Source organism: Larimichthys crocea, chromosome VI, assembly GCF_000972845.2.
Source record: "Larimichthys crocea isolate SSNF chromosome VI, L_crocea_2.0, whole genome shotgun sequence".
In the NCBI taxonomy this organism is placed as follows: Eukaryota; Metazoa; Chordata; class Actinopteri; family Sciaenidae; genus Larimichthys; species Larimichthys crocea.
Window position 1 is genome coordinate 18,391,356 of NC_040016.1, and position 139,402 is coordinate 18,530,757.

At 40.9% G+C, this 139,402-nt stretch overlaps 12 protein-coding genes across 23 annotated transcripts; 6 read left to right on the forward strand and 6 right to left on the reverse strand.

Moving 5' to 3' along the window:
* Window positions 1-896: 896 nt before the first annotated feature.
* npepl1 (aminopeptidase like 1) lies at window positions 897-7,195 on the reverse strand. The gene is made up of 12 exons (XM_010753438.3): window positions 6,942-7,195; window positions 5,352-5,537; window positions 4,981-5,151; window positions 4,796-4,885; window positions 4,615-4,696; window positions 4,266-4,408; window positions 3,662-3,739; window positions 3,444-3,544; window positions 3,182-3,305; window positions 2,838-3,014; window positions 2,581-2,691; window positions 897-1,737 (listed from the first exon to the last, which is right to left on the reverse strand). Exons 1-12 carry the CDS (start codon window positions 7,089-7,091, stop codon window positions 1,576-1,578), a joined length of 1,575 nt encoding a protein of 524 aa, XP_010751740.2. The 5' UTR covers window positions 7,092-7,195; the 3' UTR covers window positions 897-1,575.
* A 2,157-nt stretch (window positions 7,196-9,352) lies between these two features.
* Window positions 9,353-22,936, reverse strand: ankrd52b (ankyrin repeat domain 52b). The gene is made up of 28 exons (XM_027279637.1): window positions 22,799-22,936; window positions 20,325-20,408; window positions 19,990-20,068; window positions 19,815-19,885; window positions 19,505-19,705; window positions 19,269-19,356; window positions 18,852-18,994; window positions 18,469-18,681; window positions 18,277-18,355; window positions 17,253-17,367; window positions 17,005-17,087; window positions 16,804-16,906; window positions 16,538-16,606; window positions 16,309-16,449; window positions 16,175-16,231; window positions 15,619-15,730; window positions 15,451-15,522; window positions 15,151-15,352; window positions 14,966-15,053; window positions 14,275-14,392; window positions 13,958-14,177; window positions 13,733-13,820; window positions 13,565-13,648; window positions 12,819-12,964; window positions 12,433-12,515; window positions 12,226-12,308; window positions 11,654-11,745; window positions 9,353-11,546 (listed from the first exon to the last, which is right to left on the reverse strand). Exons 1-28 carry the CDS (start codon window positions 22,823-22,825, stop codon window positions 11,356-11,358), a joined length of 3,132 nt encoding a protein of 1,043 aa, XP_027135438.1. The 5' UTR covers window positions 22,826-22,936; the 3' UTR covers window positions 9,353-11,355.
* Window positions 22,937-25,886: 2,950 nt separating this feature from the next.
* On the forward strand, window positions 25,887-43,850 carry LOC104937242 (natural resistance-associated macrophage protein 2). 3 transcript variants are annotated; one of them, XM_019256877.2, is made up of 17 exons: window positions 25,887-26,041; window positions 30,512-30,596; window positions 32,174-32,310; window positions 32,468-32,587; window positions 33,325-33,444; window positions 33,612-33,718; window positions 33,820-33,890; window positions 33,976-34,043; window positions 34,155-34,310; window positions 34,488-34,646; window positions 34,766-34,852; window positions 36,148-36,267; window positions 36,347-36,496; window positions 36,855-36,928; window positions 37,468-37,621; window positions 37,959-38,012; window positions 41,348-43,850. In XM_019256877.2, exons 2-17 carry the CDS (start codon window positions 30,563-30,565, stop codon window positions 41,423-41,425), a joined length of 1,689 nt encoding a protein of 562 aa, XP_019112422.1. In that variant the 5' UTR covers window positions 25,887-26,041; window positions 30,512-30,562; the 3' UTR covers window positions 41,426-43,850. The 3 variants fall into 3 exon arrangements, with proteins under 3 accessions (XP_019112422.1, XP_019112424.1, XP_019112427.1); XM_019256879.2 differs by lacking the exons at window positions 25,887-26,041; window positions 30,512-30,596 and adding an exon at window positions 30,921-31,083; XM_019256882.2 differs by lacking the exons at window positions 25,887-26,041; window positions 30,512-30,596; window positions 41,348-43,850 and adding an exon at window positions 30,923-31,083 and having other exon boundaries at window positions 37,959-40,582.
* Window positions 43,851-46,433: 2,583 nt separating this feature from the next.
* cnpy2 (canopy FGF signaling regulator 2) lies at window positions 46,434-50,878 on the forward strand. The gene is made up of 6 exons (XM_019256344.2): window positions 46,434-46,581; window positions 46,712-46,819; window positions 46,908-47,023; window positions 48,788-48,985; window positions 49,077-49,173; window positions 49,256-50,878. The coding sequence occupies exons 2-6, from the start codon at window positions 46,717-46,719 to the stop codon at window positions 49,297-49,299; spliced, it is 558 nt and encodes a 185-aa protein (XP_019111889.1). The 5' UTR covers window positions 46,434-46,581; window positions 46,712-46,716; the 3' UTR covers window positions 49,300-50,878.
* Window positions 50,879-59,394: 8,516 nt separating this feature from the next.
* Window positions 59,395-62,466, reverse strand: LOC104931824 (EEF1A lysine methyltransferase 3). The gene is made up of 3 exons (XM_010746922.3): window positions 62,046-62,466; window positions 61,836-61,947; window positions 59,395-60,661 (listed from the first exon to the last, which is right to left on the reverse strand). Exons 1-3 carry the CDS (start codon window positions 62,379-62,381, stop codon window positions 60,264-60,266), a joined length of 846 nt encoding a protein of 281 aa, XP_010745224.3. The 5' UTR covers window positions 62,382-62,466; the 3' UTR covers window positions 59,395-60,263.
* A 430-nt stretch (window positions 62,467-62,896) lies between these two features.
* Window positions 62,897-70,566, reverse strand: stx16 (syntaxin 16). Of its 4 annotated transcripts, none has more exons than XM_019256889.2 (9): window positions 70,106-70,566; window positions 66,472-66,483; window positions 66,227-66,334; window positions 65,967-66,107; window positions 65,600-65,762; window positions 65,367-65,455; window positions 64,575-64,718; window positions 64,407-64,487; window positions 62,897-64,155 (listed from the first exon to the last, which is right to left on the reverse strand). In XM_019256889.2, exons 1-9 carry the CDS (start codon window positions 70,229-70,231, stop codon window positions 64,054-64,056), a joined length of 966 nt encoding a protein of 321 aa, XP_019112434.1. In that variant the 5' UTR covers window positions 70,232-70,566; the 3' UTR covers window positions 62,897-64,053. The 4 variants fall into 4 exon arrangements, with proteins under 4 accessions (XP_019112434.1, XP_019112436.1, XP_019112435.1 ...); XM_019256891.2 differs by having other exon boundaries at window positions 70,151-70,565; XM_019256890.2 differs by lacking the exon at window positions 66,472-66,483.
* Window positions 70,567-74,387: 3,821 nt separating this feature from the next.
* dgkab (diacylglycerol kinase, alpha b) lies at window positions 74,388-85,098 on the forward strand. Of its 2 annotated transcripts, none has more exons than XM_027279639.1 (24): window positions 74,388-74,538; window positions 75,181-75,262; window positions 77,326-77,402; window positions 77,825-77,969; window positions 78,305-78,379; window positions 78,504-78,553; window positions 78,675-78,749; window positions 78,956-79,072; window positions 79,188-79,305; window positions 79,453-79,574; window positions 80,263-80,373; window positions 80,461-80,559; window positions 80,649-80,699; window positions 81,457-81,530; window positions 81,643-81,717; window positions 81,801-81,886; window positions 81,964-82,053; window positions 82,144-82,304; window positions 82,401-82,465; window positions 82,553-82,643; window positions 82,732-82,912; window positions 83,001-83,121; window positions 83,391-83,451; window positions 83,782-85,098. In XM_027279639.1, exons 2-24 carry the CDS (start codon window positions 75,190-75,192, stop codon window positions 83,860-83,862), a joined length of 2,199 nt encoding a protein of 732 aa, XP_027135440.1. In that variant the 5' UTR covers window positions 74,388-74,538; window positions 75,181-75,189; the 3' UTR covers window positions 83,863-85,098. The 2 variants fall into 2 exon arrangements, with proteins under 2 accessions (XP_027135440.1, XP_027135441.1); XM_027279640.1 differs by having other exon boundaries at window positions 79,453-79,541.
* A 3,690-nt stretch (window positions 85,099-88,788) lies between these two features.
* LOC104931814 (probable nuclear hormone receptor HR38) lies at window positions 88,789-93,129 on the forward strand. Its single transcript, XM_027279641.1, has 7 exons — window positions 88,789-88,959; window positions 90,419-91,255; window positions 91,604-91,733; window positions 92,006-92,169; window positions 92,295-92,497; window positions 92,594-92,772; window positions 92,861-93,129. Exons 1-7 carry the CDS (start codon window positions 88,951-88,953, stop codon window positions 93,121-93,123), a joined length of 1,785 nt encoding a protein of 594 aa, XP_027135442.1. The 5' UTR covers window positions 88,789-88,950; the 3' UTR covers window positions 93,124-93,129.
* An 11,955-nt stretch (window positions 93,130-105,084) lies between these two features.
* Window positions 105,085-108,108, forward strand: zgc:113184 (uncharacterized). 3 transcript variants are annotated; one of them, XM_027279650.1, is made up of 7 exons: window positions 105,122-105,200; window positions 105,346-105,486; window positions 105,845-105,916; window positions 106,016-106,120; window positions 106,634-106,762; window positions 106,853-107,223; window positions 107,306-108,108. In XM_027279650.1, the coding sequence occupies exons 5-7, from the start codon at window positions 106,651-106,653 to the stop codon at window positions 107,474-107,476; spliced, it is 654 nt and encodes a 217-aa protein (XP_027135451.1). In that variant the 5' UTR covers window positions 105,122-105,200; window positions 105,346-105,486; window positions 105,845-105,916; window positions 106,016-106,120; window positions 106,634-106,650; the 3' UTR covers window positions 107,477-108,108. The 3 variants fall into 3 exon arrangements, with proteins under 3 accessions (XP_010745202.2, XP_027135451.1, XP_019111913.1); XM_010746900.3 differs by lacking the exons at window positions 105,346-105,486; window positions 105,845-105,916 and having other exon boundaries at window positions 105,085-105,200; XM_019256368.2 differs by lacking the exons at window positions 105,122-105,200; window positions 105,845-105,916 and having other exon boundaries at window positions 105,235-105,486.
* Window positions 108,109-109,670: 1,562 nt separating this feature from the next.
* Window positions 109,671-116,901, reverse strand: nab2 (NGFI-A binding protein 2 (EGR1 binding protein 2)). Of its 4 annotated transcripts, none has more exons than XM_027279643.1 (8): window positions 116,531-116,901; window positions 116,259-116,366; window positions 115,090-116,012; window positions 114,818-114,981; window positions 114,140-114,191; window positions 113,855-113,969; window positions 113,584-113,769; window positions 109,671-111,403 (listed from the first exon to the last, which is right to left on the reverse strand). In XM_027279643.1, exons 3-8 carry the CDS (start codon window positions 115,999-116,001, stop codon window positions 111,306-111,308), a joined length of 1,527 nt encoding a protein of 508 aa, XP_027135444.1. In that variant the 5' UTR covers window positions 116,002-116,012; window positions 116,259-116,366; window positions 116,531-116,901; the 3' UTR covers window positions 109,671-111,305. The 4 variants fall into 4 exon arrangements, with proteins under 4 accessions (XP_027135444.1, XP_027135443.1, XP_027135446.1 ...); XM_027279642.1 differs by having other exon boundaries at window positions 115,090-116,049; XM_027279645.1 differs by having other exon boundaries at window positions 114,818-114,951; window positions 115,090-116,049; window positions 116,531-116,897.
* A 6,441-nt stretch (window positions 116,902-123,342) lies between these two features.
* On the forward strand, window positions 123,343-129,797 carry dnajc14 (DnaJ (Hsp40) homolog, subfamily C, member 14). Its single transcript, XM_010746904.3, has 6 exons — window positions 123,343-124,787; window positions 124,911-125,017; window positions 125,237-125,356; window positions 125,504-125,664; window positions 125,821-125,923; window positions 126,109-129,797. The coding sequence occupies exons 1-6, from the start codon at window positions 123,588-123,590 to the stop codon at window positions 126,404-126,406; spliced, it is 1,989 nt and encodes a 662-aa protein (XP_010745206.2). The 5' UTR covers window positions 123,343-123,587; the 3' UTR covers window positions 126,407-129,797.
* inpp1 (inositol polyphosphate-1-phosphatase) lies at window positions 129,017-136,993 on the reverse strand. The gene is made up of 6 exons (XM_027279648.1): window positions 136,696-136,993; window positions 135,929-136,134; window positions 135,785-135,845; window positions 133,782-133,982; window positions 133,494-133,668; window positions 129,017-131,493 (listed from the first exon to the last, which is right to left on the reverse strand). Exons 1-6 carry the CDS (start codon window positions 136,811-136,813, stop codon window positions 131,001-131,003), a joined length of 1,254 nt encoding a protein of 417 aa, XP_027135449.1. The 5' UTR covers window positions 136,814-136,993; the 3' UTR covers window positions 129,017-131,000.
* Between the last annotated feature and the right edge of the window lie 2,409 nt (window positions 136,994-139,402).

Sequence of the window (139,402 nt, forward strand, 5' to 3'; positions counted from 1 at the left end):
TCTTTAAAAACTTCAACTAATAAGAAGCTTCTCAGTCGCCTCGGCCAACTGGACTGGATCCATGAAGATGTTTCTCCTCTCATCACCAGTTCTCATCCAGTAAGTAGTAAATCCTCACATCTGAAAATGTCATCATGAAAAGTGTCTGAACAGATAAGTAAAGTTAGTTGCCAATGTATTTTCTGTTGATCACTTAACAATTAATTGACTAATCTTTTCAGCTGTATTTGTACATTTTCATATGTTTGCTATGCAAAAATCTGAATTTGTAAAAATAACTAATAATGATGATAAATGCAGTGGAGTTAAAAGTGCAATATTCTTTTATCTCAGTTTCAGTGGAGCAGAAGTATAATAGGTAGAATACTCAATTAAAGTACAAGTACCTGAAATACTATAAATGCACTTTATGGTATATTGAACATTTCTCACCAAAACCTTCTAACATATTCAAAGTAACCAAAACAAACATAAAAGGTGAGACTGGACATGTTTATCTTATCTGACACAAAATATAGTATAAACATTGTTAACCGCTCAGTGTCACATTAAGAGTTATTCAGTCCAGTTTGTTAGTGAAGTGCTGTTCTTATCACTGCGATATATGATGAACCATTATAAAGAGTTTCTAACTGGCTGTTAAAACTAGAATCACCGTCATCACACGGTCAGAAATACTGTATTGTTTAACACAAAGAGGAGTTTGATGCTGTTTTGGCATTAAAACAAGAGATCGTTGACTAGTCTTGTGACTTTTGGTGAGTGTGCAAGTTAATTCTTGACCATAGAAACAAATCTGAAATCCACTTATTATATAGCTTTTTTTTTTCTCTGAGCTTGTAACTGCATCTTTCAACAGTCGGGACTCTGTATTTTACTTCACATGCACACACAGATCAGGTCAAGATGGCACCGCCTTTATTGGGAGGAGATGATTGTCACAAGGGTGGAAACACATCATACTTCTGTTTGGAGTCTAATACTTAACATCCTGTATGTTGTATTTTGTGCTGACAATGCATATGTGGCATTACTTGTCAATGACCCATGTGACACTGTTGTAAAACCGTTAAAACACTGCAGTAAGCACCCAGTCCTCGGAGATCACACAATCCAACTTTTTAACTCAGAGTGAATACAAAGTGCAGCGGTTACTAGAAATAAAAAAGTTTAGCTCTGCTAGTCCTCATCCAGTATCCACAATGTGAACACGTATGGCGAACTTCTTGTTTTGCATATAGTATCACAGTACAGCTGATTAAGAAAACAAGACTTATGATTTACGAGGTAAGACCAAACAAAAAACAAAAATCTTCATCAAAAAAAGCAACTGGAGAAGCTATGGAGGTGATCAGTGCAGCAAGTGACAAGTCATGAGGATAAATGAAGGCCTGTTACATCATCAATCATATTTAACACGCCGATTTTCCTGATTGTTCTCTTTTTTAATTCAGTGAAGTCAAATTTAATCAAACACACAAAGTTTGAATCACAGTTTAAAATGATTGAATTTTTTTTTTTTTCCTTCTTTTGCTTCAACAGTAGTTGGGAGGAGTAAACCATCATGCATGTTCTCTACACCAGCCGTCGTCTCTTGCAGTCGCGCTCCATCTGGTCTCCGTCAGACATGTTGGTGGGTGCACCCAGAGGAGACACTTTGTTCAGCATGGAGTCATCCGATGCCTGACCAAACAGGGCCATTAGCAGAGCAACGCCAAATCCTGTGGCACGCTCCCCCTACAAAGACAAGCACCAAAAAAAACAAGGCTCAGATTCCAATAACTGTAAAGTTACACTACAATTATCCTTTTTTTCCTTCCACTTGAAGTTATCTTTAACATCCAGAGTTAATCTGAGTGAAACTTAAGACTGTTTGGTCTAAAAACCTGCAGAAAAGCTGTGAAAAGGAATTATGTGAGAAGGTGCGATAGAGTTCCAGTCATGATAAATAAGATCAGCTACTCTCGCTTTCCTTTAAAACCAGTGGCGAGTTTCATGATGAGATGAGGAAGCAGCTTCTCCACAGAGAAAGTCAGGGTTTCTATATTTCTATCTGACACAGAAAGTACAACATGGAAACCAGTCTGATCTCTTCTTCCAGCCCTTATATTGTTGTTACAAAGCACACTTTGTACCATTTTGAAATTTATTAACGTGACTTTGTGGTGAAAAGATGAAGTTTGGCTCGTCGATGGCAGAGGTTGCGTTTATATGAGTCTGTTCTGTTCATTTCCACTTCAGACATTTCCTGTCAAACCAGTTGCAGGCAGCAGAAAACATGTGCCCAATAAAACTTTTACTAAACTCATGCTGATCACCTGCTCCATTGTTAAAAAAAAGAAAGAAAAAAAAGCAATTCTTAACCACAGACCACAGGCCTCGGAGACAAAGTGTTCTTGCAAAGCTTCACCAGTAAACACCTCAAAAGCATGTGGTGAGGACATGTGAGCTTAAATATTCAACTTGGATTCATAATAGTGTGCTGAATGTGCTAAAATCCTGTTCATGTTTATTGGAATAGGTGGTCTTCAGTTACAAAAATGTTGGGAACCCCCCATGTTAGCACACCAAGATACTCACAGCATGGACAGGAGAGGCGATATCAACATGGACCCACACCCCGGGCCAATCAAAGCCCAGGTGGGAGCCAATAAAGAGGCCGGCACAGGAGCTCTGAGCGTTCTCCCGATCCTGTCGCAAAGAAAGTAAATGTATGTCTCAGTGAAGCCTTTTTAGTGCATTTATTTGTTCTTCAAACTCTCAAATTGTTTCCTACGCCCTTTGTCATCCCTCGCGTGTGAACGTAGTTTTGGTGAGTTTGTGGTTTTGTCACTTACAGCCACGGAGTTCTTCATGTCAGCCATGGCAGAGGTGAACTCGCTGAAGTGCAGCTCGGGGCAGTAAACCAGAGGATGAGCGAGATCTCCGCTGCTGCGACCGGCGCGCACACATGCAACCTCCCACTGCTCGCTGTTAGTCATCACAGCCGCGTGGTATTTCCCTGTGGAGATCCCCTGGACGACACAAACAAAAGCTTTTTAGACACAAAGACGATTCCTGTTGCTAAATTCATTGTGAAAATGATTTAACCTTAAGCCAGTGTTTTTTCCTTTGAGTCTACATCTATTGATCTGTGATGCAGGTGGAAAATCCTCTAGTTCTGTAAGAGGCCATCACCCACCTGTGCCCCCGTCAGCGTGGCCATGTCCAGAATAATATCAGCTGAAAGGTCTTTGCTGGCGTACACTACACCATCAGCCAGCACCAGCCTGCCCTCTGCATCAGTGTTGTTGATCTCCACCGTCCTTCAGAATAAAAAACACACGATCACTCCTGATGACTCAAGTTTGTAATATCACATGCAGTTTGTGTTGAATCGTAAAGTAACAGCACAGATAAATCAGGTAATTTGACACATTATTATTTGAAAGAGAGTCACTCACTTTCCAGAGTAGAGAGTGTGGATGTCATCAGGCCGTGTGGCCGTGGGCCCAACTGAATTCTCTGCGAGGCAAAACACTGCGTGGAGATTATCCTTAAAGCCCTGAAGCAAACAGAGGAGGGAGTCAGATTAAAAAAAAACAAATAACGAGAGAGAGACACACACAGAGGAGGCTGAAACGACAGCTGTGACGGGATGAAATTAAAAAGGTCACCTCACCTGTTTGACAGTCGCTTTAAAAGCTCCCAGAATGGCAGCAGCTCCACCACAGTCTCTCTTCATCCCCGGCATTGTGGTCTGAAAAACAAAAACAAAAAAACATGTTACAAACATTGGAGAGACATCAGGGATTACATTGGTAATATTGGTACTTTTTTTCAACACCACAAAATGATACGATCATACATATTAATCATTCAATAGAATCAAAAGTACCAAATAAACATAAAACATCCCAGGTCTGCACAGATTAAACAAAGATTATGCTATTTTTTATTGTTTTTGTGTCTTCTTTTTGCCATGAAAGTGGAACTGACTTATAATTTTTATACACTTGCACTGTACCAAAGATTAAAAATTCTGCCATTGTGACAACCTCACGTTGCACCGGTAGCATGCACTGAGCAGAACTGCTGCTTGTAAACGGCAGCAAACAGATTACTGAGAACAGGCTTAAAGCTTAACAGATCATCAGGGGTCTGAGTCTGAGAGGTGCATCGCCCCATCAGGTGTTTGAGATGTAACCTTAAAATCAATGATCACTGCAGTGGTCTTTTTTCTCAGCAACATGAGCGTGATGTTAGAAAAGTCAAGACAGGAGCACCTTCCCCTTGATGCTGAGTCCTCCAGTGTCGTACACGATGCCCTTGCCCACCCATGCGATGGTTTGGGTTGCACCATCTGGTGTGTGGCTCAAGACTGCTAATGCAGGAGGATGCTCTGCCGCCTTGCCAACTCCATAAATACCTGACAAGGTAAAGGGTAAAATTATAGAGTTATACATGCTCTACATGGAGCTGTGGAGTAGAAGAGTTTAGCTTTCCAAAGACAAATGCAAAGATGATTCATTTTTAAACCACTATAAGTGTAAATGATTTATTGCTTGAACATATTTTCCAGTGATTTGCTGAATAACACTGTGAGTGAACAGGAAAACTGAACGGACACGGTACCTCCAAACCCTTTTTGTTTCAGTTCCTCTCCACGAATGATCACCGGGGTGATTCCAAGTTCAGTTCCCACAGCCTTGATTTCCTGAAACAGAAACGGATATCTGTGACAGGAGGCCGCATCACATTTCAACATGTTCCCGTAGTAACGACGACAACATTTCCCAAAAAAAGTGTCACTTACATCTAAGAAGTGATCGGTGTTCATCTCATTGCACGGAGTGTCCACGATGCGAGCTGCCAGCCGCACGCCATCGGCAGCGTTGGAGAGACACTGAACAAAAGAAAAAGTCTTAACGGTTAACTTGGACCGCAGTGATTCTGAGCAGCACGCTAAAAAAAGGAAAATTAAGATTGTAATTGCGGTACCTCAAGTTCACCGACATCCAGAGGATTGCTGTCTTGCCCGACGATCACAAACTCCACAGTGACGTGCTTCTTCTCAGCCCTGCGCGAGGTGGCGGAGCGACGGGAGAAGATGGGGAAGGCCCTGGCGATGGCACAGCCGGAGGCGAACACATCCGAACGCTCACACACCATCTGGAGACGACACACACACACACTCATATTAGCCACTTCCGCTGGATGACCCAGTTTGAGGAGCTCCAGAAGGAGTCATAAAATGATGAAAGAGCAGATATGTTCTGTAGCTAAAAGTGCTCTCTGACCTCCCTGAAGGAGGCAAAGGAAATTAAAAAAAAAAAAGTATGTGACAGGCAAAAATTCCCAGAGATACTGACAACAATGCAGCGGTTATTCCCTCCAGGCAGGCAGGAACGGACCAGGCGGGACAGAAAGTGGGCAGAAGACGGGCTGTTGTGCCTGCTGACCCGTGAAGGGAGCGCGGCCACCGCGGCATGATTGAGGTACAGAGGGCAGCTGTCCGTGGGGTTCGGGTTCAAAGCACCGAGAGCCGCCTGCCAGACCTGAGGACACACAGAGACAAAACATTTGACATTCGCTGCGGAGACGACAGAGCAAGGAACAACTAGACCGATCTGCAGGACGTTAATCTGAAGCTATTCTGGCAACTGATTAATTATTTAAGTCACTGAATACATTATATCTATCTATCTATCTATCTATCTATCTATCTATCTATCTATCTATCTATCTATTTCTTATATTACTGTTCAGGAAATTCAGGGGAGAAAGAGAGAGGAATGGAATTAAACCCAGGTCGCAGCTGTAAGGACTTTAGCCTCGATACATCGATTCACATCACTTCCAGGCGAGCTACAGAGTAAAACTACTGTGTCATGAGTGTGTATGTGTGTGTGTGTGTAAGTGTTGTAAAAGGTTTGGAAGCGCTGAAGCACATCCATGATTCATAAATCACTCTGAGTGAATGTTTAATCCATCTATCTATCGAAACAACGGCACAGACTGAAAGTATTGCTGGTAATCATTGTCAGGCAGAAGTCGCTCTCTCTCAAGACTTTTATCTCTGTTGTAAAACCACCTCTGAGGACTTTACACTTCTCGAACACAACGCTCACAATCTGTGCTGGAGGGCAACTCTGTCTGGGTCGGACCACTGAACCAACTGGTCAGTACCACTGGAGCAGGACACCTCCCAGTATAGGAGTATGCATCTCAGAATCAGAATCAGAAATACTTTATTAATCCCCCGCAAGGACATTGTGTTTGTTACAGCAGCTCCCAAACGGTAAGTTAGATAAGTAAGATAAGTAAAATGTTAAAAACTTGACATCCTGTCATTATCTGGGAGAGAGATTTTGACTTTTTAACCCCTGAAATACAAGAGAGATGTTGGAGTGACGTGCAGCCACACAGAGCAGTCGGTGCCTTGCTCAAGGGCACCTCGGTCCATACTGGACTTGAACCAGTTCCCAAGTCCTCTATGGATGGACTGAGCTCCTTAAAGACTGACAGACTTTAACCCCTGAAATACAAGCACACACAAACACAAAGAGACATGCAAATGTGGAGAGAGATGGTGCAGTGATGTGCAGCCACACAGAGAAGTTGGAGGGGGGTTGCAGTCGGTGCCTTGCTCAAGGGCACCTCGGTCCATACTGGACTTGGACCAAGCCAAGTCCTCTATGGATGGACTGAGCTCCTTAAAGACTGGCAGACTTTAACCCTCAGCTAAGATAACATCGCTCCATAAGCAGACAGTTCATTGACAACTTACAGCAATGTTGCTGTCAACTTAACACAACATTGAAGAGCAACTACTTCACTTTCCCGCCAACACGTCACCTTAAAAGTCTAATTAACGCGGGTAATTGGAGCTAGCTGCTCGTTATGAAGCTCCGTGTCACATTGAAGTCAGCGTTAGCAGCTAGCCGTGTTTAGCCCGTTACCTCCTTGCTGACGGCGGGCTGCAGCTTCCCCTTCACGCCGCTCCAGCTCACTTGCTGCAGGCTGGCCTGCTGTCCGATAATCAGCACAGGGCGGGTCTGCGGCTCGGAGTCTCCGGCGGACGCCTTGAACTCCAGCACCACGTTGGCCATGTTCGTGCCTGAAGCTACAGGAGACGGAGAGCTGAGAGGACACACACGGACTGATGTGGATCACTGCTGCAGCCCGGACCGGCGACGGGAGCCGCGGGAGGACAAAACTGCTTTTATCCGCGATTTATAGAGATGTGCGAACTTTGGCGACATCTACCGGCGAAGACCGGGAACTACAGGAAGCCCAGTGAGCCTGATGACTAGTGTTTATATTAGTGCTGTCAAAATTAACGCGTTAATTAACGGCAGTAAAAGTTAATCAACGCGTTAATTTTGGCGATTAATTAAAAAAAAAAATTAACGCGTTAAAAACAATTAACGCAATTAACGTGGTTTTGTTTACTACCGGTAGCGGCTGACCCATAACCTTTGGTCACATGCGCGGTCAAACATCTATCCTAACTAAAGGAGAGTCTATGTATATATGTCTATGATCTATCCTAACTAAAGGAGAGTCTATTAGGGTGACATTTTAAAAAGTTGCCCGACGGCTCGTTGGATAAAAAAAAGGCAATTTGCACAGTTTGCAAAGCCGAATTTAAATTCCACAGAAGTAACACAACTTTAACATATCACCTCAAAGCAAAACACCCAGTCTACACTACAGGAGTGTGGCACTCATCAGTATGTTTCCTCATTCTGGCTTTTTTTCTATTTGCACTGTGCATATGTGCACCTTAAGCCAATAAAATGAATGAATTTAAATATACTTTCTCTGTGTTTATTCTACATTAATTTGGTCATTTTACGTAAATAAATATTTATTATAAGCTTCAGTCTCAGAAAAAAGCAATTAATTTATTGATACATTAATCGTGATTAATTACAGAATTTTTTGCAATTAGTTAGTTAATTTTTTTTAATCGATTGACAGCCCTAGTATAAATACAAACGGGCGGAGATTTAGGACAATTTAAAGGCTGCCCAAAAATAGGTAAACACCAATATAAAATTATTAAACCATCATCATTGAGTATAAATATTTCAAATATAATAATCAAATTAATTATCTCTTTATTTTTACATGTTTTGGGCAGTAAAAGTTAAATAAAAATGGCCTTTAATACGGAAGCCCTAAAGGGTCACACATACATTTTATTCCATTTGTTTTCTCGTGATAACGAGATAATTAATTTGAGATCTCGATAAAACCCTTTAGGGCTTCTGTACTATAGCACATTTTTATGGTGGCTTTTAATCTTTAATCATCAAATAGTGAACTGCATACTGTATGCAGACTTGCATGCATGTACAAATCACCAGCAGTAAATATTGTGCTAGTACTAGTATTGAACAAAACAGTTGCAAGCCTTTGATTAGAGTTATGTAAAGCTTTTGATAGGATAGTTAGGTCCTAGAGATGTGGTGACAACAGCTGCGCAGAGGGGACCTAATTAGATTTTTTTGTCATGGGGCCCAAAATTCCTGGTGGCGCCCCTGAATATAAACAAATACCTGCTAATACTTCTTAACCCTAGAACACTAATGTTAAAATTAATAACACCATCACTAACGTTCAGTATATTTTACACGATATAATATCCCAGATAAAATACAGTTTTCATCAATTTATGTAAAAGTACAACACTGTATGCCAAATTGTTGTAATCTTCTTTAATTTCCCAATATACAATATAACATAAAATTAAATAAATAAAAGGTATCATGGGGGACCCTTTAAAAAGGCAGCAAAATTATTGAAAAATCAGGTAATCCTTAACGAGAAATTTCCTAACAAAAGTGGGGAACTTGGTCTTTGGTCCATTCCTGGGACGTGTCAGCCTTGTCTGGTGAAGGCACAGTCTTCCTGCATCAGATTGTAGCTAGACAAAAAATGGCTCTCACTATCACTAACATCGGGTGAAAATCACCAAAACGCATGCCTCCTGAAAAAAACCATAGATGGGAGGAGGGAAACAAACATACCATTAATGAGTGAGCAGCCTGAAGCTACCCAAGGACCCAACATGCAACTCAGACAGCAGCAACACAATGAAAATCACATGACAAGAACTGTGTGGGTGAAAATCACCCGAGGTTAGTGTTCTAGGGTTAATGTCAGATATTGAATGTGTGGCAATAAAATAGCAGACACAACTCAACATTTACACCTATTCAAACTTATCAAGTCTGTTTATAAAGTCCCACATTAAATATCAGAAGCTAGTGAGCTCAAAAATATTAAATATTAAAGACTAAACTACAGTATATAATAATCCATAATATGTAGAGCATATAAAGAAATGAAAAAAACGCGAAGACTCTTTCCAATCTTAGCAATTTATTAATTTTCTCTCATATGAATGCCGTCCACAACTAAAAAAAAAAACCCACACAGAGTATTCAAGTTGAGTTACACCCTGAAATCTCAGCAAGAAGTACAGAAGACACAGTTTGTTCACATAAAAAAGCTGCAACAGAGCAAACATGATTCAAAACATTTCACTGCAACTTGTGTTAGAAATGTCAAACCACTTTTCTGTCATCCAAACAAATGAGGGAAAAGCTGCGCTCAGAGTGAATTGGTTTCTAGTTAAATTTGTGAAATGCACCTTAAAATTTGCATAAATCGAAGGAGGACGACCTACTCTAAAAATGTAAACTTTTAAGTCAGAGTGCAAACATTTTAAAGCCATTTTAAGATAATACAGTAGGTACTAATAGGGACAAGAAAAGGGGAAAATTGCAGTCTGCGTATGTGTGTGTGTGTGTACAGCTTTCAAATTATAAAAAAGATACGCATTAATACACACCTCACCATTTATAAGAAGTTAATCTATAAAACGAGAGAGAGGCAGTGACATGTTTGTACCAGTACAGGCGTATTGTGCTAATCATAAGAACAATCATTAGAAAAACAATAACACTGTCTACATTGTTCTTATTTGAATCATTTAACTCATGTGAAAGATTTATTGAATGTCAATAAATAGCTGAACAATAACGAAAAGAAAAATTTAGCTTTTTCCCACCGGACAGAGAACGTATCATTTCTCTGCATTACTGGCAACATTATCATGACAAGAAAAAGGTGAAATGCAGCGCTGAAACATTCAAATTGATTAGTTGATCAACTGAAAAAGCGAACTGACCATTTAATAATTTTAATAACAGTTTAATAATCAAGCAAAACTGCCGCTCTGACGTGAAGAATATGCTTCTTTTCTCGGTGTAAGTTAAATATTATCTTTGGGTTTTATTTAAAAAGACGTCACCATGGGCTCTCGGAACTTCGACTTCAACTCATTAATCAGAAATTAATTTAAATCTTTAGTTGCAGATGTAGAGAAGGGCCTGAAAGATACTGTGCGTTTAAACCGTGGCTTTATTCTCTGGCTTATTAAACCGATATGATACCTGCGTTACGTAAGATCCAGCTCAAAATGTGCTTTTTATTGCATCCACCGTACAGTACAGTACAGTACACACTGACCTGAGGTTAATTCTCAATAATTTGGGACTTTCAAGACAATACAAGTAAAAGATTAACTTCATCAAGAACTATATATATACACTAGACTCTCTAAACTATATCATTACTACTATACACATGCTTGAGACCTGACTAAACTTGAAATGTAACAAATGTAAATCATGATAATATTAGAATATTTCAATGTAGTGTCTGCTACACTCTGGGCACGATAAGAAAATAATCTTATTAATTGCATAAAAAGGTTTACAGCACCTGTTAGATATTTTAAAACATGTATATTAAGAAGCGATTTCTATTATGTAAAAAAAAGCACTCGCAGACACACACTCTCTCTCACACACACACACACGTAATTAAACACACAATCATCCGAGTTTTCTTACACTTGTATCAGCTGAAGACAAACAGAGATTTCAGGCTTTGGTGGTTTAACAAGCTTAAAAAAAAGTGGAGAGGCTTGTGTAGTGTGCTCGTGTTAAAACTTCTATTCGTTTCTAAAAGGTTAGTACTTCATTAACACACACACAAATATATGTGTGTGTGTGTGTATTTATGTGCTAAAATCAACTCGTGTGACGGAGAAGACAGTCTTAGAGGTCTGCTAATATTAGTGTAGATGTGTAAGACTAGATGTTAGAGAAGCAATCAATGCTACTGGTGCATGAGCACAGAGTGTACATGCAGCTGCATACGACACACATGAGAGAAGAAGTCGTGCACGTGTTCCTGGAGACTTGTATGTATGTGTGTGTGTGTGGTTATGCGTGGAGACTTTGGGATGAAATTTCACTCTGTCAAACACCCATGCAGGCCCGCAGGGCGCCTGACTTAGGCATGACACAGGTTGCCGTTGGAACCACAGGTGGCGGCGATGCCACAGTTCTTCAGGATGGGGTTGAAGTGAGAGGCTGTACCTGCGCCGGCCTCTCTGGGAGGGAAAGGCTTCATGGTGGAGAGGATGAGGGCTAGACAGTCTGCCACGTTCTTGTTCGGGGCACAGGCCAGAGCCGGCGTGCGACCTGCAGAGGGTCAACGAGGAGAGAATTATCTCATGGTATCCTTCTTTAACTTTTTTGTTTGGCATGCAGCGTGAGCTATCAGTTTCAAAGAAATGATTCCTGCTCACCTTCCTGATCTACAGCCATGACTGCTGCTCCTCTGCTCAGTAACACCTGTACGACAGTCGCCAGGCCTTTCCTCGCTGCGATGTGAAGAGGCCTGCACGAGTAAGACAGAAGATCTTTTTTCAGGTCACAGTTCAATAAAGCATTCATGTGTTTTATGTTAACCTGCACTCCGTCAAACTACAACTAGTCTACATTTTCCAATGCACAGCACTCAGCTGTTAACCTGTGTAAATCGACACATAAAGCAGGTCTTAGTGTGTTGATATTACACTTCAGAAACCATAATGGTTGATAGTGATGCACGATATAAAAAATATCTACCGGTAACCGATAATCTGTCTGCAAACAATTTCCCCAATTTCATTAATTTATCAGATCTTTTATCGGTTAAAATCAACCTATCAGGTCGATAAAAAGTGACAAAATTTCTCCCCATGTCGGACGATATTTTATCTGTCCGATAAATATCCTGCATCCCTAATGGTTGATCTTCTTATTCATAAATATCAAGTTTTTGCTGTGATCAGTGGTAGTCTAATTAACAGCATGCACGTATAGCAGCTGAACTCACATCTGGAGAGCGCTGTTTGTTGCATTTATGAGGGAGGAGTCGCTGATCTCTCCCAGAATCAACAGGGCGCACATCTCATGACCCTGCAGAAGAAACAAAGTGTATTTAGTGATAATGTACATTACATTGCTGGTGCTAAATGCATGCAAAAGTTCTCATGCCACTGCATGCATGCATACAATACATGCATTTGTATGTGTTTGTGACCTTGCTGCAGGCTAAGTGAAGAGCTGTGTTATTATTGACATCCACCAGGGTCAGGTCTGGCTTCGCTTTGTGCAGCAAGAACTCTGAAATGTAGAAAATAAAAAACAGTTTTCACAACGAAAAAAAACAAAAACAGGCCTTTAGATTTGAAACAATCGGCTGGTATCATGAGCAGAAACTTAAAATCAGTGCAACATTGGAGGTGTGAGGACTGGGAGGGTCAAAGCAAACTGAACATTCAATGAATCATCGTTTATGACTGAAAATTTAAATGTTCAGTCGTATAGATACAAAAACTCTGCTCCCCTCTTGAGCTGAAAACTGTCTCGATGTGTTTTAACTCTTGCCCGGGTGTAGACGAGGTGAACAGACTTTTAATCACATACCGACAGCCATCGTCTGTCCACAGTCAGCAGCAACCATCAGAGCGGTGCATCCACAATGGTCCACAGCATTGACTTCTGCTCCCTGGGCCAGAACCAGCTGGAGCCCAGCAACATTTCCTGAATGAGCAGCCGCATGCAGCGGGGTCCTGCACACACACAGACACAGAAAAATACAGGATGGGGCGAAAATACGGTTTAGCTTTCATCTTTCTGCATGTTATGAAAGTTTATGAATTAAATTCATGCTACATTTTTCACTCTTCATAGGTTTGTTTTACATCTAAAAAGATAAAATATTGCAGGTTTGGAGGTTTCAACAGTGTTTCTTCTCCGAGCACCACTGTTATGACAGATGTTAATGCTGGAGGCAGGTTGACCTGAGTAGGATATTGAAATAAACAAAATAAAAGGAAATGCTAAACTTATGATCTCGAACTTTACTTAAATTTTAAATTTAATTGAAAATGTTGCAGTCTGCAATTCCTCCTATTACCACTATAAGGAGGTCACATACCATGGCTTGAGAACCAGTGCAATAAAATAAACATAATCATAAAAAATTATAACCTTTTCTTGATCGTATATTTGAATAAAAACGACTAATCTAGTGTGATATCCTGAACCAAAAGGACTGCAATGTGCACGCCGAGTTGTCAAAAGAGTTCTTTAAGATTGACGCTTGCATCTAAATAAACCTGAAAGTTCTGCTGTTGCACCCGTAGACTGATCCATGAAGCAGAACCCACCTTCCTTTGGCATCGTTAACATGAACAATTTCAGGCCCGACAGTCTTCACTATAAATCCAGCAGCAACATCATGTCCGTTAACTCTGCGTAGGAAGAAAACAGCAGTTACATTTTGAAGAACCGAGCTGAATTTATTGTTTTTTAACATCTAATGAACAAATACTCACAGAGCACAGTGCAATGGGGTGAAGTGATTTCCTTCCTGGTTGCTCAAAAGTCTGTTTTCAAGTAAGATTTGTAAACATCCTTCACGTCCTGCATACAAACAACGAACGAACAAGTGATTAACATTCAAATATTTGTAAAATTATGGTAATAAATCATTTATGTGTCCATCCATACGTGGTGTTTGTCCTGTTTGCTCTATTCAACAATGAACCCCGATGTCTCACCGTGGTAGGCAGCCCAGTGGGTGGGTGTGTATCCTCTGTAGTCCAATATGGAGTCCAGAGGGTCAGCTTTCATAGCAGCTTTTAGCAAAGTTTGAAGTAGCTCTGTGTGGCCGAGGGACGCCGCGAGGTGCAGCGGGGTCCTTCCCTGAGAGTCTCTACACAGCGCAGAGGCCCCGTGCTCCAACAGAGCAGAAATACAGCCCTCGCTGCCCAACATGGCCTGCAGGTGGACGCACACGAGATATAAAGTCAAGAGGGGAAAACACATCTGGAACATGCAGGACTCCGTAAAGGGACACAAGCACAAACACACTCACAGATCTGTGTAATGCAGTAAAGCCCTTTTTGTCTGCAGCGTCAGCCTTCGCTCCTTTTTCCAACAGGATGTGAACACAGTCGGTGTGACGCCCCAGAGCTGCCAGCATGAGAGCCGTCCTAGACAGACAGACAGACAGACAGACAGACAGACAGACAGACAGACAGCGAGACACAGACAGACAGACAGCGAGAGAGAGAGAGACAGAGAGCGAAACAGAGAGAGAGACAGAGAGCGAGAGAGAGACAGAAAGACAGAGAGACAGAGAGAGAGAGACAGAGAGACAGAGAGAGAGACAGAGAGACAGAGAGAGAGACAGAGACAGACAGACAGACAGAGAGCAAGACACAGACAGAGAGCGAGAGACAGACAGAAAGACAGAGAGAGAGACAGAGAGAGAGACAGAGAGACAGAGAGCGAGACAGAGACAGAAAGACAGAGAGAGAGCGAGAGAGAGACAGAGAGAGAGAGACAGAGAGAGAGACAGACAGACAGACAGACAGACAGACAGACAGACAGACAGACGGATCAGAATCAGAATCGACTTTAACTGGTACCATGAAAGTAACAACTGTTCGGATTTCTTGCACACCTCTTAGTGTAAATAAACTGTGCAGGTATTTTATATTTTGTCGTGTCATAACAAGTTTCAAATGTAACAAATCACGAGTCTAAGAAATGAAGTGACTCACTGTCCTCGTGTATCTGGGCTGTCGATGACGTCTGCACTTTGTTCCATGTTGACCAATAAAAGCAGACAGTCCATTTGCCCCTCAGCAGCTGTAGCAAAAAGTTTCAGTTCACATGATTAAGTTCTCCATCAAAAGCCGTCAACCCACAACCAAATGTATCAAGTCTTATCTTCACACACACACACCTGCAGTATGTAGAGCCGTCCACTTGCGCTTGTGCTCCTTCAGTGTGTAGGAGGCTTGATGTTTGAGCAGCACCTCCACACACGGGGCGAAACCTTTCTGAGCAGCCAGGTGGAGGGCAGTCCTGCCTTCGACGTCCCGCACATCCAGACTCACTAACGTCTCCGACAGCAAACGCAGCGCCTCACAGTGACCATAATACGCCTGTAAGTGACATAATATCAAAGACGTGTCAACATGTGGTCTTGATATAAAATGTCACATGTTTTTCAGTGTATCCGTTGTAATCGTGTGCTACTCACAGCTAAATGCAAAGGACTGACTGGAATATTACTTTCAACTTCTTCTAGACAGTTGAATGAAATCTCCAGGAGCTGAGAGAGGAAGAAACACAGAAAACTTCAAATACTTTCAGCCTGCCAGTGATTAACAAGAAGAAAAAAATCTAAATCAAAAAGGATAACACTGACCAGTTCCAGGTGCTGTTTGTTCCCGTAAGCTGCTGCATAGTGGACGGCACTGTAGCCCTTACTGTTCTTCAGAGTTGGGTTCGCCCCATTGTCCAGCAAGTAGTCTAAACACCTGAACACACGGGGCAGAACATTAGAAAAACAAGAAGTAACCAAAGAAAGACAAAACGTTAAGTACTCCTTCTTTATCACTCTTTAGGAGGGATCCTTTAAATGAAACACGGTGGTCTGAGGTTTGTGTTTAAATAGGAAATTTACAGAACTTTTTTTAATGCATTTTCTATCAAAATCTAACCCCTTTTCTGTAAATCTAACATAATTAAAGTCTCAATTTCATCATATTTTTGTCTGGTCTGATAGTTTCACAGATTCAGCTGTGATTGTGACTCTTTTATGATCTCTTCATTTGTTCTAGCACTTCTAACTACTTGAAAGAATGAAACAATAACTCTAGATGTTATTTACTGACTGAAAAACAAGATTATTGTGGATTCTGCACAGAATAAAGACAAAATGTTCTACTTCTATGTCTAAAAATATGTGTGACGTGACTTACAAAGAGGCTTCTTGTTCCCTTTCCTCACTGTAAACAGGCTTAGAGGCTGCTTCCCCTCTGTGGAAAGAAGTTTGAAGTCAGGATCACACATGATGTTTGTTCTTTGAGTAAAAAACAGTGAACAGCTCCCTCACCCGCAGAAGGTGTGTGAGGCAGCAGCGTAGTGCAGAGGGCTGCAGCCTGTCAGATCCAGCTCATTGACCTCAGCGCCGGCTCTCACCAGGGAGATTGTGCATTGGCTGTTCCCGTTCGCTGCGGCATAGTGCAAAGGAGATCTGCGAGGCACAGCAGAGGACAGCTGTGATATCGGGTGACACCAAAGCGGAGTTCAATTCTTAGCTCCGCTATTCAGCGCGGCTTTACCTTCCCAAATTATCTTTTGCATCGAGGTCAGCGGCGCTAGTCAACAGCAAGTTCAGGCAGTCAATGTTTCTGTCATGAGAAGGAAATTAGTTATATTGATTCAACGAAATATAAAAGAAACGTAATTTTCATGACAAGCAGGAGAGCTTCCTAAAATATTGACAATATTTAGACACAGAAAATCATCCTGCAAACTGTATGTAAATGTGCATATGTGTGTGTGTGTGTGTGTGTGTGTGTGTGTGTGTGTGTGTCTGTGTGCTCACCCTCCAGAGGCGGCTGCATGCAGGCAGGTCCTCCCATGGTCATCTACGGTGTTTACATCAAACCCAACCGACGAAGTTTGAGACGGCATGATGTAAAACTGGCCTGAACGACACGCGACCGACAGCAACACGTTAAAACGTGGAAACAATTCGAGTTGTGTGAGTAATTAAATGTAAAAAAAAGAAAGAAGAGGTTCTCACCATTAGAGAGTAACTTTCGACAACAGTCTGGAAATCCGTAGAGTGCAGCTAAATGTAGGGGAAGCATCCCATGAATCCCCTGTCTTTAGAGCACATAACAAAGATGATTTATTATAGTTTGTGTATATATCAAGAAGAATGTGTAATAGCTGGGTCCTGTTACACCCTTGTGGCACGAGTGCATACTTCAAGCAGTGTTAACTGCGTCGCACGTCAAACAAACACAAACGGGCTGGCAACAGACTCACTTGGCATTGTCAGCACCGTTCGTCAGCAGAGTGCTAATCAGCAGCTCCTGACCATATCTGGCAGCAACATGAAGCGGAGTGTTTCCATACACATCAACACAGTCGATCTCTCCACCTGTGCACAGAGGGAGGGAGGAGGAGGAGGAGACATGAATGTTATGAAGTGTTTCATGCTCAGAGTGTCACTGTGAATGTAAGGGGGAATTTAGCCTGTGTTGTTTATTTTATTTAGGTTGTGAACGTTCTTTTTAATGTCACAGCTGATAAAAAAAAACTGAATACAGTTGTCCCTCGCTATAACGCGCTTCACTTTTCGCGGACTCCCTGTTTCGCAGATTTTTTTTGTGTAATTTTGCATGCTTTTTTTTTTACAGCGTACTGTACAGCAGTGGTTCTCAACTGGTCTGGCTTCGGGACCCACCATCACCCATAAAGGACAAGCCGTGACCATGGGCGGACTGGGACAAAAAAAAAAATCGGCCCTGGCATTTTGGACCAGAGCAGCCCACAACAACTCCCCCCATTTTGTTCTTAACATTTTTTTTCCCAGGCAAAGGCCCGCGACCCACTGAGAACGGGTTTTGGGTCGCGGACCCACCAGTTGAGAATCACTGCTGTACAGTATGAACGCGCATTGTGTTCTGCGTCCTGATTAACTAAGGGAGTACTGTACAAAATGCGTGTAAAAAAGTGTATAAAAGTGTGTGGTTAGGGGTTTTACGGCCTTAAAACATGTATAATAATTGTAACACTTACTTAGCGGATTTCGTTTATTGTGGGTTATTTTTAGAACATATCCCCCGTGATAAACGAGGGACCACTGTATACAGTTATACACAGACATGCAAGAAGTCAATAGACACCTTCATTCAAATTCAAATTAAAGGTGTCTATTGACTTCTTGCATGTCTGTGTACATATACACAGAAAAAAGCCGCTTCTGAGGTCCCGATTTCAGTTTTTTCAGAATCAGCCATGTGCTACAAGACAATGCCTTGTCTAGTCTTTCTGTAGTTTATGTTACCGTTTTGGATCAGAATCTGGGAGCCTGTGAAGCGCCCGTGCATAGCAGCCATGTGCAAAGGACTCTTCCCTTCTTTATTCTGTTAAACAGAAAAAAATAAAACATGTTTTAGTTAAAAGAATAAATCATCACAATCTGTACATTTACTCCTCTTGCAAATGAATCCAGTGTAATTATTAATTTTCTCTTTACCTGCACGTTGACGTCGGCACCGTTGTTGATTAGCAGCTCGAGACACAGCACCCCGCTGGAGGAGGCGGCAGCCAGATGCATCGGAGTGCTGCCGTGGTGGTTGGGCTGATTGATGTTGGCGCCGCAGTTCACCAGCTCGGTGGCCACAGTGTCCTGCCCCGTCTGACAGGCCATGTGGAGCGCTGTGTTCCCGAAGATGTTGGGTTCGTCAGTCTGAGGGGGAGGATGGAGAGATATGCATGGTTATACTGAAGGTGACATCGGTATTACAAGGTGACTTTGCTGATGATCTTAATTCAAAGACATACAACACAAAAGCTCTGCAGAACATTTAATAATAACGTCATAAAACACACGGCGGCTATAATAATAGATTACTTTACCTCCACCACTAGTCTCAACAGATATTTGACCACGTCTGACTGTCCGCTGGCAGCTGCAGCGTGGAGCGGAGTGTAGCCTTGTATGTCCTTGCACGTCACATCAGCGCTGTGAGACACCAACAGCTTCACGACGTCCACGTGTCCTGAAAGAAAGAGCTTCACATTTACTACAAGCATCTGCCAGTGCACACACACATCACAGGACCTCAGCTCGGTTTGCAAACAACAACACAATTAGTGTACTTATGATTTTAACACAATATTTAATCAGGTTTTTGAGTCAAGCATGGATTAAAATTCACAACCTTAACGTTTATTGGGTGTTGTCTAGTTCAATAGTTTGCTTGTTTCTTACTGTATATTAAATTATGACAGACATCTGTCCTTTCTTTCACGTTCATGTGAGAGAACACTTACCGAGGTACGCAGCCCAGTGGATTGCCTGCCTTTCCTTCTTATCTCTGGCACTCACGTTGGCACCTTTTCTCAGGAGCAAGTTCACCATCTGCAGAAACAAAGTGTCCATCATACATCTCTTCAACATCTACTGTCCGGAGGATAGCATCATTTCTGTCTTGAGTTTTGGACACATGAATGAACGTTTACTCAAACCGAAACCCTCCAAAAAATATCCTCCAGTCATGATTCACTACCTCTCCGTGGCCCGTGTGCGCCGCATGATGCAGTGCCGTCCTCCCCGACCTGTCAGCAACATCCAGGCTGCGCACATGTGGTATCAGAGCCAAAGCGCATCCTGCAGCCCACTTTGCAGCTGCCATGTGTAACGGTGTATGCCAGAACTTGTCCCGTGCGTTGACCTCCGCTTTGTGCTTTAGAAGCAGCGCCACAGCCTTCTGCGGAAAAAACAACAAAACAACATTCAGAGATAAAAGTCAGAACGTTACAATCTGGATGTCCGGTCCTTAGAACATTTTTCTCATGTGTTCTGAAGTGGGAACGTACATCGTTTCGTGAGGCAGCTGCTCGATGTAAAGGAGTCAGCAAACCCTGGTCCTTAGCATTGACTTTAGCACCTGTAGCAGAAGCAAAGTGAGAGATGAATTTCAGTTTGTGATTGATTATATGCTTCTTATTTACTCATATACATTTATCTAAAGTGAGAATTGTAGTTTTCTACCTGAAGCAATAAGCAGGTCCATAGTTTGGACATCACCCAAATAAGCAGCAGCATGAAGTGGTGTGCTTCGTTCTTGGTCCTAAGAGGAAAGAAGATTACATTTTTATCAGATTATTGACTCAATTTCAACTTTTTTTCAAACTCTTGCTCCACATTTTGCATCAAATATGTCCAGAAAACTTAGTCACAAACAAAAACATACACAAATCTGAATTTACAATTAAAGAAAATCTGTGCTGGCAGTCAAGAGACATACGGCTGAACTGTTTGTAAAAGCTCAACATACATGTGAGCTGAAACATAAACACATGCACATTTGTGTGGGATAATATTACCAGTGAAGTGACGTCTTCATTATGGCTCAACAAACACGTCACTTCCTCTGCGTTTCGGCTGAATATCGCCTGGACCAGCGGAGACTGAAAAAGAGATGTGACGTGCAGAACAGATAAATTTATACTGTACATTCATACCTGTATGTGCTTCAGATCTGTTTATGTTTGTATAATGCTGACCAATTTAAGTCTTTCACTATATAATAATAACTTAATTTCTAAATTTCTCTACCTGCTATTGCTGCTACTACCAAACTGTATACATACATAAATATATATGTTAGTATATTCATCTCAACTTGTCCATGCTGCTAATACTGTGTATATATATTCTATAACAATTGTATACTGTACAGTTGAAACCAGAAGTTTATATACACTATATAAAAAGACACATATGCTTTTTTTTTTTCCTCAGTGTCTGACACTCTGATCAGTTTTCCTGTTTTAGGTCCGTTAGGATTACCAAAATTATTTCTATTCGCTAAATGCCAGAATAATGAGAGAAGGATTTTTTTTAGACAAGTTTTTATTACTTCTCTCATTATTCTGGCATTTAGCGAATAGAAATAATTTTGATAATCCTAACGGACCCAAAACAGGAAAAGTTATTGTTTGATTTCATGTCAGACAGTGAGAAAAACAAACATATGTGTCTTTTTATATAGTGTATGTAAACTTCTGGTTTCAACTGTATCCCATAGAATAGTCATATTTATACTTGCACTATATTTATATATCCTGTTAATTTGTACACACGCTGCACTTCTGGTTAGATGCTAAACTGCATTTGTTGTCTATGTATGTGTTACTTTGTGCAATGAGAATAAAAGTGAATCTAAAATAAAATAAAGTGGTGTTCATGATGGAAGCAGTGATTAAACACACGGCGTTCATCAGTAAACTTGTTGAGAAGTTGATGACTTTTGCTGAGATGCCAATAAAACTTTCTCATGCTGCACTTTAAACAATCAGTGTATTCTCTGTACAGTCTCTCAAACACTAAATTCTATTATAGGGTTTTAGATTTACTTTTATCTCACTGTTTTTGGTTTTATTTAACTGTTATTTACACCCTGTGTATATAGTGTTAAATTGTGTATCTTATAGGTGTATAGTGAAGTTTTTTCCTGGGATGTTCAAATGTTTTTCTTGCTATCACTCACTATCTAACTTACCATTTGGGAGCTGCTGTAACAAACACAATTTAATTAATAAAAGTATTTCTGATTCTGATTCTAAGAAACTGTTACACGTCTGAAAGTAAAGAGTGATTTACAATCTCTCCTCCTCTGTGCATTGCCATGAATATCGTCAGTAATAATGAATTAATAGTAATAAAATGTGACTTATATATCAGGTCACTTTTATCCTCAGTACTCTGTTTTGAAGGTTGGTTGTTTTTCGTGTTTATTGTAGGTTATAGATATTTCTGTCTGTTTATCGTGTTTTTTTTTTTGCCTTTTCTACTTTTTTCTAATTCTGTAGTGTGTGCTACACTTTCCTCTGCTGCTGTAACAAGTAAATTAGTATATCTAATCTAAATCTAATCTAATTTCATTTTAATTTTATGGAAACCTGTCGGTGTGACCTGTGTGAGAGACGCCCAATAAGATAATCGGCATGCAGCAGCTCTCTCTCTCTCTCTCAGAGATCTTTGACAGACGGCTCGGTCCATCCTGTCTCGCCCTGATCACATCATTGTTGCAGGAATTGATTCCCCTGCCGTCTGAACGGAGATATATGCTACCTAGGGCACGAACAAATAGGTATAAATTCTCCTTTGTTCCACGTGCAATCAATGCAATCACTTTGCACAATCTTGTGGCATCTTTTTATACACTTTTTACTCTCTGACACCTTTATTCTTACTTCGTTTAGGGTTGTTTAAATCAAATTTGGTTGTGCTGTACTCTGCGACATTGTTCTATGTCACTGTTTGTCGTGTAAGTTACATTGTCACTGCAAATCAAATTTCCCCTGGAGGGACAATAAAGCTCTGAAATCAAAGATTTAGATTTATTTGACTGAATAATAATAATAATAACAACAATAAAAAGACTTCTTCATACAAAGCTTGCAGCACTTTTGAGTCACAGCTTTTCCCTGGAGTCTATAGAAATGAGTCACACAGTGTAGAAGTGAAGTCAGCTGTGTGCAGCAGATAAAAATGGATTCATTTAATGATTGATGTGTGTTTGGCAGGGTTTGGACTTCATGTACCAGCAGGCTCGGTGACCCTAATGCTGCAGATCTAGGTGCATTACGTAACTGTAACGCTGCATATCAAAGTGATTCAGTCAGGTGTTGCATAAAATAAAATAAAATGAACTTATAAACATGAAAGTATCTTTGTGTCAAACTTTGCCTCGACATGTCGCTAACGTGACTAGCCAGCTGTTTGCAGAGAAGAACTCTCTAGTTACCCGACGTGAAGTTACGTTACACTCAAAGAAGAAGCTTTGTTCACGAACCTGGTCCTTGATGTTTCTTAACTCCATGTCCCGATCACTGCGGCAGCTCCTTCATTGAGACAGTTCAGGAGTTTGACTACATGTCTCTCTGCAGCAGCTTCTTAGCAGCTTTAGCTTAGCTGATGTGCCGAAGTATCGCGAGAGAAGTGACTGGAACGAGATTTGGAGGCGCCTATATAAACTCCAGACCGTCTGTTTCTCCACGACCCGAACCCGTCCAGTCAAGAGACGTGGATCGGAATATATGAATATAAGATAATATAGAAATAGAACATAATATCAGATAAGAAATAGAATAAATATTTTTAATTATATAGAATATAATATAAAATAAACATATCACAATAATATAATTATAATATAAATATAAAATAAAATATATATAGAATTAATATAATATAATATTAATTATAATAAAATTAAGAATAAATAAAATATATAATATAATATAATATAATTAATATAATATAATATAATAAATATATTAAAATAATATAATATAATATAATACTAATATAATATAATATAAAAATAAATAAATTATATATTAATATAATATAAATCATAAATTAAATTTATAATATAATATAATTACTTTTGTACAATATATTTTATTTACTATTGCTATTTTGCTATTTTATTATTGTTAGTTTTTCTTTAATTTTTGTATTATATATATAGTTTGTTCATTTATTTAATTCATTTAATGGGACCATGTACAGTATTAACATAAACATAACGATTTCATTTGATGTACGCCCCAGATTATCTTCAGCTACTTTTCGCCAGTCCCTTCGGCAACACAATAAAAACATATTACAGCACAATAACAAACAGTACAAAGCAAAAAAACACACATGACACTATACAAAATACAAAGTTACACACAATAGCCAGAAATTGCATTAGCTTTTTTTTGTCTAGAGTTTTAGAGTTAATATAATATGCAAAACGAGGGAGGTCTATCTATCTATCTATCTATCTATCTATCTATCTATCTATCTATCTATCTATCTATCTATCTATCTATCTATCTATCTATCTATCTATCCTCAAAGACAAAAGAAATTAGTTTTTAATGTGAATAATCTCAGTGTCGATATGCCGAACCCTCCCACCTCCTCATGGCTTGCTCTTAAGAATGAAATCCCTTTGTTTTGTTACAGAAATGTCTGAAACAAATAGAACTTAACCTATCCTAAACCCTCTTTTATTTAATTATAAACTATTTATTTGATTTTAACTTTAACTATTTATTTGATGTTCCTCTCATTCCCCTTTCCTCTTTATATCTGTTATATGTTTGATATGTTTTTTGTTTGGTTTCGCATGGAGGTGTGACTTCACTTTAAAATGTATGATTATGATGTTTTTGTTTGAGTTTGTCATTGTTCATGTAATACAGTTTGTTTAAAAAGGTTTTTTAAATCTGCTCGTTTGTAATATATATATATATATTTTAATATTACATGAGTCATGAGTTTATGTTGTTTTTTTTTACATAATATATTTATTAAACAAAAATACTTATTTTATTATAAACCTGAAAAAATCCGTAAATTTCCGTTAATGCAAATTTATTACAGACAACAAGCCTCGTTTAAAATCATTGTACTTTTTATTTGACGGCTTTAGTAACTACTCGCTTACAAAATTAAGCTTTTAGCAACACAGTGGTACAAGAATATTTTAACTTTATGCCTGACAGGACAAACCCAGGGCACACAGGCATCACCATGACAACTCACCCATTGACCAATCAGAGCCGTTCCCCGTTATTACGTATTAGTGATGGGAAGGAGGAGGCTCTTTTTAGGGAGTCAGATCATTTGACTCAGCTCACCAAGAAGAGTCGGTGTTGTGGAATTTTTCCGACTCCCCCCTTCAGAATCTGACTCCCCTTCGGATGAACGCACATGTACTGCAAGCATTTCATTAGTCTTTTTGGTTTAAGTATGATTACTGGAAACAATCCTACGCATTCTTTTCTGTTTACTGCAAGACAAATTACTATAACAAATAGGCTACAGGCATTTCGATGGTTTTATGATGGATTTCATTTCACTTAGTTTTGTTTTTTGCGAGTTTCAGTAAAAGAAATTTAAATCTCCTGTTACGTCTTACTAATCACTTTTTGCAGTTGTTGCACATTATTTAACTGCAAAATTGAACTTTTATATATATATATATTCTTAACAGATGGTTGTTTTTGTTTGTTTGTATACCTGGAGTATTGTAACAAAAATCATTTCCCCCTGGGATTATTAAAGTATTTCTGTACAATAAGTAACACAAACCATCTTCACTCTGCTGGCATATTGTGACTTCTGCTACTTAAGTGTCATCTTATTTGTAACGAGTGTTAACAGAGAGGAAAAAAAGGAGGGGAGTCACATTTTTTCAGGTTACAATTTATATCTGTCACAATCTGACGCCTGGAGGGGTTACATGAAGGGGGGTCACAATGGGGGGTCGTAAGGACAAGAAAGGATGCTGGGGGTGTCTTCAGTTTTACACATTTGACACATTCCTTTAGTTAGTATTTATGGTCTTCTCCTCTCCAGGTCATGGAGTCTTGGGGTCGTAAGGACAAGCTGACATCCGGTATAATCATCTCGTGTTTCTGGGTATATGAACCGCGCCTTAGACCTGGTTGAATCAGACAGCATAGTCAGTAAAAGCACAAGTTCGACAGGATGAATCTCGGTATGGGGAAACTTTAACTACTTCTTTAACATATATATTTTGTGGCTCTTCCTGAGGTTTCTTCCACATGTTTTCCCTGTTAAAAGGGTTTTTGTGGGCAAGTTTTTCCTCACTCGAACCGAGGGTCTAAGGACAGAGGGTGTCATTCCCTGTACAGATTGTAAAGCCCTCTGAGGCAAATGTATTTTTTGACTTTGGGCTATACAAATAAAATTGATTTGATTTTGATTTGACACATACATACATACATACATACATACATCACTCTGATTTGGATATTGAGATAAAACTTTTAAATCGGTCAAATTTCGGAACACAACATGAGGCGTTTAAAGGAGCCGGCTCTTTGAACCGGCTCGTTCACTAACTACACATCACTATTGCGCATGCGCCTTGAGCTCAAACGGTCGACATGGCAAAGATACGACTTTAGCCGTTAACGTGCTACTTTAGCGTTTAGCTTCAAACCGGCTCCGATGGTGTCAGTTTGAAAAGCAGCTTTCATCGACACCGTTCCCTCCTTTAAGGTTTAAACAGGTAAGAGGCGGGTTTAATACTTTGATAACGGAAACTTTAGCTCACCCGAGACAGGCAGCTAACAGGGAAACTTGTTAGCTTGACACCCACAGGGACAGACATGACAGTCAGCGCGTCTTTGTCCACATGTTTACAAGGTTTACAAGGTTTTTAAGGTTTTTGAGTTGCTTCAACTGCAGCCGACACACCAGCACGTAGCTAAGATGTCTGGACGAGAGGTCAAATGTTTTAGGTTGTGGTTGGCTCCTTCCCGTTAACTCCTGTGGGAGACACTGCCAGCATCACAAGGGTGACGTGTAGTGAGGTGACTTGTAGTGTAGTAAGGTGACTTGTAGTGTAGTGAGGTGACTTGTAGTGTAGTGAGGTGACTTGTAGTGTAGTAAGGAGATGACTTGTAGTGTAGTGAGGTGACTTGTAGTAAGATGAGGTGACTTGTAGTAAGGTGACTTGTAGTAAGGTGAGGTGACTTGTAGTGAGGTGACTTGTAGTGTAGTGAGGTGACTTGTAGTGAGGTGACTTGTAGTGAGGTGACTTGTAGTGTAGTGAGGTGACTTGTAGTGTAGTGAGGTGACTTGTAGACTTGTAGTGTAGTGAGGTGACTTGTAGTGTAGTGAGGTGACTTGTAGTGAGGTGACTTGTAGTGTAGTAAGATGACTTGTAGTGTAGTAAGATGACTTGTAGTGAGGTGACTTGTAGTAAGGTGAGGTGACTTGTAGTGAGGTGACTTGTAGTAAGGTAAGCTGACTTGTAGTGAGGTGAGGTGACTTGTAGTGAGGTGACTTGTAGTGAGGTGAGGTGACTTGTAGTGAGGTGAGGTGACTTGTAGTAAGGTAAGGTGACTTGTAGTGAGGTGACTTGTAGTAAGATGACTTGTAGTAAGGTGACTTGTAGTAAGGTAAGGTGACTTGTAGTGAGGTGAGGTGACTTGTAGTGAGGTGACTTGTAGTGAGGTGAGGTGACTTGTAGTGAGGTGACTTGTAGTAAGGTAAGGTGACTTGTAGTAAGGTAAGGTGACTTGTAGTGAGGTAAGGTGACTTGTAGTGAGGTGAGGTGACTTGTAGTGAGGTGAGGTGACTTGTAGTAAGGTAAGGTGAAATGTAGTAAGATGACTTGTAGTAAGGTGACTTTTAGTAAGGTGAGCTGACTTGTAGTGAGGTGAGGTGACTTGTAGTGAGGTGAGGTGACTTGTAGTGAGGTGAGGTGTCTTGTAGTGTAGTAAGGTGTCTTGTAGTGTAGTAAGGTGTCTTGTAGTAAGATGACTTGTAGTGTAGTAAGATGACTTGTAGTGAGGTGACTTGTAGTGAGGTGACTTGTAGTGAGGTGACTTGTAGTGAGGTGACTTGTAAGGTGACTTGTAGTGAGGTTTGAATGCTGTTAAACAGCCTTTTGAGACAGGCTTGTTGCCTTTTTAATGAGAAAATCCAGCATATAATATTAAAGGTCTTTGTTTAATTTACTCGACCTTAAGCAGTTATGTTGGTTAACTTAGACCCTCAGAATATGCAGAATTATAGTCAGACTAGTTGGTGCGATAATGATCGTCATGGTGAGTGTGTTTGACAATCAAAGAGGAAGTAGAGGGAAGCATAATATCACCTACAACTGCAAGTACCTTGGAAAACAAACAGTGTCTGTGTTGTTCTCAATACTAATACTTAAAGTGTTGTTAAACCAGGGCAGGGTGTCCAAACTTCTTTTAAAGAGGGCCAGATTTGACAATGTGAAGATCCCCGGGGGCCGATACTAACATTTAAAAATAATAGTTACATACAATAGCACTGTTGTGTAACAAGTTTTGTTTTCATTGTCACAATTATCTTTTTTTTTTATGGCAATGTCACCAAATCTAAGCCAATCAGGCGTGAACAAAACTTAACGAGTTTAATTGTGTATTACACAGTTATTGTTAAGTGTGAACATTTTCTAAAGGACATCTCTAGTCACAGCTCTCAGTTAAACTACCATGATAAATATGCCACTGATGAGTTCCTCTTGTCTTGTGCATTTAAAAAAAAAAAAAAGAGGAAACAACCTGTTTTATTTTACCTGTACTTGTTATGGTTTGTATTATTCCCTCAGGGCCAGCACATGGTGTATGTGAGCACAGGTAGGCATTAATGGTTTCAGTTGGTAAAACTGTTTGTGACTTGTGTTCTTGATGGACCGGTTTATGCAACAATTAAGTTCTTGAGTATTTGACTTCCTGATTGGACAGAGACAAAGATCTTTTAACCATCACAGCGGCTGAACGTCCCTCATGTTCAACAGAGCTGTGTTGGTATTGGACACGTAAGGTGCTGCTGCTTGGTTCTAATTTGAAAATACGAATGAACGTTTACTGCTGTTTCTTTTTTCCAGATACGTTGGTAGAGGTTGCTGCCGCTTCATTAATAATACAGGAAGAAATTTCTTTTATGTCTACTTTGCGTTGAGATTTTCTTGTTGCATGGGGTATAACAGTCTGCATTCGAGGGGTGTAACACTCAAGATCATTTGTCAGTTTGGGAGTTGACGTAGATTTTGTGATTGTAAAAGCTGCTCTGTGCAGATTAGGGCCCCCGTGGTGTTCGTTGTACCCAGTGTTTTGGAGGAAGTTTGATTAATGGATGACTGAATTTGTGGTTTCTTTCCAGGCAAGCTTGACCAAACCAGCTTTACAACATTTTGTAAAATCAAAATGAATATCATAATTTCCTTTTATGAACACCATGCTGTTACTGAATAATGTTGGGGACCTCCGTGAGAGTCTAAATCTCTTTTATCTGCACTTACACCTGGTTGACCATGGAATTTGACAAGATTGGCGCTGGCACATTAAAAGACAGTTACACAATCTGAAGACTGGAATCCAGGTCACGCCAGGACTGGTAGAAAATGTACCAGTATGTCGGCTGTAGCCAACATGAGAATGATGGTAGACTAAACATAAATAAAGCAAAAGAAATGCTCCTCTGTTGAAACATGTGTATATACCGGTGTGGCGGTTAGTGAATGTCAGGTGGTTTAATAGTCACACAGTGTACTTTCAAAGATAATCTGAGAACATGTAAAGATGATGATGGTTCATAAAAAGTGCTATGCGTGTGTTAGTGCAATTAGATTTTATACGTGCAAAGTACAGTGTCTATAGGTTGATCGAAAACAGAACTTGGCGGGTCGTCGTGTGTCTGACAAGAGAAAGTATGCATATTCATGACTTGAGAGTAAATAACTGTGAGCTAAACTCTCCATTATGAGTTTAATTAACAGCTCTGTTGTGTTGGGCTTCATCAGGTAGATTTTGTTTTTTGGTAAAAATCCATCATCATGTGGAGTCACTGTTGGATCATTTGCACCAGCTTAGTTTTGGTTTATTGTTGATCGCATCTTCATGATAAGTGCACACAATAAATGTTGGCAGAAATAATTTGAAACCTCATTTTGTACTTGTTTTGTTCAATAACTGACTGTGGCCATGTGAGAGCACATGAAAAAAAAAAAAACGAAGCGCCCCGTGGCCAAATAACAGAACTGACTACCAGGCCAGTGACCGGATCTGGTTCCCCAGGACACTTCCAGAAGCAACCACGTGCTTAAAATGTACTGTTGAATCTGAAGCCTGTGCTTTCTTTGCTTTATTTTTTATTATCTCATATTTAGATATTTCTCTGTCATTTCCAAAAAAATTGGAGCAAAAAGTGTCAGATTTAATATTTAGCAAGCTGCATTCAAGAATCTAAAAGAAAAAGAGCACAGACAGTTTTAAGAGATAGCAGCTCATTCTTATCTCATCTGCCGTGTGAAAAATGTATTTTTCAAAACAAAGCGCTGATTATTTTCCAAAGCGGGAAGCCCTGTGTTATATGGAAAGAGTTACTAATGTTTTTGGGTTATTTGTGGTTGTAATACAAGAAACAACTCCTCCAATTTAGCTGGAAACTAATATTATGACTTCAGTTTTGTTCCTCTTGAATGAATGTTGCTGCTGAGAAAAGTATCAAGGACCTTTTAGACACTTGGATGATGATTACTCTCTACTCTTGCTCTGTCTGCTGCCTCAGCTTGTTAGTCACGTGCTTTACCATGAGCTGTACTGTGTCAGAGAACATGTTGTTATAATGTACAGTTGTTTGGCAGGACTGATCTTTCGCAGAGCGTGTATGAAGCCGAGTGTTTAGAGGAAGGATGCATGTGGTGGAAGCGAAACTCAGACGCCAGTGGTCAGTTCAAGGCTCCTGCAAAATGTTCTCATTAACAGAGTGACCTTTCACATGCTGCTCATGTTGCTTAGTCACTATAATGACTTGTGACTTTTCATGCTGATGTCTGTTACAGGGGGAACAAAAAGTTGCACAGTCATGTCACATGTTGAGGTCTCTTGAACTGTTTCTTTGGCAGTCCGAGCGTTATAATTCCTCTTTTATACTCCCCCCAACAGTCAAAATGTCTCAAGCTCCTTCAGGTTATATAACTGTTGTTGTCTTATTCCAGGGAGGCTGATATTCATCCCTCAAGTTCCCAGGGATCCCTCAGCTTGCCCTGATGAAAGCCGAGCAAGATGGAGACCTCCTCGAAGGTAACTGCCTAAGATAACAGAAACATGACCGCCACGTTACAGACAACCCTGCCAATGTTCTCCAACGTTAAACACTCATTTAGTTAAAGCTACATTACACATCCTGTGTCCGTATGCACGCCGACAGAGCTGCTTAAAATAATACTTCTTGATCTTTGCATAAGTTTGGTTGTTATCACTGCCCGTGTGATTCGTTGAAGGGCAAAGGTCAGGACACTTATTTGTCCTGTTGGTGGCATTTTATTGACAACTCTAATCAGTCCTGCTGCGGTGGGTGTGTGTTCTGTACTCACTTCTCTCTCTTCACGGGTCATTTTTAGAAGCATGAATGTCGTTGTGACATCTAGTGACGCACAAAAAAAAATAAAAAAAAATAAAGATAAAGGCTGAGTCATATAAAAGCAGAGTCCCGGTTGAGGAACAGTGGACTTTAGGACCGGCAGTGAGTTGGAGATGAAGCGAGAAAAGACTGAAAAGTCCAAACTCAGTGAGTAGTACTCATCGTTTACTGGCAGACAGTAGTTTTAGCGTGAGATTTTTATTGTTGTTTATGTTGACTGGGCTTTTGTATGTAATCCTTTGTTTTCATAAAACATGTCGATGGAGTCATCGACTTTTAAGCTTTTGAAATAATAATTACAGGTTATTACCTTCATGCTGTCATTGGTTATTACTGGCTGCTCATGTCATTTAAAGTCTTAAACTTAAATCACTTCATGTAGCAGGTTTGAAAATGAGCTTGCTCTTCACGTATCAGCATTTTTTTTTAAACAATGCTTGCCTCTGGTCTTTGAACTGCTACAAATCTGTAAGTGTATGCAGTTTCTTTTATTAAGCTCCTGTACCTCAGACAAGTCTTGAACATTTTCTCACAGAATGAGAGTAAAGCATGGATACGCCGTGGTTTGTGGTCTGTGAAGTTATTTCAGGAAACTGGAAATGTCTGCTTTGGTGTATTGCAGACTGTATTTACCTCTGCTCAAACATAAAACCTTACCGGTTTCTCTTTAGAAGATAATTCATAAAACAAACTCCAGTTTGAGCCTACATGCTCCTTGTTTCTGAAGTAAAGTTGCTGTAAAATAATTTTAAAAAGCCCAAACTAGTAAAACATGGCCATGGTTTGAACATGGCCCCGATCCGTTTCTCACTCATTGGTTTTTCTTTCTTTCTGACTTTTTTAGTCAGGGAGTTGTTTATGGATTTGCTCTCTAGGAATTATTCTTCATTCGCATGAGATCAGGGAGTTTTATAAGGTTTTTTTTTCTTATGATACTGTCAGTACTTTGCAGGAACTGTAATCTGTATATTGTGGTAGTGATTGCACAACATTCTCAAATTTCCGCAGTTTAACTCGTGAATGAAAGGTTGTCATAACCAACCACAAAAATGAGGTTAGGTTAGACATACATATTTCTGGCATGGCATCTGAGCTAGTCAGCTGCTGTTTGTTTTTTTTGTTGTTGTTGGCAGAAATCATGTAAGTTAAAAACTGTGAGCAAGATGTGTGTTCCTTTTAGTCTCACCCTCCCCTCATCACCAATTCTCTCTGTTTTTGTTCTCTGGGCTCTTGTTAGAGGACTCTCCTCAGGATAATGGCGTCCAGACAAACCAGTACAGCGCCATCTCTCCTCCTGCCTCACCCGACACCCAGGATGAACCCTTCTCCACATACTTTGAAGAAAAGGTGGCCATTCCCAGCGATGTCAGCCAGGTTGGTCACCAGGTCTCGCTGTCTGTCTGTAAACATGTATTGAATGTAGAAGCTGTCATTATTAGTTTGAAAGGTTGACTAACTCACAAATATGCTTTTGGGCTGTTACTGTGGGACAGTCTCTCTGTAAAACCAAACATGTCCTTCTTGTGTTCAGGTATTCAGTTTCCGTAAACTCTGGGCCTTCACTGGACCGGGTTTTTTGATGAGCATCGCTTACTTGGATCCAGGGAACATCGAGTCTGACCTCCAGTCTGGAGCTAAAGCTGGCTTTAAGGTGATTATTGCATGGATTAAAGTTCTCCGGTGCTACCACTGAATTCTGTCATTTAGAGTTCACAGAGGCCATTTATGAGCTCAATGTAGATCCGAGGAGAAAAAATTCCTCCACAGTGGGGCGGCAGCAGCAAGTCAAGGTTGCTGCGACTCGGCCAAAGAACTTGCGAATACTCTCCAGCAAGTTTGGCTGTGACGTCTGCTGTAGCTCCTTCATCGTTTGAGCATGAAGGCAGAACTCCATCAAAAGACCAGAGACTATGGTCTTCATCATTGGAGAGAGGATGTCCTTCATAAGATGAACCAGCAACTGCTGCATTTCCATCAGAAGACCAGTCTGATGGCTCTCTGTCACAGGAGACATGTATTATATTCAAGGAGCAGCTTTAGGCTTGTTGGTTAGGAGCAAATTTGTGTCCGTAGTGTTTTCAAAGCAGATAGATTCAGCACCATGTTCAGTTTTGGGTGATAAGTCCTCCTACCTGATGTCTGGCAGCTGGGCCACACGGTTCACAGTTTAATATTTCAAGGTTGAGAAGGTTCCTTCAAACTTAGATGTTTCCAGATTCAGGATGTCTAGAAACAACTCTTGTCTTAGGTGTGTGTCTCTCTCAGTGCTCAGGCTGGAATGATCACAATCCAGCACAACACCTGATAATAGGAGCGTGATATAGGACCTGTTGTCTCAACGATGACGATGTAAAAACTCTGCTGAATTTGACTTTCTTTCTTTCGCAGCTCCTATGGGTGCTCCTTGGAGCCACCATCATTGGGCTGCTGTTGCAGAGGTTAGCTGCACGCCTCGGGGTCGTCACCGGGATGCACCTGGCTGAAGTCTGCAACCGCCAATATCCCACAGTGAGCATAGTCCTGTCATGTATTTCTCCTTCTAACTTTTGATTTCTTAAATATTGTTAATAACTTGAGTTTCACGTACCATGTGGTTAAAGATGAGAAGCCAAGATGAGATAAAGTAAAGTAGATGATTAAACTCCCTGATTATGTCTTTGATTCTGATTTTTCAGGTTCCTCGGGTCATCCTGTGGCTGATGGTGGAACTGGCAATTATTGGCTCAGACATGCAGGAGGTCATTGGCTGTGCTATAGCTCTCAACCTCCTCTCTGTGGGCAGGTACCTACTTTACGGCTTGCCTATGCGAACATTTTATACAGAATATATTTCTACAGTGATAGAAATTATTGACAAAAATATATGTTTTCTTCTGTTTCCAGGATTCCCCTGTGGGCAGGAGTCCTCATCACAATCACAGACACATTTGTGTTCCTTTTTCTAGACAAATACGGTACGCATTTACCGTCACTTACTTATCAATCTACGTCTAAGGAGCTATGTGTCCCGGTGTTGATACAGTTTCTATCTCCTCGTAGGGCTGAGGAAACTTGAAGCTTTCTTTGGCTTTCTCATCACCATAATGGCTCTTAGCTTCGGTTATGAGGTAAAAGTCTGTTACACTTCCCAACGTCATTCAAGTGTGTCCAGGTTGAGTTTCTAACAGGACGTATCGCAGCACCATGACATGTTCTGACTGTGTGTTTCCTGTCTGTAGTATGTGCTGGTAAAACCAGACCAAGGGGAGCTGCTGAAGGGGATGTTCTTACCTTACTGTGCCGGGTGTGGGCCTGTGCAGCTTGAGCAGGCAGTGGGAATCGTAGGCGCTGTCATCATGCCGCACAACATCTACCTGCACTCAGCGCTGGTCAAGGTTAGAAACATATTTTGTTGTTGCATGCAGTAGTGTAAAGGCTAAAAGAATGGAGATGTTGCATGAGTTTCCAGATTTTTATGACAGTTGTCTTTTGTTATATTACGAACAGCAAAAGTGACATTTTACAAAGATCTGAAAGTTGAGTGTCATTCTGTTTATTTCCTTATGTACCAGTCTCGGGATATCGATCGCAAAAATAAGAAGGACGTGAAGGAAGCCAATAAGTACTTCTTCATCGAGTCCACTATCGCTCTCTTCATCTCGTTCCTCATCAACGTCTTTGTCGTAGCCGTCTTTGCTCAGGCCTTCTACAATAAAACCAATATAGAAGTGGTGGGTACACAGTATTGTAGTAAGAAGTACTGCTAAAGCTCGTGTTGTATATCATAATTATAATAACACACAGTTCCCAGAGCCTCAAGTTGTCATGCTTTTTGTGTCCCCGGTTGCAGAATGCTTTATGCAACGCGACCGGCAGCCCTCACACAAATCTCTTCCCTCTTAACAACGGCACACTGGAGGTGGACATCTACAAAGGGGTACGTCTGGTCATCATCACAACAACAATAAATCCTTACTGTTGTTAAAAATGCTTTTATAATGACAAATTATTATGAGATAACTGCACCAGTCTGATGAGTTTTAATCACATTTTATAATAGTAATAATTACAAAAATGTAATCAGAGAGAGAATTAGAAGAAGAAGACATAGCATCGTCTTCTCACACATTGGTGAGAGTGCCAACACAAAGTTTCCACTCGAAGGCTCTGCACACCCACACAGTGCTTTCAGTTATTGTGGCGGATTAAACCTCCGTTGAGGTTGAGTTAAACCAGGTCATCACACTTGATCGCTCTGCCCCATTTCTTCACTATGCACTAATTCTAAGCAGGTTCGAGTATGTTGTGTATTTCCAATGGGGGAAAAAAGGGGGCAAACGTTAGTTTTGAGTGTATTGTTGATGTACAAATGGAAGCAGCGCATAAAAGAGACATTGTAGATGGTGATATGACACCTGACGAAAGAGGAGTATTAAATCTTTGGCATCATATTGGCAGAGGCATTCTTAAATTGCAGTTAGAGGACATATTACATTGCATCGTTATTTGCATACTAACTGCAAAAATGGTATCCTGCCAGTATCCGTGTATAATATGTGGTGCAAACTGTGGGACCAAGCACACCTTTAGTCCTTATTCCAATTCTGTCCTATTCTGTAGGTTATTGTGTTATATACTGATCTGTGTAGTACTGTTTTGTTTAGTTTTATTCCAGTATAAAGTATTTTTAACCATTTTATACTGGACAGAAAACAGGATGTAATTATATGTGTCACTGCACGTTAATCATACAGTGACTATAGAACACCACGGCCAATTAAAAATTAATTAAAAATTAAATAAAGTGTCCGCAAAATGTTTGATATCGGTATCGTACACATAAGGTATACTATTTAATATATAGTATAAATTTGGGACCATGCAGATGTACATCAAATATTTAGATATCATTTAAAAAGGCACAGACGCATCTAATATCATTAATAATTATATCTAATGAAGCCATGCACGTCATGATCGTGACACCTAAATGGAAAGCATTGATATTATTACCTGTGTGTTTCAGAGAAAGTTTACAGTGATGATGAAGAGGTGAGAAAAGGTTTAATCCGACACCTCGTGGGTGGATCAGGAGCTCTCGAGAACTGATTGGAACGAAACAAAACTTCCATTCGGCTTTTTTAACTTCTCCAGCTCTCTTGTGTGTTTTAAGGGTTAAGATAGGTGGACGGACGATCTTTTATTTCTCTGTTGGCATGTCTGTTTGTTCAGGGAGTCGTCCTGGGCTGTTTCTTCGGCCCTGCAGCCCTCTACATCTGGGCAATAGGGATCCTTGCAGCTGGGCAGAGTTCCACCATGACGGGTACTTACTCTGGGCAGTTTGTTATGGAGGTAAGAATGTTTTAGTATTTTGAAAATCAGTAAAGAGAAGCGTGCATGCTTATGTTTTATCACTTTCATGTTTGCTTAGGGCTTCCTGAACCTGCGGTGGTCCCGGTTTGCCCGAGTGCTGCTGACCCGCTCCATCGCCATCACGCCCACTCTGCTGGTGGCCATTTTTCAGGATGTTCATCATTTGACGGGGATGAACGACTTCCTCAACGTGCTCCAAAGCATGCAGGTCAGAACAAAACAATCCAGGCTTCACAATTAATTCTGTCGTGTAGGATTTTGCTAAATAGAAACCCCCTCGCTTCAACATCTCCTTCCTATAGTGTGAAGGAGAAAGCACTGTGAAGCTTTCCACTCCCATCTTGAGCCAGTGTTTAGTTTGTTTTTTTTAAACGATTGTCTGCTTTTATCCGTTTTCAGGAGAAAATGAGAACATTGTTATGCATATTAAATAACATTTGTATTCATATTGGACCTTTAACATCCCCTCTATTACACAATCTTAAATCCATTTTTTTATGTCCTTATTTATTTACTTTATTACTCTTCCTATAATATTCAGTGTCATTTCTCTTTCTGTTCAACAGCTTCCATTCGCTCTGATCCCAATTCTGACCTTCACCAGTCTGACGTCCATAATGAACGACTTTGCAAACGGACTGTGAGTGAAATTTCTACATTTCTTTTTAAAGTGACTTTATCTGCGTCTCTCGGATACATGTTGTATTTGTCAGTTTGATTTCTTGAACTGTAAGTATTATGTTGTGAGTGCATTCATCCCAGTCAGTTGCTTCCACTGCAATATATCTTAAAATTAATTGAACATTTTGGAGATCCATGTCTACTATCATCTTCATCATCTTCTGCAACTCTGACTCATCCATCAGGATGTGTTTTAGGATCAAAATTAATCAGCCAACTTCAAACTGAGGAAGTGAAAAGCACGACCTCTCTGACACCCAGTTGGGGATAGATAGAGGTCTGTGTTTAGTTATTTATTAACACATCAAGGCCACTCTTTTCCGGATGAGTTTATTTTAAAACTTACTGAATGTTCCTCTGTTTCCCGACATGTGGACAGGTCATTTAGCCTGATATTGTTTATTAGAAAAAGGCTGAGATTGGGTTACGCAAAAGAGGACTTCACTCTGACTGACCGCATTATTTCTCAATGGTCTAATAAAGTTCCTGTTTCCACAGGGTGTGGAAGATTTCTGGAGGCGTCGTCATCCTGGTGGTTTGTGCAATCAACATGTACTTTGTGGTGGTTTACGTCACGGCGCTGAACAGCGTGCTGCTCTACGTTCTCGCTGCTCTGCTCTCCATAGCCTATTTGTGCTTTGTAGGCTACCTGGTGAGTTTTGGCTCGAGTGAAGTGGCGTGTGTTAACGCAGACGATGATTATGCGACTAACTCGTAACTAAGTTTGAATTAATAACTTACTGTCTCAGTTTGCTGATGCATCACAACTTAAATATACTTAAATATCAGACTGTTCTTTACACCTGATTGTGAGAACACATGCAGGAATCACTTTAATAATAAAAGGATGTGTAAAATATGTTTTTTAAAATGAACAGAGACGTACATTGTGGGGTTTTCTGTCTCAGTCTGTCTATTTTTAGTGTAAAATACATATTTCATGCCTGGTTGTGTCCTGACCTCTCTATCTCCCCTGTCGTTATCTGCAGGCATGGCACTGTTTGGTTGCTTTGGGGGTTTCCTGCCTGGACTTTGGCAGCAGGGTAAGCAATCCACCCGCTGTGTTCATAGAGGAGCCGTCTGAGTACGACTCCTAAGAGCCGAACAGGACATTAACCACCAGCATTCCTCTTTTCTTCTTGAAGAAAACTGAGCCCTGTACACAACCAGGACTTTGCCCAGATCACGTAGGATCTTGAGAGCACCTTTTCCATTAATGTCACGTGTTTTATTGTGTGTTGGGCTGGGTCTCGGAATTTGGTGCTTTTTTAGGTACGTAATTTAAAAACTACACCAGCACAGAAAAATTCTAAGACTTCTGAGGAAATGTACATACATGGGTTAACAAATCAGTCCTCGAAGGCAACAGCTGTACTCAAAGTGACATACTGTGAAATAACTGGTTTGTACGACATGTAACTCTACTGATGATTAATCCAAGTATCTGTGTGAAAACAAGATTTTCCGTCCTTTTTTTTATAAAATGTTGTCTAGGTTTTAAAGGTAACAACTCTTTACGTTTACTGTCGTAGTAGCCACAACGTTTGAGGTCACTCTGCTACAAATTCCTTAACGAGCTTGACGTTTTATTTTATTTAGGATTAAAGAAGCTCAGAATTACAGCAATGCCACAATTCTTCCTCCCATATTTTCACTTAGTTAGGTCAGCAGCTCTTATTAAACATAAACTATCTACCTTTCTTTTTTATTTATCACCTTGTTCTGTACTACTTTTCACTTCATCACCCTGCTCTCTGTGAGCCCTCTCACCATGGTAACGTCAGCCTCCCAGTGTCATGCTGCTCGTTCTGTCACGCTTTCCACTCGGACTACCTCAAATCCTGTTTTGTTTTTATTTCGTCTCTGCAGCAGTTTGATTTGATCAATTTCAACACTTCGGATTTTTAAGAAAATATAATTGTGACATATTTATGAGGAAGTTGTCCTAATCCTACCATCTGTACCAAAAAAAAAAAAAACACCAAATGACATCCAGCCCTAATCGTGTGTGGGAGGGGAAAAAAGTTTGGGTACAAGATTTTCTGTCTGACATGTCAAAGAAGTCCAGAGTGGAAATCTGGTCAATACAACCTGTAAGCTGCTGTAGTGCTGCCTGATGAGAACTACAGTATTAATGTGATCAAGAGCCATCCCGGTTCTTGAGTTTGCTTTCACATCAAAATAATTAACAGTTTTATTGTTGTACTCATGATTTATGCATTGTAATGTGTGTGCTGCCTGATCTAAACTGCTCCATTCAAAAAAAGGGAAGCTTAATATGACCGCTTCGTCCTCAGAGCCTCTTCTAGTGCCTCAATAATAAGCATGCCAGTGACGCAACTTAATCAATGACAGGAAAATAAGCGTGTTGCACTGTGCAGGAGTTGTTTAATTTCCTGAGAGTTTATGTGTTTTTGTCTTTGCTTTAGTGAGACCAGGATAAACCTCTATCCCACTTTTTTGTTCTGTATTATTTGTGGGGAAAAAGCTTCAGGAGACGAAGCAAGTAGGGTAATATTAATATTACAGGCACAAACTTTGTGACTTATTTATACCGCTGTGCAGAGATGCGAAGGAACTACTTATGTGGTAGATTTAAAATACAGTTAAATTGTCGTAATTGTCACGACAACGATTTGTTTAAAAGAGAACTGGAAATGGTCAAAACAAGTCCAGAGGAAGTGAAGTTTATTTATATATAGGACAAATCACAAGTTTGTCTCAGAGGGCTTTACAGTCTGTAATCTATCTTTAGGCCCTCGAAAGCAGTCATTTTGTAAATCCCAGACTGCCACAACTCAGCTAAAAAATCCAGTCTGGGTCAGATTCATTCAAATGTTTAACACACTGCATGTGTTTAATGAAGCTACAGTGTGTCAAGCACTCTGCACTGACTCATTTAAAACCTCCCAACAGTGTTAGTTTATTTTTACATGTATGTCTTTTTCTTCCCACAAAAAACTAAGAATACTTTTAATTCTTACTGTAGATTTGTAACAGAAGTCCACCAGCCTTGTTTTACTAAAACAACCAGACATGTGTATTTGATAAAATAACCAAGAGAATTAAAGCTTAAAAAAAATGAATGATTCATTTCTAATATTTACCAAGTGCTGTCATTTCCTCTCAAATTATAAAGTAGACAACAGCTCAGCGGCTTTTTCTGTTTGTCCCATAAAAGGCTGTTTTAAATCTAACATGTCCATATCTTGAATAAAGTTAAAGATGTATGTATTAACCAATAAGAGCAGACGGTTCACACAGTGAAGATCTCAGGTTCTTTCAGAGATTTTTGTTGCATTAAATTGTGAATCACGCACAGTTGCAGTTACCAAAAGCTTACATAAAGGTTCTCAAGGTTTTTTAGTGGAGGTAATAGAAGTGTGGTTCAGTTCATACAATGTCATGATGAATACCTCTCTGGCAAAAAAAAATATATATATATGGCAAATGCACATTTAAACTGTTACAGATAAAACTTTAATGTAGTTATGTGTAACACCGAAGCTGACACTCATTTCTGCTCTTTGGGACTGAATGGATTAAGAGTCTGTCCTTTGCTACTGGATAAAGCACACCATGTGTTCAAAATAAATGGGAAATAATGACTATACGGACATTTGTTGGCGTCTTCTGTCTGAATGTCTGAAGGAGGAGTCATGAATTATGTGTTTTTTAACTGAAAGTCTACTAGAGAATTATCTTAAGTTTGAGGTTTTCTCATAAGAACTGCTAAAATACACTAATGATTCTGGCTTTGTGGCAGTTAAAGTCCTAAATCTGATATTTTTTCTTACTGTACAACCTGCTATTTTCATTTACTATGTGGCACCATTAATATAACCTGTTAAACTGGCCTGTAAAAAAGAAAATATAAGATGTGCTGAACTTTAAGTGGTTTATTCCTTTTCCCAGATTAAGAGGGTCAAAGAGCCAAATTTAATTTGTTTACCTCTCATATAAGCAGGGTTGGTAGAACGTCATAATAGGCGATAGAAATGCTCTTTTGCAGGACTTTCCAGGATTTAATGAGTTTGGAAAGTATCACTTTGACCCAAGGTGAGCACCCTTAATTAATCTGTAATCACATTCAAATTGGACCAAATCTACCACTGATCAAAACACAGCATTGATCGTGATGTTTCATTTATTATAAGTTACATTACAGCATGCCAAAAACACTGTATGTGTGTGCAGTCTTTAGGTTTATGAGTAAGGTCAGAGTTTTTTCTTCATTATATAACTGATACATCATTAAAATACCTTTATTTTCATATCTCAGTTTGTCTTCATGAATGATGAAACAATGCAGAGCTGATTTATTTCACCATGTCTGCATACGACACCCTCGCTGATCCGTCTCTCCTCTCTCTTTCAGACTCACATGGGACTCTCACGGCACACAGACATTTACTTACTGAACGACATGGACGCTGATTCCCTGGTTGACAGATAGGAGGACACATGTTGTGAACACTGTAGTGAGGATGACCTGACTGAAGCCCGGGCCAGTATATTCTGTTCGTCCTCACCTTTCTGTGCCTAACACATTTCTTTAAGTGCCTTATAGTTCAAACAATGAGGGACGCTTCCCATCACAAACGTCTCTCATGAATAATGTTTATGCAAATAATGGTTAAAGCAATATTGTAGTGTCATAAACATGTGCATTGTCATGATTACATTACTTGGGATCAAAAACTAACAAGGTGAAAGCTTGCCAACAGCCAAACATCAGACCCAGCTAATACTACTTACCAGTCCAACACCAAGAAGTCCAGCTTGCCGTCTTTTATTTCTCTAAGCTCTCGCCAATGACTAAAAAGTCAGTCCCAGATTTACTCATCTGGCAGCTTCTTGCTCGTTCACTTTCTCGTTTTCTTTTCTCAGCATCTTATGTCAATGTCCCCTTCGGCCTTTTCGCCTCGCTCCATTTCGTCCATAAAGGCTGCTGTGCCTGGTTACATTACCCGCTTACCCAGCTCTGGTTCTGGCATGACACATGCTCCAGTGAGCATTCGCCCAGGCCTGAAAACGTCTTCCTCGGTTGTCCAAAAACGTCTGTGGTACAAGAGTTGAGTCACAGCAGCCAGAGGGCACCAGAGGGAAGAACAAAAAAACACTTTCACCATTAAAATATGATCCAGTTTCACCAAAATCAGTTGAAATAGTTGGTGGTGTGTGCCGTAAAGTGTTACATACTAACGTGAGCACAAAGTTACAAAGTGCAGAAACATGCATACAGAGCACAGAGTGGGTTCAGGTTCCCGTGACTGTGAATCACTCCTTTTTAAATGACTGAACCGTTACAATAACACCATAACTAACTGTCCAGTGATAGTTAATGAACCGACGCTGCTGTGATGAAGTTTTTCAATCCAGAAATGGCACAATAATAGTCACTATTCTGCATCGTTGAGACTACACTGAGGGCTACACTAAAGACTCTGTAGACATTAGTCACCCCTGTGAAAACACCAAAGCTCAACGTTAACAGTTCTTTAAATGTTAAATGTCAATGTTGAAACATTCATCTAGATGTTAATATTGGACTATTTAATTGTTTGTTAATATATTAAATATATACAAGGTATTTATGTGTGATTAGTCACACTTTTTCTTGTGTTTTATACCACATAGAGGAGAATGACAGTTTTATGTCATTGTGTATACAGTTATGCAGTCTGTTTTTTTAATTCTGGGCATTTCTTCTTTTGGAAATAAAACCAAGCCTTATGAAGATTGGTCATAAAAATGGCTGCTAATTGTTAATTATTAATTATTAATCATTTCTCTGGTCCTTGTGGGCATAAAAAAAAAAAAGACACTGGCAGCAAACTTTAAGCTACACGAACATACATGTGTATGTTTTCTCTGCATGTGTTTACATTCCCATTTAATTCATTTAGATTTTTTATTTTTTTTGGTTGAATGCTGTACTCAGCTCAGCGTTTCTCATCAATCATTAGAATTTAATAATTTGTTAGCTTGTGTTATTTTTATTTAACTTTTCTCTCCGTTAAACTTAGGCCAGTATGTTTCAAAAACTGTTTATTAATGTGTATGTTTTTAAAAATGCTACTTCAACTTGTGTATAGTTTTAGTGGACGTTTAGTTTCTTCATTTTCTTTATCTTCTTTTGGGGATTTTTTTTGTTTTTGTTTCTGGATGAACCAAGATGTGTGCACGAGTTGTCGTGTGCACTCTTGTTACAGAAAAACAAAACATTTAATTTCTCAAATGAATATGGAGGAAGAAATTAAGCAGTTGGCATTGTGGTGCAAACAGGTTGAGGTACAGTGAATGGTAAATATGAAAAGTAATGAAATGGTCTGAAACATGAATAGGTGCTAATATGACAAATAGCTTTTAATTGTAACAGGCTGATACTTAGAGACCAGACAAAACACTATTGACTTCATGATTGTGCTCGGTTGGTTTGGGCTGATATCTAAACCAAACCTTTTTTCTTTTCTCTATCTCAAAAATAAAAAAAATAAAACTGCACTTGTGTGCAGACGACCACAATGCCTCCTGTGTTCACCAGTGTGCCTATTCACTATTCAGTCAGTCAAAAACAGTTACACACTAATACAAGAAACCCACGTCACTGTAGGTGGAACAACACAGCTGTAGCACGTTGAGTAGAATCATTGTCAGAATATACGTTGTAGGGATTTTCTTTAGCCTTTTTGTTCTGCATTTGCCATAATTTTTTCTTAGGAAGTGTGTATGAATTTATCCAGTGGGACATACAATTGTGTAATATTAAATAGGTTTAATAATTTCTCATGTGACAAATTCCAACTTTGATTTAAATGAATGTTTTAACGTATATAACTAAGATGTCATGCCAAATAAAAACCAAATATTTGTGCAAAGGACCTTTTTTTTTTAATATAATTTTGCTCCTGCAAAAGAAAAGCAAGCACTTATCTATAAAAGAAGTGGGCCAAGGTGTAATTGAAAGCATACAGTAGAAGTTGACATTGTAAGCTGCAAATATTTCAAATATTTTTACTCACAGCAGAAAAGGAGCACTTGGAATTGAATTTAGCATGAATTAAAAACAGCTCGACCATATTTATTATCGATTAATAAATCATTTGTTTTAAAGTGTGCTAGTTTGTGAACACTTTCCATGGCCAGTCAGGAAAATAGTATTGTATTGTAAGTCAGATTAAATGTGTTTTTTTCTGATTTGATCAAATTGAATTGAGTATTGAGACCCTACTAAAAAAAAAAGGGGTGGATATATTATTTTTTTGTCACCAGATCTGCTGTCATCTGTTATATTTTTGAATATTGTTTTTTCTTGTTGAATAAAAAAGTCAAAATAAATTTGAATACTGTGTCTTCAGTATCTTTAATGTTTCTGAATATTTATTACTTTTAGTCAAAAAGAGACAGTCATCACTGGGGTGTGTGTCTAGTATTAAATAATTAGTATAGTATAGATATCTTATAGAAAACCACTGAATTATTCATACTACGCATCTCCTTACTCTCCCTCATAACTCATTTACATGTCACTATTTCTTTATTGCTAGAAATAGAATAAATGTAATACTATACTAGAAATAAAACACCAACTCGATTACTCCATATTTGGTTTTGTATGGTTTTACACAAAATTTTTATTAATGTTCCAATTTTAAAAGCAAACTCAAGAAATGCTTGTGGTGGGGACGTGATGCATGAGCTGCAGGAGAGAGGTGTGCAGAGGGCTCAGGTGAGCAGCACACCTGTTCACTGTTAACTAATCACTCTCCCCTTTAACAGTAGCGTACTGGACCGGGCGAGAGACAGGACAGACTGGGGAACACATACACAGGCAAACAGCAGCAAGAAGGAACAGAAGCCTGTGAACGGCTGCAGAGTGTGTGGTGTTTTGTGGCGTGTTGCCATCTCAATAAAAGATTAAACTTGATGCTGGCTCAATGAGACCATAACATATAAAAAGGACGCCACACAAAAGTTTCAAGGTTTGCAAAAGAAAAGATTATTTATTAATAGGCTGCCTCCTCTTTAACCCCTCCCTGATTACCAAATTGACTGCCAGCTGTGGAGGAAGGAACAACAGCAGCCCCAAAAAGAAAAGGAACACTTCCACTTACCTGGCCACACATAACAACATGTAGATCAGTGTTTGATTTGTCTGCTCTGGGCTACTGTACAAACATGGCAGTTCAACATGGCAGACTCTGTGGAAGAGGACCCACTCTCACTGTAGATTTTATTATTTTATTTTTTTAACTTTATTGCAAAATACAATACAAATAAGCATATTAAAAGAGGAATCAATCAAAAGTAAAAGTTGATAAACTGTCATACAGCGATAGGTCTTTCTTTGATTTCATAAGTTTCAAAGAATCAAAGTAAAGGTGCAGTTCTTTTTAAAAAAATGTTTTTGAGAATTTACATTTGTGTAGAAAATATTTGGCAGTTATAACCAAATTATTTATGTTATATTCTAGTTTTCTGTCCTCCATTATGAAACAAAATCTCACATCATTGTAAGTCAGGGGGTGGCACATCTATATTTATTATTATAGGTCTTTCCAAAAACAAATCAGATAGATTGCAAGAGAACATTAAATGTTCAAGTGTTTCTACTTCTGTTTTTACAAAAATCACATTCATTACAGTCCAAATTAAATATAAGTCTTAAAAATTCACACAAGGATAAATTTAGTCATTTATTGTTTTGACGTGTAACCTCTTTCGAGATAGGAAAACTAAGAAATTCACATCCACCCACATTTACACACCTGTTTAAAATCACCTTTTCCATCTGATTCAATTGCATTGTTCCTATTTTAACCTGTTTTTAATGTTGTATTCTTGTAATTTGATACTTTTATGGTACTTTTTGTTTGTTTTTGTTATTTGCTGTCTATTCTCATTCATTGTAAGGTGTCCTTGGGTGACAGAAAGGCACCATGAAATTAAAATTCTTATTATTATTATTATCTAATTCTCTTGGTGCTTTCACTGTAGATATAATTATTTTCAGGTATATTAACACTAATGAAACATACTAATACACACTGCAACTTTGAAAATTTACATGTGTAGAAATATTTGGCGAGTATAACCAAATTATTTATGTTATATTATGTTTTCGTTCTTCATTATGAAACAAAATCTCACATCATTGTAAATCAGTGCAGGGGGTGGCACATCTATATTTATTATTATAGGTCTTTCAAAAACAAATCAGATAGTACAAGAGAACATTAAATGTTCAAGTGTTTTACTTCTGTTTTTTATTATTATTATCTAATTCTCTTGGTCCTCTCACTGTAGATATAATTATTCTCAGGTAATTATACACTAATTAAAACACTGCAACTTCAACTTGATTTCAGTCTAAAAGTTTGTTTCCCTGGTAACAAAGCTGACATAACGTGTAGTCTCTCTCGCTGCGGTTGCCATGGCGACGGGCCGAGTCCATCTTCCTGCCCACGCGGCGGCGCTGTCTCGAGCGCGTGTCCATCCGGCTGCCTACGTCACCACATTTCACCGAATGCGATGGCACAGCGTGGAGGCGCGTGAAGGTGGTCTCTAAAAAAAAAAAAAAAAAAAAAAAGAAATCTCTGCCAGCAACTTGTAAGTTCAATGAAAAGTTGACGACACGTGTCTCGGATCTTTCTCCGGTTCAGTGTTGTTGTAGTTTGCATGTTGCACGGGAGGTCACCGGACAGATCTGTGAGTGATTTGAATGTTTGGTGTTTTTAAGGTGGAATGATGAGGGACGCGGCTCTCCTGCTCACGTCCTGCGCGCTCCTGTGCGTCCTCCTCAGCTCCAGCCAGGCAGCAAGACCAGGACAGGACATGAGATGTGGAGGTATGTGTCTGCAGCACTCATGAATAATAACACAACACACAGCAGAGTCCCTTTAAATGCGTGCTCACTTTGTGCGCCCCCTCCTCAGCCTGCAGGGCTCTGGTAGATGAGATGGAGTGGGCCATCTCTCAGATAGATCCAAAGAAGATGATCCAGACGGGATCCTTCAGGATCAACCCGGACGGCAGCCAGTCCATCAGGGAGGTGAGGTTGCAACAGCACGGCCACGTAGTAATCTGTCCAGCCCACTCTGTAGGCTGTCCCTATGACTACTGCTGCAAATGTAGATTTTAAAGCATTTTAAGTCAAACATTTTGTGTTTTCAGCCTCTTATATTCAAGGATCTTCTGCCTTTCTTTGTCTTATATGATAGTAACTTGAAGATGTTTGAGTTTCGGACTGCTGGTTGGACAAAGCGAGACATCATAAGGACTAGGATAGCATATTGTTATGAGTGTTATTCTCTGTTTACTTATATTTTATAGGATAAATGTTGGCTCCATTCATTTGTGGCAATAATTTTGCAGATTAATCGATTAGTGGAAATCATTTCTAGTAGTACTTAATAACTCTGAATTGCACCTGTAGCACTACATATGAAAAACTAAACATTATTAAATATATTTTTGTAAAATTGTTGTGCAGTAGATGACTTTAAAATATATTTTTGTAAAATTGTTGTGCAGTAGATGACTTTAAACTTGAGAATTGAGTTTTTTATTTTAAAATGATTAAATGTGATATGTCCGTATCAGTATCTGGCATCTATATTTAGATTAGATTAGATTAGATTCAATTTTATTGTCATTACACATGTATAAATACAGGCAATGAAATGCAGTTTAGCATCTAATCAGAAGTGCAAAATAGAGAAGTGCAATATATACAGTTAAATGCAGTATTTACAGTAGTGCAAAGGTGTAAGGTGTGTATTGCTATGTGCATAATATGTACAGATAATTATGTGCAGATAAACGATGTGGGCAGTGGTTAAGGGCAGATTATATATACAAATAATATCAAAAGCTCTACAACCGACTATAATGTTTAATCAAAAAGACCTGTTGAGTTTGAGGTGATATAACAAATTAGAGCTGAGCGACACAAATGAGATAGACCTTGCAGTCAATGCAGAGTGGGTTGTCTCTAATATGTCATAGATCAACGTGCTGGATTTGACAGAAACAGACAGTCTGTCTGGTTATTTTGTCGATTTTCCAGAAAGTGTACTACAGTGGTCCCTCGTTTATCGCGGGGGATACGTTCTAAAAATAACCCGCAATAAACAAAATCTGCTAAGTTTTACAATTATTAAACATGTTTAAAGGCCGTAAAACCCCTAACCACACACTTTTATACACTTTTCTCAGACAGGCATTAACATTTTCTCACATTTCTCTCTTATTTAAACACTCTCAAAGTTCAAACTTTCGCAGATTTAAAAAATAATAAGTACAATTCTGTATTAGTAAATGAAACCAAAGATCAAAACCTGTTTTCAAGCCCAAACATTTTTAACAAATTAAATTTTAATAATCAATCTACGAGGTTTGACACATAAGAAATTATTACCAGTAACTCACGCATATTTCACAGTTCCTCTGACGGTGCCGAACACAATGCGCCTTCATACTGTACAGTACGCTGTAAAAAAAAAAAAGCATGCAAAATTACGCTAAAAAATCCACGAAACAGCGAGTCAGCGAAAAGTGAACCGCGTTATAGCGAGGGACAACTGTATATCATGATATATAGAGATAATTCCTTATAAAGTTACATGTATTGTGATGGAGGATTTTGTCTATATTGTCCATTTCTATAGGAAATAACATGCAGACAGTGGATATTCATTGTTTGGGTGTAGTATTCCAAGTCATTGTAAACATGTGATCTAACCCAGAGGGAAGAATAAGGCAGCTTTTGTGTTTGAGTGTGTTGGCATGAATGTTCTTTTTTTAATGTCACCAGGTTCCTCTGGCTCGCTCGGAGGGAAACCTCCTCGAGCTGATGGAGAGTGTGTGCGAGAGGATGGAGGACTACGGCGAGCACACGGATCCTTCCACAAACAGGAAGTCCTACATTAGGGTGAAATCTCGGAGCGGTGAGGCCATGGACCTGTCGGAGGCCACTCTGGATTCAAGAGTTACAGCCAGTTTAAAATTTGCAGTAAGTACAATTATCTGTGCAGAAAAATCCACCAAACAAAACATTAAATATTAAATTCTGTAGTTTCTAACTTTTTCTTTTTCTCCTCCAGTGTGAAACAATTGTTGAGCATAATGAAGATGAAGTCATTGAGTTCTTCGGTCATGAGACCGATAATGTCAAAGACAAACTCTGCAGCAAGAGGACAGGTATGTCTTTCAGTCAACGTGCCTGACTTAACCCAGAGTTTCACATAACTCATTGCTGTCCTCTGTGCTCTGTGCTCTGCAGACCTCTGTGACCACGCTCTGAAAATGCCCCATGACGAACTTTGATATCATCTTGCCATCACCAGCTTCTCTGCTGAACTAGAACGGAGGCGTTTGGTGCTGTAATGTTTTCACTTATCACCGGCCATGGTAGTGATTTTAAAAAAAATATATACAAATGATGTAAAACATGAGAAAATCCACCTGAAAATAAGTGTTATTCCTGTGATCTGTGACAATTTAAAGACCAGTTTGACATATTCTTTGGCTATATCTCTGTGGACTATCTTGTCACCTGTTTATATTCTGTAAGTTATTTTACTTTATACTCGTATACTTCATATGGAGGTTCTTGTCCTGCCTTCAAATGCTCGTCACCGGATGAAACTGAAACTGTGAAACTGCAAAAATGAAGTTAGACTTCCGAGTAGATTTCAGGATTTCTTACAGGATTCGACGTGTATATACAGTAAGCATATTAATTTAAGACGGGTACACAGAGATCGGGTTAAAGTTTGGTCGAGTGGTCCTTAAGTCGTTACTGATGCACATTGGAAAAAAAGAGCTAGGTAGAAGTGATTAGTCTTTTTTATTCACAGTGAACTCACATCCATATTCTCGCTCATCAATGCAAGTGTCATCTGTTCCTGCTTCAGTAGAGAGTTTTTAAAACTCGCCGATATTTATTGATTTTTCAAAGATCACAGGAATAACTGATGTTATGTTGTGCTGTTCTTTTTTTGGTTGAATATTTCTTTAGATAAAAAACAACAACATATGAAATATATAAAGAAATATAATGTAAAAAAGACCACAACAACAGAAATTAAGCCGATTTTAGATTTGGGTGAAATTAGTCTAATTAACAAAATGTCCTTGAACAAATATTTTCCATTATGCTCCTCAATGACTGACCCTCTTTCACCACCAACCTTGGTATTGTTACTGTTACTGTCATGGTTAAGAAAAGTGGTCCAAAAGATTAAATATTGCTGCTTGGAATGGGCAGGTCGAGGCTGAAAATGTCTCCATGAACTGAATTAATCACAATTTTTTTTTCCACTCGAGAAACTGAAGGTTGATCGAAAGTTTTAGCAAAGTCAAAAAAAGAAAACACTCCAGCCACTGTTTTGTGTAGAATTGTGAATTCAAACTTTGTAGCTTCCAGTGGCATATACACTTAAAAACGCCACAATGGTCTGTTAATTTACAGACAATGGGACAGTTATGCATAAACTGCTGGAATCTGAAAAATATTTTTATATCAAACAAGCATAGAGGTATAAAATTCATATAAAATAATAGGTCATTAGTTTAGATTCAGGAGCAGGCAAATGGCATCTACTTTTCATTAAACATTACAGCTGCAATCCCCTTAGATTATATATTTTTTGTTTCATTTTTACTTTTGAGCATCAGGAAGAAATTTCTGTTTCCTTCAGTCTTGTCAAACTGAACTGGAGTCCAAATTAAAGAATCAGTCTCAGTTGGAAAGTCCTCATGCTGTACTGTGGATGTTTAAAGGTCGGGATGTATTTTTGGTATCATTTATTTTTCAATGTGTGAAAAAAATGACCTTGCTGTCTCACGTGAACATTGTTTCGATCAGTCCTTTTTTAAAATATATATAAACTTTGTAAGTTTTCTGCATCTGTCTTGTCTTTTGTCCAACATCAACACACGTTTATCTTCTGATTTCTAAACTACAAGTCACAGAGCCATAATAACTAACAATCATTTATCATCAGCCACAGACTTTCATAGACTATGTTCACACGTTTTTATAACTTTTTATACTATTGGAGAGAAGAGGATACATGCAGTAGCCGATCCTTTATTACATAATTACTTATTTGATTTGATTGTATTCAGAATATTACACTGCTGGCAAAAATGAAATGTAATAAGGGCAATTTTTCTCCATTCGTCACTGAAGAACTGGATTTTTGAACTTAGACTCCTTTTTGGTTGAAATGGTAGTTTAGTAGCTGTTCGGGAGCTTTCAGTTGTATCACACAATCAGCAGATGAAGTTTGTCCAGTTGTCATGAACAAAACAAACCACAAGACAGGATCCAATATAAACTCTCGACAGTATTTTGTTAGTCAACGTCATTTTATTTACTTACAATACACGGCTTGATTTGTATTTATTTTTGCCATAAATCACTCCAAATAGTCAAATATTTTATTACATCCACTTTCCTAATATTACAGCTATGTATTAACTTAAACACTGTAGAAACAGCAGATAAATACAAAATAAGATTTGGAGAGTATGACACCATCTGCTGTACAAGAGTAGATTTGTCAGATAAACAGAGTTTTGATTGAGATTTGTCAAATTCAGTAAATGCATTACCACTAATCCATCAAAAATCTAAGGAATAAGATCTAAGATTACACTTAAACCAAAAAATAGATCAGCCTTTGTGGAAATATGGGTTACAAAATGTTATTGAGGAAATGACTTCCATTTATTGTCAGGCACAAATTCAGATGGTACATACTGTAGTTGTTAGACGAGCATTCTTTGTTTGTTCAGTTATTTAACAGACTAACTTTCAGTCATACTTGTATCTGAGACCTCTAAAGGCGTTAAAACCTTATTCTCGTTTTCTTTTTGCTCAGTTTCCATTGTTGTATTTGCCATGTCAACCGGACTCTCGTCACTCATGCTAGACTCCTTTGTGACGCTCTCATCTCCATCTTTCTCCTCCTCAGCTCCGGTCTCATCTTTTACTTGACCTGAGCAGCATGGCTTTCCTTCAGCCATCTGAAAATCCTCGTCATTCTCTGCCTCGCTTTCTGTCTTCCTGTCGGCATCAGGCTGCATTTCATCAACTTCGTCATCATCTGCTAGAATAACAGTGTCCCCTGAGTGGTGGCTGCTGCCACTGCTGCAGGACAATGTGTCTTCTTCAGCATAGCCACTCGGCTCTTCATGACATGCATCCTGTTGGATTTGTCCCACCTCTGCATCCTCAACACCTCCTTCACTTAAAACCACCTGTTGCCCTGCTTCATCAAAGACTATCTTCTCAGAATCCAAGTCCTCCCCTACATTCTCTGGATCCCACAGCTCACTTACTTCCTCCTCCTCAGTCTCAGAGTCAGGCGCTGTATGTTTCCTAATGCGATTTACTGCATCCCATAGGGACTGTGGATACTGGGGCTCCTCTTTGAAGTGTAAGTCAGAAACACTTCCAAGAGGAAGGGTTGAAGAGATGGGAAGCATGATTGAAGGTGAGAACCGAAGGGATTCTTCACAAGAGTCCAGATGAAGAGAACGGGGGACAGTTTCTCGGATGGTAGCAGCAGCATCGGGATTTATAGCTGAGGGACAGACTGAGTCCATTTCCAAAGGAGACACATACTCTGGGTCTGACTTATCGGATGTGTGTTGTAGAGAAGGAAGGTTGGAAGGTGAGAGCTCATCCAAAAGTGATTGAGGCGCCACACAGTCTGACGCTTCAGAGTCTGGAGGTGAAGGAGGAGAGGAGTCAGAGGGTTGTGTCTGTGGTTCAATGTCCTGCAACGTTTGTGAGTCTGTAGCATTTTCTTTGGCTATTGTCTGTTCCAAAAGACCTGTAGGTTCCCCATTAGTTTCTGTCTCTTTTAGACAGAAAGCATCCACTTCTTGGACATGATGCAAAATGTTTGCCTCTGTTTGCCTTTGAGTCACATTTTCTTGGGATATTGTCTGTTCCAAAAGATCTGTAGGATCCTCATCAGTTTCATTTGGTAGTTGCTCTTCAGTCATATAACTTTCAAGCTGTTGCTGCAAACCGTTGACCTCTCTGGCATCTTCTTCAGATATTTCAGGTGTCTGTATTTGGTCTGCAGCCTCTTCGTCGACTTCTTCTGATAGTTGCTCTTCAGTCATATATGTCTTTTTTACACAAACTACATCTTCCGCTTGGATACATTCAAATTGTTGCAAAATGTTTCGAATTTGACCTTCAGTCACATTTTCTTGGGATATTGTCTCTTCCAAGAAATCTGTAGGATCCTCGTCGGTTTCATTTGGTAGTTGCTCTTCTGTTATATAACTTTTAAGCTGTTGCTGCAAACTTTTGACCTCCATGGGATCTTCACTGGATATTTCAGATGCTGTTATTTGGTCTGTGGAATCTTCACTGAGTTCTTCTGATAGTTCCTCTTCAGTCATATATGTCTTTTTTACACATACGACATCCTCTGCTTGGATACATTCAAGTTGTTGCAAAACATTGACCTCTGTAACATTTTCTTGTTGCTCATCAGTGACATTGTCCTCTTTGACACAAGCAGCATCGTCACTGATCTCATTGTTTACTAGCTGTGATGTTTCACCCTCTTCATCCAGGTCCTCAACACTGGACACTGGCTCCACAGTTTGATCTACTAACTCAAGAGGAGAAGGGCTTGGGGAATGGTCTCTATCTGGAATGGAGATGTGGACTAAGTCAGCTGATCCAGAAGAAAGAAGTGGTTGCAGTTGCTGTGACACCAGCTCCTCTGTCAAATCTATGGCAAGGTCCTCAGGGACATCATTGAGCATATTTGATGTTTTACCCTCTTCATCCTGGTCCTCAACGCCGGACACTGCTTCAGCAGTTTGATCCATTAAATCAAGAGGAGAAGGGCTTGGGGAATGGTCTGTAAAGTCACCTGACTGAAGGTGAAGAGGAGATAGCAGTTGCTGTGATGGGGTGTGAGGAACAGATGAAGTTTCAGGGTGAGAGGCTTCTGTGGCATTGAGGGCAATCAACTCAGGATCTGGACCGTCTGTTAAGTTTGATTCTGAGACATAAAAGAGCATGTGAGAAACAGTAGGGTTGGCTGCTTCACAGTCCAGGTAAAGTGAAGAGGAATCAGAGAGATTGGTGGGTAGACTGAGACATTGAGAAGAGGTATCATTTTCAACAGGCTCATTTTCCTCCTGACTCTGTTCAGTACCTTCTTCACTATTTGATTTAAGCAGAGGTTAGTCAATGTCATTCCCTTCAGACATAGTAGACATCTGCTCCCGAGATCCTGCAAAATCCTCACCTCCTTCTTTTACCACCTGATCTTCGGCATCGTTTTTCTCTTGCAAACACACGGCGTCCTCAGTTTGACCAACCTCTGACTGATTCTGTAACTGTTCATCCTCTGTTGTCTCCTCTGGGGGGTTTTCAGCTGCATCATCATTGTCATTATCTTTAACTGGAGAAGGTTCAACCTCCTGGTCCTCCACACACGAGTCAAGAAGTGACGTCGCATCTTCGTGCTTCTGCTCAATGATACAGTCATGTAGAGGGATTCCTAGGATTCTTTCAGCACGCTCCTCCAAGGTTTCCCTTTGAGAAACTGAGGATGAGGACATAGGTGGGAAAGGGATTTCACCTTCTTCCTTGGGTGCCTTTTTCCCGATTAGATATGTCTCTGGTTCAGTCTCAGGCCTTTCATTAATGTTCAAGAGGTCTGTTCCTGCGTTTTGGTCAATTGTCACATCCTGATTCAGCTGATTGTTTGATTGGACACATTCAGGAGAGGCGCTTGATTGAATATCAAGCGGACTGTCTTCAGCGTGTGGCTCGGGGTCTACATAGTGGACATGCTCTTTCTTGGGTGGTGGAATCAGCTCCATTTTTGCAACACAGGTTGTGTTGACAACCAGTAAACTCTCTTCAGATTCCGTGTCCTCCTTGATGTCCAGTCTCCTTACTTCAATGTCGATTGGTTGAACTTCAGCAGAGACCTCCTGGTTGTGCAGAGCATCTCCTTCATGATTGTTTGCTTCCAAACATGTGGATGAACTCTCGGTTTCAGCCCTGCTTGTGAAACTAGGTTCCCTCCACAAAGGATACTTGACTGACACTGGATGCACTGACTGAGCAGCTTGTCTCCCAGCATCATTTGTACTGGCTTGTGTCTCTACTTTGTTTGATAGATTACCCTCAAGCAGCTTGTTTTCTACACGTATTGGTGTCTCCTGTTGGGCTTTGAGATTTCTTGCATGAAAAGTATCTGACTGCTCTGTGAGCTTTGGCACTCTGTAGTCTACCTCATCTGCAAGTTTGTGTGTTTGATTAACGTCACCTCCTAACTCTGTGTTTGTTTGCAAAGACGGGGTTTCTGTGGTGCCTGCTATTCTAGACACCAAGCAGAAAATAGTCATCCCACCTGTCTTTTTGTTTAATCTGAACTTTCTTCCTTCGATGACTTTGGTGGATGGTTCCTCGTTTATCTTTATGTTCTCAACTGCTTGTAACACTTGTGGCTGTTGCAGAGACAATGTCTCTTCACATGGTGTGTTTGGTATCTGGATACTAATTGGACTGCTCGCATGTAAAGCAGTTGTTTCCTGTCTCTGGAGCTTTAGTCCTTCTAGCTCTGGGAAGGTATATTGATTCACATCTGGCTTTGTAAAATCATCTTTCTCTCCTTTTCTGTAATCAATTGAGACGTTTTGCTTACTGGGTGTGTGCTGTGACCAGTTGGTTTGTCTCTTACCTTCCTGCTCCCAACTGGTGTCACTGTGGTGCAATGCAGGTGAACTTTTATGTGGGCTGTTATAGGGAGGAGGTGCAATATAACCAGGAGGTTGGCTGAACATCCTCCTTTGGTAGCCGGTCTTTTCTTTCGTGTCCAACATGTGGCTTGTGTCAGTGGCAGGAGTTTGTGATGGATAATAAGTCGGAGTTTGCTGTCTGCTACCTCTATCCCACAGTCCTGATTCTCTGATGTTTGCAGACTGTAGGACCTGTTGCAGCGCTGTCAATCGAGGATCTCTCCCACTTCTACTGTCTCTCTCCGGAGCCCTGCTGCCCTCCAGCAGCCCCTGAGAGGCACCCCTCAACTCTGCCTCTATACGTCTTCTCCTTGGAAGCGAATGGCTGTATCGAGCTGCCCAAGCCTCAAGCTCTCGATAGCTGCTGTCGCTCCTCTTAGTAGAAACTTCCCTATTGTACTGGACAGGACTACACTGCTCCCACCTCCTCTGCCCTCCCTCCCTTAGATATCCTCTCTCGTATTCCCTCGTTGCTCGTTGAGCTGCTATCCATTCTCTGTCTCGGGCTTCATGCGGCTGATATCCGAGGTCCTGGTGCTGCTGAGGGTGACGGTCTATTATAAAGGGGAAATGAGAAGAAGCAGGGGCTGTCAGCTCTTGGTCCGTCCAGTTTGTGTACTCCTGTGGAGCCCCTCCTGTTCTTGATCCTGGTAGAGTCCAGTAACTGGACTCTCTGCCTTGATCCTGCTGCTCACCGTAATACAATGGATATTGGGTTGTCTGATGTCTGTCATGGTAGCTGTGGGTAAAATGGTAGAAAATGTGAGTAAATTCAAATTATTTCAGCAAAGCCACCTTCTTTCATTTCTTGATACGCTGAGACTTGTAGAGATTTTTGCCTGGTTATACTTATTAACTATAATATGGTCCAATGCTAATATCCAATAAGTGAAAATAGCATGTTGCTAAAATTGTACACTTTCTCGTGATTAGAACAGCAATCTGTAGATATTTTGTATCAGTAACTAACCAGCATTCATCACCACACTACACTACAAATCAAGCATAGAAAATGACAACACACGATCAAAAGATTTTTAAAAAATGAACTCACTTGTGTGTATAGTGTCTCCCAGGAATGGTACCAAATTTAGAGTATTGCCCCTGATTCTCAGACCAGAACTCCATCTTTTGGTCCGATACACAGATCTGAAACATGGGGAAAAAAAAAAGAGGCTTGTATATTTTGAGTATGATGTTAAACCGCATAAGATTAACATCATCAACAGACTTAAAAGTATAATAATGTTTGGTGAATATAAAACAAAAAACCCGTAATTTAGACGTTGTCTCATAGATTTTAGAGACGCACTCATACAGCACGTACCTGTAATTGCTGTTTTCAGACTGTTGTCCTTCCTACTCATGAGGTGATATCAGGTCTAATGAAGTCCAAACAGGACAACTTGTTTTAAAAGAGCCGTGGTTTTCAGTCCCCCTCCCACTCTATACACACACACACACACTCTTGTCACAGTAAGCCCATCCTCCTCTCATTCAGCCAACAGTTCAAATACCACTGAGGAATTTTTTAATCAGGTTTTTAGAAATACTATCTTTAGTGGCATCACTCCTCTTTGAAGCCACATGGGAGTCTTTTCTTTTAAACATTTATAGAGCTTGACTGAATTTAGTTCAGATAGAGACAGTCAAACATTGCTACTACTATAGAGATGTATGCATACAACAGCTTCAGGTGAAAAAGGTTTCCTTGTCATCATTGTTTTAGGATTCATAGTCGTTTTGATTAAGATGAATGAATTATATTTAAGATTATAATTTAAAACCTTTTTAAGTGGTAAAATGAATGTGTCTTCTTTCAACTTCATCTCTTTCTAATTGGATGTTTTACTATAATCTCAAACAGCACTTGCCACTTCTTGGCAACACACAGGTTTCATAATAATTTGCCCAAATAATGATGAATAACAACAAAAACCGACAATCTGCACTTTGCCCGACACTTGCGTGGGATGTGCTCGGCGTGATGGAGAGCAGACTCTGCATGGAAAGATAGAGATCTGTTGTTTTGTCGGCTGAATTGTAGCAGAGTGGAGTGACGGGCAGCGGACGGGTTGTCTCCCTTTCTTTGAAACTCTCCAGCGTAACAAACAGGCTTTCCTTCTCTGAACAGAAAGTCTGTACATCAGCAGAGAGCAGGAGAGAGGGGATGAAGTACGTACAGACAGCAGGCTGCACAGAGGGCAATCTGTTGATGTTGACAGAATAGTTGGGGATCGGATGAACTTTCTTTTGCGTTTTATATGTCTCAATAAAAACACTATTGTACTGGACATCAGCAGCTCAGATGACAAAAGGTTGATGTTTCTATATCCAGCGAAGCCCTGCACTGTACTAAAAAACAAGATAAAGTCTAATTTCTTGAAGATACATTGGCTGTTTGGAGTCAGTGTTCTCATTTATGTGTCCAGACTGAGCTGATATAAAACTTATTACAATAACAAGATAAAAACTACATTAAAGTATCCAGAGAATTAAGCAGTTTTAAGCATTTTCTGAGCTTGGATGCTGCTTGTAGAGAAGAGTTTTGGACCAGACATAATGATCATGAAGACATTAACCTTGTGTGGCAGGAGGCTAGTGTTAATTTGGTTTATACCTCTGTAGTATAACAAATTACTCATTTGTTTATTAAAGATTTAGGGGGCTTTTCTTTACAGAATATGGTGGATATAATATCCACCATAGGTCCTATTTGGAGTCTATCATGTTGTACCTACCATGTTTCTACAGTAGCCCAGATCAGACAACCCACTCTTGGAACAGGAAGGCGAGTGAGGGGGCAACTACACCACTACATGGCACTAAATCCTACACACTGATCCTTTAATGCCAGGGTCAGACTGCACAATATCAGCCCGATTATAGGCAAATCTGGCAGACGTAGGGCGTCGGGTCTGTTCAGGAACAACAATGGCTGTAGGGCATGAAAATCGATTGTTTTATCTTGTGTAGCATGTCATAGTGGAGACAAAAGACAGCACGTGTGGGACACCTCACCATGTCCCAACAAAACATGTTTGAGTTGCGTTCCAGCAGGAGCACAAAATGCTCTTGGCACAATTGTAAACATGGTGGAACTAAAGAGGAATGATGTTATTGGTGAAACAGAGGAAAGGTCACCATCGCCGCCTTGTCTTTATTTTTCAGGCTTTTTCCAAACACGAGACATCCAGCGTCATACACACTGCCACTGTTTGTTTACATTGTTGTTCCTAGAAGTCAGTCTCTAAAACCTCCACTCAGGAACGATCACATGTGATGATTCTGAGTCTGTCATGTCTCTCAGCCACATCACGGCCAACTATTTATGGCTCTGTAATCGCCTCATCTGACACAGTGACAATCTTAACATACAAAAATATTGTGTAGTCTGACCCCGGCAAAAGTTTTAACACTCAAACACACACACACATAAAGTTAAACAAAGCTAGGACTCATGTAGGACTCATGTAGGAGCGTTTTCATGGCCTTTAAAGCTGCTAACGTGACTTTTTAAAGACTCGTTTTTAAATCTAATGCAGCTCCTTTCAGAACATCCTTTCAGAAACCAAACAGGATGAGTGTTCTTGTAAGGAGGAACCAGAGATCTCCAGTCAGGTGATTATGAGCAGATGTACACTGTAGCCTGAAGCTGTAACAGCAGAGCTGATCCCTGCTCTTCAATAAAAAAACAAGTCTAGACACGAGAGGCTGGGAAGTCACTCTGGACTGCTTACATTCAGATGTCATTTACAAAACATAAAGCTGTTCACATGAGAACTTGTGACTGGTCACAAACTGTATTTAAAAGTGTTTTCACAACATTTTGAGTACAGTTTAAAGTGTTTTCACAATAAGAGTATTTATCTTAGTGAAAAATAATGAAGAAAGAAGAAACATCCACCATATCTAAGCAGTTAGATTAGATTTCCGACTTATTTATGTGAAGAAGTCCAACTGATTTTTCGGTGCACTCAAAAGTCCAAAGTGCAAACAGAATATCCAAAATCCTTAAATATTAGTGGGATGTTACAAATTTCTCAAGTGACCAAAAATAGGCAACATAACAGCCATATTATATAAATATAAATAAAAGTATTTAGATTGTCAACTAGCAGAACAAGTAGTTATTCAACAACTTTCCACATGTCTCAATACAGAGCAAGTTCACTGAGGATTAACTCTCTTTATATGGTCTACATATACTTGTAACAAGCTGTTTATATGCATAATAAAACACAAGATTGCAGCTTAAGATACAAAACAATCATGTAAAACTCAAATTACAGTCACTTGACATCAACATTGGATTAGCCAAGAACATTGAGATCTTCCAGTCAGCTGTGCATCTTACATAATGCATACGCCTGCTCTCAGAGTCAGAATCAGAAATACTTTATTAATCCCCTCAGGGAAATTGTTTAGTCGTCGCTGGTCTCAAGTACAGTAACTAATCCAAGTCCCAGGCCTGCAGCAGGTTATCTCTGCTCTCATTGTTCTTTCCTCAGAGACGCTCTGTAGATATTAATGTTCTGTTTGTCATCACGCTTCACAAGCTCCACATTAAATCTGCTTGGGAGAAATTCCTCATAGAAACATGCAGTCCTGTGCTCTTTTCGCATTTTGGACGAGAGGTATAACACGGCTCCGTTCTTGCACAAATGAACTAGTGTCTCTATTAACAGTGGGTACGTGTCTGGAAGGTAAATTATATCTGCACAAAGAACCAGATCCCAGTCAGAAGGGAAGTTCACGTGGTCCTCACCCCAGGACAGAGGGAGGACAGTGGGAACACTAGTAGGCCAACCACTGGAGGGTGTGTTAGCACAGACATTGGCCTGAAGTTGAGAGAGAGCCAAAGGGAGGTCTGTGAGGGTCACGACTGCACCTGAAAAGATACCAATGTTAAACTTTAAGTGCTTCACAGAGAAAAACAGAAGTAGACAACAATGAATAGAGTCCAGCTGAATAAATCAAATCAGAACATACAATTATAATGTTTACAGAGGTGCAGGTCTGTCTGGTCTGGCTAATTCAAAACTCCCAATTCAATTCGATACTCCATAAATTTGTATAAACTCTCAGGATATTTTGATATTGCAGCCACAAGGGGGGCCCCCAAGCTGCAAGTTCAGCCTCAATATATTTTATCCTGTCTTTATTTGTAGCCAAGCAAACACCCGAATTTGTTACGTGAGGCACTTATATGCTTCAAAAAAAGCATATGAGCTTTTTTATTATTTATTTATAGGTTATAAGCAAAGCTAAGCTGCTATGATAGGGAAGTTGTGACGTGTGTTTCAAGTCAAAATCGTCATTCATTCATCAGTCATCATCTTTACACCATTTGCACCATTAACATTTGCAGCATGGCATCAAAATAATAACAGATAATCGCTTTTGCTGATTTCTGTCGATCTTACGCAGTGGCCTCAAGCGTCAGACATGCGTCAGGTCCAAAATGTGCTTTTACTTACTAGATTTTTTATTGTTTGCACATTTAATATGGAGGCTGGTCCATTGTATTATTATTCATTTAAGTAAATATTTATTTTTTACTGTTTTGGATTGGAGGGGAGAGCTTGTTTTCAAAGTTTATGATAAACATATTTCAGGAACATTTATTAATGTACTCCAGCCTGTTGCATTGGCACAGATCATCTTGAAAAGTTTAGGAATCTCTCCCTCAGAGTTTGACAAAATAAGGGGGTCCCCAAACATCTACAAACGGCCCTGCTGACTCTATAGGAGCAACACCAGCTGTGACAGCTGCAGCAGTGCCTCTGCTGGAGGAAACTTTGAGCTGCACAAAACTGAAGACTAGCAGTGAGCATGCAGGAACAGTATAGTTACCCAACAAGAAAAGAGACCAACATAATCTCTCTGTCTGTCTCTTTCAGGGTTATGCCTAGTCAGGCACGGTATTGATTAAAGATGCAGTCACATCTCCCTTTACTGAAAACTCTCTCTCTGCAAATAAAATTTGATTTGATCTGATAAGAATTTTTTTTTATATACATATACCTGCCTATAAGACAAACCTAAAGGGGGCAACAACGTACCGAGGCGTGCAGCCAAAATACCGACCACACCGGTGCCTGCTCCCAGCTCTATGATGCGTTTTCCCCGCAGCTGCACCGACTGCTCCTCGAAGTAACAACACAGGTGTAACGCCTGTGCACGCACACACACATATAAACACAGTAATCGTTAGACATGACTCACACTAACTTTGCAGGTATGTTTTCATAATAAACCGAGTCTGCTCTTACAGCGTCCCAGACCGGTGCAGCCACGCCGAGGTTGGCACCGAACAGCTGCCGTATCTTCAGCTCTTCACCGAGCAAACGGTACACGGTCTCCTGAGAAAATGTTTCGGCAAACAGACAGTCATCAACGGGGAAGGGGTCGTCTTCATCTCCTGAATTAATCATGGTCGGTAAATTATTATTCGGAATAGCAAACCCGTCTCCGAATACAGCTACCTCAGTATTTTGAGTGTAGGCTTTTATTTTGAAATGTTGACGTAGATTCCGGGTTAAATGCCCCATCACGGGGATCAGAGTGCAGTGATGGGAAGTTCGGTTCTTTTTAGGGAGTCGGATCATTTGACTCACCAAGAAGAGTCGGCTCTTTATTTTACCACTTTCATATGCCCTTTTAAGATTGTGCCCAGATTGTAACCCTTCTCGAAGAAAGATGATCTGGATGTCTGAGAACCTTCACCTTTTACATTTACATGTGTTTTCCATGTCAGTGCTGCAGTGTAAAAACACACAAAACTCCATCATGTTGCAGGTTTATTTAAAAAAACAAACAAACAAACAAACAAAAACAAGTTGCTGTCTCCTCACCCGTTTCGTCTGGAAAACAAAACTTAAGTGGAGTACCACTAGGACATTTTTTTTTTCACACACACAACTTCACATCAATGACAGATGATTTTAACATGTATATAAAGTGTAGAGTCAAGTATGGATATGTGTGAAATAAAGCTCTTCATCTCAGCTTATCAGTCTTTATAGAACACAAGCACGTGTAAAGAATTTCCAACACATCCAACTAAAAACGTCATGTATGTAACGTCCAATCTGAGAAGAGGGGAGACAAAAAAATCATAATGCATACGTCTGCATCGGGTTTCTCAGCGGAAAGGACAATAACTGTTGGGTTTAGACTACGGATACACTTTACTAAACATACAGTGATTCTGCCTCGGACAGAACAGCTCCGAACCGCTTGATTATTTGAAGATATTCAAAAATAAATAATTCTTTTCATCACACGGATGACAGTAGTATTACATCCATAACACGACCACCGCTCCCACTCAGGCCACAATATGTGCAAACTGCAAGAGTTTCATAAAAGGTAGCACTTTATGCAAGGACCACGAAACAAACAAAACACAAGGGAGTGTTTTTGAAGAATGAGCACTTCATGAAGAGTGCGGCCAGGTGTGACGCAGGTATGATGTTTTTTAAAATTACAGGATGACTTGGAGGGAGCTCACGGCGGTCTACGCCCTCCTGACACCAACAGAGGAATAACACATTCTCATTATTACTAAATTGGGGAGTAAAGTAATAAAGAAAACAGGTGGTCCTTAAACCGAAGGAATATATTTGGTACTATATGATTTTTCTAATCATTGACCGGTGTCGTCCTAATACTAAAACATTTTCTTCTTGTCTTTCAAGTTAAATACTGAGCTGCGACGTAAATGCAACGTTGGGATGAAAATTAATTTGCAGAGATCTACTTTCCTTTTTTTTTCCCCCACAAACATTCGTTCATGTCACATCTTTCTCACAGAAACAAAATGTTCGCAATGATACTGGACAGAAATGATGCATTGTCACACAACAAACGTCACAATTCGTGCTTCGAGTTCAAGCAGAGAACACTCTGCTTTAGCATTTGAACATTGGTAGTCCTTTTTTTTTTATATATACACATCACAACGTGTTTTTCTGCTGTTAAGACATATGTCAACATGTTTGACAAACCTCTGGTCACAGAGTCTTGGCGATTTGGGTGTGACTCACTTGATAAAAACAGCCACGGCTCAGACATATTGTTGATTGTTTCGTTCATTTAAAATCACACACAAATCATCTCCAGTGCACCTGCAAGGAAACGTTCCTTTTTTCGTCGTTTCCTGTCGGGTATGGAAGGCAGTCAGCTTTGTTTTGAGGAGAACCGAGACAGAGTCCAAGTCCACACAGATGCACGACAAAACACCCACACAGAAAACAAAAAGCCAAGAGGAATGCATGATTAAAACTTTGTTCCAAAAAGAATAATAATTAGAACAATGACTATGACAAAGAGGATCAAAATGACCAGCATCTTTCTGTTTTTCTTCTGATACTGTTCCGCCTGCAAAGAAAAACAAAGAAGTCAAATGCTGCGTTTAACTTGCTCTTAATCAAATAAATATAGGCCGTCTCAACATCATGCAGGTTTAAATGCATGATATCCATAAAAGCTGGTAGTTGTTAACATTCATTATTAGCTTCCAAGCAAAAATATATAAAATGGCCCCATAAATAAATCTTTAACAGCAACTGAGCTGTACAGCTGTGATAAAAATGGAGTTGTGTATGTAGCCATGAGCATGTTGTCTTTACCTTTTGTAACTGCTTCATTCCATCTTCTGTTTTAACACAGGCCTGCTCCACATTGAAGTCAATTCTGTCGAGAACGGTGCCCTTGAGGAACAAGAACAGAGGTTTTTTGTGAGCAGGGGGCGATAAAATAATTTGATTTTGTGGACATGTTAGGACTGCTTCAAATACCTGTTCCACCACCATTCCAGCCAAGTCCCGGAAAATCTCGTTCAGATCCGAGATGGACTGCACGATTTGCCGGATCTCCCTCTCTCGCTCTTCCACCATGACCGAGTTCTGCTCCACCAGCATCAGCTGGTCGTCTGTGAACCCCTGAAACAAAAGAATGAAAGTAGGTGAACATATGTAGACGCAGACTCAGCAGACACTTAGTGAAAAGACGACAATGTTTGGCTCTAAAAGTTGCAATAAAAACATATTCACAGTGTTATAAATCATTTTAGCATCATGTTTGGATGAGTCATGTTTTTCTACACTAATAATTAAATAGGCAATAGGGAAAATGTTTAATTTCTTTGCAGAGTTGTGTTGTCAGACACATTAAAACTATTTGAACCAGTTAGTATTAATAACAAGTTTAATGGATGTCATTTATTGGTGCATAATTGGCAATAAGGAATTATGTTTTAGGCCGTTTCGCCTCGGACTAAACACAAAACTAGTTGTGCTGATAAGTCACAAAAAAACCTGCTTTTATTAGCATTAAATATATAGTCTAAAGTGGTTGAATTGTAAAAGAATGTCCATCTAACTATTGATAGTAGAGATAGAAATGTTTACTGTCTCACCAGTCTTGATAAAAATTGACAAAAACCTGATGTATGTCTAAATTTGTTATCCTTATCTAATTTGTACTCGTACTTTAAATAAAAAGTATTTCAGATTTATGTAATATATATTTGATAAACCTGAAAATAAATGCTGTTGTCTCACTCTCACTCCGTTTAAAAAGCCAGTCACCTTGTCATATACAGCTAACTCTTCATCTTCTTCCATCAGGGGTCCGGAGTCAAAAAAGTGCTTTGATCTCTCCTCACGATTCTTCATACCTGGAATATAAAACAAGAAACACGAAGCTTACATGGATTGAAAAAATAATAAAAGGATAAAATCTGACATATAACCTTAAGAATGGTACAGACGTGTGAGAAACAACAGCACAGAATGAGAATTCAGGAGGACTAAGTTCTTACGTTTTAGGTAGCCGGACTGCGTATGCCTGAAATTGGTCGACAGCTCCTGCAGGCTCTGTGCCAGGGATGACACCACGTTTCTCAACAGCTTCTCCTCCTGATCGGTGCAGTGGCCGCAACGAGAATTCAAACCCGTCACAGCTCGCTGGCATCGATGAAACATCTGCAATCAAACAAACAAAAAAAAAAAAAAATCAGTGAGTGACCATTTCAAACTCTTCAATGCAAATTATTGTCTGACGTGTCCACACCCAGCCCCTGAAACAAGACAATCAATACTAGATCACGCTCTAATGACCAAACTAACATTCAGGCAGTGTTTACAATAATTTATCTTTTATCTTAACATAATGGTAACTTGTTGTACCTGTGTAATCTCCTGTGTAGTGATCTCTATGGCATGCTCTTCCTCACTACTGTCATCAAGTGTGGGGCGATTCATGTGCTTGTCATGAAGTACGGCCAGGTCCTTCATCTTCTGCCGAACCCGTGTGATTTCATACTGGATCTGAAAGTAAATACGTGACGGTTAAAAGACTTTGAACCCATTATTCCAGATAGATGCATGCGTGAGCTTTAGGTTAAAGCTTTAGGGACCGTGAATCAGCTCGGCCTCTATATTTATACCTCATCAACCCCCTCTATCCATTTGGGGGGCAGTTTCTTGGTGACTCCAATGGCAGCTTCAGGATCAAGGCTAATCCCTGACACCAGGGCCATTCGATCATCAGCCAACTTAAGAAACACAAAGAAAACATTCAATCAAACATTGTATGTAAGAATTCAACATGATGGTGATGATGATGATGATGGTATCACTGGACCATTTTATGCATCTTTAGTAATTCGACCATGAAGGGAAACAACAGTACCTCATCAAGCTCCTAATGTGATTGGCAGAGAGCAGATTGGTTCCATCCAATAGAAAAGGAGAGAAAAAGAGAGAAGTAAGAGGAAGTGAGCCCCAGAAGAGACAGCAGTTAATACCAAATCCAGTGTTTTTGCATCCACCCCCGCCAACAATCAATGACTTTGAAATGAGAATGATAGTTACTGTACAGCAGAGGTTCATTAGGTAATTCATGTGTGTGTGTGTGTACAGAAGTGTAAAACTAGAGTGTGATGGCAGAAATTGATCATACTTATCCAGAAACTAATAATTAAAAAGGTCGGAAACAGTGACAACAAAGAGACTGAGGCTGTGAAGATTGAAAACGGTTGAGCCTCGAGATCACCTGAGATGTCTTGAGTTTCACAAATAGAAAAAGGGAAATATTAAGATAAGACAATTTAAAATAAACGGACAGTTAATGTTCTTCTGGAAAAGCCAGTTATTATTTAAACCTGAATTCGTACATTGTGATGGCAAACAAAGTCGTTTTTTTTGTTCAGTCAGTGCAAATATATGTCAGCCTGTGGATATGTAATATGCCCTAATTGCACTACTGTAAAAATCAAATGAAAGTGTCTGACATCGGTGGAGAGGGCAGAGAAATTTAAATCATCAGTTTCACAACACATATGGATGACGCTTGATACAAGGACAACAGGACCACACGAACACTGAACAGACACAGTGCAAGACGAGTGTGATATTAGACTATAAACATCATTTTTTCCATCTCCTTTTGAGCTACAAGTCACACAACATGATTGTAACGGAGCTGAGGGGCGGCTGTTGGGTAAAAATCACTCCACGGCAACGTCAACAGACACTGCAGCCGAAGTTACTTTCCATTAAAGAATGTGTGGGATGGTGATAGGTCGAAAACAACAAACCACGAGCCAGGAAGGTCTACTGATCCATGATATGCATCTCCTGCTGATGTATCTGTATGCTGAATGTATCAGCTGCACCACCAGGCATGAATCGCTTTTAGAAAATGATCGGCTCTGGAGTAACAGGCCACAGCGCCACTATAGGTTTTTACTCTGAGCATGCTTTGCTGATGGTCCTGAGGTAAACCGGCACACCGCTCTTCATCACTGCGTCACATGCAGAGATGTACTGGTGATTTAAAATGCTCTTTGCCTTGTAGGGTTAGGCTGTGCTGATTTGCTCGTGTCATTAAAAGATAAGCTTCTCCCGAGCTGCCAGGACCAGCAGAGAGTTTATCAGAGGAAAAATTAATGAGGTCTAGGAGAAGTCATTGTCAGCCCTGTAGTGAAAATTTAGCAGTATATCCTCACGGTTTAATGCCTATGGGTGTACAGGCTGTCAGAAATGTATCTACTTTGGCAAACAACTGGTTAAAATATTCACGAGTGAGTGTGAACGGTCACACACACCCTACAGCTGCTCGCTGTGCTGTGTATCCAGCACCTGGTCTCCTCTCATCGCACCAAAAGGTGAACTTCAGAGCAAACACAGGAGCAGCTGTGAACGGCTCATGCTTCAAGCTTATAAAATGTTTTTTTGGGATGATGTGCCTTGTAGCATTAAAAACTGAGATGGAGTTTAACGGACAGTGAGCACGTAGATAATAACAGGATTTTGAAAAAGGGGTGAAGCAGTTCTTTAAAAAATGGTTCTTAGAAAACACCCGGACATTTTTGTGCTGATGACATCTGCCGGATCCTCATCCGCTCGTTTCACGATATAACTATTTAGATTAGACTCTTTCCGTTATGAGCTACAGTCATTGGGTCATGGCTGGCTACAGGTCTGTTTTTAGAAATTTGTCTTAGATCCACGCAATGACGTAGTTGTTGTTGTTGTACTGATAAGAAAATTACCCTGTGAGGAAAGTACCCTGAGATGAGATACTGAAATCAGTACAGAGGGAGAAAAGGAGATAAGGAGGTGTATTGTGGAGACTAGAGACGTTTCACCAGAAACCTGAGGAGGAGCTTTTTCCTTTTCATATTTCTTAAATGACAGGAAGTAAATTTCATGAATCTTTCCCCACAAAAGAAAAACAGCTACATCAGGGATGTCCAAAGTACGGCCCGGGGGCCAACCACGGCCTGTGATCAGATTTCATGCGGCCCAAAGCTTCATTTTTATACTATTATATAATTTATGGCCTGCTAGGATCGTCAGATACTGTATGGCTGTTTGGCTTTTTTTTTGGTTGACATAACAAAGCATTTGAACCTTTAAGGACATAACTGCTGGTGTTATACTATATCTGTAGATGTGACACAAAATATTACTTTCTGAATGATTTTGTTAAAGAGAAGAGCGATTTGTTTTGAGCTTAAACATTAACAGACTTTGTATTACTCATAATAAGTTGTGTTTAAAATGAACATGAGGTGAAGATTTGTATCAACTTCATGCAACGTTTATAACGTACTCCATACAATTTAGTCTTTGTTATCTGACTCCAGATGTGAAGTTTATTATTTTATTTTTTTACCTGTATGTATATTTCCATTTTGATTACTTACCGCGTGCAATATTATTTATATCACGCCACTTTTACCTTTAGTACTCGTGTTGCACGTCTGCACACTTATTAAGGTTGAAAGATACTTCTGTCTGTTTGTTGTGCCTCTTTTTTATGTTACTTCTGTTGTGTATATTACAATTTTTCTGCTACTGTAACGAGTGAATTTCCCCACTGTGGGATAAAGTATAATCTAATCTACGGTAATCTAAAGAAAGGAAGAACTGTTTTTTAATAATAATAATAATAATAATAATAATAATAATAACAATAATAATAATACATTTTATTTAAAAGCGCTTTTCAAGGTACTTAAAGACACTTTACAAAGAAAACAAATGTTTTTTTTAGATTTGTTCACGCCTGATTGGCTTAGATTGATAGATAGAAAAGAAAAAGATAATTGTGACAATGAAAACTAAATTGTTACAGAACATTTGCATGTAACTTTTGTTTTTACTTTTTAAAATGTTTAAAAAACCATCATAAAGCTTAAAATAGATAAAAAAACAGTATATTCTACACACTAGACCGTTAATGAACCTTAAGATAAATTATGAAATGTAAAAACCCTTTTTAAAAAGGTAAATAATGTTCAATATCAAACAAATAATAGTATGAAATACATAATCATATCAATAAAATCATACATTATACATGTTATGAGTATAACAGGTGTTTTTTTAATATATAAATTAATGCATTTGATTGTTTTTCATGTTTTAAATCTTAGTATCGTCCCCCGGGCTTCTCCACATTGTCTTTAACAGAAGTTTGGACACCCCTGAGCTACAAACTAGTTCAATAATTAAAAGTACAATCAATTAAGGCACAATTTGAACTGACACAGCACACTTTTACCTATGGGGAACATTAAAAACATGCTTTAACTCAACCTAATTAACATTTGACCTCCCTTATTTATAGATATTAGGAAATATTAGCAGATTATTTTAATAATTAGCTATTAAATCAACCCCCCTGTGCATCACATTACACGTCCTGTATGTTGTAACATGACACACTGTCTGTTTCTAGCTGAGAGTCTGGCTATGTTTCTACATTTCACACACACACACACAGTAAAATGTCAAAACGATGCAGACCAACTCACCGCAGCATTGCTACGTGTACTCAGACGGGGGTCGTGTGTACTCACTTGCTCAGCCAATATCTGCCGGTTTTGGATCGCATTGTTCCGCATTAACAAGAAGGCATCGGTCAGACGCCTTGTGGCCATGACTGCCTTTAGTTAAAAGTGTTTAAATTAGCGCTGGGACTCAGTGACAGAGTGACAGAGTCACGGATCAGGCCACGTTTGATTAATTAGCTCCTTTTTTAGCTTTTTTAGCTTCGCTGTTTGAGGCGAAAACTCGCGATAAAGCGCCGACAGCCGACCTGAGCTATGTTTATCTGTCAGGCATCTCTAAGACTTGAGTTAAAAACAACAGACATGACCGAGAGTTTCTTCTTAATTTAGGGTTTTTAGTCCAGTTTGGACTCGTTAGCGTTTTTCCGCTCGGCTGCTACGGAAGTAGGAAAACGTAAACACCTGCGTAACTGTTTTCTTCTTCGACGACTCGAATTGCTGCAGCTGTCAACTGTGAGGGAGGCTCGTTATCGCCCCCCGCGGCCTCCACAGACACAGCAGCCCCTCTCAATATAAAGGCAATAAAATCAAATCAAATAGATAGATAGATAGATAGATAGATAGATAGATAGATAGATAGATAGATAGATAGATAGATAGATAGATAGATAGATGGATGGATGAATAGATAGATAGATAGATAGATAGATAGATAGATAGATAGATAGATAGATAGATAGATAGATAGATAGATGGATGGATGGATGGATGGATGGATGGATGGATAGATAGATAGATAGATAGATAGATAGATAGATAGATAGATGATCGCTTGCATGCACTAGACTCGATACGGATAAGATAGATCCTCGCTATATAATAGATAGATATATAGAATCGCATAGATGGATGAATGGCTGGCTGAGAGGTGGCTGGCTGTGCTGGCTGGCTGGCGAGCACTAGATCGCTGGATGGATGGATGGCTGGTGGCTGGCTGGCTGCCTCTGCTAGCTCGATCATACACTCGATCGCTCGCTAATAGCTCCTCGCGTCGCAGCTCGATCGCTTGGATATGCTGCGTCGCTGGCATGGCTGCACCTTGCTTGCTTGTCCTACCCTCGCGTCGACTCGCGCGCCGCTCGCTACGGCTCGCTCGCTCTTGCCGCGCTCCGCTCTCGCTCGCTCGCTGCGCTCGCTAGCTGAGGCGGTGTCGCTGGCTGGTGACTGGACTGCTGCCTCCTCGCTCGAGCTCGCTCGCCCGCTGCTCACTCGCTCGCTCGCTCGCTCGCGTCGCTCGCTCGACTCGCTGCTGGACCTGCTGCCTGCTGGCTGGCTGGCTCGCTCGCTCGCTCGCTCAGTCGCTTCGCTAGCCAGCTCGGCTTCGACTCGCTGCGCGCTCGCTCGCCGCTGCGCTCGCTGAGGCGCATACGATGCGGCGTCGCTCGCTCGCTCGCTCGGTCTCGCTCGCTCCTCGCTCGCTCGCTCGCTGGCTGTCGCTCGCTCGTCGCTGCTGCTCGTGCTCGCTCCGCTCGCTCCCGCGCTGGCGGTGGGGCATGGCTGCTGCTGGCGGACCTGCTGAGCTGCTGGCTCTCTCGCTGGCTCGCTCGCTCGCGTGCTCCGCCGCTCCGCTCCGCTCGCTCGCTCCTCGCTACCTCGCTCGCCCTCGCTCGCTCGCTCGCTCGCGGCTGGCGGGATCTGCATCGCTGGTGGTGGATGGCTGGCTGGGTGGCGCCTCGCCGGCTGCTCGCCATACGACTCGCTCGCTCGCGTTCGCTCCTAGCTTCCTCGCTGCGCTCGCTGCTCCATCGCTCGCTCGCTGGCGCGCGACTCGCTGTGGCTGGCGCTAGGCCTCGCTCGCTCGCTCGCTCGCTCGCTCCTCCTCGCTCGATCGCTCGCTCGCCGCTCGCTCGCTCGCTGCTCCGCTGGCTGGCTGGCTGCCTCGCTGGCTGGGCTGGCTGGCTGGCGCTCGCTCGCTCTGAGCTCGTTGCTGTCTCTGCTCGCTCGCTCGCCATCGCTCGCTAGCGTCCGCTCGCTCGCTCGCCCCGCTAGCTCGCTCGCTCCTGGCTCGATCGGCTCTGATCGCTCGCTCGACTGCATCGCCGTTCTTCTTCGTACCCTAGCGCTGGCCCCTTCTCGTGCCGCCCGCCATTCCAACCCCCCGTGCCCCGTCCCCACCCCCCTGCCCCTCTCCTCATACCCGCCCCACTCTCGCCGGCTCCCCGCTTTTTCCCACCCACGCCATCGTCACTCCGCTCACCCTCCCCTCCGTGTACAGCGGGTCTCTCCCGCCCGTTGGCATGTTGCTATGGCCGGCCGATTTTCCTGTCTCTGTCCCCTTCGCCGCGGCGGCTGTCGCACACCTGTGGGCTGCTCCGCTTCTGTCCACTGTGTGGTGGAGAGGGTGCTGCCATTGTCCATGTGGAGAAACAGTTTATTCAGCTCCTCCTCTCCACCACAGTCTCGAGAGACTCCAGTCTCAGTCCCGAACACGCCAGCCTTCTTGATGATCTTTTCAAGTCTGTTGGTGTCCGCTGGCTCTGATGCTGCTGCCCCAACAAACAACAGCAAGAAGATTGCACTGGCAACAACAGACGGGTAAAAAGATCTCCAACACTTTGCTGCACACGTTGAAGATCTCCTCTCAGGAAGTAGAGTCTGCCTCATCCCCTCTTGTACACACTCCCAAAATCAAAATCAATTTTATTTGTATAGCCCAAAGTCACAAAGTACATTGCCTAAGAGGGCTTTACAATCGTACAGGGAGTGACACCCTCTGTCCTTAGACCCTCGGTTCGAGGGAGGAAAAACTGGCCCACAAAAAACTTTAACAGGGAAAAAAAGTGAGAAACCTCAGAAAGAGCCACAGAGGGGGATCCCTCTCCAGGACGGACAGACGTGCAATAGATGTCACAGTGTACAGGACAAATCAACACAAACATATTGTACAATTACAATGAATGATAAAATAACAATGAATCACACTGAATGTAAAATGACCGTAGCAGATATGGTAAGCAATAATGACAGTAGTATATGGTGTGAGACGTCTGCAGGATCACACGCAGCAGCCACGATCCACAGGAACCTGCTGGACGAGAGAGCCCAGAAACTCCGGGGAAGTTTGGTTAGTAACAGGCATTAATGGACATGTATGTTTACAGATGGAGAGAGAGATAGAGAGAGTGACACCAGGACCCAATAACACGGTTTCTAGGTGTTTGGGGGCCTGTGCAAGATGCTATATTGCCAACTTTTCTTTTCTTTTTTTTAAACATATATTTATTGTTTTTTTTGAGTTACACATCTCAAACACATGGAGCACTAAAAAACACTAGCAAAACTTGAGTTTTATTTTCTTTTTGTTTGTTTGTGTACCTTGTACTGCATGTGTGTTGTCGTGTTAAAATGCATGTCAAAATAAGTGAAAAAAGAATTTCTCCATGAGGATTAAAAAGAATACTTCTTCGTCTTCTTCTTCTCTTCATATATATATTATATATAATATATATATATATATATATATATATATTATATATATATATCATAGAGATATATATATGATAGATTAGTATAGATATATCCATCCATTGTGCATCGTTCAATGTTCTTTTGAGTTTTTCCTCCTCCCCTGCCCTCGCAGGTCTTTCAGTTTGACAGTTTGTATTTGGAGCAGTCAACACATCATCCATCCTCTTTCCTCTGTGCTTATTGAACCCGTAATTACTTAATAGCAGACGAGTACCTTCAGTGTCACTGCCTCATCAAACAAACCTTTAACCTGCCTCCACTCACAATGTGTGGGATTTTATCTTCAGTGCTTTTTTTTTAGAGTGCACTTTTTTTTAGAGTGTTTTGACTGTAATTTAACGCCCTCTGCCTTTTTTTAATGAAACTAAATGATTGATGATGACAATTAGTTTTTTATGTCCCTCAAGTCTATTCAGGCGCGTCAGACAATGTCCTTAAATGACATCTAGAGAAAACGCAAACTGCACAAACAAAGTAGAGCAGCTGTCATGTCTTAAAGTAAATTTGATGCTTTCCTGCAAAAAACAAAAACCAGCCCTTTACCATGCATGCAGGTTTTCAGAGGCATATTCATGAGTTCACATGTGATACTTCATTCATTTCAATCTGAACTCCCATTGTGTTTTCAGGGCTTAAATCCTCAGTATTTCGGGAATGTGTTGTCTCGTCGGGAGGGTGAAATGAAATCAAACGTGTGTGCGTGTGTGTGTGCGCAAGGCGGTGCCACTAACAGTAATTATGTGTCTGAGAGCTCCTCCTCTGCTCCTTCTTAATCCCTTATATCCGCTAATACCGACAGACAGACATTTACCAACATAGCAGCACCAGCTGCCGTCAGCCAACATATCAAAGTTCGGTGTTGTGGAGCTCCGTGTTTGTTTGTTTTTTTACTTTAGATTACCTCTGCTGAAGCCTGAGGACGGAGAAAGGTAAGGACACCTCGAGGGTTCAGTGGTGGTGATCCGGTTCTGGGTGACAGCACACCTGTGCAGCACGAAAGAGAGCAGAATGAGTCCAAAAGTCTGTCAGACTTCAAATGATATAATCCTGTCTGATGGATGGTTGGTTTTAATGAATGGTCTCTGATTTTAGGCTCCCTTCACGTTGGTGGGATATTACAAAGTGTTTCTGTGGATGAACACAGCTGCACTACATCTACAGTTTTGTTTTTATTGCCTGCTGATGATGATCATAAATCTTTACAGGCTGAAACTCATGTTAAGCCATTATTTGTGGGCAACTCCCTATGTTGTCAGATCTACCTTTGACCCATTTCCACATAAAAAAAAACCAAAAACAAATAATTGTATGACAACAAATTCTTTCAAATGTTGTAGCTACATCTGATTTTCAGTAGTGGTCTAAATATCTGAAGCCAGACGTTGTGGTTTATCAGTATCCGTTGAAAAAGGAGTGTTTTTTAACGTACTACTTCGTATGTACAGTGCTATCTAAGGAATGGAGGCAAACCAGTTCATTTGAGTCACAGCATGACAGTGGAAGACCATTATGTATGTGTAACCTCTTTGTGACTGTCCTGATATTTTGAAATTTTCTCTTTGCTCATTCAGCTGATCAGCATGGCCACGCATGACGACACAGAGGGCTCTTTGACTCCTGTGGATTTTATCCAGCTGCAACAATACATGGAGTGTAAGTCTCAACAACTATTCATATTTCTGTTCATGTCAGTACTGCATGTACTCTGTTGCCCATAAAGTTGGATTAATTTTCTTTTTATTCCACATCATTTATACACATCAGGTTAATTGTGGTTTAATTTTCACTGTGATATGTTTATAAGAGATTGATCAATTAAGTTTTGAGGAGATGCATTTTATCTATCAAGAGTAAATCAAATCGTCACAATCATTTCATGAGAAGAGGTACAAATATTTAATTCCAACTTTAAGGGCAACAGTGTATAACATAAAGAGACCAGCTGAAGAGTTTTAAATACAGTGTATAACATAAAGAGACCAGCTGAAGAGTTTTAAATCAGTCCGAATATTTATTCTACGTGTAAAACTGTCTTTGTATCCACTTGTGACTGAATGCATGCATGTGAGGTTTTCAGAAGTATCAGTACTTTTTTTGATACCACGATACAACAATATCATTTAATTGTTAATCAATCCTACGTGTGTGAAACTGCACAATGAAACAATGAGGAAGAAAATCAACTGGTCATCATGGTGTGTTTGATGACCCTTTCTCTATTAGCAGTGTGTGCAAAAAAGAAGAAGAAGAAGAAGAAGATGCTTTCGTGTACCTTAAACTTTTTCTTTCGTTTTGCTGTGGTATTTTTTTAAATTCCAGCATGTGTCAAAGTTTCAAATCTAATATCATGGCAGCCTTGCATGTACATAAAGAATATTGCAGTGATGAAATGTAACTAAGTACATTAACTCAAGTCCTGTACTTGAGTACTTTACTTAAATGTTTCCATTTTACTTTGACTCCAGCTACTGGTTACTTTGCTGATTGAGATTTTAAATACAAAAAAACATAATCACTTCCTAAAATGTGACACGTTATTACAGATTAAACCATCCAACTGTATATAATGTAATTAACATTAGTTCAAGCTAGAGCAACTGCAGCAGTAGACTACTACTACTGTCCACATTAATGTATTAATCAGTAGTAATAGTGAAATAACTCACCTTAATATACGTATAACAATCACAGGTGCCATTTGTCTTTTACCTTTGATACTTTAAGTACATTATGTAATGGTTTAATAGTATTTTTACACAGTTGTATGATATTTTCACTTAAATCAAACAATCTAAAATACTTCTTCCGACACTGATGATTAGGAGAAGCTGTGAGAAAAGTCGGCACACAATGGTTGGATCACTGATAGAGGAAATGAACAAAGACAACAAAATGTTCACACATAAATCAGTAACAATATTATATTCTTTCAGTTTTGATGTCCAGCAGAGAAAAGTAAAAGGTAAAATACTGAAACATTTTCTTCCTGTTTGCTGATTTTTTTAGAAACTGATGGAGCGTGCAAACTTTTCTTATAGCTGATGGTTCACTGATAATGTGTTTCCAGCTACTTTCAAACTTGAGAATGTCTCCTTAGGGAAATCGATCACTTCACCACCTAAAAACTGAAAGCGGCACTAAGCATCAAAAATTATTGACTGCAGAAGTTTCTGTTATTCACGCACCATCAGCTCAAAGACACACTCCATAATGTTTCTCTGGAGGATGATCAGCATCAACACGAAAACACAAAAAAACTGAAAAGTGCATGGTCTGGCGCCTGTGAGCTGATAGGGAATTTGATAGACCTGTTCACAGGAAACTAAAAGTGGTGCATAGCTAAAAATATTCTGCCGTGGACTCAGAGGCTTTGAAAGAAATGAAATGGGTGTGTAGGCTTTTAGTGTCCGGCAGGAGGGAGGGAGGAGGTATTTGCACAGTTGGATAATGGATGAATGGATAATTGCACCTGCTCCTTTTTGGACCTGAGAAAAACTCCTCTGGCAGCACCTCTGTTTTCACAATTTGTTCCCTGCTTCAGACTCGAGACAAATGGCACATAGACGAAAGCATTAATTGATTACTAAGCTTCCCTGTTCTCAGTTTTTACTGTTGAACTTTTCCCTTTTTCGTCAGGCATGTTCGTAACAGACTGATTCATATCAGGTATTGCATTTTTTCCTCATGCCTCTTTTTGGATTTGTTCCCCATTGCAGACAGCACGTTGAGGGTGAAAGATGTGATTAAGGAGTTTCACCCTGGGGGTCGGCTGAGCCAGCACAGCTTTGGAGAGGTAATGCGACAGCGCTCTGCTTTTCTGGACAGTAATACATGTCGTTTTAGTAGTAATACAGTAATACACTTTATTTTAAAGCAGAATAATAATCTCTTGTTTGTTCGAATGTGTTTTGGAGGAGAGCGATTGAATTTGGAGAGAAAATAGGAATTTCATCAAAAGAAAATGTTTCATTAAACCCAGGTTTATATTTATTTATTATTCATTTAATATTGGAAACTTTATTCTCCTGCATTCTGATTGTGCATGCTTGGTTTCATTTGAGGTGAAAGAATTTAACACTGTCTCATTTTCTCTGTACATATAATTAGTTCCAAAATGTTTTCCCCTGGAAACCTTATATGAAAACAAGAGGAAAAGTATTACAGTAAAATGAAAGCATTGTTGTTTTTGACCCTGAGTCTAATTTCTTTCCACAGTGCGTCGATGCTGTGGGCTTCTGTCTCTTTCTCAAGACCTACCTAGAAGTGGATGACTTCCCTGCAGATTTCTGCCAACACCTTTTTCAGTATTTTCAACAGGTAGAGCAGGATGGGTCCACAAAGGGCCCTCTGCCCAAAGGAGGTAAATTATTTTGAAAGTCACAGCTTACGTCAAATCTCTTCGGTCACGCTCAGATGGGTGTGATAAGTGTGTTTGGCAATGCACCACAAATCACATCTCTTTCCTGTTGGACACCTCGTCCAACGGCCACCCTTTTTGCTACTTTGTTTTTTTTTAAATCTTGTAGTGCTATGACGCAGGAATGAGGCCGGTCGTAGACAAAGATTTGGAGATTAGTGGATCCAGCAACCAGTCTATGTTAAAATATTTGCTTTTATACTGCAGAACTAAAACCTTAGAAAGCAATGAATGTTTCCAGTTTGGTCAAAAGGTTTTGTTCGTTTCTTTATTTTCAGGCGGGGTCTATCTTCGTGACGTGTCCTGTTACTTCTCAGTGCTGGAGGAAGGACAGCCACGTGAGAAGCTCGAATGTAGGTTTCATCATCTACCTTGTTTATTATAGTGCATTCACCGCTGATAAATGATTGATGAAAGGATGATCTGAGAAAATGAAACATGGTTGGATCACTGACTGACTTTTTTTCCCCTTTCCAGTCACGTTCAAACTTTACGATAAAGACTGCAACGGACTCCTGGACAGCTCTGTAAGTTACTCCCAATCACGGATCTTTGTTTTGATGTATGCTTACTTAGTTGACCGGTTTGTGACTTACAGCACGCAGCAAAATGATGGTAATAATGTAAACCCTGTTGTCTCTACATCAGGAGGTGGATCGTATAATCACCCAAATGATGCGAGCTGCTGATTACCTGGGCTGGGACGTGACTGAACTCAGACCAGTATGAGTCTCTTCTTGATGTCTTTTCATTTTTTAAAGATTTCACTAATAGCATTTTTAATCTATTATGAAATAATTCGATCTGATCTAATGTTTTTGACACATAGGAGGGTTAAAGTAAGTGTTTGTTTTACATCAGAAAGACATTTACCACACTTCAGGCTTCAGGAGATGAAATAACAAATAGATGCTTTTGTAATTGGACAGGTGCTCAAAGACATGATGACAGCGATCGATGTGGATGACAGCGAGACCGTCACTCTGGAGGAATGGGTGAAGGGAGGCATGAACAATGTGCCTTTGCTTGTTCTGCTTGGGCTGAAGGTGACAGAACAAACATCTGACTCCACATATAACACACTTTTGTGTTCTTAGTAAACCAGTGACCAGTGTGATCGCTCATCCTGTTTAACATATTCTTTTCCCCTTCGCCCTGAAGATGACAGAGAGGGATGGGCAGCATATTTGGAGGATGAAGCACTTTAACAAGCCGACGTATTGCAGTGTGTGTCAGAGCATGCTGCTCGGCCTCGGAAAGCAGGGACTCTGCTGCTCCTGTAAGAGCTCACAGCCGCCATCAGGGGGCAGCCACACACCTCATACGCAGCGTTAATGAAGTGGAGGAGTCACATCATTTTCTAATTCACTTGTGCTATCTCTTATTTGTCACTGCAGCATTCCTTATTCTCCTTTTTCTCCTCCAGGTTGCAAGTACACCGTCCACAGTCAGTGTGCCAACAAGAATCCCGAACCCTGTGCTCGTACCTTCGTCAAATCTAAAAAGGACATTGGCGTAAGGAGCCCAACAACCCCATGTCTTGAATTGGTTTGGTTTTAATTCTATTTTTTAAACATTTGAGTTTTAAATCGAGTGATATTCTATTTTCTCGTCATTGCCAACAAATCCCGTGAAAAGACCAAAATCAGGCAGCTCTTTATCTTTAGAAACAGGCCACAAACATACAGCTTCACTCTTAATAAAGGCTTAGTAATTTAATATAAGTAAATAATGCATTTGACAGGGACTATTACCATGTGCGGCTGTGCGGAGTGAGTATTTCTGGCAGTCAGATGGACTGACGTAAACGACAGTATGCATGCAAATCTTTGCTGATATTTGTCATGTGAATAATGAATTTATGTGAGATCTCTGCCGACTGACCAGAAACCAAATGGCAGTAACACTGAACACATTAACAACAGGGAACATTACAGTGCATTAGTCAGTAAGTACAACCCATCAGTGTGTTTTTTTTTAGTGCAGATTAAAGCCAGCACAGTCTGCTCTGTGCATCTGTTAAATGTCCTGATTTTGTACGAGCGTAGACAATGATCTGTTCACTGTCACAGCCAATCCTCAACTGCTCTGCGAGGTTTGAGGTGCCTTTAGGGATATTTGATCCGTCTGCCTGTCAAAAAAAATCCTAAACTTGAAACTGTCTGTAACTTCCACAGCTGCTCTACGGAGCAAAACAAGATCTCAACCTCCCTTTTTCTGCTCCTCTGTATCTCAGGTGGCAGCTCACGACTGGATCAGAGCTGACGGTAACACCACCAAATGTCAGGTCTGCCACAAGAAGATCAAAACTTTAGCGGGGAGGTGTTGTGTGTGGTGCCAGGAGATGGTGAGGACTTGATGAAGGATTTAAATGATATGCATAAAGACTTAAATAATATGCATAAAGTTCACTGAGTCTCGTGTCTTTTTTAAGCGTCATGATGAGTGCGTCCTCTCTGGCTTATCGACCTGCGATTGCGGGCCACTGAGAGATCATATACTGCCTCCATGGGCCATACACGCCGTCTCAAAGGTAAAATAATCAGTTTATATAAAGAAAAACAGAGGATTATTGTTAGTTACTTATCTGTTTGATGGTTAATTGCCCATTATCTCCTGCAGGAGGAGGACACCAGCTTGTTGAATGTCACTCCTGATGGCCACATCTTGCAGGTCTGCTCGTACCAAATCTTCCTCCACACTTTTATTCCTTTTCCAACTGTACACCCATGTGTTTTCTCTGCGAGGTTTCTTTCAAGTGGTCTCGTCAAACTACCATCTGCATATCATTGCTTTTGGGAGAATCTCCAAATTTTAGTGATTTGTCATGTTGCTTTTCATGTTTTAAAAGGACTGTAGACTCAGCGTCAGCGTGTTGAATGGACAAATACATCTGCCATGGTTATGTCTGCTTCCGCAGGGAACAAGCCCACTGATCCAGTATTTAATTTTTGGGGGGCCATATGCTCACTTCCTGTAAGCTTGAAAAGTGGAAGTTGGTTTGTTACCTCCTTCATAGAGAGCAGCAGCTGTTAGAAGCCCAAAATCGTGTTGGCTTCAATCTGTTCCAATGGTAACAAGTTTTCATGGCTGCTGAGCAAAAGTACCAAACTTACTCCCGCAGAAAAAATCCACATAAAATATGGCTAAATACATGGCTTCAGCTCAGCATTCAAAGCCACAATTTGTCAGTTGATTATTCCTGAAATCTAAAAACATGTGCCCACGGCGATTACAGTATATAATCAGAATGTTTTAAATATTAAAACAAGCGGATCTCTGTAACTGAAACTTTGGTTTTTGGTGTAGAAGCCATGCGACATGGTGGTCATGCATAAATCAGGCTAAACCCTATAAAGTCTCGGACTCACAGCATATACGCTTACATGTTGTATTTTTATGGAGTAATTTTTATCGTATTTTTCTTCAGATTGTTCCAATTCCAGACACCCACCCTCTGCTGGTGTTCGTAAACCCAAAAAGTGGAGGAAAGCAGGGTGAACGGTAAACAGCACAATATGTTTGTGTCATTTCTTTTTTCATTTCTAGAACATAAATATGCTCCCCGTTCACTTTCTTTCTCTCTGGATGTGTTTCTCTTTTTCGTTTTTGACAGAGTGCTCAGGAAGTTTCAGTACCTGCTGAACCCTCGTCAAGTGTACAACCTGTCCAACGGAGGTCCTGCACCGGGGTACAGCGCACTTTCACCACTGTAGGACTTACATTTGGACTTGTTTTCTTTATGTTAATGTCGTCTTTTGTTTGTTTCTTCAGACTGCACTTCTTCCGCAATCTGCACGAGTACAGGATCTTGGCATGTGGAGGAGACGGCACTGTCGGGTGGCTCCTGGACGCTATAGGTACTGTAGGTCCTTTTGGGCTTTCAGAGAGGTAATTAAATCATCTCTAAGGATGAATAACATGCCTGTGATTTCAGACAAAGAAGGCCTCCCAGTGCGTCCTCCTGTAGCTGTCCTGCCTCTGGGCACTGGGAATGACCTGGCTCGCTGTCTACGCTGGGGAGGAGGTAACACCAACAACGCATTAACTCAACCCTCACTGGTATTGGCACAGACATTGGAGCCTTTATACACTTTCCTTTGTAATCCTGTGAAAGGCTACGAGGGGTCAGACTTGAGAGAGATTCTGAAGGAGATCGAAGCCAGCGAGTTGATTCCCATGGACCGCTGGAGCATCCAGGTGATACCAGACGACCCCCAAGAGGTTGGAGACCCTGTGCCCTACGAGATCATCAACAACTACTTCTCTGTGGGAGTGGTGAGTCACTACCACATGGTTATTGATTGATTTCTGATTGAAAGAAACACAAATACATTGCCTAAAATATGAGTGCATTTGTGTCCATGTGAGCAGGATGCCTCTATTGCTCATCGCTTCCACTCCATGAGAGAGAAACACCCCCAGAGGTTCAACAGCAGGTGAGGATTCACACCGACTGTATGACTGTATCTAGTCTAACAAAGACGTTTTAACCAATAGAGTTATGGTTCTCTGTTGTTTTTAAGAATGAAGAACAAACTTTGGTATTTTGAATTTGCCACTTCTGAGACCATCTCCGCCTCCTGCAAGAAGCTGATGGAGTGTTTCACGATCGAGGTTCAAAACTAATTTGCACTTCGCCTTAATTGCTTGCTTTTGTTCAGTTGTGTGTATAGAAAACCACCTGTTGTTTTGCTTCCACCAGTGTTGTGGCAAATCGCTGGACCTAAGCGGCATGTCTTTGGAGGGCATAGCTGTCCTCAATATACCCAGCATGCACGGAGGCTCCAATCTCTGGGGCGAGTCCAAGAAGCCTGACGGCGTGCAGGAGGTGGAGCAGAGTGAGGTCATCACTGACCCTGAACTTCTCAAAACGATCTCTCAAGGTGAGACTCGGCTTTTTATGGCATCCAGATGTTGTCGATAATCCCTTCCTGGCCTTCTGAATTTGATCTGTGGGTGTGTTCTTCTCAGACATGAGTGATAAGCGTTTGGAGGTGGTGGGGCTGGAAGGAGTCATAGAGATGGGACAAATCTACACTGGACTGAAGAGCGCCGGGCGCAGACTGGCACAAACTTCCCAAATTACCATCAGGTTTTGTACATGGATGACAGAAATAACAATAACAGCTTCACACAACAACACCACACACAACAGGCTCTAAATTAACCACAGAGTGGGATCCGAAAGATAAAATTAAACATCGTAAACTAGATTGTATGTGGTTATAGTTTGCTTTATATTGTCAGGTGGTATTTATCCTCGCTGTGCAGCTTGGTGTCAACATACACTCATCTGACATAATGCTCGCATACAGTATAAATAGTACATTATAATTAACTCTCTCTCCTCTCCATGTGCAGGACAAGCAAAGCTCTGCCCATGCAAATCGATGGGGAGCCCTGGATGCAGCCTCCGTGCACTGTAAGTGTTATTACCAGTCTAATTCAGTTTGTCAAGACATTACATGTTATACCTATTGGGCAACTGAGCCACTGCACCTTTGTTCTCGCTGATCGTCTGACGTCATTTAATGCCAGGTCGGGTTCAGTGCTTAGGGCTGAGGGTGGATGCTGGAATTGGGCCAGAGGAATACAGGAAATGATGTGTCTTCAAAGTAAAAGCACACATGTAATCCATATTAGGATAATGCTTGTTTTACTAACAATCTAGATGGATTTTTTTTGTATTTTATCATATATTACAATTCAATTTTCATGAACCAAAACATGTTTTCTTTTTCATTTATTATAGATCCACATAACTCACAAGAATCAAGCTAACATGCTGGCCGCTCCGCCAACAAAACCATCCGGCTTTTTTCACCTCAAGTAGATTCACAGTTCCACCCAGGGGTCACAGCAGACCACCGCATTACTGTGAAAATGATGCAGGATGAGTATTTAAAAGAGAAAGTCCATCGCTGAGTGTGTGTAACTGTGTGTTTTTATTATTATTTAGTATTATTGTGTATGTCTTTTGCACTCAATCCCTGGCATAAGACACAAAAATGCAAATTTCACTACTCGAGTAGTAGATTCTAGTCCGATCGTTGCTATTGTGTGCCAACTTCAATGTACTGCGTCCATTTTACGTTTTTGTAAATAAAAGAGCAGAGCATGGTCTATCCACAGTGTACGATAAGGAATATATTATATTATGTTGTGATAGCTTTTATGTTGCCATCGTGTCTTGTCTTGAGTTTCACGTGTACTTCCAAATGCAGCTGGTGATGAACTGGCTTTGTTCAGCCTTCAGAAGCTCGCAGCAGCTCACCTCGTTGAACAGCGCTTTCCTACCTGTCTCTTCTTGTGTCTTTCATTGTCAGTGTTTATCCAGCTCAAAGAAACATGTATTTATATTTATTCCCGTGTTTATTTTTTACATAAATAATGCAAGAAACACTTGATTGAATGTGACTGAATGTGGTTTTATAAAGATTTGCTTGACAGCCTGAGAGCATTGGGCGGAAAGGCTCTGCCAAATTCAGTTTAACTAAGTTAAAATTTAATTTAGTATAAAAACAGCATCCGATTGTATTAAATACATTAAGACATACTGGATAAGAGTAATGTTGTCGTCCTGTAAGTCCTCTTGATTAGGCTTCTTAAAAGCAGTCACAAAACACACAAAAACCTGGTGTAATATAATGAAATCGTGCAAAATGTAATAAACATTTTGTGACTGGGAAAATGTTGGGAAACGTATGCTACAGTTAAGATTTTGTTTCAGTGATGTGCATGTCTCGAACTTTCAGAAGTCAGTTTTGTGTTGGATTTTCAGTGTATTCATGTGCATGTATCACGCTCGTATGTTCATTTATTACCGTGTCTTATTGTCAAATTGTCAAATTGTGCTGTTGTCCCTTGGATGTGTGTCTTGGCAGTAATGTATACTCATGTTGACAACATTTATTGTCCTCAGACTGACGACCTGGTGAATGGGCAGATAAAGGAAATAATCACAATCTGTTGTTCCACTGCAAGTCTTTTGATTTAAGATTTCTCTTTTCATCAGATCTTTTTGTTTTTGTGGGGATCTTACTGTATTTTGCAGCTGAAAATGAAGCTCTCAAAGCTGTACCTGAAATATTACTTCATCATATAAATTACAGATCTTAATAATATGCTGCTTGCACTTTTAATTTCCTGAAAAACAATGACTGTAAGCACAGTCGACTGATGCTTATATGTTTTAAACAATGCCTACATTGTATGAAGCGCTGACTTTATTTGAAATGTACACAATTATACTCTGCAAGCAGCCCACTTCCACTGAAATTCTACTGAAAGAAGTTGCTTAAATCTCCTTAACACCAAAGCATGACAGCATGGTGAGGCAGGCTTTGCATCAGTGTGGGAGGGGAAGCAGGCGGACTAATCCAGAAGAGGAAACAGCAAAGGTTCAGTTCAGGGTAGATGGTGTGTGTGTGTGCGTGCGTGTGTGTGTGTGTGTGTGTGTGTGTGTGTGTGTGTGTGTGTGTGTGTGTGACACACTTGCAATCTCTTGGAATAAAGCATCAAACATAAAGAGTGACTGACACCGAGGGTTGGGTGGGTTGATGGTGCAAAGAGCACTGAGGGGAGCTGGTGGAAAATAAAGATTAAACAAACATATTTTCATATGCATGCACGACAAATGAATATCAGAATGCAAATTTTAAAAAAAAGTAAATGTAACAATCTTATATTTAGACGTGGACAAGTCTAGTTGGACTTGTTTTGAGATTAAAAGGATTATCCAGTATCAATGAAGCAAGACGCTCATTCACTGTGGTAAATGTCACAGCCTTTGTCTTATTTATTATCAGACATACAGGACAAGTCAGTGAAATCTTGTTTTACATGTCTGTATAATGTTATGTTAACATTAACTGTCTATAAACTAAACTCACATACACATAAAAACGAGACAGAACAAGTCAGATTGTGGTAACGCTCCAGGGGCATTAATCCAAAATGGGGCTGTGAAGAATTTCACAACATGTTTTCTTCTAAGTAGCAGTAATTGTATTCACTTCTGGATTATCGACAAAATATACTTAAAGTACTCATAATGCAAAATAGACCATTTCAGACATATTGTCAGATTATAATCAATGTGTAAGCATCTTTTTTTTAATGTTGCAGCCTGTAAACGTGGCAGCTTAACCCATTATAATACATTGAAATGTATTAGTTCATCTATATTTTGCATTAATATTCTGAAATCTGAAAAGTAACTAAAGCTGGCAAACAAAAGTAGTGGAGTAAAATATCCAACATTTGCCTCTAAAATGTGGAAGTAGATGAAGAATCTCGCAGAAAACACTTCTTGCATGAACAGCAACAGCTGTTTTTTACTATAAAAGTTGTAAAATTCTCTAGTTGCAGTAAACATACCTACCGCCGGTGCATTATGTGTCATGATTTAACTTGCCAGATGTGCTTTTTTAATTCCCGTGCAATGTTATAACAGTATGTTCGTGCTCTTTTGTCTGTGTATTTATGAAGTGCGTGTGATGTATGTCAGCCTGTGTGTGTTCTTGCATGAAGTCAAAGAGGTGTGCAGAAAGGACACGTCCAGTCTTGTCTAGTTATTTCATATTCATACTGTATACGACATTGTCACTCCAACCTCCAATTAACCTCATTAATTCCAGGCCTGTTTGTGCCGTCTTGTGAGAAAATCTCAACAGGTTCTCACCCTGAGTGACCCAGCTCGCTTTCTTCAAAGGGGTGGAAAAAGAAAGAAAGAAAGAAACCAGATCACACTCAAAGTTCCCCAGAGAGGTTTCAAGTGGATACCCACAAATGTTAGGCTGTGTTTGGTTTTCTGGATGTTGTGGAAAGGTTACGACACAAGGGGTATGGGGTGATTCTTAAACAGATGCTGACGAACAGACACCTGCAGCTGAGAGTGTGACATCCATAGTGTAAATTGTCTGATGATTGCATTACGATGTGTCACCTCACACCTCTGATGTCTAATATTATTCACGATTAATCACTTTAAACTGGGTCCTATGTAATCCTCCCTAAGGTTGTAGTACTAGAAGATGAGTGTCCACATCAGTCGCTCACTTTATTGATCTCAGATGGGGCAGCTGGTGCTGCAGCAGTCAAACAGAAACAGAAGCAACCAAGCAATAAAGGTAAAACTATGCAAGAATCCGAGGTTCAAAGTTTATTCTTGACCTGAGAAATATCAGCTGATCATGTGACTGAAGAAAAACGACTTGTCAATAACTGTTTCCAGTGTCAAGACTGAATTATCTCAAACTTAATTTTTTGACGATGTGATCAAAGGCTCCAGAACAGCTATTAAAGGTCCAGTCTGTAACATTTATGAGGATTTATTGACAGAAATTGAATATAATATTCATAACCATGTTTTTATTAGAATATGATCACAAATAAGAATCATTATGTTTTTATTTTTGCATTACAATTCGAGTCCACCACGTTGAACTGCCAGACAGTGGCTCTATAGACAGAAACCACCTTACATGCTAAAAACACAGTATATCCTACACACCAAACTGTTAATGGACCATTATAAAATGTAAAAAATATGAGAAAACTCTTTATAAAAGATAAATAATGTTCAATATCAAACAAATAATAGTATGCAATATATAATCATACAAATAAAAGCATACATTCTATATAATACAACCGTGTTACTGTGAAAACTCGCTGAAATTTAGTCCATCTAATTTCCATAAATTAACATATAGAGTATAATACGGGCGGTTTTTATATAATCCCAACAGCTTTTATATAAAAATGCCCACAAGTCAGTATAAAATCATAATCATAATCAATTTAATTCACCAGGCATGTGTGCTACACTTTGCTCTCGTGGTACAAACATCATATATAGACATAGGTACAGTTAAAGGACATGCTAGAACAAAAACTATGTACATATAAAAGGTAATTATATATACATATATAATAAAGTGTTGCATATTTTCCTTGAAGAGTTTATTTAAGCAGAGGTTATGACTTTATTCTTCTCAAATAAAAGCATACATTCTATATGATACAACCGTGTTACTGTGAAATAAATCACTGACATTGATTTAAAAATCACTGAAATTTAGTCCATCTAATAACAGAGTATAATACGGGTGATTTTTATATAACTCCAACAGTTTTTTTTATATAAAAATGCCCACGAGTCAGTATAAAATCATAATCATAATCAATTTAATTCGCCAGGTATGTGTGCTACACTTTGCTCTCGTGCTACAAACATCATATATAGACATAGGTAGAGTTAAAAAACAAAACATGACAGGTAAACAATGACATAAACAAGAACAAAAACTATGTACATATAAAAAGGTAATTATATACATATATCTATAATAAAGTGTAGCATATTTTCATTGAAGAGGTTATTATCCCATCTTTTTATGAAAGAAAACCCCCATCCAGGTGTTTCCTGGCACATCACGTGATAACACACCTTCCTGCCGTACACGTGTGTAATATCATTTCCAGTCATAAAAACGTCCGCACCTCCAAACCTCGGCTATTTTTAGCGTTTTTTCATCTAGTAATAGCCCCACGTGAGCGCCGCTGTCGTTGTCGGTTTATATTTAGCACGCACGCGCCCCCGGCTCTTGCGTCAATGGAATCCCGGTTGTGCGTCACACGGAAGAACGTCGGTGCCCGGACGCGCCGCTGATTGGCCGGCGACCCGGAACGTTCCACCGCCCCGTTCACCATGTTTGGGCATGGTCCCGCCTTATTGTCGACGCAGCCGTGATAAAACAAGAGTGTATGGAGCGCGACTGTGTTGGTCTGACCCAGTGTGTGTGTGTGCGACTGTGTTTTTAATGAGTGTGTGTGCCCATAAGCAGCTGGCAGAGGTGACATTCATCAGTTTGACTCGTTTGGAATAAATGAAAAGCTTCAAATTCGGGATATTTACATGAACCAGGTGAGTGAAAGTGCATTTTTATGCATGTGTTTATATTATTTTATTCATATGCCCCATATGAATACTGATATAAGATGTATATGTTGCCTTTGTTGGTATATTATAACTACTTTCTTAATAATTAAGCGCAAATAATAATTCTGCAGCCTCAAGTTTATTTAATGGCTTGGGAAATAATGTCCAAAGATGTTATATCTCTGAGCAATACACACAGCTGCAAAACAACAGCCCTGCAATAAGTCCTGCCTTCATGTACTACTGTTCAGTTGTGTTGATGTTAGAGAGCTGTTGATTTAACCAGTCATGTCTCATTGATATAAATAAGTTGTATGAAGTATTACAAAGTACAGCCAACAAATAGTTGTGGCTAAGTGTGTCTAATAAACCTAACAATGAAGTATAAACAGAAGTACTTGTTGTACGATAAATAATTGTTAAAGTTGAGTATATTTTGTTATTAGTGGAGATTTTTCCAGACTGTGATTGATACTAGTGCAACTGTACTATGTGTACTTTCCTAAAAGTTCTACAGCTATCTGTCCGGGTCTACATTTGCAACCTGATGATTGTACATGCTGTATGTTTTATGCATGGATCTATTACTGCTGATTTACAGTACAAGAAGTACTATAGAGTAGAGTATATTTATTTATAGGACACATATGGGACACATGAGTGGCGTTGCCCCCCCCCCCCCCAGGGTCAAGCTTATAGTTGTACAAATTGAAAGGGAAGTAATTCAACAAACCGGTTAAAGTTTGAACGGTTTTACGAAGAATGTTTAGGTGTCGAGCGAGGAAGTTGGCACTGGCGAATACACGCCCATTCACCCAATCATGCACACATACACATACACATAAACAGGCTTTGCCACCTTTCCCATTTCAGCTGGCATTTAACCCACCATGAAACACAATCTCCAACACTCCCTGGTACAGTCCCCGTGAAAGAGGGTTGCCCTCCACTGAAAGAGGTTTTCAGAGCATTAACAGCCAGTAACACAATATCTGATTGCTCCACTGGACCACCCTCTGTTTTTTTTTCTAAAGAGGACTGATTGGCCCTGAAGCTAGAGAAATGGCATGTAGGGGAACTGAGACCGTGTGCATTCATGTTGTTAATGTAGGCTACTGTTTTGGATGGTTACAGAGGGAAGGATTGAAAATGCTGAACCGTATTATTTAAACGATATCTTATTTACTTTCTTTTACATCTGAACTTTATCGCATTACATTGTCAGCCCTAGTTATCCAGTTATTTCAAAATAAGAGCAAGTCATGCATTCTTTTTAAGCATGAAAAGTCACAGTTTCGACACTTTTGCAACATATTATTATACATAGAAACTCTTATTTGATTCCCTTTTGATTTAATGCTGCATATTTAATATCTGTGAACGTATCTAACATGCACAAACATGTTTTAATCCATAGTAATTGTTGTTGTCTTCTGTCCTAGAGATGCCCTGTGTACAAACCCAGTATGCATCCCTGCCCCATGACACTTACTTCAGCTCTGAGTTCTTGAATCCTGACCTCAGTGCCAAACTGATGATGGACATCAGTGGCCAAAAGGACCAGCTGTCTACTTCTTCGTTGCCTAGCATAAACACCTTGGTGGGAAATGGCTACATGGGGGAGTTTGATGCGTATTCCTGCAAGATTACCACCTCTCCACCCGCCTCTACAGTTTCATTCAACCATGCCGCGGTAGCTGAAAACTCCTGCCCTCAGATGCAGAGCCAAGCCTTCAAGCTGGACGATCTCCAGGTGTATGGCTGTTACCCAGGATCCTTCGCGCTCAGCTGCCTTGATGAGACGCTGTCGTCATGTGGCTCTGACTACTACGGCAGCCCAGTTTATGCTGCCGCGTCTCCTCCAACGCCGGGCTTTCAGGCCCAGTCTGCACCTGTCTGGGATTCCCCTTTCAGCCCCTACCCCTCAGCCCCCCCGGCCTCTGTGGCTGATAAGGCTGCCATGGCGCAGCAGCTCTCCTTCTTCACCTTCAGCCCCGCACCAGAGCAGCACTCTCCCCTAGGGCAGCATCAGGATGTTCAGCCAGGCCAGGACGACTCTTTCTTCCTGCCTCCTCAGCAGCATGTCTCTCCACTTCATTGTCCCCCCATGTCATTGGAGCACAGACCCCTGGAAAGCCCCAGGATAGTAGAGGGGGGCATGGCGTCTCCTAAATCCCACAACCCGGGATCCAGTGATGGGCGCTGTGCAGTTTGTGGTGACAATGCATCCTGTCAGCACTATGGAGTCCGCACCTGTGAGGGCTGCAAAGGTTTCTTCAAGGTATATATCATCATCAGCATGAGTGAAACCATACAGTTTGACCAACAGAGCGTAATTTGGTGACAACACAAACTGAATAGATCCTTACTAAAAGTGATATTAGTTTTGAAAATCAAGTATTGGTCAGTTATTCAGATTAAATAAGATATTTATATTGGGTGTTTAGTAATGCACCGATGGTTACTGGCTCATGCCACATTAGACAGGCAGGTCCAAAACAGGAAGTTTTTAGGACATGCAAATTGAGCGGATTGAAAAAAATGTATTTGTGCATTTCTGTCATTTACATTGATATATGTGTGTGCAGCATTTTATAGTAATGTCATTTTTCCCCCCTTTGTTTGACAGCGAACCGTACAGAAAAATGCAAAGTATGTGTGCCTCGCCAATAAAGACTGTCCGGTGGACAAGAGGAGGAGAAACCGCTGCCAGTTCTGCCGTTTCCAGAAATGTCTCGCAGTGGGAATGGTCAAAGAAGGTAATGCAATGTCAGATTCTCTTAAAGCTTTCAGCGACTAATGTATGACGACGTGAAACTGGGGGTTTGTAATGACAGTCCTGTGAAACCAAAGCTAGGAATGACAGACATATGCAACCAGAGCCTTATAGTGCCAGCTGCAGAAAAAGGGAAACTGAAATTGATACAGCAGTTGTTTTTTAAATTGTTGGGTGCAGCGACGGCCACGTGAGAGTCACAAACGTGTGCTTTAAATGCCCCTCTTCTTTTTTTTTTGTCTGTCCCCCTCTTAGTTGTTCGCACAGACAGCCTCAAAGGTCGTCGGGGTCGTCTGCCCTCCAAACCCAAGACTCTGTCTGAGGCTTCATCCACGACCCCCAGTGTCAACATCATAGCCTCTCTTGTGAGGGCCCACTTGGACTCAAACCCAACCATTGGAAAGCTGGACTACTCCAAGGTAGTAATCTTTGTAGTAATCAGATCAGTTACAATTAACTCAGTACAGGATGTAGAATGAAAGACATTGATTGCATTTGCAGTTCTTTTCAGAAGCACTGACCCTTCCCACCTCTTCCTCCTTAGTACCAGGAGACAGTGGACAACCTGAAAGAAAAGGAGGATGCCGGTGATATCCAGCAGTTTTATGACTTGTTGACCGGTTCTTTGGACGTAATAAGAAACTGGGCCGAAACCATCCCAGGATTCACTGATTTCTGCACAGAAGACCAGGAGCTGCTGGTGGAATCTGCCTTTGTCGAGCTCTTCATTCTGCGACTAGCATACAGGTCTGTTTCTTTTAAATGCCACGTTAACTAATATTTAACTAGGGTAACATGCACCTTTCAGTATACTGATTGTACTCTTGTTTTGAAACTGTGCAGGTCAAATCCAGACAAGAACAAGCTGATCTTCTGTAACGGCTTGGTCCTCAACCGACTGCAGTGCGTTCGCAGTTTCGGTGACTGGATCGACTCCATCATGGATTTCTCCCACAGCCTGCACCGCATGAACTTAGACATCTCCTTGTTTGCCTGTCTTGCAGCGCTAGTTATCATCACAGGTGAGAGCTACAGTTAATCTGCCTGCGCTCAATGTTGTGTTTATATTCAGAACTGTGTTTCTCATGAGAACTCATCTTTTCCATCTAGATCGCCATGGCCTAAAAGAGCCCAAACGGGTCGAGGACTTTCAGAATCATCTCATCACTTCTTTAAGGGAACATGTGAGCGGAAACGGATCAGAACCAAGCCGCGCCCAGCCCAATTATCTTTCTCGTCTTCTGGGCAAACTCCCCGAACTGAGGACTCTATGCACACAGGGCCTACAGCGCATCTTCTACCTAAAACTGGAGGACCTGGTCCCCCCTCCACCGATAGTGGAGAAGATCTTTCTGGATACTCTGCCGTTCTAAAAAAAACCCAAACATGAACATGCTGTTTGTAAAAAATTATAGACACAAAGCACCTAATGTGAGGTTTTATCACTGGACTCTACTGGTGAACCTCCGAATACACTGACCTGCGTGCTGGCAAATGTCTGACATTGTTCAAGAGACCATTATTTTTCTAACATTAAGTTTCAAAGTTGAATACGGTACCTGTGTGAGTACTGCATATAGATTTATTTCAGTTCAATGAAACTGTCACAGACAGAGCTGAAATGGTATTAACCATTCAGGACACAGTTTATATATATTTTGTGTGCATTTGTAAAAAAAAAAATTGCTGTGCTAGGTGTGTGAATGTTGTCCTGCTATGCAGTCAGTAAGACGTGGATATTTGGGTAGATGCAATGCAATGTTACATACTCAGCCTTTCCTAAAAACAAAAGAAACACACTAATCTCTTACAAAGCGAGTTGCTTTTTAATCCCACTAAGAGGCTGAGATAGTAGATTATCTAGTAGAAAAGGGCACATGTCCTGTTTCTTTCAAGAACTGTGGAGTCCTACTTTTCAAAAAGGGAAATCTTTACTAATTTCTTTGTATCACAAAACAAGTTTTAGCTCCTGTGGAAGGTCTCGGACCAAAGTTTACTCTTATTTTGATACTACCAGTTACAAACCTTATTGCCTTAAACTAAACTAAATGTTCTGCCATAACTCTTGTGCTGCCATTTTGCAACACCTTGCAAAGGCCGATGCTGGCAGGGTTCCTGTTGAACCCGCACACGTCCCTGTAACAACATATTTCTCGGGGGGCTTTTAAGAACAAATATGGACTTGCTTAATGAAAATGCAAAGTGCCTTTGATAAAGCCTCAATCCTCAAACCATGATAAAAGACACTAAGTGAATTTTCATTCCAAATATTACACGCAGCGGGCCCCATCTGTTACAGAAATTAAATAATCAATTTTGTACTCATGATTGATTGAAAATGATTTCAGGTCTGTGCCAGTGTTTTTTTTTTTTTTCCTATATGAAGTGCCTGAGGGATGCGAGTGACAGTACAGTGACAGTTTGACAAAGAGCATACAATACATACTACAAGAACTAAATCCTGTTAACATGTTCCTGAGCCAGTGAAAATTTGTAACTACAGTAGAGCTGTCTCGTTTAAGATTGAATTAAAGTCAAGGCACATTTCAGACTCTCCTTGTATCCACAGTAAGAGTTATACCCTTTCTATTATTTGTTTTAATCCCGACAACGCTTGAAAATCCACACGCATAAGCAATCTCGTTTCTTGTCTTTAGCTGCTCTGAACCTCGACTCTGCGTTCGTGAAACTCTCCTACTTGTCTTCCACATTCTTCTGAATTGTGCAGCTTTTTATATGTCGGATTTTATTTTTTAATTTTCCATCCCAAATGAACGTGCGAAAATATCTTAAGGAATCACAGTGAAACGTGATGACAAGATGAGCAGCTAAGAGCACTTCAGACGGTGTTCAAACAGTACGAGGAGTACTTCTTTCTCATACTGTATGTGTGTTGTTTGGAACATGTGTGTGGACTTTGAAAATACTGCGAGGGCTTTCGTAAAATGGTGCTGGAGTATTAGAAGAGAATATTTGATATTAAATCTTTTTGAAAATACACCTCTGTCTGACTTTGTTTAAATGTAAGGAAACGGAGAGATATATTTCCTGTAAGTCACGCGGCATTGTCGGATTACAGTTTCTATTCTGTCTCTCCAAATCATACCTTAAGTTTCCTCTAGTTTCTCACGGGGGAGGACGAGCATTCAAGAGCCAGTTTCTCTATATGTTTGAGTTTGTTTTCATTGATTGAATCCTGGTGTACGATTCAAATAGTGTGTATTTTGTATTCTGTCTCTGGAAATTTTGACTTACAGAAGTGGTTGAAGGTAAGGCTGCCGATAATCATGTGCTATTCAATCACGCATGAAGACCAAAATAAAAATGTGTTAGTCCATCTCTCAATATGTTTTGACTTCCCCGCTCTGTGTGTGGCTGAACAGAACACATATGATTTTATTTTTAATAATTCCTAAAACAGCTGGGTTTTTAGGGGACTGTTTTCAGCTGGGGACTCTCTCAGGGGTTTCTCTACTGAGTGTTTAGAGCAGCAGTACATGTTCCTCAAAAGAGGGAAATCTACTGAATCACTACAGACTTGTAGAAACATTCATAGTTCCCATATTAATCATGCTATATTTGGTGATCCCCTGACTTTTAAAAAAAATCCCTCATGAAGTTGACATTTGTGTTTTTGAGTGAAATGTCCCAACAGCTATTGGATGGATTGTCATAAAGATTGGTACATCAACATCTATCAGGATGAATTGGTGATCCTTCACTTTTCATCTAGCACCATAATCAGTCCAAAATGTTCATCCAATACTTTGATTTAAGACGAATGAACTGGCACTAACATGCCTGCTAAACATCAGAAAGACACATCAGGCTTTGGCCATAAGCAACTGATCAAAACATCACCAGATCGATCTGTTAACAAGCTGCGGCACACACTGTGCTGCAGCTTGTTGCATACAGTATTAATGATGTGATGAAAAGTGACCAAAAGTAGTCCTTCGTCTCCTTTTCACTGACTCTGTGTTGTTTTGTCACACATGGCGTTAATGTTGGCAACATCGCTGCGAGGGGAAGATGACACCGTGCCACTCTCAACCACAGCAGACCGCAGCACCGACTGCATTCAGCCGGCCGACACCCGATCCTACTGTACACCACGTTCCGGTCATCTGGATTTTGGTGTTGGCAGACAGAGTGGAAAAAACGGGACAAGGGGAGAAAAGAGGAGGAGGTGATATGAAAGCTAGCCTGCATTGAGGTGTTCATTATGTTACAAAATGGCAAGCATGCTGCGAAGTCAGATATAATGTGAATAGCAGACGAGCACGGTTTCATAAGAAGCCGTGCCGAACTAAAAGCATTTTTCATCTGGTTGCAGGACTGTCTTCTGTATTAATCCCTTTTGACTTTCAGTGTGACTTTTCAGTCTATATGGTCATGTATCCATGACAGGTCAAACATGTTGCCCAAACCCAAACCCAAAATACACCCCCCCTGTCAATATATCTCATGTTTGAACTTGTTTCTTGACACCATCTTTTCCAAAAGTGGAAAGGTACCATCTGGAGCTGCCATTGGCCCCTTTAGCTTTTGACCTGTGCCCTGACATGCAACACTCTGCATTCAGGAACAAACTATAGCCTTACACCCTGCAAACTGACATTATGTTCCAGCCAGTGATATGTGGCTCACTTGTCATCGTGATTTAATACACAAACATGCAAGCGTTTCAAGTTTTACACTTCTGCACCTTCCCTACTATAGAGGCGGAAAGGTTTGAGAACATGTAGCACAGTGTTATGTTTGCTGTATCATTACAGCACAAATTAAAGTGTCATGGCCTCATGAATTCAAACTTTTTTAGACAAATTAATCAGGTTATTTTACTAAAAAAAAAAAAAAAAAGATACAGAAACACATACTCTCTGTGCAATGCACTCTGCACTCTGCAGTTTGCAAAAAATCTGATTCGACAAATCTCTGTATTATAATTAAGACAGCATTGACAGTTAACAGTGATGGCTGTGCCCGGTTTGTTACATGCCGCTGCATACAGATACTGTGTTCTCATTTCTGGCAAGAATTTGCTGGATCACAGTGTCGGCTGGTAGATTTCAGCCAAGACATTTCTCACTGACCTGATTCTGACCTGCGCAATAATGTTTTCCATGGTAGCCTTAACTATCAAAACAAAAACAAAAGGTGTAACAAAAGGTGTGTTAACACATAATATTAACAGGAAAAGAAACATCTCCCAGTGTTTGTGATAACTACAAAAACAGCCCAAACTCATATTTACTTCAGTGTAGGATGAACGAATCGGTGCTCAGTCTCATAATATGCCAGCGTGTTGCCAACCATTTGACACCGGCAATGATTCATCAGTGTGCCGTCTCTGGTTAGGTTTAAGCCATAGACTGTATGAAACATGGACTCACATGTTGCTCTGAGGAGCTCAGAGTGTGACAGCTGTGGTTGTTGCCATGAACGGTGAAAAAAGTTTTTCGTACCAGGGTGTAAACATGTTTTTATTTCTGCAGTGAAGTTTTTAACATGGGGGCTTATGGAGATTAACTAGTTCTGTAGCCAGCCTCAAGTGGACATTTGAGGAAATGCACTTACTTGCAGGGACTTCCACGTTGGCTCCATTTCACCGCCACGAAAGTTTCCACTCGGTTTAGGAATGAAGCGCGAGATTGGTTAGGGTTAGTGCACGAATATCAAGCTAAGCAGAGTAGGGCAGGCCTTTCTTCACAGTACTATGAAAAGAAATACTGCTGCCCCCTGAAGGCTGATGGGGAATATCACTCATTTTTCAGGTATTCCTCCTGAGGGGGAGACATGAACGTGTGTCTTAGATTTCACAGCAATCTATCCATTAACTGTTTTCATTCAAAACCACAAATGTTAACCATTGTATGCGTGCTTACCTACCTTTACTCACATAAGATTCTGATTATCAGAGCTTTACTCGTTCTAATAATTTCAAAACAATTTATAAATCAAGTCCCATTTGGCAGTTTTACGTAACGATCTGTCACAGAGATGATGATGTGTGTGTGTGTGTGTGTGTGTGAGAGAGAGAGAGCAGCTGATTGCTGAAGAGGATATTGTTCCAGCGGGAGGAAAGCTAATAGGTTTGTTTGTGAAGATGCTGCACCTGTCGTTTATTGATGGATTGAGCTGTAAATAACTTTGTAAAGCAGTTTAGTGCTCGGTGGGGGCGTGCGTTTTTTTTTCCCCCTTCCCACTCCGCTCTTTTTTATTTTTTTTAACTTAAATACCTTTTCATGCACACACACCTACGCACAGGTATCAGATATATGATTTCAAGAACATCTCGTCATTATGCAGAATCCTTCAATATAACAGACAAACAGCACGGTCTCTAAGACGAGTTGGCATGACAATTTGAATTCCAGTGATGACCACAGTCTCCCTTGTTTGTCCAAACACAAATTAATTTGTGCACGTACTGTATACTTGTGCAACAGTATTAGTATGTGTGTGGGTGTGTTGTTGAGTGTGGAAAACCCTCTGAGAGTGTATTTATAGCAGGCCATTGTTGAGCCCTTAGAAACCTCTGTAATTGGATCTGGTCTCTCTCACTAAGAGAGTCCGGTGACAAATGAGTTGGCAGACGTCATTGCTCATGCCATCCTTGTGATAACTTTATGCCCCACGCCACTGTCTTAAGCTCTTAGTCTCTGCAGGATAAATTCATAAGTGGATGGTGAGCCGGGCTGAATTATCATCCTGAAGTGCATGAAAGGAAGTGAATGTTTCTCTGTGGGTAGTCAGTGTCTGTCTTTGTTGTGTCCTTGGGTATGAGAAACTTCACTGACTGGCCACTCAGTGACTCAGTGACTCCCACGTTCTCAATTATGATTTTTTATTATTTAAACAGAGAAATATTTTGTTAGGTTTTGCACACAAACTGCACAAAGAGTTTCTTTCATGCTGTTTGCAGCCTTGAGTCTGTTTCATTTCAAGGAGAATGAAATAAACAAATAAATAATTTGCTCCTTTTGTTTGTGTTTTGTTTTATTTTAAAATACTGTGATGGAATAAAAGACTAATGTGAGTTTTAATGTGTTTGAGAGTTGACATTGTGCATGTTTATTGCAATGATGAGTTACACTTCTGTAAAGATAAAGAAAAAGTGTTTGGAGCAACGCAAGTGAGAGAAACATCGCTCGTGGTTTCATATTACAAACTTTCGAACTCTACAGCTTTAAAAACTCGATAAAATGGATGTGAAGATGTTCCTTGAGAAGCACAGTAAGCAATAAAATAAAAAGATACAGTGTGTGTATGTGCGTGTAAACGTGTGTGTGGGTGTCGCACTATGTTGGAAACTCTCTCTGCTCAGCCGGAGAATATGAGAATGTTACAATTATAAAACAAGATTGACAGGATGGATAGTGTTGCACTGGCAGATGACAGTTCCTGGCTGCATGCCTGGAAGTTATTCACAGCAAAGACCCAACACACACACACACACACACACACACACACACACACACACATGCTTCAGAGAGCCCCAACACAAGGATCAAGTGCAAGGGGATGGCGGATGGTGGTAGAGAAGGGGGGCCCGGTGGACAGGGTGTGGTGTATGCATGGTGTATGTGTCTGCGTGTGTGTGTGTGTGTGTGTGTGTTTGCGTGCGTGCGTGGAGTTCAAGGTCAGAGCAAATGTGTGGTGCTAACCAGCCAACCTCCTTGTGCAGGCGGTTTGTACAGCATAAGGTGCAGCGTAGATATAAATAACAGCATTAATTAACAATTCACACTCTTGACGGCTAAATATGGATGAAGTCTCTTTAACTGCGATAAAGTGTAAATCTATTATTGATTATAATTAGGAGATGTAACGTGCATCACGCCACGAACTGTGGAAAGAATCACACACGTCCCTGGAAACACGAGGAGCTGTTAAAAATAGGAATTAGTGACTTTTACAGAGTGCGAAGACTTTTGATGAATGTTTCATACAATGTATTTGTCAACGGCTATTATTGTCTGCAACTTATTTGGCTTCAAAACAGGGTTGATGTTGTTCTCATGGTTGTATTTGTATTATCATGTTGTATTAATCGAGTTTGTAGCTCAAAAACAGGTCACTGGGTAAAACTATTCCTTTAGTCTACCGATAAGTTGCATTAACTGACCTTAGATGACGCAGAATATTAGCTAGTACTCCAACCTGTGATTTACAGTGAGTTCCTGCTGCTATTTAAAGGTCCAGTGAGAAGGATTTAGAGACATTTAGCTTTGGTCAACTGAATACACCTCACCTCACTCTCTGTTGGGCAAAAATTTACAATGGGTGTGTATTGGTAGAATGTGTTGGTGACATCATCGCTAGAGTGGAGAGGGAGAAAAACATTTGTCAAAAAATAGATTTGCAAACGGCTCTCGTGGCCACAAATGTCACCCTACAGAAATGATTTATACATAGAAAGGTAGGAAAATTTGTGGGCTACGCAGCGATATCACTGATGAAGCTGTCAGACTTATAGTTTTGACGGGAGGCGCATTGATGCATCAGGATCACCCTCCGACAGCCCGATCTACTCCCATGTAAATTGGAGAGGAGAAATTTCCCAAAGGAGCACGGGGCACCTGTTCTTTCTCTCTCTCCCCAGGTCAGATTTTTTAACTTTAGTCGCTGAAATTCGGTATTCACATGGTCGACAAGATGAGGATGCTCACGGTCACTTTGGCTTTTTGATACAACCTACCGTTTGACATTAGTGGCCACTGGTTTGAGGGGGTTCATTTTGAGATTTTTTGTGTCTCTCAACAGTCATTCACACACAGACAGAGCACAGCTGCGGTTAATTGCTCTGGCCTGCAGCTGACCCTGGTTGCTTGGCAACCTCAAGCCTGCCTTTGACTAACTTAGCTAAAGTCTCTTTGCTACTGCAGTATCAATAATAATGTATGGGCGCGATGTGGCCAGAGTCAGACACACTCAAAATCTCTAAATATTATATTCCATTTCTGACAATAGATCCTCTTGAATGTTACACACTGGAGCTTTAAGTGGAATAAAACACAACTATGGGGAACAAGGGAGTATCATATCACTTATGACATACTGTATTAAAATACTACGAAACACCTACTAAACACTGATATTCTGCAGAACCTGTATAGTGAAATGTGATATATGAGCTGTGTCTAAATTTGGATACTTCTGCTAGTACACTTCAGTGTTGTACTCTGTGTACACTTTGTACTTCCTTGCGTTGCGCACTCATTTTTGTCTGAATTCGAGTACATCTGCTGTGCACTTTCTGGAAATGGTGATAACAATATATTTTACCACTTCTATTCTTCTTCATCACTAAATAGCAAGAGGAGCATTGGTGCCAACATTTGAAGTCAAAATATAAATATAAAACATATGTACATCTTTCATTTGTATATTGTGGTATTTACCACAACTGCTTCAGCTACAGCAGCTTCCTCGGCCGCCATTTTCAAAATATCGGTGGTTCCTATTCTTCCACTACGTAGCTAAAATGGTGACCACTGAGGACAAGAAGTGTCGTAAGGGTTCCACACTTTTTGACCATTATGACGCATCATCCAGATACTCACCGCACACTGCTTTTTGCCATGATTGACAGTGTGTAGGCGCTTATGTACTCAGATAGCAAGCCTAAGTATAGAAGTATGCAAACTGAGACACAGCACGGGAATTTCACAGTTACGATGATACCAAAACAGTGCGGTTACAGAATGGTAATGACTATTAAGTTATAGATAAGGTAAGGTAAGGTAAGATAAGATACGATAAGATAAGATAAGATAAATTTACTTGTTACAGCTGCTCACAATACACACGGTGGATAAGACAAAAATTCTTAAATAGGGGCGCCCTGAAGGCTGAACTGGTAGAGTTGTGCGCCCACGCATGAGGCCTTCCTGCAGTGACCCGGTATCAGTTCCTGTGGCCCATGGACGTTTCTTTTGTTGTTTGTCATTCCCCCTCACAGCAACACTTATAGTGGACTTTTAAATTGTTTGGACAGTTAAACAGGTGCCAACTGTATCAATTTAGCTTACCAGCTCATGGTCTTTCAGTTGACGACAGTGTAGGTACTGTTCATTATCGTGATGGAAGAAGTACAATAAAAACTAAATATTATTTTACCTGTGCTCATGCCCAATCTGTCCATCTAACAAAACCTGCTATGGATGCATAGTTGTTTGAGGGGAGTGTTGTGATCATCTTTTATGTTTGGTCACATTATAATTAAAGTTCTCATTAGCAAACACATGATGTCTCGACACTTGGCCAAATATTACAAATGTTTACCCTTAAAATCAATGCGGCTCTGACATGAGTTGAAAGCTAATACTTCATATTGACAGGTGTGTTTTTTTAAAGCCCGAAAATAAGGCGATGACACAAATGGATCCTCTCAGAGGAGAGGTGACTTAACAGAGACGTGACTCTCTAAGTATCAGAGAAATGAAATGGCTGCCCATCCCTCACACAAAGTTACATAACTAGTCTGAAGTAAAGGGAGCTGGCACCCATCTAAGATCACAAGGTGCTGGCTGTGAACTCAGCTGTCAGGAGTTGACATTGAGGACAAAAACGTCTGCTCCTCCTAAGTGGATGGTTGGAATGGAAGGTAGCCACCCCCAGGACTCTGCTGCCTTAATGTTGGTCTATTTTTAAATCAATATCAGTCACAGGAAACACATGACTGAAAATGCCACACATACACACACAGCTACACACACACACACACGCATACAACTCCCAGAGGACACAGGACCAAACATGACTAAACATTTTCATGGGTTGCTCTCTTCACAGTCGCTCCAGCTCAACACATGTGTCCCCCCACTGGTTAAACAGTGTAACACCTTTGATGACTTCATGGATTTTACCAGTTGGACCAGTGTGGTCCCATGGAAGACGCTTGTCGGTTCAAGTCTGGAAGAACTATTAGATTCATTGCCATGATTTATGGTACTCATTGATTTTCCCCTCAGGATGAATTCTAGTGCCACTAAAAGGTCAAAATCTTACTTTGCTCAGTACTTTGGTTTATAACCAAACAAGCAAAACCTAATTTTCCCATCAGCATACATACTACATAGCACAGGCTACATATTAAACTAACACCTGCTAAACATCAGCATGCTGACATGTTAATATGCATCAAAGAATAATTCCCTGACTGTAGTTCACCTTTATCTCTATGCAGCATTTTAGTGTCTCTCCTGTTTTGGTTCACTCTGATCAGAGAAACCTTGTTTTTCAGATACGACAGGCAGCTGTTTTCCAAGAAAAAAAATAACCCCAAATAATACCTCCTCAGCACCAAACGGGCTGGCAGTCAGACGCAGCAACAGCGGGCTTGTGAACATAGTGGAGCATTTAGCAGCTAAAGAGGCAGATATTCCCCTCAGGAGCTGATGGAGGCAACAACAAAGCTGAAAAAAGGGGAGAGTGAAAATACTTGTGAGGTTGCCAGAATCACGACTTGATGGTAATTGCTGGATGTGCAAATATGGACAAGCTTTGGCAAACACTCACTTTTACAAGGTGCCAATGTCGTGTTTACAGCTTGCTGCACTGACGTCTGACCTAAAATGAATTACTGCAGGATCAACAGTTCAAAGAAACCTCTGCCGCTTAACTGCCCACCGAAGGGGCGGTTACATCATGTTTTCATTGAATGTAACATTTAATGTAGCACATTTTATTGCCTGTTGCAGAGGCCAAATTTCTCTTTAGACGTCAGTAAAATCCTTGCAATTCAGGCTTCATGCTGAGCACAGGTCACCTGTTCTCTTTATGCATCCATGTTGTGTCTGAACAATGGCCTGTCAGCGACCAATCAGCATCCTATGAGGAACCTCTGGAAGCTACAGGGAGAGTTTACATTGTACTACAACCACAACAACAACTACTACTATTTTACTACTAAAACTACTTTTAGGAACTATTGGTGAAGTTAGTCTTCATTGTTTTTTGCTTTTAGTTGTATATTTAATTAGCTAATTATGAGTAAGTTTGTTTGATTAACTTAAGTCTTTGCTAATATTTTTTTGTTAGTTATTTGTTTAGGGTATTTAGATTTGCAAGGTTAGTATTTTGGTTTGGTTTTTTGGCCTACCACTATTTTACTACTAATACCACTACTACTACAACTACTACTACTTTACTACTACCACACCACAACTACTACTACTACTATTTTACCACTATTACTACTACTCCTACTATTTTACTACTACTACTCCAACTACCACACGACTACTAGTTCTACTGCTACTACTACAACTCTACTACTACTACTGCTTTACTACTAATTCACTACTACTTTATTACTATTACTACTGTACTAATTTACTACTACAACCACAACAACAACTACTACTACTTTACTGCTACCACACCACAACTACTACTACTACTACTTTACTGCTACTACTACCACACCACAGCTACTACTACTAGTATTTTACCACTATTACTACTACTACTACTATTTTACTACTACTACTACTACTACTACTACTACTGCTGCACAACTACTAGTTCTACTACTACTACTACAACTCTACTACTACTACTGCTTTACTACTAATTCACTACTACTTTATTACTATTACTACTGTACTAATTTACTACTACAACACCACAACTACTACTACTAGTATTTTACCACTATTACTACTACGACTACTATTTTACTACTACTACTACTCCTACTACCGCACAACTACTAGTTCTACTACTACTACTAATTTACTACAACTTTACTACTACTACTGCTTTACTACTTAATTCACTACTACTTTATTACTATTACTACTGAACTAATTTACTACTACAATCACAACAACTACTACTACTTTACTGCTACTACTACCACACCACAACTACTACTACTAGTATTTTACCACTATTACTACTACTACTACTATTTTACTACTACTACTACTACTTTACTACTACTACTACTACTACTACTGCACAACTACTAGTTCTACTACTACTACTATTTTACTACTACTACTTTACCACTACTACTAGTTTACTACTACTACTACTCCTACTATGACATGACTACTAGTTCTACTACTACTACTAATTTACTACAACTTTACTACTACTACTGCTTTACTACTAATTCACTACTACTTTATTACTATTAGTACTGTACTAATTTACTACTACAACCACCACTACTACTACCAATGTTGCATTTTCATGAGACCAACTTTCACTCTGAACTTCTTGAACAATGCATAAAAGGTTGTTGCTTTTATTTTGAAGGCAGCCTTGCTGAACAGGAAGTGATGTTTTGGCAGGCGTACCTGTCTGACGCAGGTAAGCTCGCGTTATGGGTTGGGACACTGACGCAATCACGGTAAAAAATGCGGATCTTGTCCAGTCCGGATTACTATCGCATTATCAGGTGACTGTGCACTTCCTGCTACAAACTTTAAAAGTAAGTAAGTTTTTACTTATTGATTCATTTGGGAACAACGCACATCCTCACACGTCTCACAGCTGGAAAAGAAACAACATGCATTTACCAGCGAAACTGGAAAAATGAAGCAAGTTCAGAGTGACTCTTGATTTCCACATTACAGAGCAAGTTTCACAATTATGATTCATGTGAGGTCGGACAGAGGCCACAACGTTAAACGGTCTGAAGCTCACAGTCACAGGATTATTACAGGGATGAATCACAATAAAACATCACAGACAAGTGACCAGTCAAGGAGCACACGGTACTTTAATTCAGTATTTTTACTGCATGCCACTCTCCACTCTATGCTTATGACAACTTACTCTCCTTCATAATGAGTACTTTTACTTTTTAAATATGGCACCTAGTAACTTATCTTACCATTATCCATTTCATTTAATGTACAAGGTATCTTTTGTTGACGTGTAACAGTCAAATGAAAATCAGCACAGCAGAACTTTGTGTTTAAAAATAGATCCTGACTCTTCCTGCGCCTGAGTCTTTGCTAAATAGTTCTTTCAAGAGTTTGACTAAGTGATGGCAAGGTTCTTTTTTTTTTTACCAAAGGTTTCACTTCCCTTTATCTTAAGAGTTACTTCCTCATCTTTAACATTTTCCAGTGCACGAGCACAGCATAATTTCCATTAGCCTACCAGGGAAGAAACTGACTTGTCATAAAGTCACTGTGGTTGGTAAGGCGAATTTTGTTGTTGTTGTTGTTGTGCTCACTTAGTGGGATTTGAGTCTGGATGTGCATACTGACACAGCGTCTGACTCCTCAACAATAACAGAAAGCTTATCAAGATGGAGGCGGCACGCCGGGACAAAAACCTCGAACACAGCTGCAAGAAATGAAGAGGAGTCCTGAATTATTGCAGCAGAAACACACGTAAGAGGTAAGCAAATCAGTATTTATATAAAAAAAGATACCGCACTGTGTGTTAGAAGTAGTAGAGTTTAAGATTGGTTTGCAGATTTACACAGAGTCAGAAAGGAGAAACAGAAAGCAATGCTTTAGGGTGTGACGGGCCTTTAAAAAGTTATGTGTCTTGTCTTTTATATGTGGAAGAACTCCAACCATTGCTTCTGTGCTTCAGGTATTGTAGAAGAGAAAACATATAGTTCAGGATTAAACTGCAGGGAGACTTGTAATCATATATTTTCTGTTATAACTAAAGATATAATATGTTGACACTTTCCAAAAATCCTCACATGCTCGCACAGTTCTGGGTATATGTCTATAACAAACCAGTATTTGTCTTTTATTTGACTCGTTATGTTTAAATTTGAATACTCGTAGGCCAACAGCATGTCAGCGTTTCCCTTGTCACCCATCTGTCTACACTGAGTATATTTTATATAAGTGTACTGTACAGCTCTGTATAATTTCCTTTATTTACTGGCTGCAGATCCATGAGCTGCTGAGATGGAGGAAGCGTACAGTGAACTGTACCAGCAGTTTCTTCACCTGAGGTCACTTTGCCTGAGACAGGCAGCTCTGTTACATAAACTCACAACAGCTTTGCAGAAACAGCAAGGTCCATTTCAAACCTACTGTAATTCCGATTTTCACATGCTGTCGGTCGATTGATGATGATTCAACATGCTCTAAAACGCTCTGTCTGCAGGCTCCACTGTTCCTAACGGAGAGTTGAGTGATTTGATGTCCATCCCAGTGCAGTGTACCCAAGAATTACCCAAATATCTCCTTGAAAAGCCTCAGCTGCTAACAGCTACAGCACACGGCCCTGCAGCACAGTGTGGGGCTGACCACCTCCGTAGAAATGTGGGGACTTTCTCTGATCTCCTTGCTGAAGATATGTCCAAGCTCTGTGTGGATGGGCCTCATCGGAGGAAGGAAAATCAGGAGATGGTGCAAAATATCAAACCCCTGTTGAGCCTGGACTCCTTGAAGTGGCAAGGTGCCCCTTCCAGTGTCTCGAAAAATGCGCTGCAAGCAGATCATCATAGCAGAGACCGGACGATGTACACAGCGAGGGTAGGTATCTACACACTTGCAGGCAGAGGTTCTCCTTTCTGTCACTATATTGTTCCTCATAACGTCTGTGTGTTTGTGTCAGATATCTGCACCACCCTGCCTGGTCGATGATTTCCAGAGTCCACCTTACGGGATGCTGATGTCAGACGTGGCGCTGCAGTCTCATGTTTGTGATTTCTGCCAGGCGGTCTTTCCCGGGGACACAACCACCAAAGGAGAGTTCTTAAAACACCTTACCACCCATGTGACCTAGACTGAACTGTCTTTTCCACCTGACATATAAGTTTTCATGTGCTATGGTGTAACGACGGAGCAGATATAAGTCAGTTTATCTGATCTCTGAAACCACCATGAAGTTGGCGTGTGGATGAACTGTGCAGATGCTGATGCTAGTGTCATTTTCTCAGCCTGAGATGCAAAGTGACGGGTGGAAATACATTTTATATGCCTCAGATTTATGCCTATGTGTTGCAATATTGTATGTTGTATTATATAAACACAAATTACAAAATCTGTTCTTACATCTACAGTACTAGTCTCTGCCCTACATGCCAAATACATGTATGTGAATAGTATTTTGTTTGTGATGGGAGTCACAGACCTCTTCTGTTCAGTTGAGTATTTTCATCCTGCAACCACTACATACTACATACCTGTTATTAAAGGCAGTCGTGTGCACTGCTTGTGATTGTCCTCAGATGCTTTAATGTAGCCAATAATAGTTTGGTGACTACAAAAACGCTGCTCTGCAATATGATGTTGATAGAGGAGTGACACTTAGACACAAAGTAACTTTTTGCATCATTAACCCGTTATGAAATAAGTTCATTAGTACTGACCAGTGAATATTGCACCTTCGTGTAACTGTAGCCTTTGTTTTAGATGAATGAATGGCCTGCTTTAATCTTAATTTTTCCTCCTTGGATAAACATTAAAACGAACGTTAACATTTTAATGCTGTCTGATTCTTTTTTTATTATTGAAAACTTTTCCTAACAAGTTTTTTGGACAGACTTTGAAGACACCCTTAGCTCTCAGAAATCTTCTAATAAACACACACACACGCCCACATTTGCACGAAAGTGGAGAAATCTGAACAGTCATCTGGGTGATCCTATTAAAAAAAAAAAAACAACCAAATGTTACTTGAATGCAGATAATTAGCTGTCCTAATTTGATTAATGGTCATCCTGCTGTTTTATAAATGTTTGCAGTCGAGTATTAAACCCATCAGCTGTCTGCTCCGTGACACTGAGGAACAAGCACGGGCTAAGAATAGACTCAAAGATTTAAGTCGCTAATTAGTGGTGCTGATTGATGATGGCTCCCTTCATCTGCTGCCACATTGACTGTTGCTCTCATAACAGCAGTGAAGAAAAAAAAACAACTTGGATATAATTGCTCTTGTATGAGGAGATAAAAGCAACTTTCTAATACACAACATCTGACCAGGTTTCTTTTGGAAATGCTCCAACGGTGGAGGAAGTGTAATTCAATAGACTGAGAGTCTACAGTATGTTTATTCTAGTGCCGCGGTCCTTTGAGCTAAATATCAATGTCAACAAGCTAAGAGTGATAATATTAGCACGTTGATGTATAGCAGGTATTTACCATTTTAGCAGAGCGTGTCAGCCATCTACCGTTACTAATGAGCATATAATAAACAGCTAAGGTTGAGCCAGGCTCCTCTTAATATGGCATGAGCGGGGGTCTCTAATATTTACAATAAGCCATGCGTTTTTATTCTATATCTTCATCATTATAGATGTATAAAATCATTATTCATCACCTATTTACTGAAATACATGATGTTCTTGCCTTCACTCGCTTTAAAAGATCAGAGACAAGCTTTATTAGCCCTCACTCCATGTGGAGGTTTGATGTTGTCCACCCTCACTCCCCTCATAAAAAAAATATAAATAAATAAAGCTCCCCCCAAAAGCCACGGTGTAGTTTGCAAACTGATTAGCTGGGCAGATATTTGGTCATAAGCCAAAGCATTGGATAAGCAGAAATGCTGCCACAACCAAAGTCAGAGGGATTGTCTGTTCACAGCATCCTTCATAATAGCAACCTTTAATAGTCAAACACGTTGCTCACTCACCTTTTTTTGATTTTGTTTTGTGACATTTACCAACAATCAGCCGTGTCAGCTGAGTTCATTGAGGCTGTCTGAGGTTTGGATTGTGGGTCCTGATCTCTGGTGTTGAGTGAGTGAGTGAGTGAGGGTGGTTGTGTGTGTGTGTGTGCGGATGAATGCTGATGACATCTCTGGCACAGGTGAGTCATGCCCGGCATCGAGGCTCAGTGCAGAGCGTCAGTGCAACAAACAAGATGACAGCAGAGGTGTTGCTGGCTGTGTGACGCAACTCCTGCAGCCTCTTCCACACATCAGAACTGCCAAGATAAAATTAGTCTTTGTGGAAAACAATGCAACATGCCACGGCTTTAAGCAATAAAATAACATTTATTAGAGATGTAACAAAATAAATAATCTGTTTCGCAACATAATAAACTGAGGAAGTTACTAATGCTCAAGAGACGGGCAGGTGTAACTGATGCACAGCAAGCTACCTCACTGACATACTCTGTGGGTAAGTATACAAAAATCCTAATCATTATCAACATGAGCCTTGTCTTTACATGAAGTCTGAATACATTTTAACATTTAAAACCGGGCCGACCAGGCAGATGTAGCTTGTAGGAGCTGCTGTATGAGTCAAGCACCATGAGATTTCTCTCTGTAAACCTCTGCATGTCTTTTTTTTTTCTAAAACTTGGAAAGTAAAGAAAAGATTAGTCACCCTACTATAAGTCTCAAAGGACAAAAAGATCTGTTTTTAAAAAGGGAAACTGACATAAGGTTCACCTAGTTAATATCTAAGAATACAGAAATCATCCCAAAAACACACTGCCATATTATAAGTTTCCGCTACACCTAAAAAAAAAATCTACACTAGTCACCCTATTTTCTGAAGATGCTGTGTGGTGTCAGTAAATCAATGCAGTTTCCCCAGAGGCTGTACAATGGCACCTATCAGGAGCAAGATTAAAGTAAAAATGAGAGGGGCCGACAGCTGATGACCTCCCTGTTTAAGGGCCCTCGATTAAGACACTGTAACGTGACCCTGAAACGTGATTTCACCGTAGAGAGAAAGAGAGAGAGAGGCAACTAAAACTTCCACTGGAAATCAATAAAAGCATCAGTGTCCTTGTTTCATGCCGCTGAGTTAAGAAAAGGTGTTCACATAATTGAAAATAATTTAAAAAGCCTGACGTATTATCTTTTACAAACACCATATCAGCCGCTTGTGCAAAATATCATCACAGAAAGATATGAGGGAGTGGATGACGGCGATGAAGAAGAGGGCTTTATATCTCATAAACCTCGGCATGCCTGTTCAGATCTCACTGGGCGATTGGATGATGCAGCAAAAAAGACAAAAGGCCTTGTGTGTAATCTGGATCAACATATGTCCTCGTCTGTGCATCCTAAAACAATATCTAACACGCTGACTTCATAAACCAAGAACGTCCTTTTTGTTTCCTGAGGGTGAGAAGCTGCTAAGAACGCTATCAGACTTGCTGGAAATGTAGATAAAAGTCTCCCTTCGAAACCACGTGATTCCTTTTACATAACTACAGCGTGTTACTGGAGGAAGTTAATTTCCAAAGTTGTAGTGCCCCCTGCTGTGTCGAGCCCATTTCATCTGGATCAGGTGACGCACAAATCGGACAAAATGTCAGGTTGCTCCTGCTCTCCTCTGTCATCAGCTCTACTCTGCAGGAGTGTTTAAAAAAACAAACAAATAAGTGTCTTCCTCTACATATTTACTGAATATAAAATCAAAAACAGTTTGAACTTCAGCATTTAAAAGTCACTGCAGGTTTATAATATCAGCCGCTGGTCATTTCTGATATTGATCGATAAAGAGTCTTCTTCTCATTGGATGTCAGTGACGCGGGCACACAAGCAAAAAAAGCTGCTCAGCAACAGCCTGTGTGTGTGTGTGTCAGACTCTGAGAGTGGAGTTCAGTGGCAGGCCTGAGAACGAGTTCCCTGACAAACCGCCCGAGCGTTTTCACTTCCCGCGGTGATTAGAGTCGTCTTTGGTGATGCAAGGACTACTGCTCCTGCACGCTGTTATCGAGCTCCGCCTCTCCACTTTACTGTCAAGGTCTGTGGAGAAAGGCAAAGACGAGACTCACTCACAAATACAAGTTAGAGAACCAATTAAACGTATACAAAGAGCACTAAGGTCACGGATGGATTGACTTAGACGTCTGTGACACTGAAATCTACTGAGAGATCCGTCGATCATCTTGAAAATTAAATCTTGTTTTATGTGTTTTTGCAAATTTCACTCATGATTTGATGCTGTTGTTTAACACTTTGTTTAAAGAGCACGACACCACTTTGAATAATAGTTTGGGGAAGTCAGCAAGAAGCTCTCCCACATGTAGTGAAGTCATCGTGGTTTATTTGACCAACCCAAGTTGGTAAATGTAAAAAGTCTCTTCTAAGTTTTCTAAAGTCTATTCAATCAGTTTTAAGATGGCGATGAAGTGAACAAATCACCTTTGATTTAAGGTGTGAGATGAGGTTGTAAATGTAAACATCACTAACAGTGTCTCAGAGAGTCATGGAAGATTAATGAATTTATTTGCTCATCATTGTCCAAGTGTTATAACAGTATACAGCAATATAATATAAATTAATACAAAAAGCAATTTAAGAGCACATTCGGTAGCATACGTGGAAAATGTGGTTAGATTCATCAGATGGAGCGTTGTGATTCCATGATTTAAATGTTTAAAAAAAAAAAAGATGAATGAGACGTGATGATATCCTTTGCTATACAAACCGTCAGCGGAAGATGAGATATGGCAGTGACGTTGAAAGGAAGTGAGAGAGAAAGTTCTGATTAATGAGAGAGGCAGGCGAAGGAAACTCGGATGAGTGAGAGATAAAAAAAGAAGACAGCAACAACAACGAGAAGACAAAGTGAGGGAGATCGACGTCAGAGATGAAACATATGTCATTTTTTTTTCTTTTTTTTTTTTGTTGGTTGTTGTTTCCGCAGTCCTTTTGGTAGAGGGAGAAGATGTATAAAAAAGACTGTGCCATTTCCCTGCCCACAGGTTTTATTTTTGTACACTGTCGCTTGGTGAGTCAATGCAACGCCCCTCCAATTACCTCCCACTCCTTCGCCCCCACGCCCCATCCATCCCGCCCTTCAGCCCACGCACCTAACACACTCTGACGTCAGTCGCTGCTAGAAGAGAGAGAGGAGGGGGGGGGGTCCATTTCTACCACCCACAGAGTACTTCCTACCCCCCCCTACCACCACCACCACCACCACCACCACCATCACCCCTCCCTCCATCCCTCCACGCCCCCTCATGTCTTTGCTGGCTTCCTTCCTTCTCCTCGCTTCATCTCCTCGACTGGCTATCACAGCCCAGAACGACTAACTTGCCCAGATCGTTGCTTTTTTTTTTTTTTTTTTTTTTGCTCGGTCTTGTGAGAAGCTGTGATGCATCAGAAAAATGCTACAGTAACAGAGTATTAAGGAAGTGCTATAACAGTGTAACACCCCCCCTCCTCTCTCTCTCTCTCTCTCTCTTCATCTACCCTCCTCCTCTCACTCTTTTCCTCTCTATATATCGCTCTCCACCTCCTTCTGTTTCCCCTATCCTCTCTAATTTACAGTCTGGTGAAGTTCAGCTGTGCATGGTGGGAGGCGTCACCTAGTGTGACTCAGTAGAGTTCAAGCTCCAGAGCTATAAAATATTCATTGTTAGGAGAGGTTAGAGAGTCTCGGTCTGTCATTTTCAATTCAACCCCAACATCATCTCGCTGTCTCAAATTCCAGTTTTTGGGGATATAAGCTTATTCACTTTGTTTGTGAGAGTTAGATGAGAAGTTTGACAGCGCTCTGTCTGTCTGTACGTTAAATACGAAGCTAGACTGGAAATAGGGGGAAACAGCTAGCCTGGCTCTGTTGAAGTAACAAAATCAGCACTGCTAAAAAAAATCTTGTTTGTTTAAATCTAAACTGTAAAACTGTTTCTACCAAGAAATATTCAGCACATGACCTCCTCTAAAATGTCAAATTGAGATTTATTTGTTTGTTTTTTTTGTGCACATTGAACAAACAAGACATGATGAGTTAATTTTTTAAGTTTCACATATTGGATTTTGTCACATGTTAGCTGCCTTTTCACCAAATGTATTTCCCAAAATGTCAAATTATTCCTTTGACCCAAACAAAGTTGGGTAAACACGCCACATAAAACTTTTATTCTGCGTCCATTATTAAGCACATGATATTGTTGAGTCATTATTGGCAAAGTCACCTGTGGAGTGAGTTCCTTCTGACCCTAGGCTGATCTTGCCAGCCCGATCATGTGACACCATCCGAGCCAGTCGCAGGCCTTCGTCCATTAGCGTTTGCTGTATGAGATGGCGACTCCAGCTGGCAGGGTTGGAGGTGTCGGTGTGAGGACGGGGGGATGGAGACTGGTTGCACTGTGAACCGATGTCTAACCAGGACAGACAGATTCGGGTGTAAACGCTGTCGTCAAACGGCTGAGTTATTACAGAATCAGACAGGAAGGAGTCTTTTACCGTGTGACACGCTGTCGAGGCTTTCTGCAGATAAGCTGTCATCATCTGCCCTCTGGGTCAAACCCTCTGAGCCCTCCACGCCGAGAAGTGACGACACACTCTCGGGCACGATCACCTGAAACACATCACTGTCAATTTAGCGCTGATGAATGAATTTAAATTTACTGACAGGTGACCTGACCTGAAATTTGGCTGCGTTTACTCGCACGGTGTGGTGTGTTAGAATCACACGTTCGCCTGTAATAAGTCACGCTGAATACTTTCAATGCTGCTCCGAACACTCACCTCATGCCTCGCTCTCTTCAGTGACAGTACGCTGTTCTCATCTGCGCTCGATCTGTGGGAGGAAAACAGTTTTTTGACCTTGGCAACGAGTAATTTGACAAAAGACAAATCTCGAGAGCTTTCAACAGGAAGGTGTTCCTCTAAAGAGTCCGAAAGGCTCAGGAACAAAAGCTTGTAAAAGACCTTGAATCTAACATATTATTAAATATTAACTCCTGGTTTGTGATTTGAAACTGCTGGTGTTTACTTCCATAAATATTATATGACAATATTTTGTGCAACAAGTTAACAAATACACAGGAGATGTGTGTATTCCTGTGTGGCTCCAGTGCTCGGCTCATTATACCAACACTACAGAGGTTAGAGATTAATTCCCACTGTGATCTGAACCAGGTTCATTGTGAAAATGAATGAAGTGGTGGGAAGATGACTCATATAAACCATGTGGTGCATGAAGAATATGCTAAATACATTGTTTCATTTACATTTTATTCACATGTGGTTACTCCGCGTTGCTGTGGATGGTTCAGAAACAGAAAACACTATTCCTGATTCTCGAGGAGGTTTGTTTTTGTCTCACGATAGAGGAGCAATCAAGTAGACACGGTAGATGTGAGGTGCGTTGAATCGTTGGTTGCTGGTGAATAGATCACTCTTCTCTATGGGCAGCGCCCCTACCTTGCATGCTTCAGTGTGGAGGTGTAGGCACATTTTCTCGCCACCTGCCGAGCCAAAGAAAAGAGTTCCACCCGTCTCAGCAGCAGGGCATTGTCGCGCATACAGAACTGGGCTGCCGCTTCATTGATGATCAACTGCAGAGGAAAAACACTGAGTGACGGACACTGGAAAGGGCATGCAGACACTAAATGAATTGCATACTGTTTAGAAATGTACATTTGTGGCTTATTTATTGTATGAAACATGATGTTGATCATTGTTCTTGTCTTTACCTCATGATGCGTGAGCTGCTTCCCTTCCCTCCTCTTGGAGTCAAAGCGTCCGTAAATGAGACTGTACTTCCGGATCTCTTCTTCTTTGTTCACATCCTGGGACCCCATTTTGAAGATGTGCCCCACAGTCTTTGCCATCTTCTTGTTCATCCTAAGCAGAGTCTTCACCTCGGCAGGATCCGACCTGGGCAGGGTCCTGAGTAGCCTCTCCACGCTTTCCACTACCGCCCTCGCTGTCTCCCCGTCCAGCTGTCCTCCGGGCCAGGCTGACAGGGCCGCAGGAGTGAAAGAGGCAGACGGGCTCGGAGATGTGGAGGGACCTGGGGGGCATGTGGACAACAGAGGTGGACTGGGAGGCTCCTCCTCTATTCCAGATGCAGATGCCAAAGTGCTGTTCCCATCAGGCTCTGGGCTGAGCCAGTGTGGGTCCATGGGTGACAGCTTTTCCCTGTAGTGTGTGTCTGGTGGCTGAGGGGAGGCCTGGGAGCAAGGACTTCTTGGACTCCCACTGTGCATTGGAGTAAGACACGCCCGGTCCTCCCTTTCACACGGAGACCCTGGCTGCCCATTGCTCACAGACTTCCTGGGCCCTCCCGCTGGCCCACTAGCACCGGTCCCGTCCACTTTGAACAACGGGATGCCGCCGAGAGGAACGTTAGAGACGGGCTGGCTGAAAAGGGCAGGGTTCGCCGCCCAGTCTCGGAGGGCCTTCTGCAGCCTACGCACATGCAGTGGCTTGGTGGCCATGCCAACTAGTGCCATGATCTCCAGGAACTCCTCCTCTGCTGCCTCACAGAGCTGCTGCACGTCGTCACCGCCCTGCTGGATGAAGGTTTCATAGTAGGCCAGCAGGTTGGCCCTCTGCAGCACCCGATACAGCTGCAACTCTCCAAGTGTGCGTGGCAGAGACATGGCACACAGCACTGGAAAGTTTAGGCAGGAGAAAGGAAAGACATAAACCTGCAGGTGGAGAAACCCTCTAAAAGTTATTTATTTAGATAAAAATGTGGACTACACCTGCAATACCTGTTCTAAATCTTGGGTTAAATATGAGAATTATAGGAAGTTCATGCATGTTTTGGAGCTCAGTATAGAAACTGTTTCACCTTTTTTTAAACATTTGAACCTTTACGTGGGTAAATGGTTGAGTATACATGGAGCTCTCTTACCTTCTTCAGGTCAGGTAGACGGATGTGTACCGAGGGGAGCGGGCGTAAAGTCTCTCCAACCACCCGATGGTCACAGGTCGTTATTGATCGAGAAATAAAATCTAATTTCTGTTGATCAACGAGACAAAAGAAGCACGTTACATTTAGTCTACACTTAAAGTAGCGACGCTTGGATTAGTATCTCCAGTTCAGGCGCAACCATCGACGCAACTCTTCCTGAGCCAGATGTTCGCAGAAAAAACACCAAAGCCTCTCCGCAGTTGCTTTCTTACCCTGTTGCCTGTCGCCGAAAGCTTCCCCGGCTCAGATTGGCGTAGTAAATCCCCTTTGCGTATCGTACCTCGTCTGAAATCACTGGCAGAAATCCTCCTCCGGCGCACCGTATTGGTTGCTGGCTGCCCTGTCTGTGTGGGCTGGAGAATGACGGGGGCGGACTGCAGCACGCCATCTGACCGAAAAAGAGCCTTCCTCTCCCGGTAGAGAGGCGGCTTTCAAATTGGAGATGTGGGTGGTGGTGGTGGGGGCTTGAAATGAACCCTCTGCGTCTTCAAGATTTGTCTTTTACGCAGAAGCTTTTAGGGGGTTCCCACAGTTTTGCCATGTCAAAGACCCCCTAAACAAGCAGTCAGCACACCAAACACTATAGACCCATACAGATGTGACAGATGTGAGGTTTAGTGAACAGTCATCTGTCCCCTCCCCACCCTTTTATTCATGTAGGAGGTGGGTGGTTTGTACATTATTCTGATAGCACAGTACTTTTTAAAACACAAACATGTATTTGCAAACTTAAAGGGTCAATTCACACAAACTATATATATAAACACATCTGTGTTTCTGCTCATGCATATCCAGGATCAGCATCTTTAACTGTCTGTTACTGTTGACCACTGTAAAAAAACAAGCTTTATGGCACTATTTTGCATTGGTAATACCCAATTCACATCATACAGTTCCTCAAACGTCCACTTGAGGCTGGCTACAGAACATTTCAATCTCCATAAGTCCCCATGTTCAAATGTCCAACTTCACAGCAGAAATAAACATGTTTGCAGCCTGGTACAAAATCCATCTCCATTCATGACAACTGTACTGAGAGTATATTTCTATAGAAGTCACCTGTTCAAGTTATATTAAGGCTTAAAGTTATGTATAATTCACAGCGACCACTTTGCCATCACGGATGGCTTCTTTGAGCAACCAGGCGTCATTCTGGACTCCTCAGGTCCACCGATGATCCATGTTTTTGTCGATTTGGTGGCGACCAGAGCCACCACACTGAGTGTGAACTCTTCAGAGACCTGTGGGCGAACAAACAAACTAAACACTGACTGTAGATAGGAACTTTTGTGGGTCTGACGCCAACTAGTTTCTCCTTCACAGTGGGAGGGGTGAGGGGGTTGCAATCTACAAATACACTGATGCCAGATGCCACTGGATCCTACAAACTGCTCCTTTAAACACGTATTACTGTTACTATATTTTTTATTGCACTCTTTCACACTGCTAATACCCAGATCACATTATAAACATCACAATGCAGCTTTAATACATATTTCTGTCTTTGAGTTGACAAACCAGGGCTCGTTACTCTTTTGTTTTCTAATTACCATCATCTTATATGAGTGACTACTTTGGAGTTTTATTAAGACATGAAGAGGCACTGGCAGCTTTCATGTTGTGTTTTGTTTTCATGCAAAATCATGTTTCCATGAGACAATTTACTGACTCATGTCAGGATGTAGTTTTCAGGATAAGGTCATGCTGAGTGGGAAGATGTGTTCATGAACTAACAGATAGTAGGAAGTGATACACTACGTGGCCAAAAGTATGCGGACACCCCAACAATAAACCAATAAAAAAAAGAAAACATATGTTTAATGTGGGAACAACTCCAAGTTAATCTTATAAACAAACAGGAAGCAATAGAGCAAATGTAATGCTTGTATTATTTTGTTTTACAATACAAAGAAAAGCGACTTCCAACCATAAAACAGATTAAAGAGGCAGTGGGCCAAATGACCCCACAGTAATACAACAACTACAAAACAAAACATTGGTGTATCTGAAGTAAGAGCATAGAAGTTTGTCCAACATCCACTGTACCATTGTCACATGTCCATATTATAATGTCTGTGTGATTACTTGTGAAGCGCCCTAACCACCTCCATCCTACCTTTATAGTGAAATCAAAAATGTACATGAGTCCATTAAGTCGCATGTAACTTGAGCTTGTACTTTTCCACCTCATTCATCAGACTGTTGCGTGATGGTGAATTGGTTGAATGATATTTTCTCAAATGGCGCCACCTTACCCAGGTTCTGAGAAACATTCCTGAAATAACGGGCATACAGTATCTTTGGACTTTCTCATTAAAAAAAAAATCTGTTTGGCCAATCGTGGTGCTTGTCTGGACCCAGTTAGCTAAAGGTTTTACCATGTGGTTGATAACTTTAGGGTTCCCTAGTATGTAGAGTTCAGGACAGAGTTTGTAGTCTGTCCCCACTATCTCTGAGATATATTTATGGATCAATAACGTATCTGTGTATAAAGTGTTTGCAGGTGTTTTCTATTATGTTACTTTGGATTAGAGTATTTATGCCACTGCAGCCAGGTGCTCACTCTCACTCTTGCCCTGTTCTGGGCTCCTCTTTCCCCAGTCAGGGTTTGTTTGCTTTAGTTTGATGCTTTAGGTTGTCCTTTGCTTTTGTTCCACACTATCAACACTCATGCACACCCTGTATACACCACTGATACCACTGCTCCTACACACTCCATAACTTCCTTTATGATTGTTTAATTTGGTCTAATTTGATTTAATGAAGAATGGTTTAATCAAACGTACATGGTGTGGACTCCCTTTTTGCCATGACCCTCAGAGCCAGGTCATGACTAGTAGTAAATTCAATCAATCTATCTATTCATCCATCCATCCATCCATCCATCCATCCATCCATCCATCTATCTATCTATCTATCTATCTATCTATCTATCTATCTATCTATCTATCTATCTATCTATCTATCTATCTATCTATCTATCTATATATTCATCCATCCATCCATCTATCTATCTATCTATCTATCTATCTATCTATCTATCTATCTATCTATCTATCTATCTATCTATCTATCTATCTATCTATCTATATATTCATCCATCCATCCATCTATCTATCTATCTATCTATCTATCTATCTATCTATCTATCTATCTATCTATCTATCTATCTATCTATCTATCTATCTATTCATCCATCCATCTATCTATCCATCCATCCATCCATCCATCCATCCATCTATCTATCTATCTATCTATCTATCTATCTATCTATCTATCTATCTATCTATCTATCTATCTATCCTTGATGGTCTGAATCTATCGCTAAAATCCTCTATCCCCCGCCCCCCCCTCTAGTCTGCCATCACATCCATCCAGCCATCCATCATCACTATCCTAATCTATCTATCCTATCTAATCTATCTATCTATCTATCTATCTATCTATCTATCTACCTCCATCCATACCATCCATCTATCTATCTATCTATCTATCTATCTATCTATCTACTATCTATCTATCTATCTACATTAATTAGTTTATTTTGATTATCAGTTCAGCTCTCCTCTCGCGGGTCAGTGGGGGGCAGTCGTGCATCCCTCGGTTTGTCAGAAACCGGCGAAGAAGAAGAAAGTGGGCGGAGGAGGATGAGGAAGAGACACGGAAGAAAGTAGGAGAAAGAAGAAGAAGAAGAAGAAGTGGCTATAAAAAAAAACAACACAACAACAACAACAGCACGACAGTAACAAAACAAGGTCACACACAACACACACATCTCTAAGGTATATCTATATATATAGATAATGACACAGTGTGTGAACACAGTTTATTAGTTTGAACCGGAAGCGTGTGATTAGCCTCGAGCTAACGGCTAGCTCGCTGCGTGCTAAAGGTTAGCTCCGTGTTGTCGAGTTTACTCGAGTCTGACCTCGTTCAGACTAAATGTTTATCACGTTAGAGCTGGAAGATGATTTCAGCCCCCGTGTACCTGCTGTCTGTCTGTCTGCCTGTCTGCTGTCTGCTGCCGCTGTCTCTAACACCATGTACTGCTAACGTTAGCCGCTTTTTTTAAAAACGATCAAAAGATTTAAAAACATATTTAAATAATCTGTGAGTGTGTCTGTCAGCAGGCTGGACTGACTGCTTTCTAACGCGCCTTCTTTTAAAACATTATTTATTTATTATTTACGTCGCTTTTTCCTAAAAGGTCAACCGTTTGTTTGTGTGTGTGTTAGCAGGTTTACACCTCTGACACCACCACACTGCTATCACGTGTCAGTCGATCATGGTTTGTTTATTCAGGAGCTTTGTTGTTATAGCTTTTAAAACCTCGCACACGGTTTTAAATGTGTCTGCAGAATGTGTTTTTTGTTTTTGCCGGTTTAAGATCAGAAGAGGGTCACGCCTGTCAGCTCTTTCTCCTTTTTGTTGTTGATCTTTACGCCTTGGCATTGAAGAAGAAGAGAGAGACCCTTTTAATCCCTCCCTTGATGCTGTACTTGTACGGCCAAAGCCAAAGTCTTCACAGCTGAAAAACCAAAAGATACTTTAAGTTTATAGAGAAACACAACGCAAATATAAAGTAAAAGTTTGACGTTTGCGCCTTTTAATGAACTTAAATGTTTTAGTTATTCATTAGGAGTAGTCATATAGGCTTATTGGCGTTCTATAGTCTATATACTTTATGATGATTAAACTGTCTAGATGAAATAAGGATACTATATTAATCCCTCAATGGGGACTGTTTTTATTTATATGTATTTACAAAACATGCAGTACACTCTGACGCTAGCCTACAAAACCATCTCAGGATCTGCCCCTGCCTATCTCAGCGTCTTACTAAAGGCTCACGTCCCGACCGGCGTTACGCTCCGCTCATACAAACCGTCTCTCTGTGGTCGTCCCCAAATGGTGGAATGACCTACCAACGGCTACTAGAACAGCAAACATCCCTTTCGACCTTTAAAAAACTGTAAAAACCTTTCTGTTTCGAGAATGCTTCCTGCCTAACAAAACTAACAAAACTAACAACTACTCTGTGCTCCTTTACACCTTTCTCAGCTTATGTCCTCCTCTGTAAGTCGCTTTGGATAAAAGCGTCTGCTAAATGCAATGTAATGTAATGTAATGTAATGTAAAGTACACGGGTGGAGAAAAGTGTCAGGTGTGATGTGTGATAGAAGAGTTTCAGCTGAAATAAAAAGGAAAGGTGTACAAAACTGTGGTGAGACCAGCGATGATGTTGTTGCCACTGAGGAAAAGACAGGAGGCAGAGCTGGAGGTATCAGAGATGAAGATGCTGAGGTTCTTCTTTGGGAGTGACCAAGATGGATAGGATCAGGAATGAGTACATCAGAGGGGACAGCACATGTTAGAGGTTTTGGAGATAAAGTCAGAGAGGCCAGACTGAGATGGTTCGGACATGTCCAGAGGAGAGATAGTGAATATATTGGTAGAAGGATGCTGAGTTTTGAACTGCCAGACAGGAGGAGGCCTAGAGGAAGACCAAAGAGGAGGTTTATGGATGCAGTGAAAGAGGACATGAAGGTAGCTGGTGTGAGAGAAGAGGACGCAGAAGACAGGGTTAGATGGAGGCAGCTGATTCGCTGTGGCGACCCCTGAAGGGAAAAGCCGAAAGGAGAAGAAGGAGAAGACACAAACATGCAGTACAAAGGCTCATAGACATGCAAATGTGGAGAGAGATGGTGGAGTGGTGGGCCCTGAGGAGCTCCCTGCGAGCAGTTGGGGGGATTCGGTGCCTTGCTGAGCTGGCACTTCTCCAGCTACTAATCCACCTTCCATATTTCTGGTCCATGCTGGACTTGAACCCTTGAACACCCTCCGGTTCCCAAGCCAAGTCCCTATGGACTGAGCTACTGCCGCCCACCTTGAGATCCTCATCGGGACGCTCGTCATGAAACATTTTCCGTTCATAATTTCCTGCAATGCATGATTTACTCGCCTTCAGTTCTCTCACTTTTGTTGTTTGATGTTTGCATAAAGTAAGTTTAAGACACTAGAAGAGAGAGTCACAGATCACTATAAGCATACATGAAGACGATAATGACCCGAGCAGCTTCACTGTTACTCATGTTGGTGACGTGAGTCTAGATCTGCCCCTCTTGCCTCCCGCCATATTTCAAGAATGAATCAAAACCAGCTAAAGCGAATCTGCAAAAACCGCAGACATTTCTGAACACTTACATGCAGTAACCAGATTTTTAGAGCCTGAGACCTGTCTGCTTCGACAGTAAAATCAGAGGGTATAGTGTGAATCTCTGGTAGTGAGAATATTTCAGTATTCATACCTCAGTGTGAAAGTTTCAACCTCCTGCACTGAGGAAACTAGCATTTGTTATTTTTCCTAGTTGTTTGTACGACTGCAAACAGGCGAATCTTCTCTTAAACCGACATGACGCATACTTCTGATAATACGTCTGTGCTTTCTAGAAGTCAAATTTCAAAGGTTAGATATTACAGAACCTCTGAGAAGTAAAAAAAAACAAATCCTTTCCAAGGGAATTACTGTGTGAAGATTTGTGGCCGTTCATGTGAAAGTTGATGCTGGTACTTGTACGGCTAAAGCCAAAGACGACGTCTTCATGTGTCTCATTGTGAGCAGTTGACAGCTGAAAAACCAAAAGATACTTTAAGTTTATAAAAGAAACGCAGCAAATATGAAGTAAAAGTTTGACGTTTGTGCCTAAAAATGAACTTAAATGACTGCTCTGTGTCATGCAATCATTTTAGTCATTAGTAGGAGTAGTTATATCAGCTCTACTGCACTGTAGACGTATATAAAACTTTATATGGCTAGATTAAACTGTCTAGATGAAATAACCAGATGTGAGCGTCTGTTTGTGGCTAATCCAGTGAATTAAATATCTGAAAAGAAACTTGCATTGTTGATCTATCAACATCTAACTCAATGGTCTAATATTTACAGAGAGGTTGTTAGTTTTTGGAAGGTTGCACTGTAATTACTGATACAGTGATTATTCATATTGTGTTTGTAAGCGGTGTGTTAATACCGTGTGTTGCTTTTCAGACGACGTCCTGATGCATGATGTGAGGAGTGTGAAAAAGCCTTTCGACACCTAAGAAGTGGCAGCTGATATGGTGGACCCGAGACTGACCCTCAGGAGCCCCCAGTCTCACTTTTCTTATGAGAGTCTGGGGAAAATGTTGCCACAGATTATGGATCTAGGATACCGTCTTCCGTGAGATTCAGATTTCACAGGCGCTCCGATCAAACAGCTGTATAGGAACATGGAGAGAGACGCAGCTGAGAAGGAGATGGAGGGCGTTACGGACACTGACGAGGAGATGCCCGAGGGTGAGCCCTACTCAGTGACCAGTTCTAGTCACTGGGAGGCCAGACGGACTGATGATGACTACGAGCAGGAGAAAAAAACTCAGGACCCCTCGAATCCAGCCACTCCACAAGACTCTGGAATTGGTGAAGCAGACTATTGTGGATCTACAGAGGCCAAAGACGACGCTGAAGACGTTTCGGATGGGTCCGAGCATGACGGCACGGCGGATCACGAGAACTTGCATGTTATAAACCAAGAAGAGGACGAAGCGGCGAAAGAGCAGCAGATGAACGGGGAGTCTGGTTGGAGGAACGAGGGAACTGGAAGAAGATGCAAACTGAGGAGCAGTGGATCGGTCTCAGAGCAGAGCAGTCAAAATGCCTTTTCCTCCATTCCGAAAGGCAACATCATGTCAAGCGGTAGTCGGCACAAGCAGGCGCGCAGACGTAACCACCACCACCATCAGCAGAATCGAGGCCGCAGGCGGACGGGCAATCAGCTCGTCTTGGCTTTCAAGGAGATGCTGTCAGAGTCTCTGAGCTTCTGGTGCATCTCCTGCGTTCACATGATGATCGAGATCATCGTCACCTTAACTCACAACTGTGGAGTCGGTGTGGAGACCGGAGGGATGAAACTTTACAACTTTGGGCAGCAGCTCCTTGTGAAGGTCACAGATATAGCAGGAATGAAGGCGGACGCTAGTCGGATTCTGAAATGGACGAAATGCACAGGAACAGACCTGGCGGATAAAATTGTCAGGTCAGTGAAGTGGGTAAAGACAGCTGCCTTATCTTGTTTGAGACTTTTCTGTGCTTTGGTTATTCTCGCTTCCCAGTGGGCAAAGGGCGCGTTGGTCCGCCTCGGAGGAGAGAGGGGAAAACGCTATTGGACAGCTTTTCAGGAATCAAGGTTTTGGAAGAGGGTGGTGTCCCTGCTGGAGAGAGTCCGAAGCAGGATCAGGAGGGATGCGCCGCCGTCCAGCCCGGAGTCACCTGGCAGAGCAGGGAGAAGCCAGCCAGGCCAGGAGCTGGAGAGACTGCTGGCCTTGGCTGAAGTACCAGAGGATGAGCTGGACCCCTTTACAGTGCTCGGTGTGGAGGTGCACGCCACTGAGGCTGAGCTGAAGAAGGCCTACAGACAGCTGGCTGTCCAGGTGTGTGTGTGTTTGCAGTTCCAGCTAGTGGATGCCTGAATTAGTGACTAACAAACTATATCTGAGGCTGAAATTGTCTCTTTTTACTCATGCAACCTTTTTCCTCTGTCCAATCTCTTTCAGGTCCATCCAGACAAGAATAAACACCCACGAGCTGGAGAGGCGTTCAAAGTACTGAGGGCTGCCTGGGATATTGTCAGTAACCCAGAGACACGACGAGAGTACGAGTTGTGAGTACACAGAGAAAGTGGTTATCACATTATCCGATCAAGCGTCCTCGAAAACGTTTATTTAGCAGCCGCCTCCCTACAATTACATAGTAAATAGAAACTGATTGGAGCAAATCTCTGTCTGTTGTTTTTAGATTTACAGTGTTTCTGAACTTATTTAGCTTAATGGGCCTGAATTATTCAGTGATTCAGCGTGCTTGTGTTTCCGTTCCCACACAGGAAGCGTATGGCAGCGACTGAGCTCTCGAAGTCCATGAACGAGTTCCTCTCTAAACTGCAGGACGACCTGAAGGAAGCCATGAACACCATGATGTGCACCAAGTGCGAAGGCAAACACAAGTATGTCGCCACAACACGCAAACATCATCGGCTTAACATTTCCTCAGACGCCGACGTTATGTATTACACACAGCTGAGTCGTGTCTCGTGTTAGTAGACTTTGACCGCCGTCTTTGTTTCTTTCGTGACCCGTGTGTGTGTGCGCAGGCGGTTCGAGATGGATCGTGATCCTGCTGAGGCCCGGTTCTGTGCTGAATGCAACCGTTGCCATAGTGCTGAGGAGGGGGACCTGTGGGCAGAGTCCAGCATGTTGGGCCTGCGTATCACGTACTTTGCCTGTATGGACGGAAAGGTGTACGATATTACAGGTGAACGTCGGCTTTTTTCTCAAAGATACCGGCTCTTCTTATCAGTAACTGTAGTTTGCATGAAGATTTGCATGGTGTGTTATCAGTATCCACACAGCCTGAAAGACTTCAGAGCACAGTTTCACAGTATTTCCATGTGACGCTGTCATGTTTCAGAGTGGGCAGGTTGCCAAAGAATAGGCATTTCCCCTGACACGCACCGTGTGCCCTATCACATCTCTTTCGGTTCAAAGAACAACAGCAACTCCACACGACACAGGTATGTCCACGTTGTTGTAGCTCTGTGCTGTTAAAGCATCTAGTATAAACTCTTCCTCATTTAGCCTCAGATTTATCCATAAATTGGCATATCTAGAACATCTGCCATAGTTTCCTCTTCTAAAATATGAAATAGAAAAATGTCCAGCACAAAGCATCTCTGAACTTTCCGCCCTTCCCTTTCAGGACGCCCTCGGAGCACGCCACAGGTCCGACCAACCCTGCAGATTTGCAGGACTTCTTCAATCGCATCTTCAAGGGAGGACCTCCTAATGACATGGCTGCCAACGGGGGCTTCTTCCCCTCAGGTCCGCCCCATCACCAGCCACCTGGTGCTGGAGCGCCCCCGTTCTCTCCTCCCCCAAGCCAGACAGGTTTCTACATGCCAGGCGGTCAACGGCCAGAGTCGTCCAGCGAGACGTGGGCCGAGAGCGGCAAACCCCCGAGAAGGAGGAAGAAGGTTCGCAAACCCTTCCAGAGGTGAAGTCTGTTGACTTCTTAGTATATCAACATAGCAACACAGGGACACAATAAATAATGGCCATGTTTGTCTCTCGCCTGCCTGTTGGCATGCCAAGATCTGAACTGGAGAAGGTTCATGTGGGTAAGAGTGCGGTCCGATCAGCCAGAGAAGAGAGGGAGAGAAGGACTGGATCACGAAGAGGAGCCTGGTGATTGAATACAAGTATTGAATGAAGGATGAAGACACAGCAGCGATGGTGCTTTACCTCTCATTTCTCCTTATTTTTTGTTGATCTTTACGCTGACTGTAGCCTTGGCATTGAGATCCTCATCGGGACGCTTGTCATGAAACATTTTCCGTTCATAATTTCCTGCCAAAATCCTGCAATGCATGATTTACTCGCCTGCATTTCACCACTTCAGTTCTCTCACTTTTGTTGTTTAACGTTTGCATAAAGTAAGTTTAAGACACTAGAAGAGAGAGTCACAGATCACTGTAAGCGTACATGAAGACGATAATGACCCGAGCAGCTTCACTGTTACTCATGTTGGTGACGTGAGTCTAGATCTGCACCTCCTGCCTCCCGCCATATTTCAAGAATGAATCAAAACCAGCTAAAGCGAATCTGCAAAAACCGCAGACATTTCCGAACACTTACATGCAGTAACCAGATTTTTAGAGCCTGAGAGTTGTCTGCTTTGACAGTAAAATCAGAGGGTATAGTGTGAATCTCTGGTAGTGAGAATATTTCAGTATTCATACCTCAGTGAAAGTTTCAACCTCCTGCACTGAGGAAACTAGCATTTGTTATTTTTCCTAGTTGTTTGTATGACTGCAAACAGGCAAATCTTCTCTTAAACCGACATGACGCATACTTCTGATAATACGTCTGAAGTCAAATTTCAAAGGTTAGATATTACAGAACCACTGAGAAGTAAAAAAAACAAATCCTTTCCTGATACTTGTACGGCGAGTCACATCCTGCATTGTAAGAGAGCACCCACTAAAAATTGTATTAACGTCTCTCTTCGGGAGCATGCGAGCCTCGGAAGAGACAACGAAGCTAAGATGTAAAATGTGGACCCTGAATAAGTGAAAACACTAAAAGAGCTTTCTTGTTTTGAGATATTTAATGATTCAACCGTGCTAAACATTTTTTATTTATTGTTTCAGCTCCAGATTGGCGTGATAATTACAGCACAGGTCCAAATCTAACAGCAGCAACCGAGTCTGTAATAATGAGCTCCAGCTGAGTGACACCGTGACATTTTCAAATGTTGATTTTCTTTATTGTTGCTGTTAAAAAAAAGACCCCATAGACCTACACTGCCCCCTGTTGATTCACTGTGTAACCACATAAAATGTCTGACTTACAAAGTTAAACAGCTTCATTTAAGCCTCATGTAAACTTACAATGCTGTCACATTTTGTTTATTTTTAAATTTGTCTTCAAATGAAGCCTTGAATAAGACAGTTATGTTACATGTGTAACATGTTCATGTCATTTTTATGTAGCTGTTCAAGCTGCTACTGACACAACAATGTTCCCGTCGTCTAAATTTTGACACCAGTTTCATCAGGATCTTGTCTGAGCTTCGATCTGTCATGACGCTCTTATTCTTATTTTTGGGCTTCAGCCTGCGGCGTCCTCTTTTATTAATAATCATACATGTGCTTGTATCTTCCACTCGGACGTGGTTCAGCTTTCAAAAATGCCGCAGAGAAAAAAAAAATCTAATCTGAAATCCAAACGATTGATTTCCTTTAAGTCACCTCGGTGTTGGTCTACACACATGAAGGCGTCAGAAAAATGAGAATCTTGGTTTGATGGTTGGTTTCTCGATTCTTCGGTTCTTGAATAGAAATGACGGTTTTTGATTTAATTTAAGAAAACATAACTGATATTGTTTACACCTGATATGTGAAGATCGTGAGAGTGTAGTGAAATGGCTGTTTGTGTGTGATAAGGCATTTGATAAAGGCTATTTTTTTAATATTGATGATGAAAAGTACCATGTTCAATTATTATTCTTTTTTTTTTGTTTTGTGTTAATTTGCACACCCGACCCCGATAATAACATCACAGGGATTTTGAACGGTCGTCAGTGATTTCGCCTAACCAGACTGAGTAGGAGGTGTAGCTCGCTAAGCTCTAACAGCTCATTTGCAAATTGTTTTTGTTTTTTTGTAGAATCTAAATGTTAAATGAGTGACATTTTCTTTGAAAAACATTTGAGTTTCACAAGTAAAAAAAAAAAAAAAACTGGAAAAATCCAAGTACCAGATCTGTTTTACAGCATCGTTTGCCTGAAAAGATGAAACTGTTGTTAAAAATATTGTTTGCGCGCATTGAAGCACGATATCAAAGGTCCAGTGTTTAATATTTAGAGCATCAGCAGAAGTGGAAATATATTTTTATTAGCGTCTAACCACCTGAGAAATCACCTTTTGGACTGAGCAGCTTTGCCTCTTCCGCCGCGTTGAATTGCCACGTTTCTTACAGCAGCCCAGAACGGACAGGAAGGGCGGGGTGTGAGGTGAGGGATGTTCAGTTGGTTGCAATCCGCAAACCCTCGCTGCTAGATGCCACTAAATCCTACACACTGGTCCTTTTTTAAAGTTTGCCATGTTTTTGTTTTTTTTGTTGTTGTTTTTTCATGTGTCAAATTTTTTTGTTTTCTTCTCTCATGTTCGCATTTGACCAGTTTCCAAGACATGGATCGAGTTGTTTACAATTAAAAAATGACCTTTTTCTCTTTTTAAAATGAAACCTCAAAATGTAAAGTGGATTTACTTTTTAAACGGAAGGGTACGGCTAAAGCCAGAACTATTAATACGTGATAATCGGACAGACGTCAACAAAAAAAATGAGTAAATTTGTCAGTGAAAGTTGGAAAAACTCTTTTTCAAGATGCAGTTTTTCATCTTTTCCGTACTCGTTTAGGCCTCGGCTCTTCCTGTTCTCTTCCTCATGTCATCTTCAAAAATCTTTTTTTTTATTAGCTCATGATATACTGTCAAATATCTAAAAGCCAATCCCTGTCTAGGAAACTGTCGCCACAGCTGTAACCACAATAAGCAAAGACTGCATCGTTTTCCACACGTCCACTTTGACTTGAGAATGTACAGTGCTGTATGTTTATAGGTAGCAGTTTGAAGTCCAAGAGGTCAAAACAAAAACAAAAACAAACAAAAAAAAACAATGAAAGAGCCAACACATTTTTCTTTTTCTTTCTTTTAAAATTTTTAACAGAATATGCAGAAGTATTGCAAAAAATATCTGACAATCATCAGGGTTTTTTGTAGGGAATTAAAGATGCGAGTTCCCTGGCTGGCAAACAGTTTTAAAAAAAAATATCACTGTTGGGTTTCTTTCCCCTGCTTTCTCTGGTTTTCAAAATAAAGATGATTTCCTATATGCACATTGTTGTTCTGTTTTATGCATCATTTTAAACATATACCGTGACAATAAAAGTAAGGTTACACACGTCATGATTACAAACATCTTGATAGGAATCTCTTAAGTCCTTCGGCGGAGCCTGCACAGATCACGTCCTTTTAAATCAGCTTAATATTTCATTTGATTGTAAACCCACACTGGAAAAGGTCTCTGTGTCCCGGGTTTTACCTCATATGGCTTCTCCATTCTCTGACCTGATTAACTGATGGTACTATAGCCATGGAAAGAGGCCAGGACAAGTCTATCTCTGCTCCTTAAAAGGAGCTGTTTCAGACAGTGAGAGCTGCAGATTCCTGCACACTTGATTTGACTCACATGACGTTTTCGAGCCTCTTACAGGTTAGATACGGCCGAACAATTGCAATATGCGTTGTGCATTACCTTTCCTCTGGCAGTGGAGTGTTCCTCAGCTGTCCAGCAGTGAGCACTGTACGTTACTATTATTATTATTATAATACCTTTTTCTTTATGCAACATGTAGATAAACCGTTACAGAGCGACGTTTATTAATCCTCTGGGGCCCCCGAGCAATCAGCTATGATTAGGACACCAGAGGGTTAATAAACGATTGTTAGGTCTGAGCTAAATAAAACTTGCAAATAATGTTTAGTTTGTTGCAGCTGCGAAGAGGCTCAATAAAACTGACTCTGTCGGTCGCATCTGCTGAAGTCAATCCATCCGTTCCTCCCTGATGTCGACAGATTTGTTTGTTCATTTTTAAAAACTGCAAAGACGGACAGAGGCTCTCTTCATATTCTGACAATAAACTTACAAAAAAGTAAGACGTGCTTTGATTTGCCTGATTAGCGTCACCACACCAAATTGATCATAATCTAAACAAATCTGTTATAACCTATATCGCGGCGCTCTTGTTTATTATTCCCAAATAAATGTTTTTCCCTCCCGGTCGTGATTTACCCTTCCAGAACCACTGATTAAGACCAGACAGTATTTGAAATATTATTTGGCCCAGACCGGGTGTTCAACTTGTAGATATATATATATATTTGCAAATATATCTTTACTATTTAACCTAAATTAAAATATTTCATCCTCCACCCCCATCCCTCTCCCACTACTAATATAGAAAACATGAATATAGTCGTACTGTATATGCAACAATAAGTGTTTCGAATACTTCCCCTGCTCTGTCAGTTACAGCTTGCCTCTCAGCGCTCCCATGACGCTGCAGAGCTGAGAACAGTCTCGATAAGCCACCAGGCCGCCGTTGTTAGCCCAGCGGTCAGCTCCTTTGCACTCGGTGTTGGGCTGGTGGTAGGTCAGTTCTGTCTGGTGACCCTGCGCTCCAGAATTGGACTGCAGACACTTAGCCAGGTCCACCACTCCCCCTCCGAGGGCTCGCAGCAGGGCGTGAGGAGCGCAGGAGTCCCACTTAAAGGTGCTTCCTTCTGAGAGGATGTAAACATCGGCCAAGCCTTGAATGACACACAGGATCTTGTAGCCGGCTCCAGAGGCGTACATCAGCTTGTCGGGGCCGCACAACGAGGTCAGGGCTTCCTTCACCACCGGCTTCTCGCTGGAGCTCAGCACCGCAGACAGCCCGCCACCGGGTCCGTCTTTTGGCCGGGACTCTGAGCAAGCGTTGACACCGCCAAAGGACACACCCCAGAAATGCTTCCCCTTCCAGCTGTGAACGTAAATAATTCAGAAATTGAGAATATTTTACTTTAATGGAAGTGAAAGAGCCCAGAATGAGACCAAAGATGAGTGACAGTTTATTGACTGACTCGAGGATTGCACCACTAACTGTCACCTGTCGCCCAAAATCATTTTCTGGGTGAATTTAAACCTGCAAAAACTTTTTTTTTGGTCATCTGAGTGCGGCAGAAACAGACCTGAACTGATGAATTTAAGTCTAATAGATCCATTTTTGAGTTCTTAACCAACTCCTGAAGTAAATATCCGACTCTTTAGCTGCTAAAAGCTTCAGATATATTCAGTTTTGGTTAGACTCTTTAGCTGCTAAAAGCTTCAGATATATTCAGTTTTGGTTACATTTGGTTACGTTTTGGCCTTCACCGCTTGTTCCCCCCAGCCTGACAAGGCGGGTCTGTGACCAGCGCCCTCTGGCTGCAGGACCGGATGGCTGCGTGTCTGTGCTGGGATTACTCAAACCCCCCAGCCCCTGTCCCCTGGTTGCTAGTGATGTGTCTCATCTTGTAGAGTGTACTGTATATGTGCTAAACTGCTGAGGTGTTTTTGTCCTGCTCCCAGAGTGTACTCCTTACAGGAGCACAGTCTGTGGGTTGTTCTTTTTTCTCCTCCCCTCTCCCCATGTTGTATCCCTTTTTCTTCTTTCCTTTGTTTCTTTCATTTCACTGCCACTGTACCTGTACTTTTAGGCATGTGACAAATAATAAACTTAAACTTAAACTTAAACTAGTTCGTTCACAAGGTTCAGGAGGTCACCTCAACGTCTAAACACTCCCCACAGTTTTCTGATTGATTCGACAGGCAGCGAGTTTCTGGTCAGACTCAAACAGAGAAAAAAAAACGCTCACGATGGGAGTTCTGGCAACGTGAAGCCAAGAGAAAAAACATCCAGAGATAAAGGCAGATAAAGTGAAAGGTACACACAGTGCAGACACCCTAAAGACATTGATAAATATATAAAGGCCTTTCCTTTTTGCAGCAGCTTACTGGTAGTTCATCTACATTCATATCTGCATATGACTCAAGTACTTATATTACATATATTACAACAACTTCGAGATTACTTCTTTACTTTTTAAATGTTCCGAATCTGAACCTGTAAAACTAATCTTGAATATATTACCGGTAGGTGTCACGTTAGTCATACGTATTGATTATTGCTATTCATTAATAAATGTTGAGACGTTGTTGCAGTCACCTGACTAACCGAGCATCCTGCTTGTTGCAACTTCCTCACCTGTACTGATGAACATTATAAACTTTGCACTTTCCCCTAAATAGTGGCTTATGTTATTATTTGTGGTTAATGTACGACCTGTATACAAGTATTTTTTTAATATAAAAGTAGTTTGAACTGCTTTTTCTCGGCAGCTTTAGTTAACCAAACTAGATTTCTTTCTTGGGTAGCTTTGCTTTAGTTCGGTCATTTGTGGTTTTTATTCAAAAGAAGCTTCCTGCGTCACTCTCCCTTTCAGGCACGAGGCTCTTTATGAAAACGAGATGGAAATTTTCACGTGTGAATGAACGCCTGAGCCCACGAGTTCACAGCTGCAGTCTTCCTACATCGAACCTCCCTTAAAAAAGTCTCATTTGAAAAGGCAGCATTCGCTCACACAGGTAACACGCAGAGTGTAACGTGACGAGCTGTGGGGTAAAACACACTCAGCGGCCACTTTATTAGGTACACCTGCGTTGTACAGGCTAATACAGACCACTTGTGTTTTTAAAAGTTTAGAATATAAAGTATTAAAGTACATCGGCACCTTTAAGCCACTGTCAAACGGTAAATTGATCATTGTAATATTTGTAAAGATAGATGACACAGAGATGGTGTTTAAGGTGATATTACACTGTACAGGTGTGCCTAATAAAAGTGGCCACTGACACAATAAAAATCTACTATAGTGATGTTGGGAAACTAAACCTGTTATAAACTCAGAGGTAGAAGAGGAAATGTTTGTGTCCTTAACTTACCCTCCACCTGCTGGATCTTTGTAGTTGAACGGCTGGTTGATGACGCCCATGACGGGCTCACCTGTGCTCCGGAGATAAACCCCAATTAGGACCAAAGCACAGTGCAGACCTGATGGAAACAGGTGGCCCTCCTCCAGCACCTCCTCCCGGCCCTCGATGTACTGGCTGGTGGCATCTTGATGGGGAAAAAACAAAACAAAACAAGAGATGAACAGATTTCACTGAGGCTGTGCTGGAACGAGTTTCTGGATCGCTGCAGCAGGTGGAGAAAAACAAGCAGACTGTCACCTATCGGGTCGATCCAGATGCCGAGCTCGGACGGGCTGAGGGGAACCGTCAGACCGTCTGTGTTGGCTTCGATGGTCACCGGGTCCTGGTGGATGGCTCGAGCCAGCAGAGACGCCGCCGTGTTGTCGCCGTCCAGCACCGAGGCCAGCAGCTTGGCGGTCTCCTCCTGCGTACCGCACACTGTGACCGTCACACTCTCTCCTGGTGACACGGCGACGCTTCGGTTAATTTACGCTACGACAAACAGCTTTAAATATTTACACAGTGCAAAACGTGGCATGTTTAAATATTTAGACAGCGACACACTGATTGTGCTTCTTATTATACAAGCGATTACTTTAGATGAAAGATGATTCACTGTGAGGTTTAAGCACAAATAATCAGGTCATTACTTTACCCAATAAAAAAAGTGGAGTGATCATTATTATTATTATTAGTCAGGAATAAGAAACTGGTTCATTTATCTCATGCAGACACATTGCACAGTAACCTATGGAGAGACTGTGGGTGTACTGGACAGGTGAGGACGATGTCGAGGGTGAACTACTCCGATCTAAGCAAGAAAATTCATGTAACTAAACTTTGGTAACTGGTTCAACCAACCAATCTCTGGTTCCAGGTCCTCAAATTGTTTTTCTTTGTCCTATGTGATGGTGAACTGAGTATCTTTGGCTCGAGCTGTTTGTTTGTTTAGACCACACATAGTAGTTTCTGGTAACTGGGGCACAGAGGATGCGGTTTCATCTCATCATCTCGTCTACCTAGTTTTGATATCCGCCGCCACACGTGTGTCTATTTTAGGAGCTTGGTCGCTTTTTTTTTACCTCCCCGTTTCTACAGACCAAAGAATTAACTGTTGCATTGCAGCTCTGATATAAACTAATTCAGGATTTTCATCACAGGAGCAGCTAATAACGGAGGACCTGCCTTTGTTGGTACACGTCTTTTGTGTGAATCCTCAAACAGTGAATCTGGGACCCCAGGGCATGGGCCTACTTTGTCTTGTTGCTAATGAATGACTCCTGTCTTAAAATAACAAACATGTTAAGTCGGATACAGATCCAGTGTGCGCCTACAAACTAGAGAAATCCACCCCTACCACTCGTCCTTTTCTTGAAAATCTCTTACTCCCTCCAGACTCGAAGCAGTTGGTATCAAAAAATTGTGGATTGCTTTACCACCACTATTTCTTCAGATCACATTAAAGGATGCCTGGGCCAGCGACCTGAATTCAGAGATATCAGCAAAGTTCTGGGAAGAACTACGTGCCGTAATTTGTCGTGCTTGCTGGAATCGAGCGTGCGTAACTTCTTGCGAAAGTTACGTGACGTGATTCGTGCTTTCTGGAATCGATAAGAGAATCGTTAGATAAACTGCCAAAGAATTCAATGGAAATTAAACACGTGGAACCGGTTCTCAACAAGAACAGGTTCTCGATTCCCATCCCTAACGCAACGTGCTTGGCGGATAGGAATAGTGGTGGCTAAGATACTCATTCTCCTGACCTGGAAGTCCAACACTCCACCTTGTTTTGCTCACTGGCTGTCTATTATACAGATGGAAAAACTCTGTATGTACAAACCCAACAAACAAAAGAGGTTTGAGAAAACATGGGGACCTTTCTTGGCACGGTGTCACATCACCTGACAACCACAGGGACTCTGACTTATTGGGCTATGTAACTATGTAGCACGGTGTTGGACTGGATTAACTTATTCATGTAATTTACCTTGCTCTGGAGATGCTGATATTGACAACTTTGTCTGAACATTACCTTGCTCTGGAGATGCTGATATTGACAACTTTGTCTGAACAGAATATCTATCTTGAGAACTGTCTGGCAGTTTTTCTTGTTTTTCTCGTTTTTTTTGTATGTCCTGTGACTGTTTTTGAAAACACTTGTGAACTATAAATAAAGTACATAAAGAAAAACTAGAGAAATCCATTTAACTAACAAGAGAACATGAAGATGCAGCATGTTAAGTGTAATAATCAGTAATTACCAAGCCCGTTTTCAAACTTGTTGGACTCCTCTCCATGAATGAAGCCGGCCATCTCAGGGAACTTAACAAAAAGATACAGATACGATTTACGATCACACAGTCCAGCTCCAGTTCATCCAGACTTCTCCTCCTCCATGTCCTTACCTGAGCACGGACATCATGCCGGATCATCTCCTGGATCACGACGTCAGCGAGCGTCTTGAAGTCCTGGACGAACTTCTTGTTCTTGTCCTCTCCGGTTTTCTCTTGCACGAGGAGCTGAAAGAGGGGAGCCTCCTGCCTGCAGACCCGGGCCACGTTGGCCGCTTTCTCTGCCACCCGGAGCAGCAGCCTCAGCAGATCAGCCATGCCTGAAAAAAACAGAAGAAAAGAAGAATCAACATAGAGATGGAAACTCTTTATATGTGAGAGCGAGAGAGAGAGAGGGGAAAAAAAGAGATGAGGCAGGTCACACTTTCACACAGTGAGCTAATTATAGCCTCCACATGAAAACAGGGCATTTCTGAAAAAAGACAAGAGTGTGAGGGAGGGGTGATGAGCTGCAGCTCTTAATCCTCTCTGTGCAAAACACACATCCCACTTTGTAAATAATTATTCAGAAAGCAAACTGTAGAGTGTAATCTCATGGGTAGTACAATGGAAAGAGGAAAAAAAGGGTGTGTACAAGGTGACTGCTGAGTGCTATTAGTATCATAACATGGAGCTTTATGATGCAAAAACATGAAAACTACACATCAGTGTGCTTGTTTACGCACACAGCTGTGCTCCTGTAAGACAAATATATTAATATTACAGCTGCCAACACCGAAACAAACAGGTTTAGTTTGGCATTTATGAGGTTTAGATAACAAAGCAAAGGAATTTACACGTCAGAGGGCAGAGTAAACACAGAGTAATGACTGAAAGCTTACCAAAAACCCGGTGCACAAGCTGCTTTTCCTCTGGCCCGTCGCTGTGTTCTCTCCCCGTCACCAAACGCGGCTGAGTCGGTGTGAAAAGACGCAGAGTTTCAGTAAAGACAAGCGGCATTAAAAGGTTCGCTTTAATTGAAAACACTGCTCGCTCTAGTCTGGAGGCTTCTTTCTTTTACGTCAGTGTGAGTTTCCTCTCGCAGGAAGGGCGGACGCTCCTCCTGCTTCACATCAAGGCCGCCGACGGCGCGGCGCGGTGCGGACGTGCGCGTCATGGAGAGAGAGAGGAGCGCACACGGCGAGCGCGCATGGAGGAGGAGGCGACAACAGGAAGCGAGGCCGCGCTGCGTTCACGGCACATGAGAAACTCAAGCTTTCCATGCTGCTGTGTTTTTGTTTTTGTTTTGTTTTTTTACAGTTTTTTACAGTTGCTATAACACACTGAAATGACATGGATGGCACAAATATTTAAACTGACACACACAGGGAGCAAAACCTCATCTCAAATCTCCAAAACTTTACACACATTTTGCACTTTTTACAGTTATTTTTTTTCCAATTGCTTAAACACTATTTTGCAAACTAGGCTGGTTTTATCAAAACACTAACACAATTCACCAAACCACACACCCAAACTGCAAAACACCTCATATATGGGGTTGGGCAGCTGCCGAGAAAAAGCAGTTCAAACTACTTTTATATATATAAAAAAAAATACTTGAAAATTTCCATCTCGTTTTCAAAAAGAGCCTCGTAGGAGGACGCAGGAAGCTTCTTTTGAATAAAAACCACAAATGACCGAACTGAAGCAAAGCTACCCAAGACAGAAATCTAGTTTGGTTAACTAAGGCTGCCGAGAAAAAGCTGTTCAAACTACTTTTATATAAAAAAAAATACTTGTATACAGGTCGTACATTAACCACAAATAATAACATAAGCCACTATTCAGGGGAAATTTCAAAAGATGTGTCAGCTGTGGTTTATAATGTTCATCAGTCAGACAGTCCAGGTGAGGGTGTTGCAACAAGCAGGATGCTCGGTTAGTCAGGTGACTGCAACAACGTCTCAACATTGAGAGTGCAGAGTGAAAAGCACTTTCATCTTTAGTATGCTTTGCCATAATACTAACATAGTTCAAACTGCAGAGACTTCTTCAGATTGTTCACATGCACAGAAATATTTGCAGATACACACACGTGCTATTGAAATATTTATTTTTTACCAAACAACTCAGTGCAACATATGCACAGCAGATATATTTACATTGGAGTGAACTAAAATATGCTCACAGAACAGTAAGCTGAAAAATACAATTGCAGAAAAAATGTCAGAAAAAATAAAGAAATAAAAAAATAAAGAAATAAAGAGTAAAGCAAAATAATTTGACAACACTGCTCTACCCCGACCTCTCACTCTTCCTCCCCCTCTCATTCAAACCCTCCCTCTTCCTCTTCCTCTCTCAGCAATGTCTTCCAAAGATGCTCACCTGTGGTCTTTTATTGCTTACCTCCTGATTGAAGTGTTAACAATTACATAACAGCATGTTTGGGCAGGTGGCACATGTAGTGGACGATGAGCTCATGTAGTGTCATTTTAAATGGCAGTGTTTTCACAAACATGTGACTTTATGTCAGATTGTTGTGTCTTATGCAGAGAACCGCGTTCAGTACACTTAAAAAGTGCCACTTCGAAATGCAAAATGTGTGTAAAGCAGAAAATGTGTTTAAAGTTTTGGAGATTTGAGATGAAGTTTTGCTCCCTGTGTGTCAGTTTAAATGTTTGTGCAATCCATGTCATTTCAGTGTGTTAGCAACTGGACAAAACTGTAAATGGCAGTGTTTTGAAATTGCAGACATGTGACTTTATGTCAGATTGTTGTGTCTTACAAAGAGAACAGTACAGTACACTTAAAAAGCCATTTCAAATGGTCTTAAAACATATGCAAGAAACATGAGTGCACAGACGCGGCTTTCAGCATTGGCCTCCATGTGGATAGAAAGAGATTTATTGTTGGAACTGAAGCGCACAGACAAACTGTACAACCAAGTCACTGAGGTCTTCTTGAGGGAAGAAAGGAGAATGGATTTTGTGTTGAAATAAGTGTTTTGGAGGACAGCTGTTTTGGTGAGTACAAACATTTTATTTATTTATTTTTTCAAAACTAATCAATATCATAATCATTATGATATTGATTTGTTCTGTCTCACTGAAACCTGTCTGCAGGAGGATGAATATGTTGGCTTAAATAAATCCACTCCTCCCGGCCATTGTAATACTCATATTCCTTGAAGTACTGGTCAAGGTGGTGGAGTTGGAGCCATATTTGACTCAAGTCTATTAATAAATCCTAAACCTAAACTAAATTATAATTCATTTGACAGTCTTGTTCTTAGCTTCACTCACCCAACCTGGAAAACATTGCAGACAATTTTATTTGTTACAGTATATTGAGCTTATTCTGAATTTTTATCTGAATTTGCAGAATTTGCATCAGGCTTGATCCTTAAAAGAGATAAAGTAATTATTGTAGGTGATTTTAACATTCATGTGGACAACCACAATGATAGTCTTAGTACTGCGTTTAGCTCTTTATTAGATTCAATCGGCTTCTAGCCAAAATCAGATGCATCGTGTCTCAAGCGGATGCAGAAAAACTAGTCCACGCATTTGTCACTTCTAGGCTGGACTATTGTAACTCTTTGTTATC

What these genes read in the sequence shown, in the direction of transcription:
- stx16 (XM_019256889.2), bottom strand. Translation starts at nt 70,231, where the DNA reads ATGGCCACAAGGCGTCTGACCGATGCCTTCTTGTTAATGCGGAACAAT. An exon ending in AGTTAGCTGTATATGACAAG is followed by an intron (nt 64,719 to 65,366) that starts GTGACTGGCTTT and finishes CTTTTGTTTCAG; the next exon opens with GGGTTCACAGACGACCAGCT. An exon ending in GAATGAAGCAGTTACAAAAG is followed by an intron (nt 64,156 to 64,406) that starts GTAAAGACAACA and finishes TTTTCTTTGCAG; the next exon opens with GCGGAACAGTATCAGAAGAA.
- npepl1 (XM_010753438.3), bottom strand. Translation starts at nt 7,091, where the DNA reads ATGGCCAACGTGGTGCTGGAGTTCAAGGCGTCCGCCGGAGACTCCGAG. An exon ending in TTAAAGCGACTGTCAAACAG is followed by an intron (nt 3,545 to 3,661) that starts GTGAGGTGACCT and finishes TGTTTGCTTCAG; the next exon opens with GGCTTTAAGGATAATCTCCA. An exon ending in TCGCCTCTCCTGTCCATGCT is followed by an intron (nt 1,738 to 2,580) that starts GTGAGTATCTTG and finishes TTGTCTTTGTAG; the next exon opens with GGGGAGCGTGCCACAGGATT.
- dgkab (XM_027279639.1), top strand. Translation starts at nt 75,190, where the DNA reads ATGGCCACGCATGACGACACAGAGGGCTCTTTGACTCCTGTGGATTTT. An exon ending in GCCACGTGAGAAGCTCGAAT is followed by an intron (nt 78,380 to 78,503) that starts GTAGGTTTCATC and finishes TCCCCTTTCCAG; the next exon opens with TCACGTTCAAACTTTACGAT. An exon ending in ACGGACTCCTGGACAGCTCT is followed by an intron (nt 78,554 to 78,674) that starts GTAAGTTACTCC and finishes TCTCTACATCAG; the next exon opens with GAGGTGGATCGTATAATCAC.
- ankrd52b (XM_027279637.1), bottom strand. Translation starts at nt 22,825, where the DNA reads ATGGAGTTAAGAAACATCAAGGACCAG. An exon ending in ATGAAGACGTCACTTCACTG is followed by an intron (nt 20,069 to 20,324) that starts GTAATATTATCC and finishes CTTTCCTCTTAG; the next exon opens with GACCAAGAACGAAGCACACC. An exon ending in CCACTGGGCTGCCTACCACG is followed by an intron (nt 13,821 to 13,957) that starts GTGAGACATCGG and finishes GTTTGTATGCAG; the next exon opens with GACGTGAAGGATGTTTACAA.
- LOC104931824 (XM_010746922.3), bottom strand. Translation starts at nt 62,381, where the DNA reads ATGATCCGACTCCCTAAAAAGAACCGAACTTCCCATCACTGCACTCTG. An exon ending in CTGCACCGGTCTGGGACGCT is followed by an intron (nt 61,948 to 62,045) that starts GTAAGAGCAGAC and finishes GTGCGTGCACAG; the next exon opens with GCGTTACACCTGTGTTGTTA. An exon ending in TATTTTGGCTGCACGCCTCG is followed by an intron (nt 60,662 to 61,835) that starts GTACGTTGTTGC and finishes GTATCTTTTCAG; the next exon opens with GTGCAGTCGTGACCCTCACA.
- inpp1 (XM_027279648.1), bottom strand. Translation starts at nt 136,813, where the DNA reads ATGCCGCTTGTCTTTACTGAAACTCTGCGTCTTTTCACACCGACTCAG. An exon ending in GCTTGTGCACCGGGTTTTTG is followed by an intron (nt 136,135 to 136,695) that starts GTAAGCTTTCAG and finishes TGTTTTTTTCAG; the next exon opens with GCATGGCTGATCTGCTGAGG. An exon ending in CATCTGGATCGACCCGATAG is followed by an intron (nt 133,669 to 133,781) that starts GTGACAGTCTGC and finishes TTCCCCATCAAG; the next exon opens with ATGCCACCAGCCAGTACATC.
- zgc:113184 (XM_010746900.3), top strand. Translation starts at nt 106,651, where the DNA reads ATGGAGGAAGCGTACAGTGAACTGTACCAGCAGTTTCTTCACCTGAGG. An exon ending in AGCTTTGCAGAAACAGCAAG is followed by an intron (nt 106,763 to 106,852) that starts GTCCATTTCAAA and finishes CTCTGTCTGCAG; the next exon opens with GCTCCACTGTTCCTAACGGA. An exon ending in GGACGATGTACACAGCGAGG is followed by an intron (nt 107,224 to 107,305) that starts GTAGGTATCTAC and finishes TGTTTGTGTCAG; the next exon opens with ATATCTGCACCACCCTGCCT.
- dnajc14 (XM_010746904.3), top strand. Translation starts at nt 123,588, where the DNA reads ATGGAGAGAGACGCAGCTGAGAAGGAGATGGAGGGCGTTACGGACACT. An exon ending in ACACGACGAGAGTACGAGTT is followed by an intron (nt 125,018 to 125,236) that starts GTGAGTACACAG and finishes GTTCCCACACAG; the next exon opens with GAAGCGTATGGCAGCGACTG. An exon ending in AAGTGCGAAGGCAAACACAA is followed by an intron (nt 125,357 to 125,503) that starts GTATGTCGCCAC and finishes GTGTGTGCGCAG; the next exon opens with GCGGTTCGAGATGGATCGTG.
- cnpy2 (XM_019256344.2), top strand. Translation starts at nt 46,717, where the DNA reads ATGATGAGGGACGCGGCTCTCCTGCTCACGTCCTGCGCGCTCCTGTGC. An exon ending in ACAGGACATGAGATGTGGAG is followed by an intron (nt 46,820 to 46,907) that starts GTATGTGTCTGC and finishes CCCCCTCCTCAG; the next exon opens with CCTGCAGGGCTCTGGTAGAT. An exon ending in ACTCTGCAGCAAGAGGACAG is followed by an intron (nt 49,174 to 49,255) that starts GTATGTCTTTCA and finishes TGTGCTCTGCAG; the next exon opens with ACCTCTGTGACCACGCTCTG.
- nab2 (XM_027279643.1), bottom strand. Translation starts at nt 116,001, where the DNA reads ATGTCTCTGCCACGCACACTTGGAGAGTTGCAGCTGTATCGGGTGCTG. An exon ending in TCCACACTGAAGCATGCAAG is followed by an intron (nt 114,192 to 114,817) that starts GTAGGGGCGCTG and finishes TTCCTCCCACAG; the next exon opens with ATCGAGCGCAGATGAGAACA. An exon ending in AGAAGGAACTCACTCCACAG is followed by an intron (nt 111,404 to 113,583) that starts GTGACTTTGCCA and finishes CTTTCTCCACAG; the next exon opens with ACCTTGACAGTAAAGTGGAG.
- LOC104931814 (XM_027279641.1), top strand. An exon ending in AGTGGGAATGGTCAAAGAAG is followed by an intron (nt 91,734 to 92,005) that starts GTAATGCAATGT and finishes TCCCCCTCTTAG; the next exon opens with TTGTTCGCACAGACAGCCTC. An exon ending in GAAAGCTGGACTACTCCAAG is followed by an intron (nt 92,170 to 92,294) that starts GTAGTAATCTTT and finishes CTTCCTCCTTAG; the next exon opens with TACCAGGAGACAGTGGACAA.
- LOC104937242 (XM_019256877.2), top strand. Translation starts at nt 30,563, where the DNA reads ATGAAAGCCGAGCAAGATGGAGACCTCCTCGAAG. An exon ending in GAGCTAAAGCTGGCTTTAAG is followed by an intron (nt 32,588 to 33,324) that starts GTGATTATTGCA and finishes TTTCTTTCGCAG; the next exon opens with CTCCTATGGGTGCTCCTTGG. An exon ending in CTGGGCAGTTTGTTATGGAG is followed by an intron (nt 36,268 to 36,346) that starts GTAAGAATGTTT and finishes ATGTTTGCTTAG; the next exon opens with GGCTTCCTGAACCTGCGGTG.